A 144,179-nucleotide genomic window follows, 5' to 3' on the forward strand; every position below is an offset into this window, starting at 1 on the left:
AAGAAAGCATTCACTTTTGTCAGCAATATACCATAAAAGAATGAGTTATTTATTTCAATACGATCCTCAAAAAGGTAAATAAGCCATTAATATAATGCAATCTTAAGAACGATTTCTACGATTATTGCCTGTGATTTCAATCTAACTTTTAAAGATTATATTATGAGATTAATTATTAATTTGATGTTAAATTATGTATAAACTATTAGCAGTTCCCGAACTAATGGGTCACATAAACTGCATTCATATATAATGCAATCTGCATTATGGTACGGTCCTAATTATTAATATTGATTGGAATAAGATAATATTGATTGGAATAAGGCCTAACGATGATTGCAAAGAATAATAAATTCCACTTGAGAACTTTCTCAAACCAAATGGAAGAAGGAAAGGAAAAGCGACAGAGAAAAAAAAAAGGTCTGAATTGAAAAAGCAACACTATGTACTTCTTTAAACTTTTTCCCCTTTTTAATTTTGTAAATATGAACTTTTCCTTTACTTTTATTAGTTTTGTTACAACCCTTTGTTTAAATTTTGATTTTAGTATATCTTAGAGATTCACTGATCCAGTTAGATCTCCAATACTTTTCTTAGTTTAGATTGGGAACAGGTGTGTATCTTTTCAGATTGGCAAATATTCGATTCAATCTAATTGTAACAAAGAAAAGTTTGAGTAGGCATGAAGCTAGTATAAACTTTGGACGTTTTAGATTCAAATCCTTAAATTAAACTATTTGATTGTGTGACTAATAAGTGATTATGTATTCGAAAAATTTATCATATACATAATAAGGAAGTGAGGTGTGCAAGTTTTTCTCGTTGGTCAATTAAAACATATATGACACAAATATAGCACTGATGCGAGAGGAAGCATACAACTTGGAAATTACTCACATGTATTGGAATTGGAATAATAATGGCAGTGCACTTTTAATTACTTAGAAATTTGTTAAGTCCATTTAGAATATGGTGAGAGTCTTTTAGGAAGTTGTAATTCATTTATGCTTTCTTTCTCTTTGCTTCCTATAAATTATGATACCATCATTTGGGCAATTGAAGTGAGTTGTTTCTCCTTCTAAAATCCAGTGTTTGGCTTGGTCGTGTGAGCGAATCCACAATTAGCAACATCAAGTGAGCTTTGTTACCCCTGGTTGAGTGCATCCCAGGTATCTATCTCCCAAGACCCCTTGACTCTTCCTGCGTCAAGTGGCATCAGAGCAGGTTTTCCGCAGCGATCATGGGTGAGATTTTTTATCCGTTTGAATCTGGTTGAAGAGTTTAAGCTTGGTTGATTTGAACTCCCCACCAATTTATGATGAGTACATTGATGACGACGAAATCAATGATCGTTTTGTGAATGAAGTTGATGAGGATAGTAGCGAGGAGGAAAGTAAGACCAAGGAAAAGATAAAGGAAACATAAATGAATTACAACTTCCTAAAAGACTCTCACTACATTCTAAATGGACTTAACAAATTTCTAAGTAATTAAAAGTGCACTGCCATTATTATTTCAATTCCAATGCATGTAAGCAATTTTCAAGTTGTATGCTTGCTCCTGCATCAAGGACAAATAACATTACTCATATCATTGTCTTTCACCTGACATTCGTTGGTGAAATTGTAATGAGAGAAAATAATGCACGTAGAGACAAGAAACCTACTCGACCAAAAAAAAAAAGAAAAAGAAAAAGAGACAATAAACCTACATATTACAAATTTCATGAAAGGAAAATTCAAAATTTGCTGACATACTTTTTAACAAGAATTAAGTTATATTATTGTTGTGAACTGCCAATTTAGTTCATGAATTATCATCTCAGTGAAAATTAGATCTCTAAATTATTATTTTTTTCAGAAAAATTAGTCATTGAATTATAAAAATATGCAAATTACATTCTTAATATTATATTCAAAGCTACTATATTCAATTTTCTGTCAATTTAAGTCACGTTAATTGCATATGATACACATTTGAGGGTATATTAGTAGTTTTTCATAGAGAAATAATGTATGGATTTAACTTTGGAGGGTAAATTGATAGTTTTTCATAAGAAATAGTGTAAGTTAACTTTGGAAGGTAAATTACATGCTAGATCCGCAACCTATATCAAATGTTAAGAGCTTATAGATGAGAACATAATGATATTACATTCTAAAGCATGTCAAGTGACTTAAGTTGATGGAAAATTGGATAAAATAGCTATGAATATAATAATAGGGATGAAATTAATAATTTTTAATGATTTAGGGACTTATTTTACCGAAAAAATAATTTAAATACCTAATTTTCACTGAGGTGATAGTTCAAGAACTAAATCGACACTTCACCTAACAACTAACAAGTATATCAGTTTTGTGTACAGGTAAAATCACATGAAGGGTTCCCTAGTCATATAGGCATATGTATTGTGATCAACAGCTGGATCCAAAAACTTAACTATCAAAGTAATGTAAACCATTTGAATCAAAGGGAAAAAGAAAGTGGGGGCCAAATGTCGAAGTTTTGAAGTCGGGAATGGAGTTGAGCCAAAATAAGTAGCTTCGCAAAGCTATAAATTTTCAAATCATGCATGCATGCTTTATGGGAGTACTTTAGGACTCCTCAATTTGCAACCAAAGTAAGTGGCTCGGAATCAAACAAGCACATAAAATACAAGCTTTTAGTGGAGGACAGCGATTTGAAACCCTACTATATAATCCAAATCGTCCTGTTTCTTGTTATTGAAACTTGTAAATACACTTCGATTAATTTCAACCAAACCACTAGTTTTCTGTACGAGTTTTTGCAGACTTGTAGTCCCATGCACTTGTCACTGTGTAGTTTAGGAGGTCTATAACTTGTGGGAATGGGGCATATTATGTTCACGAATATGGCTAAGTGTACTTATCAATTCGTCCAATTGCAACCACCAACTTGTTAGATATGGAGTACATTATGTCCCGCACTTGCAAATAGCTGCTATACATGATGATTGATTGTAAATGATAAATGCGTACCTACAAATAAAGATATAAGTAATGTTGTTCTCCTGCCATTATCTCAACAAACTCAATAGAATGAAAGGTGACATGATGAGAATTTTATGACGATAATCATCTAATCTTTAGTGTGTGTGTGTGTGTGTTTTTTTTTTTTTTTTTTTTTTTTTATTTTTTGATATGGGAAACTTATAGGCAAGAAGGGAGTGAAGGGTGGTGAGGGGTAGGAGAACAAATGCAGAAGAAAGAAAGAAAATATATTTTTAAAAGTGAAAACAATTTAAAATAATTTTTGTTTTTAATTACTTTTCATTTTCTTTGTCTTTCTTATCATGTCTCTTAACCATATTCTTCCTTCACTCCTTTATTTTAATCATTTCTTCCATGTCTTTCTCCTCCAAATCAAACGGGCCCCTAATTTTCGTGGCAAGAGAATATTTATTTAGCTTTTGGCCGATAGTTATGTCCTGGTCTTTAAATTATGGTGGTTAAAGTCGAACATACATGTCAACACTTGTAATTCAAGTGATCAAGAAAGTTTATCTCTAAACATGATATGTGAAGTTTTAATCTTCAGAAATTAATTATCTTTTATGAACAAAAAAAAAACTCATATACATAGATAACAAATTAATATTAACATTGTCAATTATTAAAATTCAAATAATTGCCTTGAATCGGTCTTTTGGTGCTTGATGTGAAAATCTATATTTTGATGTCAAATACAAATTCAATAAATCATCAACTACACCTAAGTAAAACGAGTTCCGCTCATCATCGATTACCAACTTGTTCTTTTGGTAGAAATAGAAAGATTCTCAGTGGGCAAATCGAGGAACAACATGGCACCCATACGCATATATATAATCTATAGACAATATGTTAATCGTTCTGAGATTTATTTCCATAGTTACAGTATACATATCAGTATATGTCACCTTGGATCGACCAACTCACGAGAACCTGATCAGGACCACTAATTAAAACTTTGATTATTATTAGTTTTATTTCTATGATTTGCTTGAGGACCACTAAGTTAGGTTTTGGATCATTATTATAATTTGTTGGGATTGGTCAATGATCCCCTGCCAATTAGCTAAGCTTGTTAGAATGATGATGAAATTACAAGATCTTCCCCGGCCGTATTGGGGTTTTGCTTTCCCACTTGTATAGTTTGTACATGTATTTTAATTAACATATCAGGATTAATTTTCTACTGTCAATTGTAGGTGAACTTGTTTCCCTTACAATTTGCATTGCATATTTAACATAAATCATAAATTCCCACTCTATTTTTTAATTTAAGTACAGTGTTGACGAGGTTGTCACACACGTTCACATAATTATATACTAGCATATGGGCACACACAGTGTGTGAGAAATTTTTGTTTTTGAAATAGAAGGACGGGGGAAGAGAGTGATAGAGAATGTGGGAGTGGGAAGTTTTTTTTTTTTTTTTTTATTAATTAGAGATATGTTAGGATTACATGTAAATGAGGCTTTGAAAAAAAAAAGCAAAATTTGGTTGTATGAAATTACATTTCTGTCTCATATTTCTTATTCGTGTTCTATTTTAATTAGAGGGTTAAAATGGTAATTTCATAGTGTTTTGGTTGACAATGAGTGTTTTATTAATTAGCAGAGATATAAGTTTTAATTAGGTTAAATTAATTATTATAAACTCTTACTCGGCTTTAATTAGGCATGTAATCTAAATTTTTAGTTATTTCAGGACAGCATTTTAATTTCATCAATAATTAATTTTGATGGAATCACAACCTGAGTAGCTTTTAAGTGAGATAAATTAATTTTGATTGAAAATTTCAACCCATTCCTTTCTTTACTAGACTTACGCGTTCGATGAATCCCTACTGGATCCAAATGAACTAAGCATATCGCAACAGCTGTATCCCTGTACTAACGTACAAAGCATCCCATGCAAAAAATGGCAGCTCCCTCTGTCGATCTACTTCTGCTAGCTTCTCTGCCCTTATTACTCACACGCCGACACAACGCTCACTGTCGTGGTTTACTCTTCTGATACGCTACTCACCAAAAACCCAAACAATTTTATATATATCGTGGTGTTATTATACATCCAAATATATGGCAAAACCAGGCCAAGGATTAGACCTGGCATTCGTGTCGTGTTTTCCGTGTTCGTGTCGTTTTCGTGTCATACCCGATATCTTAACGGGTCGTGTCGTGTAACACCCGTTAAAATAAACGGGTAAAATGACCCGACCCGAAATCGACCCGATAATATTAACAGGTAATATGACCCGACCCGTTACCCGTTAAGGAAAATATATTTTAAACCAATAAATAATCAAATGAAAAACATAATACTAAATAAGTATATACATTCCATATTATCACATCCAAAACATAAAAACGCAATTTTGTTTTAAGTATATTTTCATTTACCTAAAGTCTTTAATAGTTTTTTAATTAATGTAGAAGTGTAAAAAAATATAGAAAAAATATATAAACACTCGTAATGACAAACTTTTTTCAACGATCCAACCGTCAAACTTATTTGTACACATTCCAAGATTGCATACGTAAAAATTGTAAAAAAAACAAACATTCAAATATTACGTAACGGAACAAAAGTTATCGACGGTTATAAACGAAAAATCACAATTTAACAGTTATTTTAGCTCCGATTTTGATGATTTTTTTACAAATACGCTCCTCGACCCTATAAGAATGTAATGAATAAATTTGATCTTGAATTTAAATTATTTACACTAGTAGATACCACAAAAACTTATTTTATACTTAATAGAAGTATAATATTAACTTTAAGTGTTTGTTTAATCTATTGTTTTGACGCAATATGCATTCTACAAAACTTTTTTCAACGATCCAACCGTCAAACTTATTTGTACACATTCCGAGATCGCATACATAAAAAATCGTAAAAAACAAACATTCAGAGATTACGTAACGGAACAAAAGTTTTCGACGGTTATAAACGAAAAAATTTAACGGTTATTTTAGCTCCGATTTTGATGATTTTTTACAAATACACTCCTCGACCCTATAAGAATGTAATGAATAATTTTGATCTTTAATTTAAAGTATTTACACTAGTAGATACCACAAAAACTTATTTTATACTTAATAGAAGTATAATATTAACTCTAAGTGTTTGTTTAATCTACTGTTTTGACGCAATATGCATTCTACAAAACTTTTTTCAACGATCCAACCGTCAAACTTATTTGTACACATTCCGAGATCGCATACATAAAAAATCGTAAAAAACAAACATTCAGAGATTACGTAACGGAACAAAAGTTTTCGACGGTTATAAACGAAAAATCACAATTTAACTGTTATTTAAGCTTCGATTTTGATGATTTTTTACAGATACACTCCTCGACCCTATAAGAATGTAATGAATAAATTTGATCTTTAATTTAAAGTATTTACACTAGTAGATACCACAAAAACTTATTTTATACTTAATAGAAGTATAATATTAACTCTAACTGTTTGTTTAATCTACTGTTTTGACGCATTATGCATTCTACGAAACTTTTTTCAATGATCCAACCGTCAAACTTATTTGTACACATTCCGAGATCGCATACATAAAAAATCGTAAAAAACAAACATTCAGAGATTACGTAACGGAACAAAAGTTTTCGACGGTTATAAACGAAAAATCACAATTTAACGGTTATTTAAGCTCCGATTTTGATGATTTTTTACAGATACACTCCTCGACCTTATAAGAATGTAATGAATAAATTTGATCTTTAATTTAAAGTATTTACACTAGTAGATACCACAAAAACTTATTTTATACTTAATAGAAGTATAATATTAACTCTAAGTGTTTGTTTAATCTACTGTTTTGACGCAATATGCATTCTACGAAACTTTTTTCAACGATCCAACCGTCAAACTTATTTGTACACATTTTGAGATCGCATACATAAAAAATCGTAAAAAACAAACATTCAGAGATTACGTAACGGAACAAAAGTTTTCGACGGTTATAAACGAAAAATCACAATTTAACGGTTATTTAAGCTTCGATTTTGATGATTTTTTACAGATACACTCCTCGACCCTATAAGAATGTAATGAATAAATCTAATCTTTAATTTAAAGTATTTACACTAATGGATACCACAAAATCTTTTTTTATACTTAATAGAAGTATAATATTAACTGTAAGTGTTTGTTTAATCTACTATTTTGACGCAATATGCATTCTACGAAACTTTTTTTAACGATCCAACCGTCAAACGTATTTGTACACATTCCAAGATTTCATACATAAAAAATCGTAAAAAACAAACATTCCGAGATTACGTAACGGAACAAAAGTTATCAACGGTTATAAACAAAAAATCACAATTTAACGGTTATTTTAGCTCCGATTTTGATGATTTTTTACAGATACACTCCTCGACCCTATAAGAATGTAATGAATAAATTTGATCTTTAATTTAAAGTATTTACACTAGTGAGAAGTATAATATTAACTCTAAGTGTTTGTTTAATCTACCGTTTTGATGCAATATGCATTCTACGAAAAAAATTTCAACGATCTAACCGTCAAACTTATTTGTACACATTCCGAGATTGCAAACGTAAAAAATTGTAAAAAACAAACATTCAGAGATTACGTAACGGAACAAAAGTTTTCGACGGTTATAAACGAAAAATCACAATTTAACGGTTATTTTAGCTCCGATTTTGATGATTTTGTACATATACACTCCTCGACCCTATAAGAATGTAATGAATAAATTTGATCTTTAATTTAAAGTATTTACATTTTTTATATATGAGTGATTGTATATATATTTTTTTACATTTTTTACACTTCTACAATAATTATTATTAATTTTATTAATTTTGCCCTCAAATAAAAAACATTATTCATGAGGGTTTGAAGGATTTTAAAAATCTAAACGATAATATAAGTGTAACAATTATCTATTCGTGAAGGAATAATGATAAATCACGAGTGTTTATATATTCTTTCACATTTTTCATACTTGTATGTATGTCTTCTTAGTTCTTGCATATACAAATACTATACTAGTATATTTTAATTTTGGACAAGAATATGTTATGTAAAATTTATCCTAGTAATGATAATAAGGAACTCTCATAATAAAAATAAATAATGACTAAAACTTTTTTTTTTTTTTTTATAATTTATATAGAACAATAATACAAAACTATATATTTAATATAGAATATATTGTATATATTAATATGACTATTGTATTTTATAATAAATCTTTTAGTAATTAAACTTTAAAATTATTAAAATAATTTTTTTCTTAACGGGTCGAAACGGGTTACCTACGTGTTACCCGCGTGTATACCTGTTAAGAACCCGTTATTAACGGGTTCTTAACGGGTCACCCGATAGTGACCCGATAAGTTATCGTGTTGACCCGAAACCCGTTATTTTCGTGTCGTTTTCGTGTCGTGTCACCGTGTCGTGTCAAAAACTGCCAGGTCTACCAAGGATGAGACCCATGACATATCATTGTCTGATTGCACTATTCATCATGATGCATGCATGGTTTTTGGACGCTGTACGCAAGCCAATGTTATAAATACGATTGTGAATATTAGATCGTAGTTTTGACATTGTTAAAACTAAATTAATTTAAAATTTAATCTTTTTGAACACACAAGGATAAAGAGAATTGTTATACATTAGTCCAAATCCATTCTTCATAAACATATTGTGACAATTAGAGTAGGAAGGTAAATTGTAATTTGATTGTATTGAAGATTCCTTTCCTTAATTGGTTTTCTAGATTATTTATGATTAGGGTTTGTGCAACTATATATATTTCCTTCTAGTAAGACAAATACCATTGAATTCACGAAACCCAATGCTGCTGCATTGGCAGATTGAAGTTGACCTCATCGGATTTGGGAGTAGGATTTTCGGGATTTTCTCTCTTCCTTCTCCCATCCATTTCGGTCTCATCCTCTCACATATTGTTTATTTTCTTATTGACTCTATAAAAATATCAATATAAGATGTTAACGTGGTCTAACTGTAACCGTTCAAGTAAGAGGGGAGGGAAAGGGAGAGAGATTAGGAGGGTAGAAAATCCTCCTCCTCGGATTTGGGTCCCATCCGGATCTAAATTGTGGAGATCCTAGGGATCCTCATATCTTAGTCATTTATCATACATCTTGTGGTCATAAATTATTTGACTTTTTTTAATTTAAAATTAAACACAAACAATACCTGACAAAAACTGATCGCACGATATACAATGAACGGCTAAGGATCCACAAAGTGGATCTGAAGAGGATCCTCTTCCGTCCTCACCAAACATGCGAACATTGTGGCTAACATCACACACCTCGAGCTCGATAGCATCAAACCAGGGGTAGAGATGTGCTAGCTATCACCAAAATGAAGCCATAGTCAATAAATTAAAAATGCGAAAGAATTTGTACTTAAAAGCTCAATTTTATTGAATACTAAAAAATTATCCTGCAAATCCTACAAACAACTTCCTGACTTGGGGACACATTAAGGTTCAACCATATTATTATCACATAATGTTTAGAGTATAGCAGTAGTACATACAACAGCTATCATAAATAGTGTGTATTGTGCATACAATCGAAAGTCTGAACATTCTTATTACAAACTAGATGAGTAGACTAAAGTTTAATCACCCTACCGAGGTAAAAGGATTGCAATATTGCCTGGCCCACTCATCCTCAAACGTAGCCTTGGTCTTTTGGCGGTTGAAACAAAAGACCAGAGCACTTGTGTTCTTGGCGGCTTGAGCAACAAACCAACGGGCGTTTTCCAGCAGATTTTTGCCAGCCGACACCAGGGGAACTTTGCGGCACTACCACCGTATAACGGTCACGATCACCTCCCTGACCGGTCCCCCATCTAGCATACTGCTTTCGAGCGTTAATAGGGGCACTCTTCTTCCCCATCACTCGGCGAGCGATCATCTCCATCCAACGTCCATTTCAGCCATTTATCCCTCTGTGGGACAAAGATCAACTATGAGTACATTGTACGGAAGTCTACCAAGGATGAAATGACGAAGAAATTATGGTTCGTCATCAGTATAAGTTATGACAATGAATAAAGGAAAAAAAGAATAACAACAAAATTGAAGTCCAACATAGCTTACCTTTTAGAAAACCAGCGACTCGTAAATAGTGATCGGTGAGTATGATGGCAATTGAGAGTTCTTCTTAACGCAAAGAGGACATACCCACCAGTTGAAGTTCTTATTCTAGCAGAAAAGGGATCTTTCTCAGCTAGTCAATACAAACAAAACGAAACCATAATTAGAAGGCTTGTGGAAAACAAGAATCATAAAACTATCACTTATGTCGTTTCTTACCCTTTGCCCTCAAGTTTTTGGCGATGTGAGCACTTGGCAACACAAGCGTCTGTCACCTCAACCTCGCTAAGCTTTCCAATTGTTGTCAACAAGGAACCAATTCTCCTTGTAGGGCCTCTAGTTAGAAGGGTTATCGAAAAATAGCAAGAACAAGCTAAGCATGTGATGGAACCCTACCTGGCCATGACTGTTCTTAGTTTGTAACAATGTTTAATTACGCTGAGATTGGGTTCTATTTGGCGGTGCTCAATCCAGAGCACGTACATGCTAAGAAATAAATGAATGGCATTCGAGTTGAGCTGGTTAAAAGCTAGACCTATATGGGCCACAACTCTCTGAAGGAAAAGGTGAAAGGGTAGTTGAGCGTCTGACTTGAAGAGTTCATCAGAAAAAGCCACCCAACAGTGTGACGGTTAACTCGGCCTTTCTCATTCAATTGGCGCTCGAAGGATAACATCGGTCGAGATTTAGTACCTATTTCTCAACACCTTCAACCTTGAGGTGGTCATAACGCTAAAACCTTGAGGTGGTCATAACGCTAACAATGTGATCAGCAGTATGATTTCGAGTCTACATAATAATAAGGGTCAATTGGCATCCCAACCTTGTAAAGGCACGAAGGGTCGCATACCTTTTATTGGAACTCACAGGGAGAAGATTTCCCATATCATCCAAGTCTGTTATATCTGCATGACATCAGGCATTCGGTGAGACCGAGCAATTCCTCATCGGTTATCTCGACGGCAGCGGCTCGGTCCATGGTCTGTTCCAAGTTATCCCTCTGCAAAAGAAAATGGACTTGTGTCTATGCCCTGTTGAATAAAAGTCCCCTAAGTCTATAACTGGTGGTCGACGAATTGGAATAATGCTCAGTCTACCAGAGAGATCCTTGAAGTCATCGTGTTTGGCATGTCTTTCTCGATCAACTACTTGTAGTCTTAAGCCTCTCAAGAGTCATTTTCCAAATCAAAAGCGCTCAACATTGAGCATGCTCAGTATCTACACATATTTTGGGGGTCCCAGAAATGTGAAGTAAACTACTTTCACATTTAGGCCCTAATTACTAAGGAAATTTAACGTTATGGATTCAAATAAAAAAGGATGCCTTACTCCATTCTGCAAACTAGACTAGCTGAATTTGATCCCCGTCAGCGTATTTTCACATTGATAACAACCCACAACAGGAGATTCAGAGTAAAATATAACCTACTTAAAATGTACCAATGGAAGATGAAAATATATAAATGCTAACATGAGAAATCAATCTGAGAGAATTCAGAAGATAAGGTCTGAGACTTGTGAATGGTAAAGCTCAGGTTGTCGAAGATATTCGCATAGTGAATTCGTTAGAGTTTCGATTGAAGAACCATAATGAAGTGAGGGTTTCACCATGAGGGCAAAATTATATAGCCCGAGGTACTCGATCTTAACTGTTGATGAATGAGAACCAAAATGACTAAATCGTGATACGTGGCTGCCCATTTGCTCGATCTTTGAAACGGAAGAGATGTGAAACAACTTCATGAGGTCATGTCTGTTAGCTACATCTTCAATGCTGAGGTGGCTCAATTGCGCCACCAACCTACATCTTCAATACTGAGGCGCCTCGACAAACACATATTCTCCTGACAACACTAACGCCTAACTCAAGAGTATGATGACTGATGGAATTCTGAGCCAAGCTCTCGCATGGGGAATATGATGACTGCCAAGGCACCACATTCTACATAGATTACATAACACCGAAGTGTCACCCCTAGATCCCAACCAACCCTTGTAACTCTCTTCCCGAGAAAGAACCCTTGGACAAGGAGTTGGGGAAATTGTTAACATAAAGTCCTTTCTGACCTTGACAGACCCAAAGAACAGACCCAAAGAAACACAAGCCCAAAGGAACGCCAGCCGAAAGGAATACTGCCCAAAGAAAGGTTAAGGCTTAATGAACTCAAAAGGATGAAGTCGAGCGCTTTAAGAGCCCGTAGCCTTTAAATGTCTTATCAGTAAGTAAATCGAGCACTTCCTCATAAAGTACTTTCCGACCACTTAGGGGCAAGTTGGTGCACTGACAGCTTTATGGCATGAGGTCCAAGGACATAGGGCATGCCTACTCAGGCATCAACTCCACGCCATGTAATGGTTACTCGAGGGAACGAAGGCTAACGAAAGGACGTAATGACTAACAGATAAGACGCTCGGGTATGAGTTTTACCAACCCCAAGGTCGAGCAAGGCACTCTGCCTCATCATCACAAGAAAACATACAATTTAACCTACACAAATGTCACCTCTTTGCCACGTGTCAGCCAAAAAGCAGAGGGAGAACTAGTAGGTTAAATTTGTGCACTCGGTGCACTAAATGCAAAGGAATTGATAGATTTGAGCCCAGAGGCTGAAGGTTCAGAGAATAACCTATAAAAAGAGGATGAGTACTCCTTAGAAAGGGTCAAACGAATTGAGAGATATTATATAGTATTAAGATAAGCCATATTTGTAACCTTGAAATCTATCTATTCAAGAGACTCAGTGAGTGTAGTCCAATTTTGAGGAGTGAACCACTTAAATTATGGTGTCCATTTCCTTTTGTTCGCAAAACCCGAAGCCCACCAAGGGCCGACATGCAACTATCTTAGTCTTTATTGACCTCACCAGTTTTGAGCGTTAACATTTGTCCTTGAAATTTTTCTCGAGTCCATTTCCATCTTGTTTTTCTTTTCCCTTCTTGCTTAAAAGCAATGCAGGCAATAAAAATTTTATTTGTAAAAGAGTGAATTGATAGAAATAGCATTAATTCTTGATCGCAAGATCTATTCCTAACGGCTGAAATTAGTGGATCTCTAAGATACAGAGTGCATTGTCTAGAGATAATCCTAGTCCTTACATATATTACTAGGTGAGCCACATCAACAAAGTTAATGGATGTTTGATGAATTTAATGAAAACAAGTTAAAGCAGAGAAAATTGTGAAAAATTAAAGTATCGACTTTTGAGTTTTAAGAGTTAAAGTGAGATTAAAATTGAGTTCTAAGACACGAAAGCTAAAGATAAGACTTCCAAAATTGATTAAATGCATCACTCTGTCAAATTTAAATCTTGGACACCAAGACTCATCTATGTCTTTTTGTTCTTGTTTAGGAAAACTAGTAAAAAGAGGTTGAAAACTAAGTTTTAACAATAAGAGTAAAATAAATGGTAAAATAAATAGTACCAGGACTGACTTTTTAGTATAAAAATATGATTTTTCGTTAAAGTGAACAGTACCGAGAGTCACTTTTTATTTTTCATTTTCTCAAAACCATCCAGGGTAAAATTGTAACACGGCCCCAAAATGGTTGGGGGACAAACAAATTAAACTCCAAAACAAAATCAAGTAAATCTACCAACCCACTAATCACATCCAGATCATTACAATGTATTTACACAATTACCCCATCTTATTTCCCAAACTACCCTACTCCGGAATCGCACTCAAGTCCGCCGCATACCGCCTTTTACCCCCATTTCCCCTCCCCCTCCTCGACCCCCCACTGGCACCAGCTGTTACCACTCTCCGACGATCCTTCACGTCCTCGCCGGAAAATATCAGCGGCGACACCGAATTCCGGCGGCACCCACATTTCTCGCCGCCACTCTTCATAAGCGCGGAGTTGGCTTTAACGGCCAATGCGGCCATCTCCTCCGCCTTTAGCGGGTGCTTGAGCCAGCTGAGTGGCAAGGCAAAGTACAGCTGGCCCGGCTGCAGCACCTCGTTACCGCTGACGGCCTGAAGGACGTCGTCAAAGTCCATATCGTCGGAGTTGCAAATGAAGCAGGTGGGGTTCTTTTGGAGCACGTAGGAGACCTTTACGGGATACGGATATTCTTGCAATTTTCCGTCCTGTAGAATCAGCTTGGCGGTGGCCACTTGGGTCGACCCGGACGAGCTGCAAATACCCATTTGGATCGAAATCGGATCGTTGTAAATGGCGGAGGATTTGAGTTGCGTCTTAGAGAGAGAAAGTAGAGAGAGAGAGATTTGTAGGAAGGAGGGAAAAGCACGAATGGTGTTGAAAAGAGAGTGTGACTATATATATACAGGGAGAAATGGGGGGTGGGGGCTCGTAATTTGAAGCATGATGCCACGTAGGACTTGTCGTTTAGTTAAGCAATGTTTTATCGATCAATGGGCAGGGCTTTGGCCGAAGCCAGGCTGTAAGTTGGTGGTCACAGACTCACAGGTTGTAATCGACATTTTAAGAGTTCTGAATCAGGATCCTTTACATAAGCTGCCCTCCTGGTTGCATATAATTACGAGGATAGGGACTAGGGTTGTAGCCTGCGGTGGCACTAGCACGGTAGAGCAGTGGCTATGCTAATTGGTACGTGCATCTTTACTGTGGAAAAAGGATGGGAGGGAGTCATGAGATTAATGGGATTGCTTTTGGGTTGGGATGGAGGTCTCAAAATCCACGAAAAGTCTGATATGTACAACTTCCGTAAACCAAACGTATCAAGTGAATTCAACACGTGATGACTGGTGACTAAAATTCCATAATACGAACATTCAAGTTGAAGTCGTCTTAACATGAAGGGTAGAGATTAGCTTAATTGTGAACGTTTTCTGTGTTTTATACCCACGTGTTAGAGCGGGTTGGAAAATGTGTTGGGGGCAGGGAGGCATGAGGGTGCAAGTGGCTTTGGCTCCGTTTCCGTAAACACTTGCGATCTATAAACATCTAGTCGGAGCCAATGATAAGTTTTGCTAATCTAATAGTTCAGATTGTGTCCATATGGCAAACAATCTTTAAGTAAGTTTAGATACTTATACGCATGTAAAGATTTGAATTCAATAACGTCTGAATTTACTGCTTATTTCATACTATTTTTGTGTACTACTGGACCACTTAGGTTGGTTGGTATTGGGAGTGAATGATTGCATGCACATATATCAATTTAGTGCCCACTACACACTGTTTCACAGGCTTGAATGCATAATAGTGCAGTTTCTATAAGTAGGGAGTGATGTCAAAGGATGCTTGTAAAAAGGGGAAGAATCGTTTGCTAAGCTTGGCAAGGCATTTCATGGATAATGGGAGACCCACCTAACAACGACCATGATGGTACTACCATTATATACCAACTTTTTTCTTTTGGGTACTAATATATATTATTGTATGGTTCCAATTATATTTCCCACTTTTCCTCTTGTATTTTGTGGGGAATTTTTTTTTTTGTTTTGTAAATAAATTCTTTGTTTTGCAACTCATTATAGTATTTACTCTCAAATTTCCAATAATTCTTTTTTTTAAAACAAATAATATTATGTGCACTAAGGATGAGAGATAGAATTAACCATGGAAGATATCTTATATTTCTTTTTAAAGCATAAAATTTAAAAGTATTGCAATCGTTGGTTCTATTTGCTATAAAAGTAAGGATAATACTTGCATTCTTCCTTTGATAATGAGCTCATTTCTTCATTTGCAAATAATGTATCTTCACTGTAGACAGTGTCTTACCTTTCATTTGAAGATCATTCCTACAAAAATTCGCTTGAATCGGATATCGTTTAGTCATTCAAATTGTATCAAACAAATCAACAGTGTAGGTACCAAGTGATAAATTAATGGCGAACCATCTATTTACTTGATACATTTGATGGACTAAACGATCTCTGTTTTGAAAGATTTTTGTGAGTATGATCTTCAAATGAGGATTAAGACATTGAACAATTATGATTATAAAGTTTCTACGATAAAGACACGTTATTTATAAGTGGCGAATGAGTTCATCCTTCAAGAAGGGAATGCAAGTACTATTCTAAAATTAAAACCAGAAAACAGAAATGTAAAGACCATTGGATGGCATACCAAAAAAGAATTTTTAAAAGCAAATCCTCGAATAGTTTGGACTCACAAAAGATGTTAGAAACGTAGAAGTGAAATTTTAACCTTCCTTAGCCTTGAAGGTTCTTTTGGGGATCCTTAGATGTTAGATGAGAGGTATATGGCCTTATGCTACTGTGCTAGTTTCCTCTTTTACTTATCCAATTCTACTTTTTGTAACCTTTGGATTCCACTAGGTTAAAAGAACTTCTGAGTATTTTTTTCAAATGGAAGATGAAGTCACAAAAGGCTTCTCCTCACAAAGTTAGTCCTGCAAATAACAGAGGAAAGATGAAAAACCATGCAGATATTTTGTGGAGATATAAGTATACGAGAGTGGCTTGTACCTTACCAACTAGACATCTATGCTTATTTTTTACGTAATTTACGTTTACTAACATATAAGAAAAAAAAAACGTAAGTAGGTCTCACGTCCCTCTACCACAATGTGAAAATTTTCAAAGACAGTCTAGGTAATCTTACCTCTATTTTAAAGATTTTTATAATTTAACTTTAGAGTGATAGAGCATTTTTAAGTGGGGTTAAAGAACAACCAAGGGCCTCAAGAAGGAGAGAGACTTATCTACATTGCTGTATGATAAAGTTACACTTCATTACCAGTTTTAGATATAATCACGATTATGCTTTGTTTGGTAATCTAAAATTTACACAAAATTGAAAATCGAAAACAATTAGAATTTTTTCAACCAGTGTAAGATAATCTTTCTGAAAACTTAAGTCACCAAATGAATTATGGGTTCGAAATTGAAAAATAAATGATTGTCAAACAGAAAATTCTCGATTAATCCTGGCAACATTGTACATAAGACCAAAAGTAAGAAAGGTCCAAAATTTTGATTCTAATTGCGAACCCCAATAACAAATCGAAATTGTGACATACAATTCACATTGCTAAAACTCCAATAATTCACATGTCTGAGAGGACTCATGTCACTCATCATCTCCACTCCACTCCCCAGACAAAGACTGCATGCAGATTGCAGGTGAATTGTATTCTTCGATGGGAATGGGGTATTTTAACAGAGACAACAACGGAGGGAGTGAATAATTGGAGATTGAGTGGCTCATGAATTTGCAACACTTGCTTTTGCACTTTGCAGGCACATTATTGATATTTTGGCCCAACTCCAAGGGCACAGAATAAATTCCAATAGATCAAAAAAAAAAAAAAAAAATATATATATATATATATATATATATAAAGTTGGAAGAAACGAATGAATAAGAAAAATGGAAACGTGGCGTGGTGAGGGAGGAGGTGGTGCATCGCTGCAAAGCATGAGGGAAGGCACGTGGAAAAGAATAACCTTGAAAACTGCAACAAGTCACCTAAAAATAATAAATTTAAACACTCTATTCATTTGGTTCCAATAGTATTTTAAATTGTCATTTAGTATCACAATCTAGTGGAATTCGTTTGAAATTTTCATTTTAAAAGACGCTTCACGTTCAATGAAACTCTTCTACTAGAAGCACATTGAAATTTTTAATAAAAATAAAAGTGTTCACTAGAAAAGTGCTCTGAAGATAAAGGCACTTCTAACTTTTTCGGTTAAAAAAAGTAAGAATCACTTTTGGTGATCTAAAGTCATTTAACTTATTGTAAAGGTACTTCTAAATACGCTTATTTCCCTCCGCCTATAAAATTCTTAAATTTGACTTCTTTATAACGTATTATAGCAAGTTTTATTGTATGGCTTAACCCAACATCGGCTTTTTTACTGTAAATAATATAGATATTATTGCAAGTTATTGAATTAAGTGTGCGACAAGGGGTGGCGTAAGGTGATCTGGGTGTGCTGGTTTGCTCCCCGACTGTGCCTGCAATCTGCATGCTCCCATGCATGTATACCGGTGCAATGCAACCCTCCTCTCTTTTAACTTATTCAATAAGCTTCCAAAGTCCGCCTCCCTTTACTGCTTCTGCGCTTCTACTTCCCCGGCCACTCTTATCATCCTGCAATCCACAAACCTCCTCTCTTTTAACAACAAATCTTGTATATATTCATGACCTATACTTTGGCTACTCAAAGGATGAGTAGGAGTTTTACTTAAAATTGTCCAATGTCAATTTACAGAACTTTGTGTTTATGATCGGAACCGTTCATGTTATAAATCATTATGTAAAAATCGCCTCTGCAAAAAATCAATTAAAACTAGGTTTGTTTAGTCATCAAATTGTACAAAAATAGATGAACATAATTGGTAAAAGAATTATGGACCGTCTATGTATTTGCTACACTAGATTAACTAAACGACCTTAGTTTTAATTTATTTTTTGCAAAAGATGATCTTTACAAAGTGATTCATAGTATAAACATTTTGATCATAAGCACAAAGCTTTGTAATTCGAATACGAAGAATTTTGAGTAGGAGCTTTTATTCATCCTTGAGTAGTCAAGCATTGTTCTGTATTTATTAATGTTGATAACTACAATGTTGTCATATACTGTTATTGTCGTTGTCCTATCTTATCGTTTATGTTGTGGGATTAAGAATCTATACTATTCATCATATTAAAGTTAGACAATTTAATGACATAACATATTAAATTCAACTATAATCTCTTCTCATCCCTCGCATTGAACCTTAAATATTGATCGAGCGGACTTTTAATTTAATGCCTATATCCATATAAATAATCTAGATTCATTAGTGTAATGTACCATAACATGTCAAATACTACGACAATATAACATTATCATTCATCACATGTGAAACTAAATTGTTTGTAAGTTAGAAGTTTATTTAAATGGTGTGCATGGAAGCAAAAAATTCAGATTTACATACATAATTTAACAACATAACATGTCAAACCCTGCATCAATTAAGCATGTTATATAAATCCATTGGCATTGAATTTCAAAGACATTGTTACATCAATACTTTGACTAAGGATGTAATTATAAAAAATTTCAAAATCTGGATTTTTAGAGGGTAAAACTTGAAGTGAAAGTGTGGTTGGAACTTGGAGGAGAAGGTTGAGTTTCTTAATTACTAATATTACAAATTATTCATGTCACAGTAATCCTACATAAAACACATCCAAATCACACTTAATTTCAACACATTCTTAAACAACAGAAAACTAAACAGGAAATCCAAGCTGGATTTCTTCCATTTTGCCATGCATGCTCATGTTCTCTTTTGTTTGGGGGGGGGGGGGGAGAGAGAGAGAGAGAGAGAGAGCAAAGAGTAGCAAATAATTGAAATAATATATTTAGTATGAACCTGTCTGCAAAGGGTTGTAACTCCCGACAATACCACACAGACAATGGAGTTCGTGGAATGTGATTGTTCTTTCTTAATTGTATTTTACATATGTTAATAGAACAAAGAGCTGGCTCCCCCTGTATGCTTAATTTTTTATTTTTTTTAAAGAGGGACAATTGGTGGCAAGCAACAGTTATCTATCCCTTTCAAGGGCCGGGAAGACTCACAGAAGCATTTCAGCCTTCTCATGATCACAAGTCTAGCTTCCACACCAGTAATGGTTTCTCTTGTATGCTTAATTAAATTTAATAGTTGATACACCCTAAACCGCTAAACCCCATACTTTGTCAGAATGATTACTAACTAATTGTTCTGGTTTTGATTATAATAATTATAATTATGAACTTTACTTTATGGGTTCAATTATTAATGTCCCCGCATCAATTCCCTAACTTTCCTTGAAGCTTCTTTGTGTTCTTCAAACTCTCCAATTCCCCCACCAAAATCTCAAAAACAATCATGCATGTATCCCTCTAAAAAAAAATAAGGGCTTCAATCATGCACTTTTTTACCTAAAGAAATGTCTAACACCCGATGCCTTTTGTGCTTTTAATCATTTTTGCAACAAAAAGCTCTTATTATTTGAAAAATGACCTTTTCTGCTCCTTTCTCACCACCCTGTCCCTCTCCCACACAATCTGGCTGGACTTTTGGTCTTCATGAGCCCATGCATAACAAGCAAGAGGCTGTATATGTTGGGCTCTAATTTCACTAGATCTAGACCCATAATATATTAAAAGCAAGTATTCATTGTGTAAGATACGTTTTTTGTTGAAGAGAGGACGTGCTACAATGGCATCGACACATTACTGCTCACCCGTTCTTTAATATGTGTTTCATAGTCGGTGTATATGAAAAAAAAAAATAATAAATAAGATTATATTCAGACTCTCCGTTCGTGCCATGTCTGGACTATTTATATATAAAAAGAATATATTCAGATTCAGTATCAATTTTCTAATAAGAACTATTTCTGTATGAATTATGGGACTTGCACTCTTTTAATTTTGGTTGGACATTTTTCTTTCTTTTTTTTGGTAAATCAATTGAACTTTGAAGCAGACATGTTGGCAACACAAACAATGAACCCCACCAACCGGATAAAAACAAATCCTACTAAATTATGTGTGTATTATGAATTCAGACAAAACCTGGAAAAGAATCCGATCTAACTAATACTTGAACCCTAGTTGGAAGATTAGAAATAAACTTTTAAAGGTTGGACAACATATCGCTTTAACATTATTTTTAAAGGTAGGGCAACGTCATTACCATGAAAGTTCTTGATCCACAGCACTTTATCCATGCATGGCTGTTTGGGCCCCACCTCTCGTTAGCCCCTTAAGATTTGGAAAGTCTTGAGCTTTGGTCAAATTGGTTCTGAAATCTGCATTATCAAAGAATACAAAGAATGCGGTACTAAATAGTAAATAATTGAACAGATTTTCAACAAATACAAAGAATTTTTGTCCCCTACTCGTCCTATGAATTCGACAAGATGATTGAGATCACTAAAAATATAGCAGAAATGAGATACCTTGGATTGGATGTGGCTTTCCTTCTTCTTTCCTTGCAAGATTGTGATCTTGGGTTTTGTTTTTTGTGTTGAACTGCAGCAAAAGGATTGGATAATGCCCTTATCTCTCTTAGTAAATCTGAGTATACAATCTGGTCGAAGAAAAAGGAGCATAATGTTCTTGTTAATACTTCATAGTATACTTACTTTGCATCAATTCAATCAAACTTGTATCGAAGTTTTAGTTGTTCCCATCCGTCTGTATATTATATTACTATCAGCTGCAGTTTGACGTGAATCTCTGAATACATGAGAACAGAACAGATTATTATTCTCAAGAAAAAAAAAGTACAGAAAAGGAAGTGGCTATAGCTGGTTAAAAACTTAACTACAGAACTTCGTGACCTGTATGTTGTGTGCGTCACAATGCGCTTTTCACATATTTTGAACTCGCCATCTAACTTCATTGGCAACGACCATGATGTATCAGTTGGTATTAGGTTCTTTCTGCATGGTTGACATGTGCTCGAACAAGAAAGCAGCAGCAATTCAGGTGCTCAAGCTCCAATTTGTACACTTAATCAACACACCTGAAAGGAAGAAACCTGTTTGTAGAACACATTTCTACTTGTTACATAATCATATGTTGTATATCCTACTAAACTTAAGAACCCCAAGGAGCTGAGAATGGCCACAAGCACAAGGTTAAAGGCTTGTCTGTATAGCTTCACTTCTCCCGGAGGTCCAATGTACCCCACAAGAGCTGTTCATCATGCGGCATGGGATGAATTAGATTTGCCCTTTCCTGTTGGCAGATACTCTCAGCATCTTATAAGCCTGTTCTTCCGATTGCTATATCCTTGGCACTGGCCCGCTTCTTGTTGGAATTTCATAATGGATTGCGTAAGGGCAGTACTGTATTCTCTGTTAGGATTAATCTACTCAAGTTTGGAGAAGCTGAGAAAGCCAAAGTTTTAAAATGCTGCAAATTTCGATAGTCAGTAACCAAAAATTAAGACCTACATTTTTCATGTCGGTTTGGACTCTAGAGTAGTTAATGACTTCACATTTAAACAAAATAATCTTCTTGAACTCCAAAATAAAGTGGTTATTTTTTCAGAAATTAATTTGATTTTCCCTCGAACGGGTTTGGTATGAAAAGAACACGCAATCAGTGCCTGCTTGCAAGTCATTACATGTAAAGACAATAAAAAGTGTGAACAATTATCAGGGTTTTAGAGCATTCTAACTTACTGGTACAGCAGCACGACAATTCTTCTATACCCAAAAATGCATTTGGAGCATACCGAATAGGCCTCAGATGATCAGTAATTGATCCAGAATGGAGTATATACTGCTTGAAGTTTTACGTCTCTTGTTGTCAACCATAAATTCATAAACACGGCCATCAATTTCGATCGAGCTCATTGCTCCTACTTTATGGATCCACCGTCTTTTATTAGTTTCCCAATGATCTTAACATCTTCCCATCTGTGCACTTCACCAAATATGTTTGCTAGAAGTACATAAAGCCCAGAACCATGCGGTTCCAACTCCAACAGCTGCTTCAGAATTAGCTTTCCCAAATCCACATTTCCATGGATCCTAAAAGCACCAAGCAAAGCATCCCAAGTGACAACATCAGGCTTCATAGGCATTCCTCTTACCAGCCTCATTGCTTCTTCTAAAAGTCCCACTCACCACAGCAGATCAACCATGCAAGCATAGTGCTCAATTTCAGGTGATATTCTGTAAATAGACTTCATTTTTTCAAAATAACATCTCCCGAAGTCAAGAAGACCACTTTGACTACAAGCAGAAAGCAGTGCGATGAAGGTCTCATCGGGCCAGATTCCACCTGCTTGCATATGTTTGAATATCACGATTGGTTCTAATCCATGACCGTGCAATGCAAGGGCCTGGATAATGATGTCCCATGATACGACATTCTGTTCTGGTATCTGAAAAAGAATATACAAGGCAATTCCAACAGCACCGCATTTTGCATACATGTCTATCAGGGAATTATAAAGAGTTACACTGGCTGCAATATTGCAGATGCAAATGTAATTATGGGTTTTCCTTCCATTAACCAAATTGCCAATTTGACTGCAGGCTGAAAGGACGTACCAAGGTAGCCTCATCGGGCACCACACTGGAATTAAGCATTTTCTGGAAAAGATCCAAAGGCACCCTGCACTGGCCTTCTCGGACATAATTTGAAATCATTGAATTCCAAGAAACTACATTTTTCTGTGGCATCTGGTTGAAAAACTCCTCAGAAAATTCAATGAGCCCTTGTTTAGCATATGCTCTAACCATTGACATCCAGGAAACCACATTTTTGTGAGTCATTTGATCAAAAATCGTTCATGCCAAGTGCAACTGCCCACACTTGGCATACATATCCAAAAGAGCATTTCTCATAATTTGATTAACTTCAATCCCACTAACCCCAATAAAAAGATAGACATATCTTCCCAGTTCTAAATCACAAGCTTGTGAACAAACAGAGAGTAAAGTAACCAAGGTGAACTTATCAGGCTCAACCCCCAAATCTCTAATCTCCCTAAACAATAAAAAAGCTTCCTCCCATGAACTCGTTCTAGCATATCCACTGATCATCGAATTCCACAAAACCACACTCCTCTCAGACATATCATCAAACACATTCCGAGCGCAACTGAACAACCCACAAAATCTGTAGACATTAATAAGGGCATTTTGCACGCAAACTTGAGACCCAGTTCCTAGCTTAATACCCTAACTGTGGACAACCACGGCTTCCCAATATGTAGACTGCCCCACGCAAACGTTGAGCACAAGGGGCAGCGTGAACTCGTTCGGTGAGAGTCCTGAACCAACCATTTGGCAGCGGAGTGAAAAAGCCTTAAATGGGTCATCACTATTCGAGTAACCCCTTATCAGACTATTGTACATAAACTTATTTAGTTTAGGAATTTTGTGGGACACGAGCTGGGCGTAAAGGAGATTTCCGGAATCAGAGACGGAGCAGAAGGATATGAGTTTCCCTGACGGTGACGTTTTCGTTTGTGAGGCTGAGGATGATTTGGGCGTGGAGCTGTTTGAGTTCTTTCATGGAGGAGCACTGGTCTAGGAGATGATGCAGGGTTTGGTGTGTGGAGGTCTTGAATTTGTGGGTGAAATTGGTGGGATTTGGAGGGAGAGTGGTTTGCAGAGAGTGAAAGAGGCGGGAAGCAACGGTCGGATTTTTGGCGGTGAATAACATGGCCGTTGGGCTTTTGGTTTGGGGGTAAATGTAACGGTTTTATGAATTATAAATACCAAGTATTTTTTGTTCAGTTGAAAATATCATGTTGCAACAACTGGCCCTTCACTTGTACGGAAGGTCTCGAAACTCACATGAATTAAATAATACTTTCCTAGTGAATATGAATCCTTGACGATGTGAATTCTTATTTGAATGTATGGTTCAGAATGACAGTCTAATAACAACACATATCGGATATAGAGAAAACGTAGTCCACAATCATGCCATTCATAATGTCAGTGTAAGTTTAGCTAAACAAGATGACTATTATGTACAGGTTCATGAAAATATGGTTCCAGAAGGTGTCACTTGCATTTCTTAAGAGTTAAGGACCAAGCCCCGAAGACAACATTCGACTTGCATCTGTTAAGCATATAGCTAGCGTTCCTTCTAAGCTAGGATCAAACTCGTCTTTTGAGTATGATTGGGCCTCGCAGTGATAGAACCTAGTGAACCAGACGTACTACTTCCCAACCTTGTGTGGACTGGACCTTGCTTCTCGTATGGTGAGGGGGACGACCAATCAAATTCACATCAGAAAGCGACAACATCAACACAAACGGTTTCAAACCTAAATTTTACTAATTACAAGTAAATAAAATGAGAACTAATTCTTTTTCTTCATAAAATACAATTCAACAAAATAACTTTGTAGGTATACTTTTCTTTAAGCTTTGTCTCAGAACGACCCTATCTATATCTCCCAAAAATTTCTGTATATGGACGCGATTGTTGTAATCTCGGTGGAGCTCAATTTTTGTATATGACAACAACCAGCAGGACCTTTACAAAGAAGGAAGAAGCCAGAGATTGAACAGAGAGGAACCTAGTGAAAGAAACCAAGACAGGAAAGCCATGGCAGCAGATAACTGATATCTAGTACATAACTTGGCGGGGCAGTAGGATCCGTCGAGATACAGTAGGAGATTTGTGGTACTAGTGGTCGTGCAAGCTGCAGCGAGTGAGAGATACGACAACGCCTGTGATAAAACAAACATAATATAGTCTTCACTTAAGTTGGGAAAAGGAAGAACTTGTTAATGAGATAAATAAGTTTATAGACAAAAACACATACCAAGTCTCCTAAAATAATTATTATAATTATTCTTGGTTGATGATGCAAACATCTAAAGAAGACAGAGTAGACATCAACGATCACCAGAGTCATGCTCCACGGAACTACCAAACCCATTACCGTCACCAAATAGCTGCAACACCAACACAAGCAATGGTAAGAGTTACTACTGTTACTAGAAGAGTTTCTGGTGGATTACATTCGTCTCCTTCATTGTTGCACACTAGAAAAAACCGAGACAAAACAAATCTGACAACGGCTAACAAACAATTCAGATAGCACCATATAATCCCTTCAGTTTACAGGTTAGCACATGAAAAAAACAAACATTGTTAGCAAAGTGACTTGAATTTGTTAGGTTTTATAAGTTGAAAAGTTCTTAATTACTAAAATATATACCCCTACCCCAGAAGACTCCTTCAGAGAAGGCAATATTTTATAGGGTTGAGAACACACGCCATTAAGGACAAGTGCAGGGTGAGGCTATACATTAGAAGTACATTGGAGAAAGGCAAGCAGCACATACAGGTGAACAGGGCTAGACTTCTTTGGACATATCATTAGAACATAAGTTCTCAAAGACTAAGTCAATGACTGGAGAAACATTGACACGAACAGACGTGCAAAATTAGCCTTGTGAGAAAAAAAATAAAAAATTCAACTAAGAGCAGATGAAACAACATGATTTCCGATATGGCAACTGGTACTCCTTTTTCGGAGCTTTAATGTTTACACTGTAATGTTTGGAGGCTGAAAGATTTGGCTTCCAATTCCCGATTCGGGAGCTTTTTTTTTTGCAATTCAGATTCATGTCAAACAGGCCATAAAATGGGTAAATTCTATCGAGCGGTTTTTTGATGCTCTATGATGTTCGAATTAGACTTCAAAGCTGCTAAAAACTAAAACTATCACAATCCCTGGCTTTGATTCAAACATACAAAGTAAAACTTCCCATCGACATAGTTTCTAGTGAAGATACCCGAAATTCGATGGTGAATTACAGAGTCTTGAACAGTTCCTTCTAAACAAAAAGTTCAATATATTTACTTGCTCAATTAGGAGAAACTTAGAAACAAAAAACATGTACTAAAAATCTTCCATCAAGTCCAAGTATATAATATTTTGCACGTATAAAATACAGTTAAATTTAAACCAGTACAATCTCTATACGATCTTTACACAAATACAGTTTCCAGTTCTTGAGAAAACCATAAGGCAATATCCAGCTCAAGAAATCAAAACAGAATTGCCATCAAATTCAAAAACAGAGACATGGGTATTGAAGAACAAATCGAAATCACAAAAGGGTCGGATGAAATTCAACTAAAACCTCCAAAACTCCTAAGTCGAAGAATTCGAAAGTACCAGAAAGCGGTGTAGCTGTAGAACTCGACGTCCAAGCACATGAAGAGAAGAGAGGCAGTGGAGAAGATGGTCTGCCCGAATCGCAGAGCCAAGCTAGCACTGGTTCCCAACGACCCCGGCAGTTCATCCATGCTTGCAATTGCATGCAGCTGCAGCCGCAGCAAGAACTCCTCATGGCAAACGAAATTCAAGAACAATTCTTCTCAGCCACATGACCAAGTAATTATGAGAAAAATGGAGTTCTAAATAATTGTGGGGAAATACGGGGAGGACTTGCTGTGGAGGGAACAATGGTAATGGGAATGTGAATCGTTGTGGTGAATTGTGAAGGAAAAGAGTGTTCGGGGACAAAAGAACAGAAAAGTGAAAGGGACGTAAAGGGTACGCAGATTTTGGTGGGTTTTTGGCTTTGGCTTTGGCATCTCCTCCTTCATGAGGGCATAAATGGTTTAATGTTCTTCTCCGGCTGGTAGCGATGTGTGGTGGTAACAAAATGCCAAACATTTTAGGCCACACTTAACGATGTGACATTTTTAACAAGTTGTCTACATATTTTGGATGTTTAAAAAAATTGAGATCAATTTAAAATGATAGTAAAAGGTTGGGAACTTTAGGGCTTGTTTGGTATCCTATTTGAAAATTTTTATAATTTCTCAAAACATTTCTTAAGAATTTTTTTTGAAAACAATTTTCTTTAAGACTCAAAAACTTGTTTGGTATGTGATTTAAATTTTTTAAATCTTACAACTAAAACTGGACAAAAATATCCATAAAAAGGAGGTCGAGAGAGAAAGAGGAGAGAAGAGAAAATAAGAGTAAATTGTAGCATTGGTCCCTGAACTTTAATCAAATTGGAGCAATGGTCCCTCAACTAAAAATACATTACCATTGGTCCCTTAACTTATCAAAATGTGTAGCTATAGTCATTTTCATCAATTTCTTCAAAATTTTGTCAAAATATGTTATGTTGGAATAACCATTTATATAATTAGGATCCCTCAACTCATCAAAGTGTGTAATTATGGTCCTTTTCATCAACTACGTAAAAATTTTTGTCAAAACGAGTTATGTTGGAAGGACCATTGCTACAATTAGGTTAAAGTTAAGGGACCACTTCTCCAGTTGAATTAAAGTTGAGGGACCAAATGTAATGGATTTTTAGTTGAGGGACCATAGCGGCACGTTTTGATAAGTTGAAGGACCAATGGTAATGAATTTTTAGTTGAGAGACCATTGCTCAAATTTGATTATAGTTCAGGGACCATAGCTACAATTTACTCAGAAAAGAAAGTAAGAGATGATCGGAGGAAAGAGAAAGAAGTGAGAAGATCGGAGGAGATAGAGAGGAAGAGGAGTGAGAGAAAGAATCGAGAGAATGAAGAGAACGGATCGGAGGAGAGAAGAAAAAAGTTAAAAAAAAAAAAAGAAGGGGAAGAGAGAAAGAAGAAAAGAGAGATATATTTGGAGTGAGAGTGGAGGAGGGAGAGAAAAGAAATGAGTGAGTTTAAGTTTAAAAACTCTAAAAACTCACTTTTTATGTTTTTAGATAATAAACTATATTTTTTAATTAGTCTTGAGTTCAGTTTTTGAAAATAATCCTACCAAACAATTTTTTAAAGCCTAAAACTTAAAAATTGTTTTTGAGTTTAAAAAGTTGGATTCAAGTAGAATACCAAACATGCTCTTAAGTTCTTAATCTTTTTTACATTATTAAGTTTATTATAAGCAATATTACTACCATATCTATATTAAAGGAGGGTAAGACTCCGAACACTGTAAGTTAAGAAGAGGATCTTAACCACTAAGAAATATTTATATGGCACATGTACATTAGCGCTACGCACCAATAGAATAAGAACATAAGTAAATTTTTGTCTCTATATTTTTATTTTGTTAGCACAAAAAACCAATAACCGTACTCCCAACCATGAGGGTGATTCCAAAAAATTATTAAGTGGGTAAAAATAATAAGTTTCTTTTCCTCCTTTTCTTTTTCCTCAATAAGGTTCTTTGAATCAAAGTGTATAAAATAAGGGAATCGGCCTTAAATTTGCTATTATATTATTTGTCATTGTTTTTCCTTTTCATGATTAATTGCCGAGTGTATTTTAATACACGTCGAACAAAAATCTGTCTATAAAAAGGAAACTGATCGGGGCAGGTCCTCAACTGTAAATGGACGTTCTGATATCGTATATCATCATGTTACTTGAATTAAAACGAATAAGCTAATATAAACGTGAGATGAGATTCTACTTAATCACTTTAATTCGAATTGTTACACTTATAATTTAGATCAGTTTAAAGTGACAGATTACTTTTGAAAACAAATAAACAAACTAATTGTTATCATATTCAAAGCACCCAAATAACAATAAAACATTGACTAAAACAAAAACAAAAATAATGAATAACAAAGTAGTGTATTACGAAACCCTACGTAGTACTAGTTTTTGTTCTTTGTTGTTTTTAAAGTTTGGATAACGTTAAAGAGATCAAATTTTTGAATTAAATTTGTAAAGTAAATGATATGTCACAAATAAAAAATAAGCATGTTAATCGATACTTAATTAGTAATTTAATTATCTATAACCACATTATTTGATTTACAAATTTAACGTTACGCTTAAAGTTTATATATATTTAGCTTCGTCAACAAGTATAGATGAAAACTGCCTATTGACAAATTAATATTTAATTAAATGCATGTTGCTTTTCGTTTAAACTATCTAATATACAATAATTTCCCAAATGTCATGTTCAATGGTCTCTTTCACAGTGGGACCTCGAATTCATGCAACGCGGCATGAGAAATATTTCAATGTGTGCATAACAGAGACACATACGTTAGATGACACTGTATAAGTTTATGGACATTTAGAAAAAATTATCTTTAATTATATGATAACATATGACATACTATCTTTTGTTCTGAATACATTAAAAAATCTTTCATGCAATCAAGGATTTAAATATTATTTGATATATGAATAATATAATTACTTTCAAGTCTTGCCACACAAAAGCACACAAAGTATCATCACGCATTAAAAAAAAGTTTGACAATTTTGAAGAGAATAATAGCATACAGTAACTCTAGTATAGTTTGGATCAATCATACGCCCCTCGGACCCAATCCAATTTGTGTGGCTCACCACCCACACAAAAGAAAAGGATATGAGACTATAGTTGAGAGATCATGGACAGGATGAACAAAATTTGAATGGCCATGTGCTTTGTTCCACTACCAAATGACAACCCACTGACATATTTAGGTTTGTTGTGAAAATTATTAAAAATTGTTGAGAAATTCATATACAAATAGAAGAGAGAATTGAGAAGAAGAAAAGAGTTGAATTTCATACTCAATTCTAGTGTGTAAGAATGATACAAACGCTTTTTTATAAGAGGTTTTTCATCCAATAGAAAATTGTAGCAAATTATTTATTTTACAGTCTACGAATGAATAGTGACTTTCCTGTTAATGAACAGTAAATCATCCAATTATTCTTCCGATGAGGTTTTTGTCTTTTTATTTTTGAATTTGGGACCTTTATGGGCCATCCAACCTTCACAACACGCCTCTTTTGATGACCATATACCAATGTGGATTGCCTCATTAAAATCTTACTTGAAAAAACCCAATGAAAAACAATCATAGCAAAAGAAAAAGAGTACAACTTTTCTTGGATCATTGATATAGTGTTGAATGCATTTTTGTTGCCTCATTAAAGTCTTGCTAGGAAAAATCCTAGACGAAAGAAGAAGAGTACAACAAGCACGTGTCTTGGATGCTCTTCCTGATGAGTATTTCCTCCTGATTCATGCATTCTTCAATTTGGCTAATTACTAAGTCGACGTAATCCGATACCATCATCAACTTCTGAAATGTATATTTCAGCAAAGATTTGATGAATCGGTACGCCACGTTATCGTTGGAACGAATTTGTCTTACTTCAATAACTTTGTTCTTCTGAGCTCATGTGTAAAGAAAAACTTTGGAGATATGAGTTCAATCTTATCGTCCTTTGATGAATCCTTGCTTCACTTGAGCAATACATGTATTATCTTCATTAATGATAGTTGGAGCATTTGTTTGTTTAAGATAGACTACATGAGTTTGGGTTGTGATGGATCACTAATATTAACCAAGAACATTCACAACTAGCTTCACGAAGAGCAAGTATTTTGAATGATTAGAAGATGTAGCAACTTGTGTTTGCTTCGGTTTGAGAACCATGAGATTGCTATATTTTCATAAGTGAACACATATCTAGTTTCTGAGAGGGCTTTATGCAAATCAAAGAGAAAATCAACATCTGCATATCCAACAAGATTTCAGCTATCTGTGGGTTTCTCGAAATAGAGTAGGCTCATGTCTATAGTCCCACATAGCATATTTGATTCTCTATCAATGTCGAATTGTTGGAGCATAGTTATATATGCTGCTAACAAATTGACTAAAAGCTATACATTGTGTAAAGTACAATAAAACACATATTTCACTAAAATATGGTACTTCTGAACCAAGTATCAATTGATCATTTCCCTCACGATGATGAATGATCTTTCTTAGCGTCTAAATATTGGTTAACCCTTTGGGTGTTCAACTCATAATCTTCAATCCACATGGTACTTTAATACCATAGTACTATTGGTGGATAAATATCGTGTTGGCATATTGTTCGATCTACAACTAGAGACAATATGTCTTCAACACTTTATAATCTTTCTAGACTCTTTAGGAGTTCCAATCTAATATCATTAACTCTTGTAAAAGATTTAATATGTTGCAACAATATCATAATGATAGTAGGGGTGGCCAAATGGGTACAGGAACCGCGGTTCGGGTCAAGTATGGGATGGGTCCAAAAATTATAAATACAAAACGGGATGGGTACATGTAAATAACGGGGCGGGTCGGTTCTAGAAATTGGAAAAAAGGGCCCTCGGCCCGAACCATTGATTTCCTATGTTGATTTCCTACCGTTGATTTCACCCTCTCTCTCTCTTATTCTTGTCCAGGACTCCCAAGACTCCATTCTATTCTCATACCCAATTCACTCAACTCTCCCCTCTCTAGATCTCTCCTCCTTGAATCTTATTTCCTCTCTCGCCGCCACCATCATCATCAGACCTCTTTCTCTCATCCTGATTCGCTATTGTCTTCCTCGCTCCGTCCGCTACCAACATTATCAGGCCTCGATCTCTGGCGACGCTTTGTTCGAAACTGATCTCTGGTAACGTTTTGTGGTGCGCCGATGACAGGGTCATCGATGAGTTCATGATGGAACAGCCAATCCCATCGTACCTGTTCGCGTTCGCTGTCGACAAAGGGTTTGGGTGGTTCTTTCCGCTGGTGGCTCTGAAAATGCTGAGGTACATGAGCGCTACATCAATTATCATACATGACTATGCCGAGGTCTTCAACTATTGGGAGCCTCTCAATTTCCTTCTCTACAAATATGGTTTTCAAACTTGGGAATACAAGTTCCCTTTTCAATTCTCTTTCTTTTTCCTCTCTGAAAATTTGAAACTTTGTTCTTTTTTTAGGTGTTTGTTTCTGGGTTTTGATTGTTTGTTATTTTCTGGGTTTTTTTTTATTTTGTTTGTTATGAAATTATTTGTCTTTTTGGTTATTTGAAGTTTATTTTATATTAACGATGTTAATATAATGCTCTGTTTGGTTATAATTTGTAGAGAACTATTAAGCTCTGGATTTAATTTATTGGGGAAGTTGGTTGTCGTTGAAAAGTTGAGTGCTTGTTAACGTACAAGATTTTGTAGAACATTGCAGCTCATGAACTAATTGCAGCCTTCAGATGAAACGATGTGATTTACTTCGTTACGGTAATTTCCAAAAAAAAAAAAAAAAAAAACACACACACACACAGAGGACCCGTGTACCTGGCCCATTTGAAACAGGTTGGGTTAGGTCCAGTTCTAGTGATCAGATTTGCAATACCTGGCCCAGCCTATCTCGTTTCCTTTTTAAGCGGGTCTGGTTTGGTCCATCCAAATTTGGGTCGGGCCCAGCCCGTGCCCACCCCTAAATGATAGTACTCATTAAGACACTTTATATTATCCATGTTATTGCTTTTGGAGATATGCTTCAAGTATTTCATAAGTTTTGCATAATATATAATTCTCTATTCATACGAAATGAACATGTTTCACATTGGAAAATCATGTTTGTAGGAGTATATCACAATTTCAGGTTTCAACTAAGAACCTTGTGTCATATCATGTAAGTTTATTTAAATGGATTACAAATGCTTATGTGTAACCTTTTGGGTTTGCTGATGCACAAAACATGAGGGGTCTTGGAACAACGTAAATCCGACCGAGAATCTGCAAGAAAGTAAAGAACACAAGATGTATCTTGGTTCACCCCCAATGTTTGGGCTACGTCCACACTGATGTTGACATTGTTTCACTCTGAATGATGAATATACAAGGAGGCTAGAGGCAGTGTGCTCTCTAGCCCATTTTCTGTGTGCTCTCTTCCCATGGCCTAAAACTTGGCCTCAATCTTGGCCCTCCCTTAATGAGGAGAGTGAAGAGTCTTTTTATAGAATAAGAGCTCCTTACTTATTACATATTTTCCCCTTCATTTATGACATAATTACATTTAAGTCCCCCGAGTATTTATACAAGGTCTAAATACGGAGGCCCTAAGTATAGTACAAACAGTAGTCCCCCAAGTCTTCAGTCAAGAAAGTCTTTTGGCTGGAGACTTGAAATTCAGTCCATGTGTGGGCCGAAGTAACTAGATGTCGTCTAGAACTGATACTCGATATGAGGCGGTGCCCAATGTGCAATGATGCTCAACTAGAAGTAGCACATGTTGCGAGGCTGCTTGGTTGCTTGGCTTATGTTGCCTTGGTTGGCTCGGCTTATGGAGTTGAAGGTGAGGGAGTCCCTTTTATAGAATAAGGACTCGCTCCTCAATACATAAGTGATGGGTTAGGAGCAAGGTCTTAAATGCCGATAATATCGCCGATATTATCCGTTTTTCGCGTTACCGATATTTTAATAAGTATCTAATTAGTTTTCGTCAAAATATCACGATATTATCAATATTATCGATAATATCGCTCTCTCTCCTTCGTCGGAACGGCAGCCGAGCTCCGTCGTCGCAGCTGCCAAAATCTGCGCCTCTCTCTGCCAAGATCTGCGCCTCTCACAGGTGGTGATGGTGCTCGCCAGAGTGTGCGCCACTGTGGTGGAGGTCACGGTGGGGTGGGTGTGGTGTGTCTCCCCTCCACTCACTCACTTCTTGTCTGTTCTTTCTGCGGTGGTGAACGAAGGGCAGTGCAACAGATCGAACTAATTTGAGCTTCACACTAACACGGAGAGAGAGATCCGAGACTTACCTAACCGGAAAATCAAAGAAGACTCGCCGGAAAGTTATGGGCTCTGCCATTCTCGTAGAGGCGGGAGAGAGAAGACTGATGATGTGTTCCTCGATCTACTCGAGTCGAGCAGATGGTGTTGCTGCGTGTGTGTATGTGGTCACGGCAGGAGAAGGAGAGAGGTAAGAGGGTTTCGAAAGAGATAGACAGTGCAGAGAAGAGAGAGAGAAAGTCGAAGTGAGTGAGAAGGAAATGGGGTCTCGGGGTAGGGGAGAGACCCACGTAGTGGGTTCTTTGTATTTTAAAAAGTTGTGGTCATGTTTTAATTATGAAAACCCACGTAGTGGGTTCTTTATATTTTAAAAAGTTGTCCAAGTTTGAGATCCACCCACACTACGTGGGTGTTTTATAATTTTAAAAGTTTGAGATATATTATATATATATATATATATATAAAGGTTATAGAAATATAAATTATGAATTATTTAGTTGAAAGGTAGGAGAAAACAAAAGAAAAAAAGGAAAAGGAAAAGAAAATAAGAAAGAAAGAAAAAAAAAACACCAAGGGGATTCAAATCCCTCCCTTTGTCAACCACACACCTAGACCTTATCCAACTCGCTATAGATGTGTTTGTAATTACATATTCAGCCTGTAATATTTATATGGTTGTTAAGATGTCTGCAAGGCTTGCAAGCTAATATTTATTATCTAGGAAAATTTTCTATATTTAAAAAAACACCAAGGGGATTCGAACACCTCCCATTTTACACCTTCAACACCTTGACCACCATATCACTTATGTTTTTGTGAAAATATGCTAAAATACACTTACTCTACACATAGAGATGACGAAGATAGTGAAAATTTTGAACCTCATAGGAACTCTATGTGGTACTAAGTCACTCATGTATCTTACCATGCAATGTATAAAGTGTAAAATATTGTACTAATTCATTATATATAAATGATTATGGCGTGTTTAAACTTCTTTCATTAATTACTACATATTTTCTACACTCACAATGTTTGCCAGCTCGCTATATAATCAACTTAAATCAGTTAAATCCATCATGCAATGCGTTTCCTTCCAATTTTTTGTGATAAACTAATAGATAATTGACTAAATAAACATCCTGCAAAGTTTCAATAAAAATTTCCAAGTTTTTCTTACAATTTCCGTGGTTTCCATACTATTTTTATCGATATCGATAATATCCCGATATTTCCATCGATATTTCCGTGTTTTTGGACTACCGATATTTCCGATATTATCGATATTTAATACCTTGGTTAGGAGTGATGCTTGCGGCGAGGCGGTTGCTCAGCTGGCGGCGATACTCTCTAATGGAGGTGAGGAAGTCCATTTTATAAAATAAGGGTTCACTCCTCAATACATAAGTGATGGGTTAAGAGTCTCTCTCTAATGAAGGTGAGGGAGTCCATTTTATAAAGTAAGGGTTCGCTCCTCAATACATGAATAATGAGTGCTCTCTAATGAAAGTGAGGGAGTCCCTTTTATAGAATAAGGGTTTGCTTCTCAGTACATAAATAATGGGCTAAATCCCCCAAGTATTTTTCATGAGGCCCAGTTGTGGAAGCCCAATATATGGTACATAGTGCAGTACCTTAAGTCTTCAGTCAATAGAGGTTGTTGGCTGGAGACTTCAAATTCAATCCATGTACAGGCCGAAGCGGCAGTTGTTCGGAGACGGTCTTTGTATACCATGCACTGAAGCTTTGTAGGTGAAGCTTTTAAAGTGAAGCTTTGAAGCTGGAGCTCTGTAACTGAAGCTTTCAAAGTTGATTGACATGAGTGATGCTCATGGATGTTGACATGAGTGATGCTCATGAATGTTCACATGACTGATGGTCATGAATGTTTATGTATAATTGACATAAGTGATGCTCATGAATGTTTATGTATGATTGACATGAGTGATGCTCATGAATGTTTAGGTATAATTGAGTGATGCTCATGTATAATTTTGGAGTACTGGACGTACTTTTGATCACCTAATGGGTGATAATAGCGGTAGGTTGCCGAATAATTTTGGAGTACTGGATGTACTTTTGATCACTAGACGTACTTTTGATCACCTGGTTGGTGATAATAGCAGCAGGGTGCCGAATAATTTTGGAGTACTGGACGTACTTTTGATCACCTAGTGGTGATAATAGCGGCAGGCTGCCGAATAAATTTGGAGTACTGGACGTACTTTTGATCACCTAGTTGGTGATAATAGCGGTAAGGTGCCGAATAATTTTGGAGTACTAGACGTACTTTTGATCACCTAGTGGGTGATAATAGCGGCAGGTTGTCGAATAATTTTGGAGTGCTGGACGTACTTTTGATCACCTGGTTCGTAATGATTGCGGCATGTTGCCGAATAATTTTTTGTAGTACTGGACGTACTTTTGATCACATGGCTGGTGATAATAGAGGGCCTGGCTCTTTTTGGGCATATGAGTCTTCGCCCTCCACATAACATTCCAGCCCATTATTTTAGGCTTGCCGTTTTTTTATTACCCTCTGATGGGGTTATACAAATGTCTCCGAAAGATAAGAAAAATAAATCACATCATTCAAAAATAAATCAGACCCTCTACTCAATGGGTCACGCCCATAATTCCCTTTTCTGTGTGCCATCACCACCGTAATTATGTCTGCTTCTTTTTATCTTCTTTTGCTTTCTGCTTTTTCTTTATACTTTTTCTTTCTGTTTTTCTTTCTGCTTTCTGCCTGGGACATGTCGCTTGATGACATGATTAAGGGCAATATTCCTTTCTCTAAAGTGACAGCTGCTTGGACAGCCTTTTCGACACCACCCACTTGCTTTTCTTGATCTCTTCGCTTCTTCTTTGTTTTTTTGCTGAGAGTCACTGGGTTGAGATTCCAAGTTCGAGGGATCCGAGTCGGGAGCTGGCTGTGATCTTCAAAATCTTCATTGGCATGCACGACATCGAACAAGAATTCCCCATGGCTGTGCTTATCCAAGCTTCTGCACCATAGCAAATGGTCATCTAACAACCTTAACAATCATAACAAAATACCTTATGGGTCCTCTCGCCTACCTGTGACGTCTAGAGCCATGAACACAGCTTGCGGGGGCTTCGCGTGAAGGAAGATAGGCGTATCTTTGGTGACGTTCAAAGCGACACTGAGTTGAGCACTGCTCTGTGAAACTTAAACCACTGCATGCTGCTTTGATCTTGGTCTTTGCCGGTGCACAGATTTTCAACCAGCTCTCTATGAAGTCACTAGCAGTGGACCCATCATTGGGCAAATATGTAGTTAGAATTCCGAGGGCCCACCAGTCAACGGCGAACTCATGGCCCTCCCCGCGCACCACCTCAGGGGACACGTACTCTTCCATTCCGAAAAACGAGTTCGTGTGTTCGTCGTCCGAGAAACTCAGCTTCCGTCAACTCATCGAGCTGACTCGGGCCGACTTGGCCTTCTTCAACCTCTTCCTGCTGCCGCCGTTCTTATGATTGTCGTTTATAATCGTGATCCAACATGTCAAGTTCCGCTGGTGTTTGCAGTGAATCTCTGAGACGTCGTTTTCCAGAACAGAGTCACTGGGATTGGCGGTCATGTGCTTAAGGCTAATCGAGAGGTCGAAGTCTGTGAGTGTCATGTGACCGGATTACTGGATGAGGACTGTAGTTCACATCAATGGCATTTCTCCGCTCATAATCTCTAACATGAGTGTTGGATCTTGATATGCTTTTCAGCGGTGGCGGTGGTTTTGGACGATAAGGTTTGGGAATTGACGACGGAGATGGCTGAGTCAGCTCGGCAAGAAAGGTACCCCATAAGAGGAAAATCGAGATTTCAACTTTGTGTGTTCTCAGAATGTGGTTCAGAACCGTTATGGGAGGGACCAAAAAGTCTTTTTCTTTTGAATTGCAGAGAGAGATATCTGGTTTTGATGCATGCTGAGAGATCTTGATCTTCCGAAAAGGAAAAAGAATGAGGACTTTAAAAAAGAAAAAAGAGAATCTTTGGGGCTCTTTTATGAGCAGAGACCGAGTGAGAGAAAGAGAGAGGAGATGACATGGTGGCTTTGTGTTTATAGGGGTTTTCTGGAAAAGCCCAAGGAGGTTCTGAGTTTCTGTAGATTCAAGGTGGAGTGTGGTGAGGTCTCACAGTGGTGAGATGAAAAAATGAAAGAGAACCGACTTAGCTTTTTGTGTCGATTCCCACAGACGGCGCCAAATGTTGATGCACAAAACCAGGGGGTCTTGGAACAACGTAAATCCGACCGTGAATCTGTAAAAAAGTAAAGAACACAAGATGTATCGTGGTTCACCCCAATGTTTGGGTTACGTCCACACTGATGTTGATATTGTTTCACTCTGAATGATGAATATACAATGAGACTAAAGGCAGTGTGCTCTCTAGCCTATTTTCTGTGTGCTCTCTTCCTATGGCCCAAGACTTGGCCTCAATCTTGGCCCTCCCTTAATGAGGAGAATGATGGGTCCTTTAATAGAATAATGGCTCCTTACTTATTACATATTTGCCCCTTCATTTATTACATAATTACATTTGAGTCCCTCGAGTATTTATACGAGGTCTAAATACGGAGGCCCTAAGTATGGTACAAACAAGGTTCAACATCCTTTGGCTATTTGTACTATATATGGGTCCATGTTTTCACATTCTTACTTAATTGTAATGGAATTGGCTATCCATTTTGCCAATAATGTTTCTTTTCGTTGACAAACAAAAGAACGCGACTCAATATATAATAGTTACTGTAAAACCAAATTTTTCATTGATTATCATCAATTTGTGATCTAATAATTCTCATGTGCATGCACATGCATATTTTCAAAGTTTTTCATTTCTTTGGATATCTATTGCCTCTTCAGGGGCATTACACTATTTCTTCTATAGTTAGAGAATGCGGATCATAACCCCTTTTTAACTGTTATAAAGCTTGAATTTTTAATCTCCACTTCCGGAGTTTGAGTTACTAGAACCTATACATCTATCATGCTTCAAGCATGAAACATACTAAAAATTATATAGAAATAGACGAAAGCAAGGATGGAGCTAATGTAGGCCTAGGGGCGGATGCCCCCACTCATTTAGAAAAATGTATGATTGCGTTCCAATTCTCAATAATCAGCCCTAAATAAACTACAATTAAAAAATTTGGTAGGCAACTAAACTAGTCTACCATTTTGGATCCCAAATGCCCTACCTGATGACAATTTAATTAACAATTAATTTAATTGTGCCTCCCCGTTTTTGTAACCCTAGGTATTTAATCCACACAAAACTCATCCCATCACGTACGGCAAAGCAATTCCAGTCCTTAACTTCTCCAGATTTTTCCTCCCCTTTCATTCAACCAAAACTCAATTGAATTTGGAGTGTTATAGACAGTTGGAGTTCAAGTAATCAATTATCAAAATTCAACACAAGAATTTTACTCCACAAGGTATTTTATACGACTTTACTTCATTAATTTGTTTTTGGCATTTCAATTTAGAATTTAGCTTTCTAATTTAGAGATCAATGGATGAATGATAACATGATTATGTTTATATAAAGAGATATTTAATGGTATTGGTAATGATATTGTTATGCAACGCTTTCAAAACATGAAAACAATTCAAGGAATAATGTAATATGTGTTGCGAGTTATATATTAGTTAAAGTGTAAATAGTAGTTTATTGTCCCACATTGGTGAAGTACATATGTAATACCAATTGTAACTCCTATACTCCACTTTGGAGATTAATAAATATATAAGAAATTCCCAAATATTGTCATATATATTTTTGGTATTTACCATGTTTAGTTTAATATGGCATTAGAGCAGTTCGCTCTTGGTGACCTGTGTGCTTTAATTTTGTGCCCACGTTTTTCGTGATTTCCTTCGTGAAAAAAAAAAAAGTGAATAATGGCGTGCTACAATACAGAGCGTGAACAGTGGTCTGCTTTGTGAACAATGGTCCTTTACAATGCCGTAAACAGTGATTGCTACAGTGCCATGAATAGTGCTCTGCTACAGTGCCGTGAATAGTGCTCTGCTACAGTGCCGTGAATAGTCTCTGCTACAGTATCTGGTAAATTATTTTCATTCCGCTGCGTATCTTTTGTGCCTTTATTGTTCATGATTTTTGTTCAATGGCTCAAATAATCATAGTGTTGTTATGCATCTTGGTGGAACAAATAAATGGATAATAAATACTAGGACCACTGATCATGTGACTAGTGACCCTAGAGTGTTTGATGAGTTATGTGACTATGTTCGTGATCCGTATATTACTAGTGCAAATGGAGCAAATTCCCGTGTGAATGGTGAATGCACTATCTCTCTGACTCCAACATTATCACTGGTCTGTGCTTTATTTGTTCCTGATGTTAAGTGCAATCTTTTGTCGGTACGAAAACTTCTTGATACCTTATATTGTTCTGCTCACTTTTACCCTACGTATTGTTATTTTCAAGATATTCAAACTCAGAAGATAATTGGTCATGGTAAAAGAATAGGGGGTTTGTACATCTTGACTATGGAGGATACTGTTGTTTCTGGTTCAAATAATCATCAAGTTTTAAGTGCTAAAGTGGATGACAGACATCAAATTTGGTTGTGGCATCGATGATTGGGACATCCATCATGCAGTTATATGAAACATCTATTTCTTTCTTTGTTTCACACTTGTAGTGATTCAGAGTTCAAGGGTGAAACATGTGTCATGGCTAAGAGTCATTGTGCTTCATTTCCTGTAAGTGATTCTAAAGCTACTTTGCCATTTGATTTAATACATTCTGATGTGTGGGGTCCGGCGAAAGTTACTTCTAATGGATTCCGTTGGTTTGTTACTTTTATTGATGATTGTACTCAGTTAACTTGGGTGTTCTTGATGAAGAATAAGAGTGATGTTCTGTTACTTCTTCAAGAATTTTGTACAATGGTGTCTACTCAGTGTCAGACCAAAGTTAAGGTCTTCAGGTCTGATAACGGAGGAGAATATGTAAATCACACTTGGCATGTTTTTTTCGTGATCATGGTATTATTCACCAGACGACTACTCCGTTTACACCCCAACAAAATGGTGTGTCCGAACGGAAGAATCGTCAAATAATGGAGGTTGCTTGCTCCTTGATGTTGGATAAATGTGTTCCTAATCATTTATGGGGTCATGCTGTTTTGGCTGCTGTGTATTTGATCAATCATGTTCCAAGTAGGGTTCTTGATTTTCAGACACCGTTCGATGTGCTACAAAAACATGTTTCTTTTGTTTCTGTATCAAAGCTTCCTCCGAAAGTGTTTGAGTGTATTGCGTATGTGCATGTCTACTCTCATCAGCGAAGTAAACTTGATGCATGTGCTCTCCGGTGTGTCTTTATTAGGTATGCTAACAATCAAAAAGGCTATAAGTGTTATCATCCTCCGACTAAAAAAACTTATATTACCATGGATGTCACCTTCCATAAGGAAGTTTCGTATTTTGTGAAGCCCTTTTCCGCCTATCCACTTCAGGGGGAGAGAGGGAGTGAAGTGCAGATTCGAAGAGATGGTATGGATGATGTGTTACATGCCGAGTTGGGAACATAACCTATTATGTTGCGTGATACTGATCAGTCGGCTACAGATAGTGATTGGTCACCTGTTATTCCTGGAACTATTTCTACTAACGACAAATCAAATGTGCCCAGCAAGTTGCCTGTTAGTATGTCTGACGAATTACCTTCTGATGATCGGTTGCCTGCTGCTGATATGTCTGACGAATTACCTTCTAATGATCGGTTGTCTGCTGCTGATATGTCTAACGAGTTGCCTGATGATAGTTCGTCCAGTGATGATTCTTCTAACAGTTTGGTACAAGATGGTGGCATACATGAGGTAAATTCTGACGATTCTTCTACTTATCAGTTGCCTCCACGAGCTAATCGTGAAAAACCTAAAGTACAATATGAGCCTGATATGCATGCCAAAGCCAAATATCTTATCAATAATTATATGTCTACTCATCGTTTGTCCAAACCATATGCATCTTACATATGTCAGCTATCTAGTGTATCAATTCCAACAAAATTGCAAGATGCTTTGTCTGACCCTAAGTGGGTTAATGCCATGGAAGTTGAGATGGAAGCTTTGGAAAAGAATTCTACTTGGGATTTGGTTCCTTTACCAAACGGGAAAAAAGCCATTGGATGTAAATGGGTGTTTATTATTAAGCACAAAACAGATGGTTCTATTGACCAGTATAAAGCCAGATTAGTTGGGGTTATACTCAAACCTATGGGGTGGACTATCAGGAGACCTTTGCTCTTATTGCCAAACTTAATAATGTGCGTATTCTTCTGTCCTTAGCAGCAAACCAGGATTGGCTTCTGTTGCAGTTTGATGTTAAGAATGCTTTCCTTCATGGTGATCTTAAGGAGGAAGTGTATATGGATTTTCCACCTGGTATTGGAACATCTCCTGGAAAATGTGTTGTATACAGGTTACGAAAGGCATTGTATGGTTTGAAACAATCTCCTAGAGCATGGTTTGGGAGGTTTACAAGTTCAATGAAGAAGTTTGGATATATCCAGAGTCATTCAGATCATACTTTGTTTCTAAAGCAACAAAATGGTAAGCTAACTGCATTGATTATTTATGTTGATGACATGATAGTGACTGGTGATAATTAGAAGGAGATACAATGCCTTCAAAAGTACCTAGCTATTGAGTTTAAGATGAAAGAATTGGGAGAATTGAAGTATTTTCTTGGAATCGAGGTTGCACGATCCAAGCATGGTATTTTTCTGTCTCAACGGAAATATGTTCTTGATTTATTAGCTGAAACAAGTATGTTAGATTGCAAACCTGTTGATACTCCGATTGAGCAGAATCATCGTCTGGGCTTATTTCTAGATCAAGTTCCTACTCATAAGAAACGGTATAAGAGGCTTGTAGGGAGATTAATTTATTTGTCTCACACTCGCCCTGACATTACTTATGTAGTTAGTGTGGTAAGTCAGTTTATGCACTCACCTAGTGAAGCTCATATGGATGCAGCAACCCGTATTTTGAGATACTTGAAAATGGCTCCTGTCAGAGGCCTGGTTCTTTCCAAGAATGGTCATTTGAATGTCGAAGGGTATACAGATGCAGATTGGGCAGGTTCTATCACTGATCGGCGATCTACATCTGGATACTTTACGTTTGTGGGTGGCAATTTAGTTACTTGGAGAAGCAAGAAACAAAAAGTGGTGGCTAGGTCAAGTGCAGAAGCTGAGTTTCGTGGTATGTCTCATGGTGTATGTGAGTTGTTGTGGTTGAAAAAAAATAGTTGAGAGATCTTGGGTTTAAACCCAAATGTGCTATGAAACTTCATTGTGATAACAAGGCTGTTATTGAGATTACTCATAATCCAGTGCAACATGATCGAACAAAACATGTGGAGATTGATCGACATTTCATTAAGGAAAAATTGGATGTTGGAATTATTATGTTTCCATTTGTGAGATCTGAAGATCAACTTGCTGATGCTCTTACTAAGGCTGTGTCTAATAGTGTGTTTTCCAACTCGCTTGACAAGTTGGGCATGCGTGACATATTTGCACCAACTTGAGGGGAGTGTTGCGAGTTATATATTAGTTAAAGTGTAAATAGTAGTTTATTGTCCCACATTGGTGAAGTACATATGGAATACCAATTGTAACTCCTATATATACTCCACTTTGGAGATTAATGAATATATAAGAAATTTCCAAATATTGTCATATATATTTTTGGTATTTACCATGTTTAGTTTAATATTGGTATTTACCATGTTTAGCTTAATAATATGTTGTATGAAAAACTTTATAAATTAATGTATTAGTGTTTTGTTCAATAAATTCTTGAGATTTTTAATTGTGACTTTATTGTTTGAGGATGCCCCCACTCATACAAATCTCTGACTTCATCCTTGGAAGAGAGAATTGAGAAGTAGAAAAGAGTTGAATTTCAAAATCAATTGTGGTGTATAAGAATGGTACAAACGCTTCTTTATGAGAAGTTTGCCAGAAACTGTAGCAAACTATTTATTTTACAGTCCTCAAAATGAATATTGACTTTCCTATGAATGAACAGTGAGTAATCCAATTTTTATTCCGATGAATAATGAGATTTTTGTCTTCTTTAAATTTAGGACCTGTATTGGCCATCCAACCTTTACACCAAGTTACCTTTTTACGTCACTCTCAAATATTGTAGCGTTACTTCTTTTTATTGCAAACTATCATCTGATACATTTACCTAAAAAAAACACAGTTTTTACGTATGTCATATTTTATAAATAACCATTAGCAGTTTAGGAAGAGTGACTCTTCAAAGAATAACATATAACTTATTTATAAGACACGTTTTGAAGTAAGGGAGGTGTGGAATCAGAATAATTCGAAATTTATCACATTAATAGGCATGATAATATACAAGAAAGATAATGATCTCAGTGATCTCAGTGCTTTTTGTCCAGGATTAGGTTACAAAGAAAGTTCAGCAACACCTTTTTAATTTATAGCAAAATCTGAAACCCGGAATCACATTAATTTAATACATAAGAAGAAAAATGAAACTAATCAAGCTGAGCATACCAAACTCCCTGGATTTTGACATCCTTTGGAGTCTTGGCTCCCAAGTCAGTGTCAGACGGCTGAATGCTCTCAAACACCCCAATCAACTCACCATTCTCAGGCTTGCTCTTTGTCACACTCAGTGTGATCTTCCCTGTTGATGCTGCTGTATTCTTGGTGTTCTCCTTTGCCAACTCCTCCTCGTCTCCTCTGCCACCTGCCGGCAACGCAACCGCATTGTCGTAACCGGTAGATCCTCCTCTTCCCTTGGGGTCCAAGAAAGAGGATCCGCGGTATGATGGTACTAGAAACTCTCCTGTGAAGTTGTCAGGCTTGCCAGAGGCTACGAGCTGCTTGATGGTAAAGAGGAAGGGCACGCGCTCACCTCCCGGGAGCTGGACTGTCACTGCAGCGTAGTCAATTCCGTCTTTCTCTTCAAACTTGACGGTGCCATCTGGGGCAACTTCGAAAGGTCCTTCGATCTCATCGAGAGTGTAGGTTAGGCGGGTCATGAGCTTGGTGTTTTGGAACTCTGGTGGAGCATTCTTGCTCACACTCTCTGCCTTGACTGTGAAGGATGTTGGCTCTAGGCAGAACTTCTTGGCAGTGTACTTGCCAGGCTTGAAAGCGAATGCTTCGGTTCCTCCATCGATGGTTGGGCACTGGTTGGCAGTTCCGGTTCCCTTCACTTCCAAGTAGGTCTTGCTCTGGATTTCGTCGAAGGTCAGCCTCTTTGGAGATCCCTCTGCACCTGCTCCCTGAAAACACAAATGGTGGCCAACAATGACCAAATGTCAATCGCAATTCATCCCCAAAAATGAAATCCAACTATCACTGGCATATGCTGTTGTCAGACTGTCAATCCAAAATGAACTAATGAGATTTATATCAATACTATATGAAATCAAATGATGCTACATTATATTGTTAGATTCTCAATCCCAATTATCAGATGAGCGTACGTCCATATGATATGCTATTATGATTGTTATCCTAACAACATAACATATCAAATATCCGAAATAGAGAACATTACTCTCGTCTGTTGGGACGATCCAGTTCTACAAATTAATGGAGAACATGTGGATATTGCTATATAATTGCACATACAACTAGTCCAACTAATGTTTACCCCCTAACTATAGTCCATAAGTAACTAGCAAGTACTACTTAACATACATTCACAAAAGGTCAAATGCAAACAACTAATCATTGTTCATCTTCTGCACCGAAATTTCAATCACATGAAGCAAAAAACTGAGGAATGAAATGGAATTAGCATAACATACCGAGACAACGAGGGCGGAAGTAGCAAGAGCAAATCCAGCAATCTTAGAAGCATCAAGGCACTTGTGAGCCAAGTCCTTGAGATCAGATTGCAAAGAGCAAGTGAGCCTAGCAGAGGCAGATGGCTCCAAGCCAAAGGCCTTGGAGACACTCTGAGAGGACCTCAGCTGCACACTGGTCCTCGCCGACACGCCGACCTTGGTCGGCTGCATGAGCGTGGCAGCTGCTTGGAGGGAGGCTGCCATGGTTGTTGGTTCACTATGTTTTTTGTGATATCTCACACAATAATTCGAGTACTTGGAAGCGTTTTTGTGTGGCCAATGGAGAGTTATTTGGTGGGAGTAGGATAAAACGGATAGGATAAGGCTTGCTGTGATTGGTGGAATGAAGGTAAAGATATAGATGAGTTGGATGCCAAGTGGCAAGTTCTCATTTGGGATAAAGATACTTGTGGCCAGACAGGTTAGTACATATATCCTTGGCCTCCTGCTCCAAATGTTTCAGGTTCTTAAACTATAACAGTTTATTTGTCTACATTAGGCTTAATACATGGTTACTTATCCGAAACGAGAATATATAAAGTAGGAGTGTCACTCTAATTTTTGACATATTTTACGTTTACTAACATAGGATGAGTGAAAAAGTAAGAAAATTCTACGTTTAAAAATTTGTGTCTCATTCTCGTTTCAACTAGGTATCATTATTGAATATCTATCCCGTGCCTAAACAATTAGACATCGCTTATCTAGGGCCTCAATCATGTTCAAGTGGAAGGAAATATACAAGTTCTCGTTCACATAATTATTAGCAAAGCATAACTTCCTCATCCGAGATATCAATTAGCTCAAGGTGAAGTTTTCACAATTATCGTTGACACATGTCTTCTAAGAAGTTAATATGGTAGTTGATGTAGTGACTATTAAACGATAGATAAAATTATGATCCGTAAAAGTTCCTAGAAGATCATCGCTCTAACTTGATCTTGTTCCGAATGAAGATATCATTTATGTCATTAATGATTAATCCATTCAAAACCCCCCCAAAAAAAAGGAAAAAAAGCATAAAATTTCAAACTCGCTTGCTCAAATTTCAGGCTTAAAAAAGGAAAATCGTAAAAAACAAATTGGCCCATGCAGGTCTCGAACCTGCGACCTTCGCGTTATTAGCACGACGCTCTAACCAGCTGAGCTAATAGGCCTTTTTGTTCAAAGTTTAGAATTATTATTATTAGTAAAAACAAAATAGATACAAAACATGTCATTAAATTGCTTTTAGAGAGTACGATGAGCATCGGGGTTTCGTGGTGTAGTTGGTTATCACGTCAGTCTAACACACTGAAGGTCTCCGGTTCGAACCCGGGCGAAGCCATCATATTTTGAGATTTTTTTCGAGTTTTGTTCTTTGAGGTGTTGTCTCCTGGGGCATATGATGCCTTCCCCTCCTTGATAATATGCAAGTAATTTTTTAAAATCTTAAGACATTGAAAAATTTCATGATATCCTTTTGTTCCACCTTGTCATTGAGATCCTCCATATCATTGAGATCCTCCATACATTCCAATTCAACTTGTGTTCATGCAAACTCTCAGTTTAATGTGTGCCGACATATGCCTAAGTTTCATTTAGGCATTTCGTCAAACAGATGATGGGCCAAAAGGGTCCCAAACTCGACGAGCAAGAGGCTTCCTCCCAGCCATTTTCCGGCCTTCACAAGGTCACCTGACAATTCTTGCCCAACAGCTTAAATTCCAAAATTATGGGATAGCCTAATTAGTTACTCCAAATGTGAATTATGGCATGTTTCAAAACCTTTAATTATTTCCAATGGATTTCGTACAGATTGGGTTCAATGTGTTGATTGACCAGCAACTTCAAATCCTTTTATTTTCATAAATCATGGCAATACCAAACCTGATTACAGAATTGATTTTGTATTTTGTAGCAATTAACCGCTGCTAATGCGAATTAGCATGTTTGTATGCCATTTTATAATTACGAAATTAGACAAGCGAAGAAAAAGAGTAAAAATTGAGAGAGGAGAGAGAAGCTCAAAAGTGCTTGAAACAAAATCATGGGTGCTCCCTCAATGAACACTACATTGAGTTTTATCATCATTGCTACCTCATCATCCTTCTCTCTCTCTAACACTCTACCTAAAATTAAATTAAAATCTGATTAGGAGGCATTCAGTATGAGTAGGAGGTAATTAATTCATCAACAATAAATCAGAAAATACGCATCATCACTATGCCTGTTTTTCAAAAAAAAAAAAGAGAAATTAATAAATTAAGAAGCGAGCGCCGCCTGGAACTGCTAGGCAGACGAAAACGGATCGGTGTCTCTGCCACCGGGAGGCTCAGCATCTGATCAGCAGAGCCGCCCGTTCCGTTTGCATCGGCCAAGACGATCCAATAACATCTTATCTCCTGCATCAGGATCATGGGTAACCTCAAAATCCCAAACAAATAAAACCCCAGAAATTTTTTGAAAACAAATAAAAAGAAGGTTAAAATTTGTGGAAATTGGATAGATTTTCTCTCAGACAAATGCCTCGTTTTGTCGTCACGATTTTATATATGAATGGATCGGACTCGTCATCATTGTTGATCATCACCGAGAAAAACACCCAAAAAGCAAATTGAAAATAAAAATCAAGATTTCAGAACGAATAAACAAAAACTAAAAGAAAGGAGGATTTCTATTGGGAAAAACAGAGAAACAATCGACCGGAAAATCAAAACCAGAATGTTTAAGCTAATTACTACGGAAAGGCGAAGAGAGAGAAGAAAACGGGACAGCTATTTCGACTGCTTGTCCGTCGACCAGATATTGTGCTGCTTTTATAGGGCTCAGTGGGACTGATTAGGGTTAGGGTTTTGGGTATTCGGTGTTGGGCGAATTTACGAATCAGCCATTATTTCGGCCGAACAGTGCAACCATGGGCCTAGGTTTTGATGAGGAGTTTTGGGCTTTGCTCTGTCTGAACATGAGAATTTTGAACTTGGTCTTTACTAAGAGCAATTCCACCCCAGTGGAATTTGCCCAGGACCCAACACAAAAACAAGGCCAGCACCCTGTCAACCAAGTCCACCCCCTCAACTTGATTGGTACCCAGCCCGAGCTGGGCTCTGGCCCGGCCCAAACGAGACTGAGCAAGAAGCTGGGCAGTTTGCCTGGCGCATGCGCTTCACGGAGGCGCTGGCGCGAGTGCCCGACAAGATTTCAGATGACGGGCCCGCGTGCAGGCGCACTCAGTTCCCCCCCCCCCCCGAGTTGGCGACGTGGCTCCCTTTGTGCCGTTGGATTTCCAACGGCTAGTTTTCTAGACCGTTGGATTTCCAACGGTAAAAAAAATTTAAATTTTACTTTAAAAATAAACCGTCGGATCAAAGATCAACGGTCCACGTTTTTTTTCACAAAAAAGTAAAAAAAAAAGGCCCAATGGTCAGAAATATGACCGTTGGCCACGTGGCAACTCCCTGTCTCTTGGATTTGAATATTTTTCAAATCCAACGGTCCAGATTAATTAACTATATTAAAATTCATTAAAAATTATTAAAAAAATACAGAAAAATTATTAAAAAATACAGAAAATTTTGAAAAATGTTAAATTTTTTCCTATAAATACCTAACCCTCATCTTCCACCTTTACACTACATTTCAATATTTTCTACACTTTCTATACTATCTACATTTCAATATTTTCTACACTTTAAGAGAAAAAAATGTCTTCGTGGAAGCTCATTGAAGATATTACGTTGTGTGAATGTTGGGTTCACACTACTTATGACCCGATTACGGGTAATGAGATGGATAAGCGAGAAATGTGGAGTAAAATTACGAAAGCGTTTTGCGATGTACATGGAGAAAACGCCAGAACTAGTCAAGGTCTTCAAGGTCGTTGGAAAAAACTCAACGCATCCTTTACTTGTTGGAAAAACGCCATCTCTCATGCTTCCGGTAACCTCCGTAGTGGGACAAGTTTAGCAGATCAAGTGACAATATTTTTATTTATTTATATGCATTCCACCCACATCAATATTTTGATTTATTTAATTTCGTATGTAATTTTTATGTTATTTCTTATGTAATTTTTATATCCATTCCACCCGCATCAAAATTTTAATTTATTTAATTTCTTATGTAATTTTTATTTAATTTGTTATGTCATTTTTTTGTAATTTATATACATTCCACCCGTATCAATATTTTGAATTTATTTATTTGTGTTACACCCGCATTTTTTAACACTATGTTATCCCACATTTTTATAGACACTACAAGCTCAAGCATTCTACAATTCAAAGAACGGGAACAAATCATTCACTAGATGGGAATGTTGGCAAATTGTCAAAGATTGCCCTAAATACAAAATTGTGGCAACTGGTCCAGAAGTTGTCATGCACGGTATGGGTCTACATAGTTCTCCAGAACCAGACATGGCCGAACAAGAAGCCGACACATTTCAAGACACGGAATGGACGCCTGAACAAGGCCCGAGACCCAACCGACTCGTCAGTCCCTCAAGCCCGTAGGTAAAAAGACGTCAAAGAAAAAAGGTAGTTCTTCCAAGAATGACTACACTAAATATATGGAGGAACTTGCTCGCCAAGGTGAACTGAACATGGCACGAGAAAAGGTTAGAAATGAGGAAAAAGTTGCTGCTATGGCAGCAATATTAGCAGCTACTGAGGCCCGTGATGCGGCGGCTGAGAGACAAAGAGAAGTAGTTAATCGAGAGAACGAGCTGGTTAGAGAAGCACTTCATCGAGAAAATGAATTGCTTCGAGAAGAAAGGATGGCTCAAGCAGATCGTGACACTATGAGCAAGTCTCTAGTAGGACTGTCTCCGAATTCTAAATATGTTTGGACATCGGAAAAAAGAGATGTCATGCGAAGGAGGCGTGCAAGAGATGCGGAAACAAGTCAAGGGGGTTCTAGCTACTTTTGTGACAACCAAGATCCTAGCACCACATATCCTAACTCGAGAGACTTTGTATAATTTTTATGTATTTTTTATGTTTTTTCTTTCTTTTTTTCTTTTGAACTTTATTTAATTTCTTATGTAATTTCTTTTTTTTTTCTTTTTTTAGGTTTGAACTTTATTTAATTTCTTATGTTTTTTTCTTTTTTTAGGTTTGAACTTTATTTAATTTCTTATGTAATTTTTATGTTATTTCTTATTTATTTTTAAAACTTTATTTATTTTTATTTAATTTATTATGCAATTTTAATGTAATTCTTTATTTATTTTTAAAACTTTATTTCTTTTGTACTTTATTTAAACACATGAAATAAGATTACATAAACTCACCAAATAAATTTAAAAACAAAACACACTACATAGAATTACATAAACTCACCAAATAAATAGAATTACATAAACTCACCAAATAAACTTAAAAACAAAACACACTACATAGAATTACATAAACTTACCAAATAAATAGAATTACATAAACTCACCAAATAAACTTAAAAACAAAACACACTACATAGAATTACATAAACTTAAAAAAAAAATACAATTTATTCTTCAACCACAAGCCTCATTCTAATTATCTTCACCTTCATGCAATCCCCACTGGTGCTCAATCAAGTCATTCTGGCGGGTTACGTGCCAGTATGGCTCTTGCACATTAGTGTACCGCTAAACGATCAATTCATTGTAACGTCCATCGCGTTCCAACAGCTCGTGTTGCACTGGATCTTCGGTCCCATCATGAGCATAATAGATACGTGTTCTTGAGTTGTTCATCGGATCCGGCTCATATTCATCGACGGCATCATAATCATACTCATCTTCAACAATCATGTTATGGAGAATAATACACGTCATCATGATCTCATCTTCAACAATCATGTTATGGAGAATAATACACGTCATCATGATGGATCGAAGAGCCTCGACATCAAACATTCTAGCTGCAGCCCTGATAATCGCCCAACGAGCTTGCAGGATACCAAAACAACGCTCGACATCCTTCCTACACCCTTCTTGACATTTTGCAAAGTGTTTTTCCTTTTCAGTCTGTGGATGTGGCACTGTTTTGACAAATGTTGACCACCTTGGGTAAATGCCATCTGCAAAGTAGTATGATCCCTCGTATTGGGTACCATTAACCCAATATGTGCATCTCGGCGAGTTTCCTTGCAGCAGTTCATCGAACACTGGGGATTGGGCAAGGACATTTAAGTCATTTTGAGCTCCTGGAACACCAAAAAAAACATGCCAAATCCATGTATCAAATGAAGCCACCGCTTCCAAAATGATGTTTTTAGCTCATTTTCTGTTGCCATATGCTCCTTGCCACGCACTTGGACAGTTTTTCCAAGTCCAGTGCATGCAGTCCATGCTTCCAATCATGCCAGGGAAGCCTCGCATCTCACCCTTCCTCAGAAGCCTTCGCATGTCCCTTAGCGTGGGTGTCCGGAGGTACTCATTGGTGTAGAGGGCTTCAATTGCAGAGCAAAATCGTATCAGGGACTCCAAAACAGTTGTTTTTCCCATCCTCGCGATCTCATCCACTTGATCTGCAGATGCTCCATATGCAAGCATTCGCAAGGATGCCGTAATTTGTTGCTCGGGAATAAGACCTAGAACATGAAAAGCATCCTCTTTTTGCACAAAGTATGAATCATGGTTGCAAATATCACCATGATTTTGTTGAACAAATTTCGTTGTATTCTAAAACACCGTCTAAAAATATGATCAGGGAATATGCTATTGGGAATAAAATAATCTTCCAATAGATTTTTACCTCGTTTTTCCCTTTTTCTATCGAGGTTTGCAACACGTCTTGGTTTGGCTATCTGACCCACGGCTTCCATGACACGGCGGGAATGTGAGGCCTTCTGCCTTCTATGGTGATCATCCTCATCCTTCTCCATGAAGAAAGCCTCATCTCCACCTCCACCTCCACCTTCCTCGAGATTGGCCAATTCTGCCTGTTGTGCCAACAACCTTTGTTGTTGCTCCTGCAACTGTTTATACACCCTTCTTGAAGAAGACATTGTAATAAGAACTCAAGATTTGAAAACGATGAACAAGGATTCTGAGCTAAAAAGAAGGATTGAGCTTGGTGTGAGGATGGATGTAGGGATGTAGGGTTTATATGGACAAAAAAAAGAAAGGATGAGGTTCTGGACAATGCCACGTGGCACTACGTGATTGGTTGAAAATCTTATCGAAATCTTGGCTAAATTATTGTAAACTGGAAGTGACACGTGGCGTGTCGGGATTGGTCGAAAATATTATCGGAAATCTATCCACAAAATAGTACGTTCAGATAATGACACATGGCATGACATGATTGGTTGAAAATCTTATCGAAATCTTGGCTAAATTATTGTAAAACGGAAGTGACATGTGGCGTGTCGGGATTGGTTGAAAATCTTAGCGGAAATCTATTCACAAAATAGTACGTTTAGATAATGACATGTGGCGTGACGAGATTGGTTAAAAATCCTATCCGAAATTAAAACTATTTTATTTTTTTATTCTTTTAGACAAAATTTTAAAATATTTTAAATGGGCTGGGTGCCAGCGCATTTTGTAGGGATGGAGATCGTTTGTGCCAGTGCATTTTTTCACTAGGTGCCAGCGTATTTTTTTAGGGGTGGAGATGCCTTGGCCTATTACTGTTCATTGGAGTCTGTTACTGTTCATTTGAGTGGATAAATGCGCTGGGTGCTGGCGCAAAGTCCTTAGGGGTGGAATTGCTCTAATGTGATGTGGTTCGGCCTAAAAATGGACGAGGTGGCGCCCACACACTACATGTGTTTGTATTTTTTTTATTTCTAGAAAAGTATATGTGGGTATTAAAAGCTTCTTTAGAAGTTCTTTTAAGATAATTTAAAGGCGTTTTCAAAACATCAAAATGCCTATTGTGTGGCACTTACATTTTTATTACAAATGTAATGTGATTTTATTAAAAAAGCTTCTAAGCATAAGTGCTTTTAAAGAAACAGTTCCAAACGAGCCTGTATTTTTTAGCGTGAAATTTATTGGCAATGATGAAAGTAGCATATTAATAGTTAAGCAAAATTTTATACAAATTTTATGTGGTATTCTAGTTGTGCCAATCAATGAAATGCTTCCCATGCCATACACACAATTCCTTTAAACCTAACTCCCACCAAGCTAACATGAATTCAAGACAAGTGGTTTCACAAGGCTTACTAGAGAGGTTGAGGTGTGGAAGGTTACGAAGGTTTGCAAGTCCCACGGACACTCAATAAGGGAGACTTTGGAATACTTGGGAGCACGAAAGTCTAAATCCATTACTTGGAGTAATCTAATGTGGTGTTAACAATGAGATACTTTGCAGATTCTTTGTCTATAGGAAGAAAAAGGAAAGTGTTCTATATAAATTAAGCAGAAGCCTGATCAACAGATATATAGAAATTATAGCTTTAATTTGTGATATATTTTTCATAGGTTCAATGTACAATGGTTCGGGTATATATGAGGAATGAGGTAGAAAGAAAGAGAGAAGAAAGAAAGCTGAAAAACAGCTGACAGAAAAGAGAAGAAAGAAAGTAGTCGACAAAGACTAAGAAAAGCAAAAGCAAACTAGCCTTATACTCATTACTAATTATACTACCTAGCCTAGTCCAAGCCTTAAATCATTTCCCTTAAATCAAGGAAAACATACTCATCTCCCTTAAATCAAGGAAAACATACTCATTACTTTCAACACTCTCCCTCAAGCTGGATCGAGGAGGTTCACTGAGCCAAGCTTGCCCAATAACCGATGAAACTGAGCTGATGCTAGTGCCTTTGTAAAGAGATCTGCCAGTTGATCATGGCTTCGTGTGAACATGGTCCGGATGATTTGAGTTTAAACTTGAGCTCTGATGAAATGACAATCCACTTCAATATGTTTAGTTTTTTCATGGAACACAGGATTGGCAGCAATGTGCATGGCTGCCTGATTATCACACATAAGTGACATAGGAGTAAAACTAGGAAACCCTAAGTCTGAAAGAAGCCCTTTAAGCCAAATGAGTTCACAAGCAGTGGCTGCCATGGCTCGATACTCAGCCTCTGTGCTGGAACAAGCAATTACCTGTTGTTTCTTACTCTTCTATGTGACAAGGTTTCCACCAACAAATGTACAATAGCCTGTGATTGATTTCTTATCAATTGCATTACCTGCCTAGTCTGCATCTGTGTAGCCACTAATGACAGTGGAATGATTGTTTTGTATTGTAATTCCTTGCCCTATTGAACCCTTAAGATAACGAATGATTCTCTTAACAATGTTAAGGTGATCAACAATGGGAGAGTGCATGAACTGACTAGCCAAGCTCACTGCATATGTGATATATGGACGAGTGATAGTGAGGTATATGAGTTTGCCTACTAATCGTTGATAGTAGCTTACATCATGCATGGCTTCTCCATCTATGCTGAGCTTCAGTTTACAATCAACGGGAGTGATAACAGGCTTGCAGTCAAGCATTTTTGCTTCTTGGAGGAGGTCTAATACATATTTCCGTTGATGTAGAAACAGTCATTTTGAAGATGTTGCCATTTCGATCCCCAAAAAATACTTTAACCTCCCCAAATCTTTAATAGCGAAAACTTGATGTAGTGAGAGTTTTAGTGCCTCAATCTCCACGGTACTATCTCCAGTGATGATAAGATCATCAACATAGATAAGGACCACCAACTTCCCCCTGGTGCCAGTTCTTACAAATAACGAATAATCAGCATTACATCGCACGAATCCAGCCTTTTTCAGAACAGAACTGAGCTTGGCATACCAAGCTCTTGGTGATTGTTTCAATCCGTATATTGCCTTATGCAATTTGCAAACCATGTTGCCTTTGATACCATCATAGCCTGGAGGAGGTTGCATATACACTTATTCCTGCAACTCGCCGTGAAGGAAAGCATTCTTCACGTCCATTTGGTAGAGTGACCACCCACAATTGATTGCAACTGAAAGTAAAACCCTGACTGAGTTCATCTTGGCCACCGGTGCAAATGTTTCCTTATAATCTACTCCAAAGGTTTGGGTGAAACCTCGAGCAACAAGTCTAACCTTGTGTCTCTCGATAGATCCATCAGCTTTGAATTTAGTCTTGTAAATCCAACGACTTCCAATAGCCTTTTTTCTTGGTGGTAGTTGAACTAGGCTTCAGGAGCAATTCTCTTCCAGTGCACGAATCTCTTATGTCATGGCTTGGTTCCATTGTGGGAGAAGAGAAGCTTCTTGAAAGCTTCTTGGTTCATAGTGCTTATCAATTTCACTGAGAAATGTAGCATGAGATGTTAAGAACTTACTAAAGCTGATACATTCATTGATTGGATGTCGTGAGGCATATGTAACATAGTCCTGCAACCTAGCTTGAGGTTTTCTGATTCGAGGAGGATTTATTTTAATCACCTGAGACTCTGTAGAGGGCAGAGAATGATCAGAGTATGGCTCGTCTTCACTCTCACTGGCAGTAATTTGGTCAGTTTGAACTTCTTCACAATTTGGACTCATAATGACTAATCTCTTTTCCAACATCGGATGATTAAAGTTTTAAGGGAGTGGGAACATGTCAACTAAATCCTCCCCCTGACTTGTAAAATAGGGACAGTCTTCTTCGAACTTCACATCTCTTGAAACTGTGCACTTCTTAGTGACTGGATTAAAGCACTTGTATCCCTTTTGGGTGGTCGAGTATCCCATAAACACACACTTGGTTGCCCTGGCATCTAGTTAATCACGGTTCAAGGTTTGAATGTGAACAAAACAAACACAACCAAACACCTTGAGATGTGTCAAATCTATTTTCTTCCCCTTAAGAACTTCATAGAGAGATTTAAACCCTAGCACACGACTTGGAAGTCGATTGATGAGATAAGTAGCAATAAGGATGGCAAACGACCAAAATTTCTTTGGAACGTGCATGTGAATCATGAGAGCACGAGTCTTCTCCAAGAGATCTCTATTTTTCCTTTCGGCTACTCCATTTTATTGGGGAGTCCCCACACAGCTGGTTTGATGTATGATACCCTGAGAACTTATGTATTGAAGCATGTTGTTGGATAGAAATTCAGTGCCATTATTTGACCTTAAAACCTTAATGTTTGATTGAAATTGCGTTTTAACATGCATGTGAAACTCTTTGAAAATGGTAGGGACTTCACTCTTTGATTTCATAAGATATAGAAAACTTGTTCGAGAGAAATCATCAACAAATAGAACAAAGTATTTAAACCCTTCCATTGATTCAGTTGTAGGTCCCCATACATCGGTGTGTACCATTTCAAAAGGTTTACTTGTCCTAGACATTGAATTACCAAAAGGTAGCCTAGTAAACTTAGAAAATTGACAAGTATCACAAGTAGGATACAGGTTACAAAAATTTGGAAACAATTTAGACAAGACAACTTCAGAGGGGTGAGCTAATCTCCTATGCCAAAGTTGGTTTTCATCTATGGACTTCGATTGAGCTTGAAGAGCCTGAGTGAAACATGGATTCTTGCACAGGTAGTAAAGTCCATTTATGAAGACCCCTTCACCAATCATCTTCATGGTGAGAACATCCTGAAACATCACATTATTTGGTGAGAAAATAGCACGGCAGTTTAGGGTGTTGGTGATCTTTCCAATTGACAAAAGTTGGAAAGGAAAGGTTGGTACATAGAGGACAGTGGAAGATGTTTTTTGAGAGAGTAAGTTTATTTTTCCTTTTCCCAAAACTAAGACATTTTTTCCATTTGCAACAGACACATGTGAGGGGCTTGAAATTTTTTTTAAAATGATGTAAAATTGTAACTTTGTAAGTTTGTTTGTCATATGATCTGTGGTGCCTAAATCAATTATCCAACAATCAGTTTCAGTACTAGTTAATAGGGCAGTAGTAAAGGCTTTGAGTATACTTGATGCTTCTCCCTTTGGAACTTTCTCATTTCCAGCAAGAAAGCCAGCAAATTGTCCCAACATAGCTGTGTGACTACCCTCTTCATTGCCTTGACCATGTGAGCCTCCTCCATGCCCCTTACTTTATAAGTAAGCTGCAAATTCATTGATCAATGACAATGGATTGGCAGTGAACTCCATGGATCCTTGTGAAATAATAGGAGTGTGAGCATTAGCAAGTTGTGCCTTGAAATGAGGTTGAAATTGTTGTGAGGACCTTGGTATCATATTTCCATCTTTGCTGAACTTAGGCTTGAGTTCAGGATGAAGTTCCCAACACTTGTCTTCCACATGACCAACACCATTGCAATATTTGCATTTTAGATGTGTGTTTCTTCCCTTGTATACCTTGGCTTCTGAGTTTTTGTAATTTGATGCATATGCCCGAGTCTCCGTTAATCTGGGGTTATGATCAACATTCATAACCTTCTTCCTTGCTTCTTCTCGTTGGATAGTTGCACAAACATTGTTGAAGGTAGGCAGGTCTTGACTCATCAAGATGTGACTCCTTAGGTCCTCGTACTCAGAGCTCAAACTCCCTAATAGCTAATCAATTTTGTCTTCCTCAGCTCGTTTTAGGAGAATGGTAGGATCTGTAGTATGAGGGAGATATACATCAAACTCATTCCACATGGCTTTGAGGCTCCCAAGCTGTTGAACAAATGTTTTCCCTTCTTGTTGAGCACTGGCAATGTCCTTCTTTAATTAGAAGACCCGTGCATAGTTGTTTTGATTTCCATACATATCCTGCAAAGCTTTCCAAAGATCATGTGCAGAATTGGAGTAGCTAAAAATTTCAGCAACATGTTTCTCCATGGTGTTGAGCAACAAGGACATGACAAGTTGGTCTTTGCAGAGCCATGCATCGTATGTAGAGGAAGAACGGTCTGGAGCTTCCACGCTTCCATTTACAAACCCTAACTTCCCTTTGCCTCCGAGAGCTAGTGAAACAACTCAGGACCAAGGAAGATAATTGAACTCGTTCAAGAGAACTGAACATAAACGTTGATTGGTGTTAACCTCAACGTCTGAGAAGTTTGGAGAGAGATTGTGCCGGGTTTCCTCATCATGGTTCACATAACTTTCTTCAGCCATGACTTAGACTTTGAAAGAAAGAAAAAATCACAGCAGCAAGAATGGCAGAGACAAGTTACAAAAGAACCTGCTCTGATACCATATAGAAATTATAGCTTTAATTTGTGATATATTTTTCATAGGTTCAATGTACAATGGTTCAGGTATATATGAGGAAGGAGGTAGAAAGAAAGATAGAAGAAAGAAAGCTGAAAAACAGCTGACAGAAAAGAGAAGAGAAGAAATAAAGTAGTTGACAAAGACTAAGAAAAGCAAAAGCAAACTAGCCTACTCATTACTAATTATACTACCTAGCCTAGTCTAAGCCTTAAATCATTTCCCTTAAATCAAGGAAAACATACTCATCTCCCTTAAATCAAGGAAAACATACTCATTACTTTCAACAAGATACAATTGGCAATAAAATCGAAATTGCTTCATAGTTGAGGACATAAACAATGGTAGAAACTGTTGTTAACTAGAATGCTTAGATGAAATGGAGAACCAATGCCCAGACAGGGTAAACCAAGAGAAGGATGATTCCGAGCGTGTTCGATATTCCATGCCTTTGTGTAAAAGAATTTCGGAATCCACCTGATGCCCGGATGTGCTCTTGCAGCAGGTAACAACCGATGAGAAGACAGATCAAGACGCCAACCCAGCTATCCTTCAAAGTGTGCGCAAAGAAGTTTGGAGCCACAACCAGAAGAAGGATCAATGATCCTGGCATCTCTAGCCAATCTGCAATGAAGTACCACAGTTAAATAGGACGCAGAAAAAGGAGTTTATATCTTCATTTTTTCCCCATGTCAAGGCAGATTTTGAGTTCTAACTTTTCAGATATAGCTGCCAAATTGTGTTGGGCAAAACAGGTTTAAGCTTGAAGGACAAGGTATCACTTTCGCTTGCGATGTTGCATGTATTTCCAACCGTTATATGTCCTTGAAGATTTTGCTCAGGTTAACAGTTTCAGATTTCGGGGATAATGGTAAACGGACACCAGTAGTGCTACCGACCTACAAGGACTTGGAGCTACAGTACAATGTTTGATATCCGGTGGGTTTACTAGAAGGGTTGAAAGGTGAATTCGATTAGCACAGCGATTGTAGACGTCTCAAATAATTAGCAACTTGAGCATATACCTGGGAAATGCCTTGGGAAGAAAAGCCTCAGTACAACGGCAACAAAAGCAATCCATCTTCCCACCTCTCCTCTGAATTATATTGAAACAATGTCAATAAGTTGAGATTAGTGAGAACCAAAGATGGATTTATAAAATTAAATAAGTTGAGATTATTGTGCACCAATAACCGAATTCATCACCTTAGGAGGTCGAACAGCATTGAAGGAAGACTGAAGAAAATGTAGGGGATTAAAAGTGAAGTCAGCATATTTGTTCTCCAGTTTGTCCGGTCCAGTATCACAACAAATATCTGCAGCATCGGAAATACTTTGTGAGATGAAATTTGTACTTGTCAAGAAAATGAAACCTGGAAATTTATGAGGCTGAAGCTGCCATCAAGGAAAACATGCCCTAACATGGCATCTCAGATCGGTTTCAGTGGTTAATGGTACAGAATTGAAGCACATCCATCATATGGTTAAAATAAAAGAGCTAATTATCAGGAGAAAATAAAATGGAATTCAAGCTATGGAAATCAAACTAACTCTTAAGTGAAAATTACACCACGAAACTGCAAGAATGTCTAAAGCAGTTGTTGTTCTTATGGTTTCTCATCCGATCCTTTCGGTATCCGTCTATCCAAGCATATCAAAGACTAGAAATTAAGCATTTCTCCTTTTTACAGTGCTAGGAGTCATATCCATCATAACCACATGCTAGAAATGAAGAAAACACCATTTGAGGGTAGAACATGAGATGCAAATTTCACGTGAAGTTGGCCAAGAAACCACACTCACCTCCCGCAAATTTTAGCAAGAAATTTGGCGGGATGAGAGCAAACATGCCCAAGCCAGTGTAACGAATAGAAGCCTACAATGAACTACATACTAAGGCATAAGTTCGTTGGTATGGTAAAATAACTCCAAAGCCTATGAATTACGATAACAACTTTCTCCAATTTCAATCCATTGATGTCCAAGCAGAAGTTATGGTCTAAGTGTTAAGTGAACACGTATGGAAATCGACGTCAGAATTGATGTACTCGTAGCCTACACCACCCAAGGCAAACAGTAGGTTGAGGTATATACGATGAATGTATGATTTGTTGAACCTTACTCAGCTACAAGCCTAATTAACCTATTTGAACTTATTTCAACAATACAAGAAGAATGGTAACCATTTACCATAAACCTGGACAAAAGAAATTCAACATAGCAAAAAGACCAAATAAAACTAATCAATGGATACTTGGTAGTGTCAATGTCTTTCTGGACTATTGAGTACTGACCATGGGTTCCCACACTCATTTTCTCATTCTACACATTCTTGTTTATTTCTCTCCATTGATTCTCTTTTGATTTCGTGAATCCGACGATCAGAATAAACAAGAGTGGGTTCTCTCTTACAACCGGTGACACCATGCAGATGACAAGTATATAACGAATAGGAGATATACCATTTAAACACAATACAATCATCTATATCATCAATCACACCACTAAAACTATGCATTGGCTACAAGACAGAATCTCTCGTGACTTAGGCCACATCTAAAAGACAAAATGACAATGGATATTCCAAATTTATAAAAAGGCTTATATCTGGAAGGATAAGAACTAGTTAATATGCAGGTAAGTGCTGTACTTTATTTATACATACATACATATATATATCCCAAAAAATAAAGTATTAGATTCTAATTTAATAATTGAAAAATCAAGAGAGGCGCACATCACTGACGCAATTTTATATTATTCTTCTGAAAGATCACAGTTTGGATTGCACACTATTTTCGAATTGCAACAAAGAAAATCAAATCTTAATTCCCACTTCCCCAATTCAACTCATTAACAAAAACTCATCAAAGCAACTTGATCCCCAAGGATACAAATAACAAGACATTTCATCAAACACTTGGAGGGTTTGTGTAATTCAGTATACCAAGTAGTCTGGTTTTTTAACAATCGTCACCGTTCAATTTCTTACCCTCAATTTTCTCCGTTCATTTCCCCAACTATTCCATAGTATAGGGCTATTAAAGAAAAATTGTCATTTGAGAACAGAACATAAGATAACATGTAAAAACACAAAATTTGAGAGTGGGAATTACAAAATCGACTCACATGGCGGCAAAGAAGGCAACCCATTTGAGAAAAGAAGTCCCAAAACCCAAACCACCAAGCTTGGTGGCATCACTGATGAGTCTCTTGGCTGCAATCTTGAGCTCTTTGATATCTGAATCTATCAACTCACTAGTTTTCGGGTCATCACTTTTCAGAGCCAGATACCCCATCCCCTTCCTCCCCATATTTTTTTTTATTTGATTTTCTGCTAAATTTCTCGCTTCAGATTTGAGAAAATGCAAGTCCTGTACTGTACAGAGGTACAACAAAGGCAGTGTTGGCGCTTTGGACTTAGTATGTCACACTATATCTACTGTGTGGGGTCCCTTGGTTTGAGGTTACACGTGTCAGAGAATGTAAAACGGTGGAGACTGGATCGGATCCTAACTGTTTTTCCGGCTTCTAGGTTTTGACTGTTGGATCCGGTTGGGGTCCACGTGGCTTCCCGTCATAGGCTTTTTTTTTTTTTTTGGAAGACTGGAAATTTTCATAATTAGGACGAAAGCCAACAGTACAAGGAAAGCCCACAAGAGGGGCAAGCATAGCAAAACACACGAAATGTGTGAAGGACACCAGCATAAGGACGCTACCACAAAGGCCAGACGACATCCCAACATGCCCCAACAACAAAAATACACTTACGGAGAGCAAGGAAGACCATCCTTGTTAAGAATGTGAATCAATGAAGATGGGGGTCGTCTAACCCAAATGTTGCTGCACATCTCCATGTTCTGCCTCGACGCTAAAAGGCCTGCCGTCTAGTTGGTCGATCTTGGAACCCAAGACCAGCGACAACCTTGGAAAGAGGTCCCCAAACTCAAGATGTTTTCCAAGATTGGAAACACTTCCCAGCTGCCATTAGAAATATCTCCTTTCAAGGAAGAGACCACCTCTAGCGAATTAGACTCCGCAACAACCCAACCAAAACCCAGCTTAGCCGCCAACTCACATCCTTTTAGCATCGTCATCGCCTCCGCAAACACCACCGACGGAGCCACAATAGAATGTTTATGAGCCGCCACAAATTGACCTTTATGGTCACGCACACCGCAGCTAAATTGGCCCAACCATACACCGTGGACCAACTAGCATCCACATTGATTTTGATGTAGAGGCAAATAAAGAGCACCAACAAGGATCTACCCTGGAGGAAGCAGGATAGATCGGGATATAATAGATTTTGGGACATTCACCTCCCAAAAGGAAGCCAATGATAAGGAAATAACATGCAGAACCTGGGAGGGAACAATGGTTAAAGCATTAAAGACATAATTACACATTGCCTTCCAGATATGCCAACAAGAAAAAACAATAATAGAAAGGAGCCTTGATTTGTCCTGCGGGTGAGAAGCCAAATTTATCATATCTTGGATCCAGTTATTAAAAGAAGAAACCCCATCACCCATCATCCGAAGACCAAGTTGTCCACCAAACCAAATTGGCTCAACCCAAGGACATCGCAATAGCATATGCGTAACTTATTCCTCCTGATTCTTGCAAATTGGACACATAGGTGATAAGGCCGACCGACGCAAAAATAACCCCTTCATCGTGGCCAACGCTTCCCTCACAGCCCGCCTCGGAGGCTATTATTGAACTATTGAAGGACTAGAGAAATTTTTCATTTTGTCCACAACACGAAGTGATACATTATTATATAAAAGAGAATTTTTATCTTTTAAGTGTTATTCCACTTATATGTACCACCTCGTTTTCTAAGCACCTAACATGAGGAGTTATTTTGCTGGGTTAGATCCACTTGGATTTTGATTACAATCTCAAGCTCATCCAAATAACTGCTGATGTTAGGTGCTTGCCCAAGTTTCTAATCAGTGATCAAGCCCAAGAAAACATCAAACCAAACGGTTTTTCGTCATATTCTCTGTCAAGGTAGCATTACTTTTTAAAGTGCCATGTAAGCTATCCAAGTAGAATTTGAAGAACTATTATTTTCTAATGGTGTTTGGTGTGCGTTCGTATTAGATAGCCATCGGATTAAATAATCCGGCCCCACTTACATTATACGATAAGCACCCATTTCCTTATCCCCTCTAAAACCACGGTACAATTTAGTCGGCTTCCTGAGAACGCACCCCTCACTTTCTCCTTCCTCCGAAGACACACTCTCACTCTCTCTTCCTCTTTAGACGGTAGAAGAAAATCTCTCGCTCTCTCCTTCCTCTCCAACCGCACCAGTCCTTTCCAAACGCACTGCTCCCAGGTTTATCTTCTCATTCTTCTTCTTCTTCCCAGGTTCCGCCCCTCCCTCTGTTCTTCCCCCCTCTTTCTATTTTTCTTGCAATTTTCTTTCAATTGTTTGAATCTAGTTATTGTTTTCTCTGTAATTATGCAATTGATTATGTAATTTTGTGTTTTAATTAGAATTTTCAAATTTAATTTGTTGTTGGGGTCGAATACTTGAGACTCGAAGCTCTCAAAGGCCATTTCCTTTTTTCTTGAATTCCTGCGATTCTCTTATCCAAAACCTTCGAACCCTTTTCTAGAATTTCAATCACAACCCACCGAGTGGAAGAGAAAGAGGACAAACTCTGCATGTTTGGGTGATGAGATTGGCATCCATTGGGAAGAAAACCCTGCAATGGAGCAACATTGGAAGAAGGGCAACGTGAATGAGAAGTATGATCAGTGTTTGAGATGTGAAATTCGTCATCTTCACGAGCAGGAAAAATAGTTTGTGAGAATTCGGGCAGATGTTTTTAATAGAGATTAATGCATTCTACAACTTGAACGAGAAGTATGATCAGTGTTTGAGATGTGAAACTTGTCAAAAAAAAAAAAATTTCTCCCCCTTTCTTATCTGGTTCAGTACCAAACAGTGTAAATAATACGGTCATTAGTCTGATACTGCACCAAACGCTCGACTAATTTAGTCAATATTATCCGATGACTATTTATCATATCCGACAGAAATAATCAGTACAATTCAAGCTATCAAACGAGATCTCAATATTTTCTTTGTCAGAACTCAAGTTATTCGCACTAATCATCATGATTCATGAACATCCAAGAAATCATGTGCACGCTCTCTCTCTCTCATCTTACCAATCAACTCAACAAAAAACCCAGATGAGAGACAAGCTGTTATCATATCTGCAGCTTCCAAAAGTCATACCAAAAACTGTTTTTACAAAAAAAGCAAAAGCCGAATTGCAAAAGTTTGAATTTGCACCATTTGTACAATCACTTATCGGCTTTTGCTTTCACCGTAATATATAACAACATATCATATTGTCTCAGACAACAGAGATTTTTCAATGTGACCGTCACACAAAGTAGTACATCATGTATCGTTATATAAATGATAGGATGTGTATTAAAAAGTTAACAACTTAAAAAATAAAATTTTCCACCATTTATATAAAAACAAATGATGTACCACCTGTATTCCCTTCACAATTAAAAATTTCTTGTCAAACACACGTCTCAAAAGTCGAGTTCTCAGTACCAAATAAGCGAATCCAATCCATCCACGTTTTCATTTATCTACGTGGCAATGAAATATAGTGATCCGGTGCGGTCGCGTCTACTGTTGGTGATGGTGTCGCCGTCGTCCCTTTCTCGTATCAACGACCGTCGGTTTGTGCGAATCGCACACCTGGGTCTTGAACTTGCACCCGAACCTCCGGATCAACGAGTCTTTCCGACCCAACTCGTCTCTTCCGGGTTGGCCCGGCTTATCAATTTTCTCGATCACTTTCTTCATGCTGGAGCATTCCCGCTCCAATTGGTGCACCCGCGTCCTCATGCTATCCATGTCCAATCGCAACACCTGATTCTGTCTCACCGCCGCCAGCCACGTGCCTCCACTTTCATCCCCGCGTGCCTCCGCCGCGTCGCCCTCTTCCTCCTCCTCGTCATCCCTTTCGCGTCGCAGCACCGAAGGCCTGGACGATTCCGGGGGAACGCCGTCGGCGGCGAGAAGAGTTCCGGCGATGGCGTGGCGGAGCTGGAGCTGCTCGAAAAACAGAACCTGCACCACCGCTCGCAGCGGCAATCGCTCGTTCTGCGCTGCATGCGTGCACGCCTCCAGCGTCAGCTTCTGGCAGTCTAGAATTCCGCAGACCTTCTCGCGCTCAGGTTCCGATAGCCATGGATGCGCCTGAAGAGAACATAAATCGATTAACATTCCGCAATTAACATAGTATTAAGCTTAAAATCCTAATTAATTATGAATAAACAGGATTAATTTATGAAATGATATTCTAATTTGAATCGGATAGTGTACGGACCTTGAGATAGACATCGACGGCTCTGTAAAGGCCGTCGTCGAAGAGCCGAGTTTGATCAGGCAGAGAAATCGCGAGGTTGTAGAACCGATCCGGTTTAAGATTCGCATCGGAGGCGATCTCGGAAAGGAACTCATCTATCAATTTCCCGACGAGCATCAACGACGGCGATCGGACGGCGCCGTCAGAACCGTCTTCGATGCTGGCGGTGTTTCCCTGATCCAAGCCGTTCAAGAAGTAACCGAGGATTCTCTCGATGCAATCGACGTCGTAGAGCGTCTCGTTCAGGTAGGAGTAGCTCGGGATGAGGAGGTCGTCTAAGGTGGCTTGGTGGAACTGCGAGGCAATCTTCTTCTCCAAGGCGGCCTTGCAGGCTTCGGAGGCGTTAAGTATGTTGGCGGTTCGCAAAAGTCCGAAGAGGAATCGAGTCGCCGTCGAAGGTCTGGAGCTCTTCTCCAATGGAAGATTGGAGATGATCGTCTCCAAAAGCTCTCTCTGCTGACTCTCCGAAGCTAAACGCGATGATTCGGCGGCAGTAGTGGCGGCGGCGGCGGAGGTAGAAGACGAAGGCTTTCTATTCGTTCTCGAAATTCCAGGAATGTACTTCTTAGCGTAATGCATCAAGCACGTCTCCACTATCTCCAAGCTCAGATCTCCAGATTTCATGGCGGAAATTAACCGCTTGAAGAGTGGCAAGCTCAAAACCACCAAGTCTTCAAGCCAGGAATCCGCGTGTTTACTCCTTCTCCGTCCGCCGCCGGCGTCGATACCATTCCACAAAATCTGCTGTTTTGAAGCAGAAGAAGCCGAAACCGCATCCGCATTTGCATTCCGAATGGGTCCACCGTCGCTAACCGGCCAGCCAAACAGGGAGGGATCGGCAGACGTGGCACGGGAGGCGACGGAGTCTATGCACCTCTGCGTAATCCCCAAATTCTCCGCCAGAGGCATGACTCGCTCGCAGGACTTGAGAGCTCTGAGCGACTCCTTGAAGCTTTTCAACACCGACTGAGAGAGAAACCTCTCGGTCTTGGAAATGAGGTTGTTCTCCGAGTACTCCTCCGTCATATCCAAATACTCCCCGGCGCAGCGCAACGGCACGACATTGGAGGAGCTCAGATCGATCTTGACGCCGTAGCAGAACTTGGCGGCGATCTCGAAGGTCTCGGAGCCGCCGGGGAAGTCAGAGAGGGATATTTGGCACTGGACTTCTTCGATTTCGTCGTCATCGTCGTCGTCCATTTGGTGATGGGGGTTTGATGGGTTCGTCTCTTGCTCTGTGATTAGGTTATGAAGCTTTCGACTTTTCGACATGAGAGGGAACTGTAACAAATCGGAAAAATTGGAAACTGTTAGATGAAACTTTTGGTGGAAGGTGAATAAATGTGGAATGTGCTCTCCAGGTGTTTGATGAAATGACCTTATGGAGATGGAAGGTCATGTCGTTGACTTGGACGACAATGTCGCTTGGCAATCCAGTGGTGCAGAACCTGCAAACACGAGAGTATGAAGTGAGTTTTTCTAAAGAAATGATGCATTGATTTGATGTGGGTATCCGGCAGAAAATCGAAAAGGTGAGGTTTTTTCAATTGAGTTTGAACATTCAACTCACCATGCTTGGCCCTTGGAGCTTGATTTCTCAGCTGCCGCCGCCGCCGTTGCTGCAGCCATTATCTCCGCCCGGTAATGCCTCTGTATACGAGTCTGCCTTTTGAGTGAAAGAAAAGCCTTTTGATTAGGGAATCAGAAACCGAGATCCATGAAAGAGACAAACGGGGGGAAAGGGATTGACTTGAGTTCGGTTGAGCGACAGAGAGAGAAGGAAGGAATGAAAGGATGGTTGACGGAATGGAAGGGTGGAAATTGTTTGGTTGTTGTGATATTCTGTGAGGAACACTTCAGCAATTAGGGGGGAGAGAGAGAGAGAGTACAGAAACAATGAAAGAGAAAGGGGAGAGAGAGAGAGAGAGTACAGAAACAATGAAAGAGAAAGGGGAGAGAGAGAGAGAGAGGGGGGAGAGATGGAATCCAAAAAAACTGAGAGAGGACAAACAGAGCTAGCTTGAGCAAATTTCGAAAAAGGGGATCCAACAATTTGCAAAAGACCCCATCACAATTCAGAAGAAGAATCTCACTCACTCGCTCACAGGCCACAGCTGACTCTCTCATCTCTCCCTCTCTCTCTCTCTCTCCGCACCGACTATTTCAGCTCTTGTATCTCTCCCTTTCTCACCTCCTCCTCCTCCAAAAGCTGACAGAGAGATGGGAGTGGAGTTGGAAAAGGTACGTTGTCTTTGAGGCAAGTTCTCTCTTTTTATTTTTGAGACATTTAAAAAAGGGCTTCAACAGTGTATGAGACATTAGAAATGGACAGGGATTCTCTTCATATCCCTTCTTCTTAATTTAATAAGTTTAAGAATTCGGACCATTAAAATTTGATTTAACAGTTAAAATTATTATAATTTTTAAAGTGAACCTCTGTTTGTAATCGTTTAATCAAATTTCAATGGTTCAGATCTCCAAACTAAAGGAATTAAGAGGAAGAAATCTGGAAATGATCATTTACCAAAATGGAAAGGGATCCCTTTCCATTAGAAATTAGCCAAAAATTGCACTGCTTGCCAACCGTAACTAACTAACTGGGTCTTATTACTTTGGGTCTTATTACTTTGTGGCGCAAATGATGGAAATGAATGATATATTTTAATTAAATTTTGATCATTTAGTAATCTGGTGTTAGGCTCACTTTAATATAATTATTATCCAATGTAGCATGCCCCATTGTATTTGATTCATTTCCTTGGGGAGGCTTGAAACCATGTCCAAACCAACCGCGAAAATTCTACACTGAATTGATGAGTATGATGCATTGGTACATTGAATGGCTGGATTTGCATGTTTCGATTATGGAGCGATTAGGGGAGGGATGGGTCGGGTTGGGAGGTGGTGAGGGAAGGATGAGTGCTAGTGAGAGAGGGACGGAGGAGGGATACCGAACGGGGAGAGGTACGAAGGAGGGAGACCGAGTTGGCGAGGATGGATGAGGAAGAAAGGTGTTGATGCACAGAACCGAAGGGGTCTTGGAACAACATAAATCCGACCGTGAATCTGCAAGAAAGTAAAGAACACAAGATGTATCGTGGTTCACCCCAATATTTGGGCTACGTCCACACTGATGTTGATATTGTTTCACTCTGAATGGTGAATATACAAGAAGACTAGAGGCAGTGTGCTCTCTAGCCTATTTTCTGTGTTTGCCCTCTCTGAGATGTTTTCTCTCTTCCCATGGCTTAAACCTTGACCTCCCCTAATGAGGAAAGTGACGGGTCCTTTTATAGAATAAGGGCTCCTCACTTATTACATATTTGCCCATTCATTTATTACATAATTACATTTGAGTCCCTTGAGTATTTATATGAGGTCTAAATACAGAGGCCCTAAATATAGTACAAACAGTAGTCCTCCAAGTCTTCAATCAAGAGAATCTTTTGGCTGGAGACTTGACATTCAGTCCATGTGTGGGCCGAAGTAACTAGATGTCGTCTAGAACTGATACTCGATATGAGGCGGTACTTAATGTGAAATGATGTTCAACTAGAAGTAGCACATGTTGCAAGGCTGCTCGGCTTGTGGCTTATGTTGCCTTGGGCTCGGCTTATGGCGTTGAAGGTGAAGGAGTCCCTTTTATAGAATAAGGGATCGCTCCTCAATACATAAATGATGGGCTAGAGTTTATGCTCACAGCAAGGCGGTTACCCAGCAGGCGGCGATGCTCTCTAATGATGGTGAGGGAGTCCCTTTTATAGAATAAGGGCTCACTCCTCAATACATAAGTGATGGGTTATGAGTGATGCTCGCGACGAGGTGGTTGCTCAGCTGGTGACGATGCTCTCTAATGAAGGTGAGGGAGTCTCTTTTATAGAATAAAAGTTCGCTCCTCAATACATAAGTGATGGGCTAAGAGTCTCTCTTTAATGAAGGTGAGGAAGTCCCTTTTATAAAATAAGGGTTCGTTCCTCAATACATGAATAATGGGTGCTCTCTAATGAAAGTGAGGGAGTCGCTTTTATAGAATAAGGGTTCGCTCCTCAGTACATAAATAATGGGCTAAGTCCCCTAAGTATTTTTCATGAGGCCCAGTTGCAGAAGCCTAATATATGGTACATAGTGTAGTCCCCAAGTCTTCAGTCAATATAGTATGTTGGCTGGAGACTTCAAATTCAATCCATGTATGGGCCGAAGTGGCGGTTGTTCGGATGCGGTCTTTGTATACCATGCACTGAAGCTTTGTAGGTGAAGCTTTGAAAGTGAAGTTTTATAGGTGAGGCTTTGAAAGTGAAGCTTTGAAGCTGGAGCTTTTGTAAATGAAGCTTTGAAGTTGGAGCTTTGTAAATGAAGCTTTCGAAGCTGGAGATTTTGTAAATGAAGCTTTCGAAGCTGGAGATTTTGTAAATTAAGCTTTCGAAGCTAGAGCTCTGTAAATGAAACTTTCGAAGCTGGAGCTCCGTAAATGAAGATTTCGAAGCTGGAGCTCTCGAAGCTGAAGCTCTATAAATGAAGCTTTCGAAACTAGAGCTCTGTAAATGAAGCTTTCGAAGCTGGAGCTCTATAAATGAAGCTTTCGAAGCTAGAGCTATGTAAATGAAGCTTTCAAAGTTGGAGCCCTGTAAATGAAGCTTTCGAAGTTAGAGCTCTGTAAATGAAGCTTTCAAAGTTGGAGCTTTGTAAATGAAGCTTTCGAAGCTAGAGCTCTGTAAATAAAGCTTTCAAAGCTGATTGACATGAGTGATGCTCATGAATGTTTATATTGATTAACATGATGAGTGATACTCATGGATGTTGACATGAGTGATGCTCATGAATGTTGACATGATTGATACTCATGAATGTTTATGTATGATTGACATGAGTGATGCTCATGTATGATGGTGATTGTCATGAGTGATGCTCTTGTATGATTTTTTGGAGGACGGGTTGTACTTTTGATCACCTGGTTGGTGATAATAACGACAGGCTGCTGAATAATTTTGGAGTACTGGACGTACTTTTGATCACCTAGTTGGTGATAATAGTGGCAGGCTGCCGAATAATTTTGGAGTACTGGACGTACTTTTGATCACCTGGTTGGTGATAATAGAGGGTGAACCTTAAGTGGAGGGATGAATGTTGGAGTTTGAAGCCATAGAGCCTGGTTCTTTTGGGCATATGGGCCTTCACCCTCCACATAACATTCTAGCCCACTATTTTGGGCTTGCCAACATTTTGCCTTTTTTTTTTTGGCATGCTGTCTTCTTTCTTTATTTATGATTACCCTCTGGTGGGGTTATACCGATGTCTCCAAAAGATAAGAAAAGTAAATCACATCATTCAAAAAAGCTACTAGGACTTGGCAACAGCGAGATTTCTCCCTTCACATCAACCTCAATGGTCCAGCTGTTAGAGGAAACCTTCACGTGGAGGCAGGTTTGGTCAGCAGGCATGGCAACCCTAAATCCTATATATATATATATATATATAAACACACACATGGCATACAATTTTTTTTAGTGGCAGGTAACATGATGGGATATTAAATGAGAGCATTTTGTCTTTTTGTCAAGGGTTGGTGGCTTTCTTTCAGGCAATGGGAACATGCACTCCATGATGAAAGTCTTATCTTAATTGATCAAATCAAAAGAAAAAGGTCTTATCTTTTTCAGATTCTTTTGCAGAGGTCGCTTCAGACTGCTTGACGAAGATAGGGAAGGTCAGCTTCCTAGAAAGCTCCGACGCCTTGACAATCTCCTTAGTAAGGTGCCTCCAACTCCGGCAGACACCGGCACGACCACGCTCTTCCGCGGCAGTCAAGCATCCTAAGAGGCTTCGATTCTCACCAGTGCCTCTCTGAGCAATTACCGAGGCATCTGAGCCCAGCAGATCTGATTCAACGGCTCTAACTTCATCGATCAATGTCATAATATCTTCACCCTTTGAGAGGTGGTTCTGACGTCGGCCTGTGAGGGGGTGAATGAGATGAAAAAATAGGAAGACATCAATACCCACTCGACCCATTGGCGAGAGTCCTCGGTGAAGTCGAAAGCAGGGTTTTCCAACAGCTCCGATTTTAGAATAAAGTACACCTTCAGAAACTTTGACTTGAGATCCGCCATTGTCAGTTTTGTCAATCTAATCCGCCACCACACAGACACTAGTAATCTTAGAGCCCTTCCCAGATACTCACCCAGAACTGGTCGTTCATGTTCGTCGCTGGTGGTAGTGGAGGTGGTTGGTTAGTGGGGCGTAGGTGATCCAAGTCCTATAGGAGAGAAGAAAAGGACTTTTCTGGTAGATGTGCGATAGGCGACGACGATTGCGTAGGCGATGAGTCAAAGGTCCGAGTCACTGAGTTGGGCCGAGAGTTGGCCGAGCGGGGATGGGAGATCGGTGCCCATTGCGAAAATGGATCTAGTGGTGTGCTGAGTGATTTGGCAGGTGAGGCGGTGATACCTCTCTTGGATTAGCCTAACGAAGAGAGATCTCTGAAGAGGTGAGCTATTGAGGCGGATACAGGGGAAGAGAGGAAGAGATGACGGATAACGAGTGTTCGAGAGTTTTCATTTCTGCATCTTTGAAAGATGGGTTTACAGTGACTTTGATTCCTGGGTTTCTGCTGATTCACGGTGGATATTGTGGTGAGGTTTCAAGGTGGTGAGATGAAAAAATGAAAAAGAACCGACATAGCTTTTCGTGTCGTTTCCCACAGATGGCGCCAAATGTTGGTGCACAGAATTGGAGAGGTCTTGGAACAACATAAATCCGACCATGAATTTGCAAGAAAGTAAAGAACACAAGATGTATTGTGGTTCACCCCAATGTTTGGGCTACGTCCACACTGATGTTGATATTGTTTCACTCTGAATGGTGAATATACAAGAAGGCTAGAGACAGTGTGCTCTCTAGCCTATTTTCTGTGTTTACCCTCTCTGAGATGTTTTCTCTCTTCCCATGGCCTAAACTTTGACCTCCCCTAATGAGGAGAGTGAGGAGTCCTTTTATAGAATAAGAGCTCCTCACTTATTATATATTTGCCCTTTCATTTATTACATAATTACATTTGAGTCCCCCGAGTATTTATACGAGATCTAAATACGGATGCCCTAAATATGGTACAAGCAAAGGGGTCTGGGCAATGATGGATGGTTTAGTTTAGGTTTATTTTTTTAATTTTTTTTAATATTCATGTGAGCCCATATTGACGCATGGCGCCCAATCATTATCCACGCAGACGCCACGTCATCAATCAACGGCAGACTTAACAGCCAACTTAACGAATGTATGAGACTGTCTCAAAATTAAGATTTGAGGTATGATGCTGGGACGAAAAAAACTTTATGTACCAAATGTTAAAAACCACGAAACTTTAGGGTAGGAAACTGTGATTAACCCTATATTTTAATTAAATTTTGATCATTTAGTGATCTGGTGTTAGGCTCACTTTAATATAATTATTATCCAATGTAGCATGCCCCTTTGTATTTGATTCATTTCCTTGGGGAGGCTTGAAATGATGTCCAAACCAACCTTGAAAATTCTACACTGAATTAATGAGTACGATGTATTGGTACATTGAACGGCTGGATTTGCATGTTTTGATTTTGACAATTGTACTCTTTAATTAGTACTTTATTATTTTATTGAAACTTTGTCTATGATTTTATGTAATGTGCAATTCCTTCTTACGTACAAAATATAGCATTACATGTAAGCAGATAGTTTAACTATGTACTATAATCTCTTCACACGTAAGAAGTAGGGATGGGCAACGGTTATGACGGGCGGGTAACCGTGATTATTTACCCATAATTGTTTATGTTCATACCCGCATAACCGTTTACCCGTTGGGTAATTGCATAAACGGTTATACCCATATCCATAACCGTTTATAAACGGTTAATCATACCCATAACCGTGTACCCATTTAACCATAACCGTTTACCCATTTAACCATAAACATTTCTTTTAAGTTTGAAAGACCAATTCTTTTATATAGATATAGAGCGTTTTATTCAAACAATTCTCTGTTTCCTTCCTCTCATGCAATGCAAAACCAAAGAAGTCCAATTTAATTTCCATTGCAGGTTCAAGAGAATATTATTGATGCAAAGTAATCCTCGAAAGAATTTTTTTTTTTTTTTTCAATAGATATAGAGTACCTGGTCAATCAGGACCGATGGATACTCTTTATAACCGCGGGTAATACGCATAACCGATGGATACCCGTTATAACTGCCCATTTAAATTTCACAGATAAACGATTATACCCATAACCGTTTGTTCGTCTAAACGGTTACCCATAACCATAACCGTGAACTTTAAATGAGCGGATAACTGCAATTACCCAAACCCATAGGTATTTTGTTCATCCCTAATAAGAATTAATGGCGTGTTTACTAATCCGTAATCAAATTGAAGGGAATTGAATTGAGGAGGAATCAGATTGAGAAGGAATTGGATTAAGGAGGAAACATAATTAGATTCATGTTGGAGTTGTTTACCAAAACTGTCTGGAATCGGAGTAGGAATGACATCAATTTATATAATCTGTTTACTAATTCACTTGAATCGGAATGAAAATTAACATGATTGCTAAAATACCCCTATTGTAACTAATCTAATTTATCTGCTAATTATTTTTAGTTAAACTTTTTTATTTTATTTTTTATGGTAAAGAGTATAGTTTTTCTTTAGTAAAACTTTTATTCTTTTTCTTTTTTCATTTTTTATTGAGACCCTCTCCTTCCCCATCTCCATCTTCCCATTTCTTTTCATTTTTATCGTGACCCTCCCTCTGTCCTATCCCATCTCTTTTCCTTACCCCATAGCCAGAGTCTTTCCAATCATCACCAGGCGCCTGCTCTCTCTCTCTCTCTCCCTTACAAATTCCTCTCTCGTCATCTGTTCTTGATTTTGTAAATGTTTAATTTGGGTCGTCACTGACGCACGAGTCGATGATGAATCGAAGTGATTTTAGTTGTTGCCGAGGAAGTAATTTGGGTCGCCACTAAAGCACCAGTCACCTGCTCTACAAATTCCTCATCTTCTTCTCTTCTAATTTTGGTCATGAAACCAAAATCCCGCAGGCCATGAAACCTGCTAAATCTTATTTTGATAGAGAGAGCAGAGATAGAGGTTGAAGGAAGAATGAGATAAGGGTATATTGGGCAGCAAAAGTTGATTCCCGATGGATGCTTTCTCCGGGAGTTCGAATACCACCTATTGTTCGGTAGTCCAATTCCGGAAAAATCAGTAACCTGATTCCCCATTTTAGATGGGCCCCACTGACACTTTCATTCCGCCAGTTGGTAGACACCGGAATCCTTTGAAAGTAGTGCAATTCCCATTCCCTTCCTTCTATTCCTGTTATGTAAACATGCCCTAAGAAGTCATTGTTACTTATCCGCATCTTAAATTCTTAATCAAGAGTGTTAGAGTAAGTAGTTTTTAAACTGTTGGGAAAATCCATGGGAGTGAGGAACAACCTACTTCTGGTGAGACCAGTACAAATTCTCAACTCCCCGTATGAGTTAACAGAAAGCCACAGTCCTCTTTGTAATTTGGTGGGCCGGCCCTCATAAGGTATTATTGGATGTCAATAGTTCATACTTCGAAGCTTGTGAAAGCTAGAATATTATGAGGACTCTAGTATTTGGATTTTTGTTTTGTCCAAAATATGAAGTATTTGGTTTCTAGTGAAGCTTTACCAACATAAATAGTCCTTTTTTTTTTTTTAACATTACAAACCCTAAAATCTAGGTTCCAATTAACATGCATATGTTTTCATTAGTTTTTTTTTTTCAAGTGATATTGCTCTTAACTGGTGCATTTTTTGCTCACATCTTTCAAGTGGTAATAATATTCGCCACTCTGTTTCTCACTGTTAGATGGGTTTAAATTTTAAGATTTATGTTTATCTACTATATATATCTCATATTTTAAACTAATTTAAAGATAATAAATAGGATGGTGAGATAGCAAATAGAAACGGTAGTGATTTTATTGAGATAGAAAATAGATCATATAGAATCAAAGAGGGCACCCACTTCAAATTCGGGGGCTCCTCAAACCAACAAAAATCAGAGGAAGAAGAAAGAGCCAACTTGGCCATACAATGTGCCGCGACGTTAGCAGACTAGTAAACATAGCAAACCTACGAAGCTTCAAATCCCTGCAAGCTAGTTCGAATTGTAAGACTTCATCCTGTGAAGAACATCAATAGAGTTTCATGTGTAATCTAGAGAGAGAAAGAGAAGAGTTTTAAGAGAGAGAATTGTATCTGAATTATCCTTTTCATATGAATGAATGAATATTACAGTACATGATACAAGTATATATATCTTTGACTTTCCTTACTCACTAAGTATTCTACACTAACTGTTTTAACTATCATAACCACCTTATCCCTTCATCTTTTGACACTTGTCACGATCTAACACTTCTTTATCTTTACATCCCCCCTCAATAATATGCTTGGAGGAACCAAGCATAAGATTGGAACAATGATGCTGAAACAAGGGTGCAGACAGTCCCTTGGTTAATATATCGGCAAACTGCTCTTTGGATGACACATGAAGCACATGGAGATCTCCGCGAATAACACGTTCCCGCACAAAATGATAATCTATCTCAATGTGTTTCACTCGAGAATGGAAGACAGGATTAGAGGATAATGCAATAGCAGAGATGTTGTCACAATAAAGAACCGGTGCAGTGAAAATAGGAACACACAGATCACATAAAACCTGCCTGATCCATGCTAACTCAGCTGCTGCTATTGCCAACGCTCTATATTCTGCCTCTGTTGATGATCTGGAAACCGTGTGTTGCTTCTTCGATGCCCAAGATATAGGACTCGAACCAAGATAGACAATATGACCAGACGTGGATCTTCGATCATTTGGGTCACCCGCCCAATCGGCATCACTATAAGCCTGTAGTTGAAGCTTGCCTGGTTGAAACTGAAGACCATAATGCAACGTGCCACTGAGATACCGCAAGATGCGCTTGACAGCTACAACATGGGAGTCCATAGGATTATGCATAAACTGACAACATTGATTTACAGAGAAGGCAATATCAGGCCTTGTAAATGTCAAGTATTGCAAGGCTCCCACAATACTTCGATATTGGTGTGGACTGTGATAAGGAGTCCCTTCTGTCTTAGACAACCTGTGATAGGGTAAGCATGGGGTGTTACAAGGTTTGGAATCTTGGAGGTCAACCTTTTCTAGCAGATCCTTGATGTATTTAGTTTGGGACACAAAGAGACCCTGAGGCTGATATGTAATCTGTAACCCCAAGAAATAATGAAGCTGGCCTAAATCTTTCAGGTCAAACTCTTTGGCTAAAGCTTGTATAACATCATCAATCAACTGAGATGAGCTGCCAGTAAGGATGATATCATCCACATACAAAAGAAGAACCACAGTACCAAGATGAGTGTGCTGCACAAACAAGGATGGATCAGCCAGAGAAGCTTTAAAACCCAAACTGGGCAAGAAACTTGTAAACTTTTCATTCCAAGCTCGAGGAGCTTGTTTTAAGCCATAGAGGGACTTATGAAGTCTGCACACGTAATTGGAGGGATGAACTGAACTTTCAAAGCCTTGTGGTTGAGACATGTAGACTTCTTCATGTAGATCACCATGAAGAAACGCATTCTTCACATCCAGTTGCCTCAATGACCATTGAAACTGAGCTGCTAATGCCAAAATCAATCGAACAGTGGTAGGTTTCACTACAGGATTGAAGGTCTCACTGTAATCCACACCCTCTTCTTGGCTATAACCTTTTGCAACTAACCGTGCCTTATATCTTGCCACTGATCCATCATGATTGGTTTTGATGCGATAGACCCACTTACAGCCGACTAGGTTTTTAGTAGATGGCAATGGAACTATGGACCAAGTATTCTGAGACTTTAAGGCAGTGATCTCATCTTCCATAGCAGCAACCCATTCTGGAATTTTAATAGCAGACTTGAAGGTAGCAGGTTCTGAAACTGGAACAGAGGACTTAATTGTTGCTGAAAAGACCTTCTTCTTAGATATGCCACTTTTAGAGCGAGTTTGCATAGGGTGCAAACTAACTAAGGGAACTGGAAGGACAACTGACAGATCTTCAGGTTGAAAATCTGGATCATCAGGGAGCAAGGACTGTGTAGAATCTGCAGGTAAGGCAGTGGGTGATGTAAGGGCAGTAGGATATTCCACAAATCTCGAATTAGTAAGTGGTGTGGACATGGAACACTCTGAGGCATTAGGAGGGGTAGAAGTTGAACACTCTGAAGCTTGAAGTGGAATTGGTGAAACTACAGTATTATGAGAATTGACCAATGAAGGAAGAACTTGAGGTTGTACTTGTAGTGAAGTGGATGGAATGTGAGATGATGCACTGTTGGATGTAATGATGGAAGAATAAGGAAATGTAGTCTCATCAAATAAAACATGTCTAGACACATAGATTTTGTTGGTAAGAGGATTGAGACAAAGATAGCCTTTATACTGACCTGCATAGCCTATGAATATGCACTGTGAAGTTTTAGGTTGCAGTTTACTGGAATTCAACTGTTTTAAAAGTGGAAAACAAGCACAGCCAAAAACTTTAAGATGGGAGATGGATGGTGAGGTTCCAAACAAGCACTGAAATGGTGATGACATTTGAAGTGTTTGACATGCCATCCTATTTATAAGATAGACAGAAATAGCACAAGCATGAAACCAAAGTTTATGTGGTAAGGATGCTGTTTGAAGGAGAGTGATTGCTGTTTCAAGGATGTGTCTGTGCTTCCGTTCAGCAAGACCATTCTGTTGAGGAGTATAGGGACATGACTTTTGATGAAATATACCCTTTTGGAGTAAATATTGTTTGAATTTATGACTGGAGTATTCACCCCCACCATCACTTTGAAACACTTTCACAGTGGCAGAAAATTGAGTGATCAGAAAACTGTGAAAATGAACAAAAACACCAAAAACTTCACTTTTATTCATTAATGGGAAAATCCAGGTGAACCTGGTACATTCATCCACAAAGCTTACATAAAATTTGTAACCCTCAATGGAAACAGTGGATGAAGGACCCCAAACATCACTATGGATGACCTCTAGAGGATGGACAGTTTTATTTGCAGGAAATAGAAAAGGAAGCTTGGCAAATTTGCCTTCCAAACAAGATTTACAGATAGAAGACACATGATCTAAAGATATAGGAATATGGGATTGTTTTAGCATTGCCGAAGTGACAATGTTGGAAGGATGTCCTAATCTTTGGTGCCACAAATTTATTTTGACTTGATTGCCAAGGTAACAGGTTTGTTGCTGAAATGATGCATTGTGCTTTTGTGCTTGAATGATGAGATGTTGTGGAATGTGAAATGGTATTGGATAGAGGCCTTCTCTACACAGCCCCTGAAAAATGATTCTCCCTGTGATCTTGTCCTGGATCCAGAAACAAAATTCATCACAGATAAATCGACATTTGTTATCTTTACATAGCTGATATATGGATAGTAAATGCTGTGATAACTGAGGCACATGTAAGATGTTCTTTAACTCAAAAGCATACTGAGGTGTATGAAGAGTAGTAGAACCTATATGAGAAATTGGCAAACCTGAGCCACTTGCTGTTGTTACTGTATCATTGCCAGAAAAAGGTGCTGCGAGATTGAGATTAGAAAGGTCTGAAGTCATATGAGAAGTAGCCCCAGTATCAGCAACCCAGAACTGCTCTTGTGGTGCAGAAGGAGAAAATGTAGTGTTCATTGCAGAAAGAGTTGAGGGTGGTGATCTTCCTTGATAAGTGAAGTTGCCTCGATGATAACATTGAACTGCCGTGTGTCCATATTTCCAGCAGATTTGGCACTGCACCTTAGAAGATGGTGCAGATGGAGAAGAGTGTCTTTGAAAGCAATCGGCAGCAATGTGACCTCTTTTGGTGCATATTTGACATGTAGGTACTTCATAACCATGCTCAGGACAAGTGGAGATATGAGGTTTGGCAGGACCAAGGATTCCAGCACTCGAATTTGAAGGACCTGTGTTGTACCTGGGATTAGAATGAAAGTTGTTCCTGCCCCTACCTCGTCCTCGAAAGCCATTGAAACTATAGCCACCATTGTAGTGAGAAGAGTGACCACTATAACCAGGAGGTGTTGAACCACCAGTGTACACTTGTGACTGAGAGGAACCACTAGAAGAGCCTTCTTGTAGCATGAGAGCTTTCCCTTTGCCAGATGTATTTTGAGCAACCATGGCAGTAACAAAAGACTCTGAGATCGAGTTATTTTCAACAGTTGCTTCCTCAGCCAATAACTGAGACCGAAATTCCTTAAGACTGATGACATTCTCCCTGCCCCTTATGACTGTCCTAAAGATATTATACTCAGAAGGCAAACCTTTCAGTGCCAATATCACAATATCATCATCCTCAAAGGTGACACCAGCTGCAGAAAGATGATCCCTCACATCTTTAATACGTTGCAAATATGTAGACACTGAATCATTACCCTTCTTAATGTTTTGCAGCTCCGTTTTTAACTGAAAAATACTGGCTTTAGTTACAGTAGAGAACCTATCTTTGAGGCTGATCCACATGTCATTAGAGCTCAAGCACCCAATCACGCAGGACATAGCTGTGGGAGACAATGTGGCAATTATAAGCTGCATGACTGCACGATCATGCATTTTCCAGATTTGAAATGCACAGTCTCAACACCTTCAAGTGTAGCATCTTCAACAAATCGAGGAGGACATCGCCTAGTACCATCCACAAAGCCTAAAATGCCATGACTTTCAAGAAGCAATCGAAGTTGATAGTGCCAAACAAGATAATTTGTATCATCAAGTTTAACAGTGACAGAAGTGGACACATTTGGAATTAGATTCGTGATCGGAGACTGAACTATGGTCAATTGTGCAGTTGTCACCATTGTGTCGCAGAAGGTAACAGAGAATCAAGAGATTTACTTGAAGAGATTGAAAGATCAAGGGATGAAGAAGCAGTCACAAGAGTGCAAAAGAAAAGAACACAAATCGAGATCAAGATTCAGAAAGTAATCACCAATACAACATGTAAAGATTGAGTCATACTTTTCAACAAACACTTGGCGGGCATGATTGCATACACTGTGCAAACAAGATCGATGACAGATACGAAGCCCGGCTCGAAAGATAATAGCAAAAACTTCAATTCAGATCACTACAAACATCAAAGATCAAGAGCGGAAGCAGTACGTTTCCTCAGAATCCAAGGACCGGCGAAGATACCATGTAAGACTTCATCCTGTGAAGAACATCAATAGAGTTTCATGTGTAATCTAGAGAGAGAAAGAGAAGAGTTTTAAGAGAGAGAATTGTATCTGAATTATCCTTTTCATATGAATGAATGAATATTACAGTACATGATACAAGTATATATATCTTTGACTTTCCTTACTCACTAAGTATTCTACACTAACTGTTTTAACTATCATAACCACCTTATCCCTTCATCTTTTGACACTTGTCACGATCTAACACTTCTTTATCTTTACACGAATGTCCTCCACCAATAAGTCCATGTGAGACGCACCTTGCTTGAGGCTGCCAATAGCTTGAACAACCTGCAAAGAGTCACTTTCTACAATAATTTGTGGCAAATTCCTTTGCATAGCCCAACAAACACCATCACGAACAGCTAACAATTCAATCATTATGGGGTTAAGAGCAGAGGATATTTGACGAACGAAACCTCCAGCATAGCTATTGGCTTCGTCGCAAAATACCGCACCTACACCACCCAGGTTCGAGGCTGCAAGAAAAAAAACCATCTACATTGATCTTAATCCAACCAGTTGGAGGAGGACACCAAAGGGACGGTGCTTATCGCTCTTAACTACTTCAATTACAAGTTGATTGCAATATTTTATTTGTTTATTGATGATTAAAATTTGAAAGAAAGTGAGGGAGCTTCCTCTTGTTTTTGAACAATGTGTTTGAAAGTCCAAAAAGGGGGGAAATGGATCCTTCGGATCCTTTCCACCTAATCCACCAAAGTTGGATATCTGGATCATTGAAATTTGATCCAACGGCTAAAATTATTATAACTTTTAAAGTGGATCCCTGTTTGTAGCCGTTTGATCAAATTTCAATGGTCCGAATATCTGAATTTGATGGATTAAGAGGAAGGGATCCAGAGATTATCCCTAACTCTCATGCATTTATACCAAGATATCGACTCTAAGTAGTGTTGGACGAACACATATCATCTCCAGATCTGAGCCTAGGGATCAATAGATTCGGGCCATTGAAATTTAATTCAACGGTTACAAATATGAGCTCCTAAAAGTTATAATAATTGTAGCCATTAAATCAAATTTCAATGGTCCAGATCTATTGATCCCTAAGCTCAGATTCGGAGAATATCTGTGTCCATGCCGGACCGTTATTTGGTCCTTTGCATTTATGGTTTACATTAATGAAACAGACGGAGAAAAGCAGAGTGCATTGAATGTTTCCATGCACCCACTGAGAAAACTGAGAGCTGTTTAAATTTGAAATTGGTCACATCATAGTATAAAAGTACTAATCTTTTGTTTTTAATGTTAATCAAACTACCCGTTAATTAAACATGATTTGTTTATCTTTGGTTATTATATTGAATTATTTTATTGTGATTAGAAGGGATGGAGAGATGGTGATGATGATGATGTCAGCCATAGGGACCAGTGCCACTGGGAAGACAAACAAACTCTTCCATCCGGAAAAGGATCCTCATCGGATTCTTTTTCTCATGGTTCTAAGGATCTCGTGATCGTGATCATTTATCATACGTCGTGCATAATGTATGATGAACGGTCACGATCATGAGATCTCTAAGATCCCTAAGAAAATTATTCTACTTCCTCTCCACTTTGCTTCTGACTCAATCTTGTCATTGATTTAAGAAAATGAATAATGTTAAGAAGACTAAATTTAAAAATTAAATTTGTAAACTAAATGATATGTCATCAATAGAAAAGAGCATGTTTATCAACATTTAAGTAATAAACCAATCATTAGCTTTCATAATTTTTTAGTTTATAAAATTTAATTTACAAATTTAGCATCCCTATCATTACCCCTTAAGAAAAATGTTAAAGAGACTCTCTTAACTTTAGATTTTTTATTAACTTTCCGCCGCCTCATGTTTTCGACACAATAATTAATAATGTTGATATGAAAATTGTATCAAAAACAAGAGGTAGCGCAGACTCTGAAAAATCTCAGTTTTGAGGTAAAATCCTTAACATTTCTCTTGATTTAATAGTAATTAGATGCCTTTCTTTTTTAATGATTTTTAAGTGAAAAGAGAAATGAATCAATGGACTAATTGTGATTGATTAGACCTTTGTATTCACGTTGTTTGGTAACTAATGATTGGATAAAATGCATAAAAGTAGGGTGGGGAGGCTCATTTGAGCACACACCAACTCACGACCGATTCTAAGTGAAAAGACAATAAGATGCCAAGCTATAAAAACCCAAAAATGAAGAAAATGGAATGGAGCTTACGTGGTTTTAGGCGTTTACCCTGCATCCAAAGTTGTTATGTTTGTTTTCCTTCTATTTTTTTACATTGCTCGTATATAACATTAAATTCGTCGAAATAGGAAAAATTTTATAATGTATAATCATGAATGTATACACTCGATTACATGACATAATCTATCTTTCAAAAGTCTAATGTGGGTCACAATGTTGATTTGGGAAGATTAGAAAGCCCCACTTCTATAAATTCATAATATCCTTCATCATCTTCATATAATTTCAAATCTCTCTCTCTCTCTCTCATCAATATTGCTCATTAAACAATTACAAGTGGGATTAAACGAAGGGAGCACAAAAACCATGAGAAACCAACCATCCAAAGAAAGGAAGACATAAAAAACTAAGTTTGACAAAAAGGTCGTGTTTGTTATGTTTGTGTCGTTTTTGCATTATTTCTGTTATCTTAGCAAGCCGTGTTGTGTCAAATCCGTTATCGTAATGGGTTCTTAACATGTGATCGATAATGACCCGATTCGTTAATGGGTCTTGTCAAGTTAACATGTCATGCAAAAAATTGTCATGCCTAATGTCTAGATCTGACTTATCGAATTCTTAACGAGGGATTCGATAACGATAACGATCCGACTTGTTAAGAGATTCTTAACAGGTGATTTAATAATGACCCGACTCGTTAATAGGTTGATCCAAAATCTGTTATTTTTCGTATTGCTTCGTGTCAGATTAACGAATTATATAAGAAATTGTTAAGGCTAATCAAAACCCGTGAAGGGGTAAGCTGAATCATTAAGGAGCAGCATCCACAAGATTAGAGGGAATATATAATTCTAGTTATTGTTAACATTATTCAAATCCAAACACGAGAAAAATAAAAAGGCAGGTTGGAGTTGGTCAAATGCCTCTTGACCATAACCTGCACATTATTCCAAATTTAAATTAAGCAAAACCCTAGATGAATACGATGATATTCATCCCAAACTGGCTTTTTAGCTACCATTATTCCAAATCTCTATTGCTATTATGCTACCGCAGGGAGGAGACACCTGCAAGCCACTTACTTACCTGCACATAGAAATTACTATGGATTAAACCCTAAACCCTAATTTATAATAAACATAGATATTAACTTAAGCCATTCAAACAAAACAGACATTATATTGTTGGATGGTATAAGATATCATTTGCTTGACTAATATCGAAGTGTGATGGATTCAGAAATTTTTATTCACAAGGAGAAAAGAATAAGCTCGTGCATCCCTTTGCATAGTTTCCCTTGCCTCCTTACCATGCCTTAACCTCTTTGAGGCATTTTGTCGAATATATGGTCCTAGGAAGCCTTAGTCAAGGAGAACATCAAAGTAACATTGAAAAATTTCATGTATAGTAACAATGGAGTTGGTGGCAAATCCATTGTAGCACAGCGATATCATTCATGTTATATTACCATATTGTCGGGCAATGTATATAACATGTTATTGTTGTTAGATTGTAAATTTGAACAATTAATTGGATTAATTGTTGTCGAAACTTGTGATTTAGAATCACGTACACTATGTCACTGTATTAAATTGCTAGATTGTATAACAAGAGAACATTGTCTTGTTTAATTAATAGTGGGTAAACACATATGCCATGCTTAAGGTCTAACATATAAAACATACCAAATATTATATGTATGCGTGTGTGTGTAGTACCACTATTACACAATATCATATGAAGAAAAAAAGCATGAAATGATGTTAGATAATATACATATAGATAGATACCTGAGGCAGAAGCCAGAGATTGTTGCTGAGTAGCTGTCTTACCCTGATGCTGGTTCGGTACGGCAACACCAGGCCATGAGCGGCACATGCAATGCTTTCCCTGCTCGATGCCAGCGTAGAGATCCTTCAAGTGCTTCCCACATCCTCCCCACGACGCCTTCCCACATTGCTTGCATTCCACTCTGAAACACATCCCTTTTTGATTTCGACAACAAACAACCCTTGATTTTGACTCCAAGTTTCCTGCTTTCTTTCTGTGGAGATCGGGTGGATGTTTGTTTCTTGCTTTGCTTCCCATATTATCCAATTCCAGTTGTATATATGCAGTCTCTTTCGCTTTGATCTCATCGACTTTATTTGTCCCAATGCTCTCAAATGCCCCTCGTTACTTAGTGTTGAAGCCATCGCTTATTGTTATACTCTTTGCATAGTATTTCACATATTTTATTGGCAACAACCAAATGCATTTTGAATAATTTCAGCACATGTTTTCGAATGTTACAATGTGTTTTGGTTGAGATGCTTTTATTCTCCTATGGTTTAATTTTTTATTTTTGATCGTCCTGCATCGTTGTATGATAATTGAAATCGTTTATTTTTTAGGAATGAATAAAATTGAAAATCGTTTGGTCATTTAATTAACAAATGTGATAATTTTGTGTTTGCAATATATTGGACTCATTTATTTATTTAATATCAGTTGGACTTAGATGACTGAACGATTCCAATCAGTAATATCATTTAGATGACAATGGAGGACGGCAATAGTGCCTCAAATGTGAAATGGACCCCATGAAGCATTGAGATGGTAGGAACTAAGAACAACTTTGTCTCACATGTTCATCAGCTGCTCCTGCGTTCATAAGAAATGTCAATCATAGCAATAAATCTGGCTCCAGTCCAAAATTTTTTATTTTGACTAAATTGAAAACCAGAGGCAAACCGATCCGTCCAGTCGAGTGGCGATAACCAGGTCCAAACCCTGGCTTAAATGGCCACCCCGATGTTGAAAATGAGGTGGAAATGGAAACGAAATACTTTACGTAAGTATAAGCTTAAAATCATTTGAGAAAATTCAAAGTTGATGAGTTATCACCATATGGGTTTCATAGTCTTATCTCGTTGATCACCGTGGTAACTAGGGATTCAGTCATCTACCTTTGAATTTAATATCAATGATACAAATTGAAACACGAAAGCACATACATTCATTCTTCACCTCTAACATCAAATATAAGAGTGACTGCGCGAGTGCCCAAAATAGAGAGAAACAAAATTTATTAGGGTTTCATTTCGCATTCAATTTTCATGGACTCGGTACAATTTTTCACTTGAGTAAATAGAATTTCGAAAATAAATCCCCAAGTAAAAGGACCTGACAAGATTATGATCCATTACAAACCAGCATCAACTTTAATCTTTAATCGCATGGAAAATATCCCACTAACCACGGCCTTCAAGGAGTTCATGATCTCAATTTCTAAATATTAAATAGTAAGGTACATCACATACAACTAAAACTACAAGTCTGCTTGAATTTAGCTAGGAATCCCTTCGCGTATAATCCTGGAATCCAGAATATAACCTAGATTTCCCAATTCTGTTCATACAATTACGGGAATCCACGACCTTCATGACGCATTTCCCTCACCCTTGTCTTGCGATGAATCCAAAGCAGGTTTCTTCGATGCGCTTGATTCTCCCGAGCCTGTGTTCATCAACACTCGCTTGACTCCTCTTCCTACCACACCAAGATGTGTGACTCCAGAAGCTCCATTCGTATGAGCAGTATATACAGTTGGGGAGTCAAAACCTCCATTGTTGTCAGCAGTTCCCATCCTTGAAGAGCTAATCACTGACGGAGATTCACTTTTCTCAGTGCCTTTTGCCTTGGCAGACACAAATCCCATAATCTCAGCGAGAATGGATTTTGGGTTTGACGCCAGTTGTTGCAGATCTTCAAGCTACAAACTCAATAATGCAAAAATCAGAAAAGACATAAACGTGACTGTCTTCCATTTTTAAAATTAAAGGATGAAATATTATTAGATACCTTCTTTTCCAGATCTCCAGCGAGTCCAGTTAGTGTTTCAATCTCTGCCTGTATATCTGTCACAATATTATCAGATTTGGTCATATTTGAGGAGAGCGTGACACCTGGCTCCAATACAGAAGCAGACAACGACGTTGTGGATTCTGTCAAACTCCTTGATTCAAGCATGAGCCGCCGCACACGAGACTTGCAGGTTGATATAGCCGTCTGGCAATACAGAATGGCTTCCTCAGGCTTAGAGCCAATCTCTAGACACAAACATAGCCGAAAATTTCTGAATTCTCCAGTTAAGGTTGCGAGTCCCTGACCCAGTGGGAACAGGGGGAAACAAGAATAAAATAAAACAAAAATATAGAAAAGAATCTCTTATTAGTAACAGTTATGAACTCAAAGGCTATATGTAAATCCCGAGTAGGATACAGTTCAGCTATACGTCGACTATCAGGCTCAACCAACTGCTCCAAAATGGAAAGTGCTTTCTGGTAGTCACTGAGAGAAGTTTCAATGTCCTCTACAAGGAGACACAATGTAAGGCCAAATAAAGATGTTTTCAGAAGAAATGAACCAAAAATTATAGTGAAGTTCAAGAACCTCTTCGATTACTATACACAGATTTCAATTCAACCAAACTGAGTACACAACAGACCTCTTTCCAGTGCAACTTCTGCCAAAGCCGATAATATGTCGACCTTCTCCAATGTGTCAGCCGGGTTTTTTTCAACAATGGCTCTTGCCACATCTAGCATTTTCCATGCCAAATCAAGGTCAGTTTCATCTTCATCTGCATCTGCTTCAGCCAGGTCTTCATCATCGCTATCATCATCTTCATCTTTGTCTTTTCCACTAGAAACTGCCTCAGAAAAGAAAATGAACTATTAAACTTCATAATGTAATGATAACAAATAATGATAAGTTATTCTCAAAAATCCGTTTTAGGACAGCAAGTATCATCTGACAGGTCTGTATATACCTAATCTTATGTCCTTTATATCCTTCTTAGCTATTTAGACTCTATTTCTCCGTATCTTACATGGAATATACTGTCAAATGAGTTGCTTAATACACACACTAAACAACAATCCAAAACATTGACGATATGATGCTACGATTCCTCAAGCATCTAAACCAGAAGACATGCACAAACACACACAGAGGATAGAAGTTTAGACTTTTACCGGTTCATCAATGTGCAAAACAGTGTCTCTTGGCAGATTTTATTATCTCAAAATCTTTATAGGATATGAGACTCATGATATGTTCCCAAACAGATGGCATGATTCGTTTGATTTTCCAATAGATTTGAGGTCAAAGAGTAGTAGTGGAGTAGATCTGTATGAGCAGCTATGGTACCATCAAGGAGACGTAGACACAGTGTCTCATGCACATCAATAGTTATCAACGACGCCAATTTTTACAGGAATACATGACCGCAATATCATTACATTATATGTGATGACGATATCATTATACATGTGCAACATTTATGCAAAAAGCAAAGAGCTAGATTGAATGGCTTTTACTTCTAGTTAAGCAGGTTTGGAATTCACTGCTCTATCATTCCACAGATGTTCATGATTGACTGCCAACAGAAATTCACATGTTCTATTAGACAATTATACTCGAGAAGCATCACAAATGACATACCACCATCAGCATCTACTCCCTCCTGATTACTCAAACTTGCATCCTGTTCAGCATTACTTGAAACAGCAGCTGTGGAAGATTTACCATTTACAACATTCTTAGCAGATTCTTGCTGCGATTCACCCTCCTTCTTGGGTACAGCACCCAATGGATCAGTCTCCTCTTGAGCTTTGTAAAGCAATGCACATCCATATTTATAGTAAGCATTGACACACTGAGGAGCAAGTTCTCCGAAATGTGCAACCCTGCATTTATTCACATAATCAATAGTAATTACTAATTAGCATACCTAACGAGGTTCTAAAAAAGAGAAGCACCTAAGAAAAGTGCACAGGTCGTCTGCAAATTAACTAATGCAGATTATATGAGAGTACAAATAATAGCAAAAATTAAATGAGAAAGTGAATATGAAGAAATGCAATGGATAAACAAATGCAATACAATATAACAGAGTTTAATACCATAACTAATGCATCCTGCGAATTTGAAATTTTTTGAAGCCATGGTTAAACAAATGCAATACGATGTAACAGGGCAAAGAAATTGGACTCCATCAAATGCGCAATTCTGCACCTTAATTGTTGCATTAGCAGGGCTCAACAGTACAATGCAAAATTTTTGAAATATGAAAATGAGGGTAAACTGACAAAGAATATCAAAATTGAAAAAGCATAATTCATAGTGTAAACCTTAACCGACGGTAAACTGACCTACAGACAACAATTAGGGTTTATGTCTAGGGAAGCAAAATCCACGAAATATTAAGAAAAGCAGCAAAATTTAAAGCATCACAGTGCCCGAAAACTCAATTTATAAGCAAACAAACAGAATGTGAAGTAAGGCAAGCAAGAAAAATCAGGAAAATAAAAAACCCTAACCTGATTTCCAAAGCACGGCTGAAGCACTCGGTGGCCTCGCCGAAATCAGAGTCCTTGACCGCCTTGGAGCCCTTCTCCATCAGCTCGTCGGAAAACTCGAGCGACTTTTCGCGATCGCCATTGGAGCTGACAGCTGAAGCTTCCGCGCTTTCGTTGTTGCAAGTGGACTCGGTGCCTCCCTGAGCTACCTCCGTGATGGTGGCCTCGTTGGACCTCTGAGACTCCAAGGCTGTGTTTTGGGTTAGTGTTTCGCTCGCCGTCGCCGACGCCGACGCTGATGCTTCTTCGACCATCGCTCAAAAACCCTGTCTTTCTTGGCGCAAAAATGGAGAGCGCTCGATTAAGAAAAAAACCGAAATTTTATAGAGGGAAATTTTGTCTTTATCAACCTCGAAACGCAGCGTTTTGTTGCGTACAGGTGTAGTGCACAAATCCAAGGGTATATTCGTCTTTAAAATTTTAAATATAAATAAATAAAAATGCTAGAGGATTAGTTAGTTAGTTAGCGTGTGGTATCAAAATTCGCAAAATTTTCTGAGAGAAGAAATGGCAGCAAGAGCATCAGTACTAGCTCTCCACCAAGTAAGCAATGCGCACCGCACCTCCACCTCCTCCCCGGCGCACGCCTCCAAGCCTGCGCCGCCTCGTGGACTCGCATTACCCGGGCGGAGACAGTTGGCGCTGTCGCTGACGTGGACGGCGGCGCTGGCAGCTGTGGCTGCGAAGGAAGTGAAGGCGGAGGACATTGGGCTGTTTGGGCTGAGGAGGAAGGTGAAAGAGGCGGAGAAGGAAGTGGAGGTGATAGTGAAGGAAGGGTTCGAGGCGGCGGAGAAGGGGCTGGAAACGGCGGAGAAGGGGCTAGAATCGGCGGAGAAGGGGATAGAATCGGTGGAGCGAGGGATTGAAACGGCTGAGGAAGGGGTGGAAGCGGCGTTGAGCTTCGGGGGTTTGGCACAGGCTGGAGCGGTGGTGGGAGCGGAGGTTGTGGGGGTTTTGGTGGCGACTTCGATTGTGAATGGGATTTTGGGGCCGGATAGTTAGTTAGGAATCGAGAAGTGAAAACTCGATTTCGATTGTGTGGGTTATGTTGTTTTTTTTTTTTTTTCTTTGTGAAATTTGGATTATTGGGATTGTGCTTTAAGTTGTAAACTTCAAGTATTTAATTATGAGCTAATTAACGAGAATTATTGCTAATAATGCATGTAATTACATTATGATGGTAAATTTCGTGATTAGCAACTCGTAAGGCATTTCTATATGCCACTTAGTAATATTCTTTCTCACTTGTAAGTGAGAGGTCTTAGGTTCGATTTTTATTAAATGCAAATTTGAATCACGTTATTGTTAACCTATTATGAGATTTACTTCATTCCGTCACTCCTTAGCATGGATAGTATCGTTGATTCAAAAAAAAAATATCGTTTATTAGAAAAAAGTCTTTAAAGACTGACAATCTCATACTCAACTGAAGATCATGCTAAAATCCAACTCCTTTCATGCTAACAAAAAAACTAATCATGCACAAACCATGATTAATGTGTGGGTAAAGTACAAAAAATTACCTTAACTATTGGTTTCACGACACTTTCATACCTTATCTTTTAAAATTGACAATGTCATACCTCATCTTACGAATTTGTATAAATGTTATACCTTCTGTTATTTGGCCGTTTACTTTTCAGTTAAATGTTGACGTGACTTGATTCGGGGCCCACTTTCTATTAAAAAATCATTACAATATTATTAAAAAACTAAAAAAATTTATTTAATTTTTTTAATATTAAAATAATAAGAAAAGTAAATATAAAAAAAAAAAAAAAAAAAACCTTTGTTCGTCCCTCCCCCTCCTCATCTTCCTACAACCTAGAAAGAAGAATGAGGAGGAAGAAGAAGTAAAAGAAGAAGAAGAAGAAGAAAAAAAAAAACCTTTGTTCGTCCCTCCCCTCCCCATCTTCCTGCAACCCAGAAAGAAGGAGGAGGAAGAAAAAAAAAAAAAACAATCAGATTCGATTACCCTCCCCACCCCCACCCCTTCCCCTCTTTCTCCCATGTTCATGTTCTTCCCCAAATCCCCATTCCTGCAACCCAAAAAAAAAAAAAAAATCCAGTTCGTCTTCCCTCCGCACCTGCACCCACCCTCCTCCCTCCCTCCCTCCCTCCCTCCCTCCCCATTCTCCTTCCCCTATGTTCATCTTCTTCCCCCAAAACCCCTTCCTGCAACCCAAAAAAAAAAAAAATCAACCTAGTTCATCTTCTCCCCGCACCCACTCTACACACCCAACACCCCCCGCCCCCGGGCTCAGATCCCTCCCACACCTGCAACCCAAATCCACCACCCCCCTAACCTAATAAAAATGCCCAGTCCGTCCCCCCCCCCCCCGGCACCCCCACTTGCAGAAGAAGAAAAAGAAGAAGAGAGAGAAGAAGGAAAAAAAAACAAAGGAAACCAAAACCCAGTTCGTCCGCCCCCCAACCCACCCAACCTGCAGAAGAAGAAGAAGAAAGAGAGAGAAAAGAAAAGAAAGAAAGAAAGAAAAAACAGGTAGGGGAAGAAGATGGGTTTTCAAATTTGGGCCGGGGGGGGGGGGGGTTTGACGGGAGAAGAGAGAGAGGGAGGGGGGGAGGGGGAGGGGGTTTGACGGGGATCTGGGCGGGAGGTTCAGGTATGGGGTTTCGGGGGTGGGGGGGGGGGGGGAAGGGAGAGAAGGGGAAGGGAAGAAAGGGTTTTTTTTTTAAATAATTTTTTTTACTTTTTTTATTATTTTAATATTTAAAAAAATATTAAATAATTTTTTTTTAGTTTTTAATAATTTTTTAATAAAAAGTGGTTCCCGGATCAAGCCACGTCAGCATTTAACTGAAAAGTAAACGGCCAAGCTAACGGAAGGTATAACATTGGCACAAATTCGTAAGATGAGGTATGACATTGTCAATTTTAAAAGATGAGGTATGAAAGTGTCGTGACACCAATAGTTGAGGTAATTTTTGTACTTTACCCTTAATATTTTGATTGAAATAACATCGATGTGGTTAGTATTGGGTTCACTTATTCAAAGAAGTATTTTGGACAAGGGAGGGTCAATTCTAAACTTGATCTTTAAGTTTAGGCGCAAATTAAGAGATAAAAAAGATCGTGTTTAGAATTTAAGAACGACATTCGTGCATGTCGATTTGAGGTAAAATTTGGTGAAACTAGAAAAGACATGGTGTGAGCCGAGAGGGAGTGAGGGATGTAGAAGAAATGTCGAGGAAGAGAAAGCAAACATGGTTTGTTCGTTGACAAGTTTTTCTTGATTAATTAGGCTCTTCCGCTTGTGACAGTCTTAAATTACAAAATTAATATATTTATCGACACACGCTCTAATAGCGGTGAAAGTATTTACAAGCATAAGATCTTAAATTTACTTACCGCGCTTTGGAGGCTTGGAGCGTGAAAAGTGAGAAATGACTTGAAGAAGTCCCAACCCTTTCTCTCATCCACAAAAGAAGTCAGTTTTCGGCCCACTGTTTAGAACAGTATTAAAATCAAAAGGGCAGTCGCAGCAGGATTATCTGCAAAATTACAAATGGGTCGCGTGGCTTCAAACCCGGTTAGCCTCCATAGATCCCGGCCATGTTTCCAAACTCCTCGACTTCCCCACTACGTTAAGCCCACTCTCCACTTCCCAAACCACCACCGCCGATTTCCGACCGTTTCTTGCCAGCAAACCCCCAACCTACCTGACCCCTCCACAACGGTACGCTTTTATCTTTCCCTCTAAAATCTCCCATCTTTTTGGCATAAATCACTATTTCAAGAGCTCCCTTTCAATAATTTGCATATTTCCCAATTTATCCTTACTGGGTTTCAACTGTGGAGTACAAAGTCATTGTTTTGATGGAGAAAGTTTGCATTTTAGGATTATGGAATTTCCATGATTTTCACATTTATATGCAATTTGGGATTTGGGTAATTTGAAAGTGGTTTATTGTCTTGATTTTTGCTCTGTGGGATTGGAAGTTTGGTAATCTGGTAAATATATGCAGCATTTCCACTATTAATAATTTGACAAGCTTCTGTGTTTTTGGTAAAAACTTCCCTAAATTATGCTGCGTGTATTTTGTTGGTTAATCGTTGCGTATCTGAACCGTCGTTTGCTCAATTTCTTGTTCGAATAGTTTTTCGAGTTGAATTTACAATGTGATTGGTGTTATGTTCATCAACTATTCTAATTCAGGAGAAGTCGGTTGCTGAGCCAGGCTCTGTCAGTGATAGCAGTAGTCAAGCTACGACTTCCTCTACGAGCTCTGGCCCTCCGGAATTTCCAAACAAGAATACCAACAGGCAAGTAGCGGTGGTTTCCACTCTTGCGGCGGTCGTGCTTTTCTTATCAGGAAGACTAGATTTTGGTGTTTCTTTGAAGGACCTATCTCTTGCTGCATTACCTTATGAAGAGGTTCGTCCTATTAGTTATACCCTTTTTACTTTGTCCAGCATCATGAGGTGTTGTGGATGGGTCGGTAGGTGGTTGTGATGAGCATGATTGAGAACCTAGACAAGCATATATCCTCAAAACAATAGCTTAGATATTAAGTTTAAATCAACCATTTCAGTGGTGAGGTTCAAACATTATTCCTCAACGGATCATAAACGTCCTGGAACTTGGACAATGTAGTAATTTGAACATCAGTCACTCTTGTACTTTTTCAGAAAAGCAAGGCACATATTTGTTGCCTTTTATTTTCTGAAGTTTACGAATCGCATACAGACACATCTTGGTTTCTTAATCCCCGTGACTTCAGTTAGCTAATTTGTGTTTTCCAGCATGTATATGTGTGTCAATGAATGTAGACATAATCTTCAATGTGAAATTTGTGCTGTTATTTTCTTACGATCTTCTGTAATTTATGGTTGATTAGGCTCTTTCGAATGGGAAGCCTACTGTTGTCGAGTTCTATGCCGATTGGTGTGAAGTATGCAAGGAATTAGCTCCAGATGTGTATAAAGTTGAGCAGCAGTACAAGTATGATCTTCAAGTTATAACTTGTTATTGCTTATAATTGCATATCTTTATAACGCGTAAATATAGTGAATGCCATTTTTGGTTATTTATTTTTCTGAAATACTTGAGAATCTAAATATCTGAGAGTTCAGTTTCTTCTTTTGATAATAGTAGATTCTTCATTATCCACCAATTCTTGTATGCAGGGATCGTGTAAATTTTGTTATGCTGAATGTTGACAACACAAAGTGGGAACAAGAGCTTGATGAGTTTGGTGTTGAGGGTATTCCACACTTTGCATTCCTAGATAAAGCGGGAAATGAAGAGGGGAACGTAGTAGGCAGGCTTCCAGAAAAGTACCTGCTTGAGAATGTGGATGCTCTTGCCCGTGGAGAAGCCTCCATACCTCATGCTCGTGTAGTGGGGCAGTTTTCAAGTGCTGAAGCCAGAAAGGTTCACCAAGTTCCTGATCCAAGAAGTCACGGATAGGTGCTCACTAATTTTGGAGAAGAACCCATCAGGTTGTTAAAGGAATTACATGTAAAGGTAATCAGTTTCCACCTTGCTAATAAAATGCTGTGAATTTTTTAATTACAATCAAGTTTCTAGTTAGAAACCATTTTATTCGTGGAATTAATTAGTTAGCTGAAGCTTATTGAATTGGAGAACCGTAGATGCCATTTCGTCATTCATTAGCAAAGGATTCCATGCTCGGTACCATGTTAATGAACCCCATTATATCTGATTGGATTGCACCAGATGTGTAATCTGATGAAATTGCTCTTAACAAAGGAATCTGAGTTATAACCTACTTGATAGAGGTAATTTTAGTCGACCTCCAGCACTGTATTGGAAGAAGGTTAGACAGGCTGTTGGCGACCGCATGTATTGCTTTTAGAACTTTATACAGTATCACTACTCTAGCTTGTTTTGCCTCTGTATTTCAGGGGAGGCTGAATCTCGATACTATTTGACCTGCAGATTAAAAATCGCCAAATGATACCAGTTGCTGCCAGTCCTGTTCATATGCCTCTTGTGAGTTACTTGGCTTACTCTTGCAACTCAGTTTTCGACTTGCACTTCAATTGTAAAGCCCCGTAGAGGAAGAGAATCCTTGTATTGCAAATTTATTACTTTGCTAAGACATCTTTCATACTATATACCTTACTTGAATAAATTCTTTGTGGAGTTCCTCTACCATATTGGACACCCCATAAAATACAACTAATAGAAATTGATGGTTTTGATAACAATTAAGATTGTGATTAGACCTGGCATTTTGGACCCGACCCGTTAACCCGACCCGACCCGTTAATATTAGTATTTGGGTGGATGCTTAACGGGTCGGGTCGTTAACGGGTGAACCCGTTAACAACCCGTTAAATAACGGGTCACTTTGGGTCAACCCGTTAGACCCGTTACAACCCGTTAGCACCCGTTATAAATTATATTGGAAATGCTCCCACGAGCCGCTTTGGGTCACTCTGGATTCTCCGCTCCCTCCACAGGTCAACCTCATCTGTGACAAAACACCATGAAACGGAACCTCAAGCCGCCTGCAATTGGCAGCGCCTAGCTGCAGCTTTCTCAAGTGCCTTCAATCTATTAGCTTCCATTCGCGCTTTCTGTTCATCTGTCATCTAATTTTCAGTGGATTCCCTAGCTTCTTTGTTTTCGACTTGATTGGTTATTTCTTTCTGGAAACTATCTGCTGCAGATATACAAGCATTAGCAGCAACCATCTCACCATGGAACGTCTCATACGGTTCCTACAATTAGCAAAGCAAAGGACATCAAGCTCTAGTAATTAACAAATGGAGCTTTAATCCAAACACGAAGAAAACTTCAAATAAACTAGATTGAACAAAATTGCACATACTTGAGTAGCTTTCTCATAGATTTCATGAATCATCTCTTCCTGCATATCATCCACATCATGGACCAGTTCCTCCTGCGCCGCACAGGTCAACCCTCATCTCCATCCTCTTCGAAGACATCATCTGCAGCTCCACCGCCGTCTTCTCCCACTCCGCCATCCTCTGCTTCCAGGAGCTCTGCATCATGCTCCAGAGGATCCAGACCCTTCTCGAAGACTCCTCCAACGGCAGCCGGATGTGGCTCCTCCTCCAGACCGAGTCTCTAGCGAACAGCTTCCACGCAATTAGGGATTCGCGACGCTTCAAATTGCAGAGAGGAGCTCGAGAGCCTCCGGGAATAGTTCCAGAAGAAATCCAAGTCGCAGCTCCTTGTATTGGAATGTAAAAAAGAAAAAAAGAAAAAAGGGTTTACGGGTTGAAACGGGTCACCCGTTAACTTAACGGGTTGGGTTCGGGTGATCCGTTAACTTAACGGGTTGGGTTCGGGTGACCCGTTAAATTAACGGGTCGGGTGAAACCCGACCCAAACCCAATAAACCCGACCCGTTTACAGGTCTAATTGTGATGATGAACCACAATTATTTTGTATATGGTGACGACTAAATCATCGTTTAGATGATTAAGAAATCAATGGTATCTACTATGAATCTATGATTGAGTATTTGTTGATCACAACTGAGTTGGAGAACCCTTAATCAAATGCAAGCAAGTTTCAATGGTTTGAAACAACCCTAAGTATTGGCATTTAGTTGGGTGAAGCATTTTGAGTAGGAAAGCCTTGTGGATGTAGTCTAATCAAGTTGCAGGTTAACAATGGAATCTTGAGTTCTAAAAAACCCTTAAACCCGTATTGACTTGGGAGCTAGGTAGTTGCCTTGTTGGCTTGAGCATGCATATGCAAAGTTCCTCCTTTCTCAGATGTGGGATTCACTCTCAACCAAGAGTATGATCGGTTCAGGAGTAGATTTTTTAGCATATCCAAGAATAAATGTCAAAGTGAAATGTTAAACTTGAATAAAAGTAACTTGAGTGACAATCTCACATTTGAAATTTTTTGGGACTCCATTGGAACAGCGGCGGAATGTCAAATGAAAGTTATTTATTTTACTTTTCTAAAAGTAAATGGATGAGATGCAACAAATGTATACGAAATCTAATTCCATTAAATTGGAAAGTGGTTAAACTATTACTTGTGGGAGATAGAGTTTGCATTAGATAGAATGGATGCACAATTAATACGTTTAAAATCTCTTTAGTTACATTACTACTTTTTATTTAGAGCTCTTGGATTCTAGGTGTATTAGCATGGATCTTTAGCAATAAATCGAGGCTTGCTTTTTCTTGTTATAAAAACCCTGCAATATTTTGACCTTGCATCACCACCAAATTGTATCCCGACTCTCTTTCAAGTACATCAATGGCAATCAAACTGCAGTTGGTTTTGTTTTGTATGGTCTTCATAGCTCTCTTGGCTGTTGCCCAATGTAAAACGACTTCCCCGCACTCTCTTTTTCTATCTGCACATTTCTGTTTTATTTTTGTTCTTTGATTTACACATTCCGAATGGTGCCACATATAAGAAGTAAATGTGCGGAAATCATTATATGCATCTCTATATAGGCTTGTCAAAGAAAATTACACTTTCTTCTTGTTTTTGATCTTCGATCTTCTTTAATTTACATATTATATTTTAATTAAACAGGCGATGAAGGCATTGGGATTAGTAGCAACAAGAAAGATATTGTCGTGGAGAATTTAAGAGTGAAAGGTGATGGTGAGAATTTAACGTTTTGTTCGCAAGAAACATGTAGCTCGGGCACCGGATCGGGTACAAAAATATGTTTTTGTTGCGCTTTTTTCACTATGTGTTGGGATACTTTCGAAGAATGTAAGGCAAAATGCCATCCCTAGCTAATCCATCTCTTCATCATCAACTTTTAGAGATGGGGACTTGTATTACTATTAGGGCTTATTACTTTGTCTCAACTTTGTAGACGAGCAATAAATAACTTGTGATGAGCCCTTTTCAAGGCTTCTCCTTCTACTTTAATTAGGTTTAGTCTACATTAACAACCAATAATTATCTCAAGAATACATGCAATTATCCTTAAAAATGTTATTCTTACAATCTATTGGTACCACCATTTGTATAGTTTCTATAATAAAGATGGGACCCATATGTGTTGGTAGATCCTACGTTCATTAGAAAGATGGTATAAATAGATGATAAATGCAGCACTACTCATTAGTCCTTGAGGTTAGCTCGAGAGGGATGACACTTCTGGCATGGGATGGTCACCACCCCACCTATACATTTTTGCGAACGTATCTATCGTTAAAAGACTTATTAAATTTGACTCATTTACTCTCCAATATAACGAAAAAAGTTGGGAGTTATATATGACTTTGGTACCATATATAATCAAATTCATTTCTGACTTCGGATATAACTCTAGGATTAAAAGTGGAACCCCCACATTTAGCTAAAAAAGAAGTTATATTCAACTCTAAAATTGACTTAAACCCTTATATAACCAAAAAATAACTATGCAAGTTGTATTTCATTGCATGTAAAAGCGCTTTGGCATGCCAAAAGCGCTAATCAGTTGGTATTTTAATTGGAAATTAATCACTCATTTGGACTCACTAAAAATATGTTTTATAATCTAAACTAATATTTTTTTAGGTTAATATTGAAAGATCTCCTTGCAAAATTCACTAAAATCGGAAGCCATTTAGTTATCTAATTGTGATATGACATATAGACGATAATAGAGTTGTCGATAAACAATGAAATGTATACAATAATAATTAAATGATTTTAATTCAAATGAAATTTTGTAAGGATGATCTTGTAAGATCCCACATCGTCCAGGGGTGTGGATCCTGTAAGCCTTATATGTATATTCCCATCTCTACCTAGCACGTGGTCTTTTGGGAACTTACTAGCTTCGGGTTCCATCGGAACTCCGAAGTTAAGCGAGTTTGCGCGAGAGCAATCCCATGATGGGTGACCTACTAGGAAGTTCTCGTGTGAGTTCCCAGAAACAAAATTGTGAGGGCGTGGTCAGGGCCCAAAGCGGACAATATCGTGTTACGGCGGAGTCGAGCTCAGGATGTGACAATTTGGTATCAGAGCCAATCCCTGACCGGAAGTGTGCCCACGAGGACGTCGAGCCCCTAAGGGGGGTGGATTGTAAGATCCCACATCTCCTAGGGTGTGGATCTTGTAAGCCTTATATGTATATTCTTATCTCTACCTAGCACGAGACATTTTGGGAACTCACTGGCTTCGGGTTCCATCGGAACTTCGAAGTTAAGCGAGTTCGCACAAGAGCAATCTCATGATGGGTGACCCATTGGGAAGTTCTCGTGTGAGTTCCTAGAAACAAAACCGTGAGGGAGTGGTCGGGGTCCAAAGCGGACAATATCGTGTTACGGTGGAGTCGAGCCCGAGTCGGGATGTGACAGATCTAGTAATGATAACCTAAATATGAACAGACTTAATCATGAAATTACATTGTAGAACAGACTTAAACGAGTGGTTATTGCCATATTAAAATACTAACTAGTCAGTGGTTGAGTGCTACAACAATATACTTACACTAAGGGGTAAATGAATATATTAGTTTCAAACTCGTCATTCTCAACATTCAAATGTAAGACCTCTTACTTACCATTGAAGAAGAATACACCGTAGCACGAGTGATGATACAATAACTAGTGTAATGACTTTAGTTGGCAAGAAGAATTTGGTAAAAATAAGGGAAAGTCAGATAGAGATAACATTTGCTAGAGATAAAAGTGGAACATGTGCAATGTACCACACTATTTATTTTGGTAACTGTATCACACAAGGAATGCAGGTAAAGAGAGGGGAGGAATATTGGTATTATTACTTTCACCTTGATCTTGTGTGTTGTAATGAGGTAACAACCATACCTCTATATATAAGGGTTTTCATCCGACACAACCTTACATGCATGAAGAAAAATTTTACCTCCCTACTTTTCCACCCAAGGCTTTCAATGGATGTCACCAAATCTATTTTGGTTTGCTTCATCATATAATCACATATGTGACATTCACACTAAATTTCACATAAAATTAATTTATTAACTATTGTCAAAGAAGAGAATTGTTTTGATGGACATCTATGAAAACCTAAAATGAGTCCAAATATAAATTTATTTGTTAAACTAAAACACATTTCCTTTAAAAAGTAAGAATTACAATTTTGTTTACTTGTATGGGAGGACTCAATGTCTACATTATAGATTTTTAGAGGTGTTCTACACACCTTTTTTTACTTCTCACATTTTTTGTTAATTTTTGTCCTGTGATCTTTTTAAATTCATTCAATTCGACGGTCAAAAATTGAGAGGGTGTGTGAGAGAATCAAAACATAAAACTCAAGGGAGCTCAGCTAGCTTTGAGATTAGATCTAATATATTCATGAGGGTCTGCACACAAAATGATTTCTGTTTTATGACGTCACTTTACTACATTGCCTAATAAGCTATTTGTTGAAGGTGAACTCTGTTCACTTAACCAAGGATCGTGTACAGAAACAGGAGAGCTATCCTTGTCCTCTTCCATGGAAGCTAGAGAGCTATCTACCCTCAGTGAAACTATTGATCTTTGGCTTCGTATACCGGCCTTCTTAGCCGTCGCACCTCCGAATGACTTCTCACTTCCATTATACGGTGATGAAAAAGACGACGCCACTGATGATCCCATGCATATGTTTTCCTTCATTGTTGCCCACCCGCTGCGCCGGACAAACTCCAGTTCTTCTGCCACCTCTGTCATAGAAGGCCTCATGTCACTGTGAAAAGCAAGGCATCGAAATGCAAGCTCAGCCACCTTGTTAACAGAATAAAGAGTCCATGCATCCCTATCTGGCTCAAGAAAGGGATCAACTATCTCGTCCACGCATCCCTTCCCAATCCTATCGATAGCGAGTGCAGCCAAGTTAACTTCACATTGAGGTCGAGCAAAATCAACCACCTTCATCGCGGTTATAATCTCTACTAATACTACCCCAAAACTGTAAACATCACTTTTATCGGAAAGATGGAAGTTTTGATGGTATTGAGGATCCACATAGCCCGGAGTCCCTTGTGGAGCCGTTGATATGTATGACGATTCTGTCATCCCAAGTCTAGAAAGACCAAAATCTGCTACCTTTGACTTGTAGTTGTAATCCAGGAGTATATTGGTGGATTTGATATCTCTATGATAGATTGGTGGATTCATTTCTGAATGGAGATAAGCTATAGCATTAGCAGTTTCAGAGGCGATGGTGAGCCTTATGGTCCACGGAAGTCCTTGGCCCCTCTCGCGTTGAAGATGTTCAGATAGAGTTCCATTAGGCATATATTCATAGACGAGGATCTGTTCACCTCCCTCTATGCAGCAACCAAAGAGGCGCACCAGATTCGGGTGGCTCACAGAGGAAAGGAGTTTGATCTCATTCATGACTTGATCAATGCCATTGGTGTCTCGACGGTTGATCTTCTTTATGGCAACCCACTCATCATTGTGGAGTTTTCCTGCATAAACTGTACCAAAAGCCCCTGTGCCCAGCCTTTGTTTTTCAGCGAAGCAGTTAGTGGCTCTCGCTATTTCTTTATAGGGGAATAATGAAACATTAGAGTTGCCTGCCGCTTCGCTTAGGAGGCGCCTTGCGCTCATTCGGTTTCTCAAGCAAGTTGAACGACGTCGAACAAAGTAACAGAGAAGAAATAGACCGGCCATTAAGAAAGCTCCAGCAATAACCCCTAAGACAAAAGCAAGGCCACGCATGTATTTAGACAAAGCACAAGATAACCAAATATATGAAATTTAATCAAGTACTACCGGTCATATTTGATCAATATCTCAGCTATGCAACAAGGATTGTATCACCAGTGGATTTACAGTTCACGCACTCATGTCTTTAAGACTCATCATGTCTAAAAATGAGATACGGAGAAGGAAGAAGCGGAAACAATTTGAAGAGGGGAAAAAGAGGTAACATACCTGAGCATATGTAAATTTGAAAAGGAGAGAGCAGAAAGTTTACCTCCAATAAGAGCACCAACTCTAGTTGTTCCCCCACAGCGACCAGACATGTACTTTGAGGGACTGCACTCGGAAACTAGAGGCACGGAAGCCAGTATAAATAACGATTAGAACAAAATAAGCCGGGATTGAAATTGTGATGCTATGCACATTTCAGTTTAATTTAATTTAACCCCATTTCCCCTTAATTAATTAACTGTTTGGTTATCTCACAAAACAAACCCATAGAAAAACATGAATAGTGACGTGGTAGCACGTCATTGGCCAAGTCCAAAATCCCCACCCAAACGGAATTGTCTACCTTTCCACCGCTCGTCAAGGACCATGACTAGTAAAAATTTACAAACAATGAAAATGCCCGGATGACTAACCTCTCCGGCAACCCCACCCGAGATTGAACCCGTCGCCGTCGAACCCATCATTGCATCTACATCGGTACCCTTCCGGCATCCCTTCGCCGAGCTTCACCGTAGTACACGTGGCATTCGCATCGCAGTCGCAGGGTCCCTCGACCCACCATCCCAACTCCACCGTCTCGAACTCCAGCGAGAGAGGCCACTCCCCACCCGACTGAACCGCAAACGACCCGAACAAGTTCTTGCACCCAGTCCGAGTTAAATCCGAAATTCGTATAAGCTCCGACTGATTGTGCGGCTGCGACAGGCAGCTGATGTTATCGGCGCTGGACCTGCAGCTCTCTAAATTGAACTGCTTCCGAACGAAATCGGCCGGAATGATGCAGCCGTTTTGCGGCGCCGAGCAATTCTGGAGGAGAAGGCTGTTGTTCCAAGTCGGGCTGAAGTTCGAGCTGAAGAGTCGGGCCACGGATTCGACCCGACGGTTGCATTTTGCAGGGAGGTTGACGAAGATGCCGTTTGGGGTGACGTTTTGGACTCTGAATTTGCCGAGTGTGATCTCGTTTTTGTCAGAACAGTTCAATGGGATTGCGCAGCTCGGTGAGAATCCAAATGGATAGCGAACAGTTTTGGCTGATTTTCCCGATCCGCATGTGGGTATGCAGGAGCTCGAGTTTTGAGCTTTGGCTATGGCGGCTATGGAGGTTGAAAGGGTAAGGACGCTGACGACGGTGATGAAAGCCAGAGACTTTTGGTGGAGAATGTGGAGAATCATATCCAATTGAGTTCAGATTAAACTGGGTTTTCATCAGTCATCAAACCTTCTGCAAATTCAAAGATCAATCGGAGTGAAAATTTGAAAAAAAAAAAATGAAAATTTGAGATTCTGGGTTTTATTAAAGGAGAAGCAAGCTTAAAACTTGAGAGATTAAATATGGCAGTAGGGAAGCCATCTGCTTTTGTAAATGCAAAATCTTTACCTCTCTGAGAGCTTCTTCAATGATGGGGTTGGATTAATTGCTACCTACAATTAACTGATTGGATATGTAAAGTTGCATGAAATTTAATGGACTCTGCTAATCTGCCTCTTAATTCAGCTATGTTGAATTTCTGAATTGGCAGCTGTCTGCAACTCCAACTCCTAAAACGTAAAATACATGTTGGGGTGTCAAATTGTCAAATGGTTTTGTTTTTGCTGAGATGTCTGCTGCCTCTTGGTGTTTCTGCAAGCAAAACAATTCGAAATGCCTCGGTTTTTTTAGAATAGGGGCCCGAGTCCAATAGCAATGATTCGAAACACTTCTTTATTTTATACACTATTTCGAAATCCAATAAATGTTTTCTGACAGAAATGACCTTGAAGGCAATTGGAAATTACAGATATTGGAATGTTGCTAAATTATAAAGGGACTTTGAATTGTCTTCCCTCTTTATTCCATAGCCTTCTATGCTTTTCTATATTCTGTGGTAATGATTAAGTCACGTTAATATTTTATATTAATTTTTTATAAAAATAATAAGATAAAAAATAATTACAATATAAAATATTAACGTAATTTAACGATGTGATCATAGAAATAAAAAGACATGGAAAGAGTTTGAGCTGGGAAGGGCAGACAATCCATATTCATTATAAAGGGTTTGACTGACACAGAGGTTGTGTGCGGACAGCATATTAACACACACAGATTTTATTTTATTTTTTATTAAAAAAATGTTTGATTTGATGAAGGTGGGAAGGTGCGTCTAAATGATGTTGTTCCAACAGCATCATCTTCCACTATATTATTCCATATGCTTTTTTTTTTTTTAAATAAACAAACAACTGCAAAAACAAAAAAAAAATCATATGCTTTTGGAATGGGCATGTTTTCACTTTTATGTGTAAGTGTGGTAGGATCATATGGATAACACGTTTGATTGATACTGCTACAGGAGAATGCATCATCCAAAAAGGCATACCGATCTTCCACAAATTAGTCTTAAAAGTGTTTGTATGGTGTGAAGGGAAGGTGAAATTTTAATAAACAAATTTAAATAGTCTTTTTAATGAAAATTCCTTTAAAATACATGTCTAAGTAACATTTTCTATGACATGTATCCAATAACAAGTATGAAACGGGTGGTTTGATGCAATTATTATTGCTCTCTAAGATATAATTTTAATTTGTGTTTTCATTAGTACATGTGATTTTATGTGTGATATTTCAAAGTGGTGCTGTAGAACCTAATCAAAATGCTTCACCAATGTTGTAGTTGCACATGAGATGATGACTTTTGACGGATTCAAATGGCCGTTTTCGAAGTCAATGCAAAATACGTGGAATGTCAAACCCAGTGTATATTGTGATTAGATTCATGATCCCACAGACGCCTGCCCTCTGTCAGCCGTGAAGAAAGAAAAAATAAAGAGGTCAAAGTATTTGACGATAGCACCCATGATGGCCCAAGTTGTCGACCATCGAGTCCCACACTCCAAAACACGAGAAAGCAAGGAAAGAAAAAGAGTGTAATGTATAGTGTAAAACGATCATGAGAGGGCATGTAGATGCTCTCCATCTAGGATCTACTAGGACAGACGGATGTCGATTTGCTTACGTTTTGGAGGAGGATCTCCATCCCTCCAACACAGCCACAGGGCTACATTTTCTCAAGGTTTTCATCCTTTTTTTATTTATGGATTTTTGGCTGTGATTTACATTCCCAGATACTTTATCATAGTTTCTTACCAATCCTTTGTTTACGTCAACGAAACACTACCGCTCATCCACCATATGATATCCTCAAGCGCCAAATAATTCTTCAAATAATGAAGAGATTTTTTAATGTGACAGGAACAAGAGATGATACATCACGTGTCATTATACAAATAGTGGGATATGTGTGTTAAAAAGTTAATAACTTAAAAAATACAATTTCATACCACTTATATAAAAACACGTTATGTACTATCCGTATTCTGATCACAATGAATTTTTTTTTCTTCCAAATAATGGGTACGTGATGTGATGCAAAAATGTTAATCTGCATGGCAAGTGGCAATCGTGAGGCGTGATTGGATGGAGGCACTCCTGACTGAAATCTGATCGTCTAATTAAGTTTGTACACAATGTTTTGTCCCTATCCATACCAGTACCACCCAAGCCAAGTGTGCCAAATTAATTAGGAGCAAGTCCTTTAGGATTCACAATGATTAAATGGTTTGCCAAGCACAAGGTATTTTGAGTGAATGTCGGATGTCTATTTCAAATGTGCGAGTTTATGGTTATATTGGTAAAGCACTTTATAATAATATAACTGATTGAATCATGTTATTATACACATGTGAAAGGTCTTTTTTGTAATTGGCACTACGTGCCTTTAAGTGTTTAAAAATAGAGAAAATAATATAACTGATTGATTCACATTATTGTGCGGGTGCGAAATACCTTTTTTATTACCGGAGATATGCGGCTCTTAAGATATTTTAAACGTGTTTAAAAATAGAGAAAATGCACAAGGTATTTTGAATGAATGTTGGATGTCTATTTCAAATGTGTGAGTTTGTGGTTATAGTGGTAAAACACTTTAGAATAATATAACTGATTGAATCATATTATTATACGTATGTGAAAGGTCTTTTTTTTTATAATTGGCATTACGTGCCCTTAAGTGTTTAAAAATAGAAAATAACATAACTGATTGATTCACATTATTGTGCACGTGTGAAAGACTTTTTTTTATTACTGACGATATGCAGCTCTTAAGATATTTAAAACGTGTTTAAAAATAGAGAAAATAATATTTAATAAACAACTAATTGAATCACAATATTGCTAGCTCATGGTGAGGCTAAGCCCACCCCCCTTCTTTTTAGCACCGTTCTAAAAATCCCCGCCTAGCGCCGCCTGGACCCCGCCTAGGCGCTAGGCCCCAGCCCACCGCCTAGACCACCTAGGCACCCGCCTAGCCCGCCTAGCCTGCCTAGGCACCCGCCTAGATCCGCCTAGGTTGCAACTCACTTAGATAGAAAATACATAACTTTCATTTTGCATTTTGTTTTTTTCCAATAAATTGTAAGAGACTTGTTGCATACTTGAGTGAACAAACATTATATCCTTATTTCACATGTTTTCATTATGTTCCAATACTTCATGATATATATGCATTATATTTTGTAGTTTATGATGAAATTATATATATTTCAAGTAGAAGCAGACACTTATTTACCTGAAATATGATAGATTTACTTAAATTCGCCTAGTCCGCCTAGGCGCCCGCCTAGCCGCCTAGGCGCTAGGCCCCAGCCCGCCGCCCGACTAGCGCCTAGCGACTTTTAGAACCTTGCCTTTTAGTGTAGATAATATCGTTTGTTCAAAAAAAAAAAAACAGTCATTTGACAACTAATTGAATCACATTATTATGAGTGTTCGAATTTTTATTTTTTTTTGTAACCGGCACCACGCACCTCTTAAAATGTTTTGAACTTGTTTAAAAATAGAGAAAATAATATTTGATAAACAACTGATTGAATCACATTATTGCCAACATATTGTGAGGTACTAATTATAAAACAAAAAAAATAAAAAAATAAAAAAAACTGTACCAAAAAAAAAACAAAAATAATTAATTATTAAAAAAACACTATTTATATAACGGAAATACCCCTGTATTATTTGGTGCATTATTTTGGATTGCTTTTGAACTTTTTTGTTTGGGGAACATTTTTGTTCACTTTTTTTTTGTGAAGCTTGTGACCTCAAAAAACCTTGTTCGCAAAAGTATAGTATCCATTAACAAAGTAAGTTGTTTCCAGTTCAAATACTATTTTTACGATGAATAGTGATTTTTTCGTTGTCGGTGTCAAATTTGGGCCCAATATATCTTTTCAAAAAAATGAATCGTGAGTTCAAATGGTGTTTTGCTGCTACTAAGATGTCTTTTGGCGTTTTATCGATGTTTAGTATGTCAAAAATAAATTTTAATTTTGAAGGATACTTCTGAAATTTTCGTAATTTCTTGTTCTATTTTTCTTTCTCATCTAGAGTATGTTAAATATTATTTAAACAACTATTAAGGTCATATTTCGTTTACCCTATGATATTATTCAATAGAAAATCGACAGTTTCTTTAAAGATTTTAGAGTTTTAGAAACCTTTTTAAGAGTGACCACTAGTGAACTATACCTCTAACTTCCGTTTTGTCATGAACCAAAGAGCTTAAGTTTAGGATTTGTGAAAGCCCATTAGAATTAGGTTTTTGTTTAGAGATTAGGGTTTAGTTTATTATAAATAGGATGTTTGTTTGTCACATTGTAGTCCTTTTAAGTTTTTTTTACATCTTAGCATTCTTGTTTATTGTTTTCCTGTTTATAATATTAATAGTTTTATACTTTGTTTGTTCGCTTATTTGGTACTCTTGTGTTCAATTTACATTGGGGGTACTAGATGCCAAATCCATTAGCAACAATAAATTAGCAAATCTTATGAAACTTTGACCTAAAACAGTGGATTGGAGGAGGGGATAAACAGCCGTTGGAGCTGGTTAAGGGTGGGCAAACGGGTACAGGAACCGTGGGTCGGGGCAGGTAATCAAGGTTTGGGGCGGGTACGGGCCGGTTCCTATTTTGTAAAAACAGAAACGAGGCGGGGTGGGGCGGGCCTTTGAAATTTTCGGTTCGGGCCGGTTCCTGAAGTATAGGAACCGTGGGTACCCGAACCAGCCCGTTTGTAGTTAGAATGGACGGATGAGATTGAAGAGATCATCTCTCCATCCAATCTAAATCGTTGGTTTTAGGTTTCCTCGTCCTCAACCTATCGAATTCTACTGTCACTCTCACTCTGTCGATCGAGTCTTTCTCGTCGTCTGCAGTGCGTCGTCCCCTTCCCTTCACCACCCCGACAACATGACGGCTCAGGTGACCACCATCTTCTTGATTTGTCACCTCTCTCTCACCTCTCTCTCACCTTTCTCTCGCCGTCTCAATTTGACATCTTAGGGACCAGACTTACAGAACCCAGCCACCCCACTACCCATCTTCTCGATTTGTCACCTCTCTTTCATCGTCTCAAGTGCGTCGTCCCCTCCCCTCATCGAGGAGGACGGGATTCAGATCCTACAGGTTTACTCCAAGGAGATTAGCAAGCGCATGCTCGACATCTCAGAAGAAAGTGAAGGGAAAGTAAGTTGAATAATCATTGAAGAGTCTTGCGTATGCAGTCTATACTATCATGTCATTGATTATTGTCTTCGGTAATTTATTTTCTTTGAAGAGATAAATAGGAATTGAATTTTTGAAGAGACAAATAAGAATTGAATTTTTGAGCTAGAATTTATTTTGTTTAAAAAAATGTAGGATGAATGCCTTTAATTGGTTATGATTATTGCATGAGTGAAGTAAGATTTTAAAAGTTCTTACTGGTGCTTACTTGTTTAATCACAAATTTAGAGGTCGCCATGCTTCCAAAATAACTAAAGAGGAAGAGGATGAAGAGTTCCTTAAGGAGGAAGACGAAGGTTTGGCTGGGGCTGGAACCATACAGCTGTTGACACAACCTTCTTGTGAGAGATTTTTCTTAAATCTAGTTGATTTTCTCTAACTTTCAGAAGGCTGAATTCAAATGATGTACTTCACATTTTAAAGTTTTGGACTTTTCTTTTTTCCTTTTGTCTCAAGGGAATATGAGGGATTACCAACTGGCTGGTTTGAACTGGCTCATACGACTCTACGAAAATGGAATAAATGGAATCCTTGCAGATGAAATGGTAAGCACTGATTTGCGGCTAATAGGGTTAAATCTTTCCTTTCTTCCATGTATTGAACTGTGTATTTACTTTGTGTGAGCTGTCTTAATGATGAATATGTTTTGTTCTCTTCCATCAGGGGCTTGGTAAAACATTGCAAACCATCTCCTTATTGGGATACTTACATGAGTTTAGAGGAATAACTAGCCCTCATATGGTGGTTGCTCCAAAGTCAACTCTTGGAAACTAGATGAATGAGATTCGGCTTTTCTGCCCCATCTTGCGTGTTGTGAAGTTTCTTGGTAATCCTGATGAAAGAGTAAGTCATTCTGGTGTGATTTGTATGGGTGAGTTATTTATGTTTTGGATACTCTGTTCTAGATTTCATTACTTTCTATATCTTGCAGAAGCATATACGTGAGGACCTGCTGGTTGCTGGGAATTTTGATGTATGTGTTACAAGTTTTGAAATGGCCATCATGTGTGTTAGGTCACTCTTAGCTTCGTATTAGGGCTTTCATATCGAGATCTATTCGTATTTATCATGGATTTCTTGTGATGCCTATATACCTAATGACCTGCTAAATATTTAAACTTTGTTAATTTAGCTATGTGCTTCAATTTTATGTGGATTATATTATATGGGTTTCTGTTGTGAGTATTGATCTACTGAGTCTTGATCTGCTTTGTTCGGAGATGTTTATGCTCAAGATTTTATAAGGAAGTTGGTGCATTTGGAATTGGAAATTTTTCGAAATCTTTCCTATTGCATTATCTGGGTTCCCTATTGCATAATTTGGGTTTCCTATGCATAATCTACTGCACTGGTGAATCTGTGCAATCAGTGCAAATTCCAGTTTTCTTTTTTTTTTTTCAAAAAAAAAAACAAAAAAGAAAGACCCATGGACCCGGCCTGATTCGGCCCGTTTCAACCGGGCCGGGTAAGGTTCGGTTCCTATATAACAAAATATAATCCCCGGCCCGTGCACACCCCTAGGTTCATCGACTTGTCCACAATTAGCATGTTGTTTTGGTACTAGCTACTACAAGGACTACAACGTTGCGTCTCTTTTGGCTGGGAGTTAAAACGTTGTTTTCAATCAAGTATCAAATTACAAATTAGTATTTGGTCCATGATATATAATCTGCTTTATAGACAGAGCTGTATTTTCTGACCGTTGGTGTGACGTCGGTGCCAAAATGCCAGAAACCTACAAAAGCTAATACAAATTAAAGGGGTGTGATATCCACACACCCCTTTTTACTTCTCTCACACCTTTTTAATTTTTAGCCATTAGATCGGATGAATTGAAGAAGATCAACGGATAGAAATTAACTAGGGGTGTGGGAGAAGTAAAAATGGGTGTGTGGATAGCACACCCCCAAATTAAATTAACAAATCGTTTCACTGAGATAATATTGTATATCACGGCTGGGGATGGTAATCTGCATGACGAGTATCGACATTGCCGTGTAAAATAGACATATTCATGCAATTTGTTTGACTTTAGCTTGTTTTATTTCTTTAACAAGCCCAACTCGATCCAAGTTAGAGCTAATCTACTCATATAATGGAATAAATTGTAACAATGATCCTTTAACTTTAACTTAATTAGAGTAATGATCCCTTAACTCATCAAGCGTGCAGCTATGGTCCCTCAACTAAAAATATATTACCATTATCCATCAACTTTAATCCAATTAGAGAAATAGTCTCTCAACTTTAACCCAATTAGAGCAATAGTTCTTCAACTTTAACCCAATTGTAGCAATAGTCATTCCAACATAACTAAATTCTAACAAAGTTGACGAAAATGACCATAGTTACACGTTTTGATGAGTTGAGGGACAATGGTAAATTGGTAATGAATTTTTAGTTGAGAGACCATTGCTTCAATTTGATTAAAGTTGAGGGATCATTGCTACAATTTACTCTATATAATGGGATGAGTTCTTTTATTATATACCCTAATATGAAATAACTATTTAGGCATATAAGATTTTTTTTTTAAAATCCCAAATTATTATTATTATTATTATTTGGTCAAGGAAACTTTAACTACAAGGAAACATATTTACAAATGAAAGGCCTAGAAACAGGAAAACATAAACAAGCAAAAAGACGGCCCAAACACCAAATGAACAAGAGCCCAACCAAACAGTTGAGGCCGAAAAACAGAAAAAAAAAAAAAAACCGAGGAGTCTGCTACTACCTCATCCTCCAGAATAGTGCATCTTGACCTGCATAAATCCAAGCTCACCACTAAACATTGCCTCGCCGATCTGATCATCCAACACCGATCTGCTCCTCGAGCACAACCATGTAACCAGAAATTGAAATAAATCAGTTGGCTATCGATAGAAAGAAGCCCATGGAACACCATGAGTACATTGCCAGAACGATAGACAACAGAGAGAAGGTGGTGGTGTTGGGAACACCCGAGTCGGTTGAAACACCGAAAGTTGAAGCACCATCTCGAAAAGTATGGTTGAAGGTCGAAACTTAGATGAAGGAGGAGAAGGGATGTTAGCAAGGTAAGAATAGGAGGGCAAATCAAGATGAGGAGGGGGAAAAAGCAGCAGAGAAGGGGAAAAGAGGAGAGAGCAAAAGAAAGGGAAAAGTGACAACTGACCCCAGCCGGAGCTAGAGTCGGTGTCAAAGATCTGAAACAAGATTGCAACCCTCACCAAAAGGGGGAAGAACTCTCAGAGAGAGAAGCTCTCTCACGGAAGGAGAGAAGTTGATTTTATGTAATCCCAAATTATTTTTGACGTGGAGTCTAATATTCTTCTTCTCTATTATTTAATAAAACTCTAATCACTAAAATTACATTAAGTTAATGAAAAAATGTTATTTTTGATGAATGAACACAAAATCAACGCTTTCAAGGCTGCAGATGAGGTCATACTTTTCAATATAACTCCACGTTCTCAAGTATTAGATTGCGGACTGTAATTTAGAGGCCTTCGATTCTATATTTGCTAATAAACACAAAAGAAGTCAAGAATCAGAAGCCCAAGGCTCAAAATTATCTTGAAATGGGCTCTTGGTTTTATTTTGAGCGGAACAGCAGGTCTTCAATGAACCGGAAATTTCATAAAGAAAATGCTACGAAGACAACATTTCGAATCAGCATCATTTTCTTCTAGTAGGTTAAAATCTTAAACTTCAAGCCTTAAACCAGAAACCCTACGTGTAGCTTAAACCCTCCCAACAAAAGGAAACGTTGGACTCCAAGTATTTCCAATGTTGAATGGAAATACTTGGGTCCAATTACATTTATTTTATTTTATTGCATTTTCTTTTAAAATTTCATTGCACGCCATGAGAGTCTATTAAGGAACCATGATCCTCTCCTGAGCAGTTCCCTAGGGATCCTAGGGATCCCGCAATCTTGTCTGTTCATTTTATATCGTGCGGTTAGTTTTCGTTAGGTACTATTCATATTTGAATTTTAAAATTTAAATAATTTATGACCGCACGATATATGATAAACGGACATAATTGCGGGATCCCTAGGATCCCTAGGGAACTGCTCAGGAGAGGATCCTGGTTCTCTATTAAGATATACTCCTCCCTCTCTCCGCACCGTTGACTAATATGCACCAACGACAATAGCGATCATATTTATTTCCAATCAAACTTGTAAAACTATAAAATAACAAAACCAACGTTTTATGTTTTAATTTGCTGTGTATTTTATTGCAGGATGGCAGTTATAATTAGGCTTGGCAAACGGGTCGTGTCAGTCGTGTTCGTGTAACACTTGTTATCTTAACGGATCGTGTCGTGTCACATCTGTTATCTTAACGGGTCCTTAGGTAAAGTGATCCGACCCGTTATGACCCGTTAAGAAAAATATTATTTTTCCTTAAATTTGCACATACCACACATTGTCACATAAATATTACTTCAAAACATTAAAACACATTTGTCGTTTAAGTACTACATCTACACTCGAAAATAAGAGCCTCATAAAAAATACATCCATACATTACTAATCTATTACAAATATTAAATGTGCAAGGATATGCAAAATGAAAGTGTTTTTGTTTTCAAGGTTGTGAAGCCTTTCTCAAAAGTTTAAACCTTGCCAATGGAACTCAAATCTTAATGAAAGTGACCCACTAGTGTGTTTATTCGTACTTTCATTAAGTATAACATAAGATTTTGTGGTATCCACTAGTGTAAATATTTTAAATTGAAGATCGAATTCATTCATTGTATTCATATAGTCTCAAGGAGTGTAGTTGTAAAAAATCATCAAAATCGGAGTTAAAATAACTGTTAAATTGTGAATTTTTGTTTATAACCGTCGAAAAGTTTTGTCCCGTTACTTAATCTTTAAATGTTTGTTTTTTGCAATTTTTGGCGTATGCGATCTCGATGCATATACAAACAAGTATGACGGTTAGATCGTTGAAACTAGTTTCGTAGAATGCGTATCCCATCAAAACAATAGATTCACTAACACTAAAGAGTTTATTCTTACTTTCATTAAGTATAACATAAGATTTTGTGGTATTCACTAGTGTAAATATTTTAAATTGAAGATTGAATTCATTCATTGTATTCAAATAAGGTCAAGGAGTGTAGTTGTAAAAAATCATCAAAATCGGAGTTAAAATAACCGTTAAACTATGATTTTTTGTTTATAACCGTCGAAAAGTTTTGTCGTGTTACTTAATCTTTAAATGTTTGTTTTTTGCAATTTTTGGCGTATGCGATCTCGATGCATATACAAACAAGTATGATGGTTAGATTGTTGAAACTAGTTTCGTAGAATGCATATCCTATCAAAACAATAGATTTACTAACACATAAGAGTTTATTCTTATTTTCATTAAGTATAACATAAGATTTTGTGGTATCCACTAGTGTAAATATTTTAAATTGAAGATCGAATTCATTCATTGTATTCATATAGGGTCAAGGAGTGTAGTTGTAAAAAATCATCAAATTTCGTCGGAAAATTGACGATTTCACGTCAAAAATTCACGCAGGGACCGGGTCGGGTCATGCGGGTGTAACAGGTCGAGAAGTGACCCGGGTTGGTTGTTCTTCCACTTCTCTCATTTCCCTTATTTCTCCCCCCTGATTGGCCTGTCTCTCCCTTCTTTCCCTCATCTCTCCATCCTAGCCACATATGTGGCACCAAATCAGTGCTCCAGCAAATCTGGAGCCTTCTAGATAATGGCCAAATGACCATTTCGCTCATGTCTTTGCTCGTTTATATCTCATTCGTTATAACTCTGTTTGGTGAACGGTCTCCACCAATGCACTCATGATGTCGAGCTCTATCCAAATATGTAAATAAAAGTGACAAAATATAATAGGAATTAAATACGTCCTCGAAAAGTCCGTTTAGTTCATTAAGGGCATTTTCATCATTTTGCTTATAAAAAAAAAACTATACGTCGTAATTATAAACGCGTCGAAACTAAGAATACGAAATATGTAATTTTAAAAAGTGAAATCCGGGGGTGGGATTTCACAAAAAGGTTGCAGGAGTTGCTTAAGAGTTAAAAACAGGGTTAACACGTGACCTAAAACCCCTAATTTGTTGAGTTTGGTGGGAGATCCACGTCCAGCTCAATACAAAGTCAACCTCTTTTATCTCATTTTCTCAACGCGTAAGGCATTTAATGTATGCTTATATTTATATAGTAGAGCGCACTAGACTTTATTATTTGTTTTTGCCTACAAATAGGCACACACTCTGGATAGTCTCTGGAATGAGCTCTCCCTCTTTCTTTTCCTCTTCCTCTTCTTCCTTTTCCTCGTTCCTCTTGATTCAAGTAAGTCTCTTTGTTTCACTGGTTTTACTCTCTTCATGAGGAAATTGTTGTAAACCAAATTATAAAATGGTGCCTTTCAAGTAATACTAGCCTTCATGCACGCGCTCAGTGAATGCAGACGACATTTTTTTAATCATGGCGTTCTACACGCGATTTACACATTTTAAATGTATTTATATGTGTGAATTGACAAAAGGAAAGTCAAATATTGGAAGTAAATGAATAATCTTAGATCAAACTAGAAAAAATCCCTTACAAACCATTCAAAGCAGCTGAATTCACATAATAAAACCGGTCTTTCAATTTCCATCGACATTCTATTGAATTTACATTAAGAATAGAGAAAATAATATTTAATATATAACTGATTGAAATACATTATTGCCAGCTCATTGTGAGACTAAGCACACCCCCTCTCCCTTAGCGTAGATAATATTGTTTGTTCAAAAGAAAAATTATTCGACAACTAATTTAATCACATTATTATGCGCGTGCTGAAAACCTTTTTTATAACCGGCATTACACTCATCTTAAGATATTTTGAACGTGCTTAAAAATAGAGAAAATAATATTTAATGAACAACTGATTGAATCATATTATTGCTAGCCTATTGTGAGGTACTAATTAAAAACAACTGTTAAAAAAATTAATTATTAAAAAACACTGTTAAAATGATGAAAATGCCCTCACATCTTATTAGTTTAAAAACTAATTATATATTATAGACTCACATCTTATTAATTTAAAAACTTTGATTCAAGTCCTCCATTTATTATATTGTGAAAAATTACATTCTGCTAGCTCACCTTAACGATGAACATATATGCACCTTAAATTACTAACCTTTTCGCTGAGACCTCCAAATTATCCCAAATTTATATCACATATTAGTGATATCAAGCACACCAAATATCAATTTAATTTGATTTTCAAATTTGAAAAATTAGCACTGCTTACTGGTGGGTACAACCTAGCCAACTAGAACCCACACACAATTTTCTTCTGTAAAATCACCCAAGCAATCCAAAAGATGCAGAGTACAAAATCATAACACCATTAATTGTAGTATATTTGCGGTACAATTGTTTATGTTTCAATCTTTGTACCCATGAACCAAAATTTTCTTTTGTCTTTCTACCCACAAAGTGCAAATTAAACCTACCTTTTGTGTTCATCTTTGTACCCATCTATAATATTATCTCATATTTATATGTACACATTGAAATTGTACCCCAACAAAGGAATTGTGAGAAAGAATGTACCAATTGTAATGTGGAACTCAAATATACACGTTATAAAAATTGTATATGTAACAAGTCCAGAAAAACCATAACATGTTTATGGGTGCAAATATCCCAAATGCATCAATGGGTACATTTAAATTCACATGTACCCGTTAAAGAAATAACTTGAATTCAAACTAAGATATAAACGAAATAAAAAGCTATGTACCAAAACATATTTTGTTTTGCCTAATATGTAGGAATTGATTAGTTCTCAATAATCTTATGAAATTTTGAAAAGATTTGAATTAATTATATTTATGGGTGGCCTAAAGTTTTAAATGTAAATATGTTGATGTGTATAAATGAGACACCCCGACTGAGGTCAAGGCATGCTGGCCGTCACGTGAGAGTGACGTAGCCATGTGCACAGTGCGGAAGCGATAAAGATAGCAAATATACGAATAATTAAAAACCAGATTATTCGAGTGCACTACTAAACAGAAAGTGATAGGAGTTAATTACAACAGTAAACACTCTTAATTCAGAGCATAAAGTCTAGGTGCAGTCCAGTATGACAAGTACTAGTTACACAGTACCAGGAATGTCCTACTATTAATCAAATATGTCAGAACTGCCGAAGATCTCGAGCCACCAAAAACAATCTTACTTAGAACCCGGAGGGGCGCAAAACAGAAAACGTGAGTGGGCAAAAACAATTGTTTTACAAAATCATTTCATTTATCAACATAACTAACCCCTTGCTGTAAAACATGTATAATTTTCCCAGAATCAAGATATAAGCATATATATATATCTGAAATCATATCAATTCAATTCATGCTTCACATAATCATATTCATATGTAAACCATGCCAAAATATAACAAAGTAAACAATTCAGGTAAGAATGATTTCATGGAAATATGATATGTTAGCCGGAACTCTTGTGGTAGTCTGTACGGCTGAATTCATAGCTCAAACTCAATCTAGCCGGAGTCACTACTATGACCTATACGACAATATACTGCACATAAGTCGGAACCACTGAAAATGGTCTGTACGACAAGGTTGGGTGTAATATAATTATGCTCAATTTTACTCTCTCAATGCTAGCTGTGCGATAATAAGTTAGTCACCTACAAGTCGGAACCACTTATAGTGGTCTGTACGACAAGACTGTGCACCTATTTGGATCCAATGTGAGCATATGATGCGGGAGGTGACATAATATACAGGCCTGTGCCAGCTCTTTCTCTTGCTAAATCGCAATCACCCTGGTGCAGGTTATGAGCTCAATGTTCATCAATGCATTTATAATCATTCTATTCACAACTAAGTCTCACCTATATGCGAATTAACTATAAAAACGTTATTTTAAAGCACATAGGCAAAACTAGCTAATAACTTCTCATACATTGCTCAAAATGGGTATATGAATATACCACAGTGATCTACACAACCTCACGAACATCGTGATATTTTTAGATAAATTTTTAGGTGGCTCATGCGTCCCCACGTGCCGGGGAGGGCACGGCCTCACGCGCCTAACACGCCCATCATCTTCAACCTCCAGACGCCGGAATAGTGTCGCCGGCGCCGGATTATGGGCAGACCTGTAACTACCTTTTTCTCACTCGTTTCTTAACCATTTTTCATGCAATTTATACCAAAATGAAGCTCTTAACTTGTAGAACACGATCATACTAATTCAAAGCTCTAAAAGTCACGGAATCTCACCAGAGAATTCTAAGAAAATTGGCCAAACTTCGTCCACACGATCCTGACGTCCAAAATTTTCAAACGAAGCACTCCGAGTTTCCTTGGGACCTCACCAAGCTCGCTATAAGCTTGGATTATCCTAAAACATAACCATTTAAAAGTTTGTGAATAGTGTTCAACTCGGAGCTTGAATTTTCAACGTAATATCAAATGAGTTCTTACCTGAAATGGGTACCTTTGAACTCGTATGGTTCTCACGAACACAATGGTACTAATTTTGGCCACGATCCGTGAAGTTTCAAGGGTCTTGGGTGCTTGTCCGTACCATTTCGAATGAGAGAGAGAGTGAAAATGAGAGAGAGAAGAGATAGTATGGGAGAGTGAGAGAGATAGGTTGTGTGGTCCAAAATTTTGGGTCACCAATCAAAACAACCCATTTTCCTTACTTCCAATTGGTTCCAAAATAATAAGAACTTAACACATTGGTCCTCAACCACACATAGTCCCACAATGCCACAAACGCTCAAGGGCATTTTAGTCTTTTCACATCAACGATAACAAAATAATGTACATTTCCAGGACGGGCTGTGACAATCTCCCCAACTTATAAAATTTCATCCTCGAAATTACATACAACCACTACATCTACTAATAATCATAAAACAAGCGTGGATACATCTCTCTCATTCGATCCTCTGTCTCCCAAGTAGCTTCTTCCACTGAATGATTTCTCCATAATACCTTCACCAGGCGCACGGTCTTGTTCCTTAATTCCTTATCCTTCCAATCCAATAGAGTCACTAGTTTCTCATCATAAGTCAAATCCAGATTAATTTTCAAAGGTTGAGGAGGAATCATATGTCAAGGATCTGAAACAAAATGTCGAAGCATCGAAACATGAAATACATCGTGCACCTTGGATAACTCTGGAGGCAACTCAAGCCGGTAAGCAACTTCACCGACTCGTTAGGTGATCATATATGGTCCAATGTACCTAGGACTTAACTTTCCTTTCTTTCCAAATCATACAACACCTTTCCAAGGTGATAGCTTTAGAAATACCCAATCACCTACATCATACTTCCGATCAGTGGCATGCTTGTCTGCTAAGCTCTTTTGTCGATCCTGGGCCGCTTTCAGGTTAGACTTAATTACCTGCACATTTTGTGTAGTCACATCCACAATCTCAAGGCCCACTAAAACTCTTTCGCCAACCTCTGACCAACATAGAGGCGTACGTCAAGATTTCCCATAAAGCGCCTCAAATGGTGCCATACTAATGCTCGAATGATATCTGTTGTTGTAGGCGAATTCCATCAAATCCAAACAATCATGCCGACTATCTCCAAACTGCAGCACTGAAGATCTCAACATATCCTCTAATGTCTGAATGGTCCTTTTAGATTGTCCATCTGTCTGAGGATGATATGTCGTACTATAAAGCAATCTCGTACCAAGAGCTTCCTAGAATGCTATCCAGAACTTGGAAGTAAATCTGGGATCTCGATCCGAGATAATATTAACTGGCACACCATGGTACTTCACAATCTGTGAAATAAATAGCTTAGCTAATCGGCTTAACGAATACTTCTCCCTCACTAGAATAAAATGTGCTGACTTCGTAAGCCGATCAATTACTACCCAAATGTCGTCATAACCATTCTGTGTATGAGGAAGCTTGTACACAAAATCCATAGTAATATTTTCCCATTTTCACTGTGGAATGGGAAGCGGTTGCATCAATCCAAACGGCTTCTTCCTTTCAGCTTTAACCTGTTGGCAAATGGCACACCTACTCACATATTTGGCAATTTCTCTTTTCATACCTGGCCAATATTAAAATGGTCTAATGGTATGATACATCTTAGTGCCTCCTGGATGCATCGCATATGCCGAAATATGTGCTTCATCCAAAATTTCTTTCTTTAACTCTGCATTATTCGGCACATACATTCTGCTTTCCTGCATAAGCATACCATCAATTTCTCGAATCTTAAATCTTTCTTTTTACCTTGATGCCTTGCTTGAATTATTTCCTGAGTCTCCTCATCAATCATCTGAGCCTCAAGCACATGATCAATTAAAACTGGCCTAACCTGAAAATTAGCAAGCAAGGCTTCTTCTCGATCTTCAACTCATAGCTCCACTCCAGTGGACCTCAAATTTGCTAGGAGAGGAACATGACAATCATAGATGGAATTAAGTCTGACTAGAGTCTTCCTGCTAAGTGTATCAGCAACTGCATTTGCACGACCAGGATGGTACTCAATCGTGCAATCATAGTCACTAAGTAACTCAATCCACCTCCACTGACGAAGATTAAGATCTCTCTGAGTAAATAGATACTGGAGACTCTTATGATCTGTGAAGATCTTACATTTCTCACCATAAAGATAATGTCTCCAAATCTTCAAGGCAAATATGATAGCTACTAACTCCAAATCATGTGTAGGGTAATTCTTCTCATGAAGTTTCAACTGTCTCAAAGCATAAGCAATTACCCTACCATGTTGCATCAATAAACAACCCAAACCATTTAGAGAAGCATCACTATAGACCTCATAATTACAGCTATCATCTGGAAGTGCTAGAACAGGTGCATGGGTGAGATAGTACTTCAACTGCTGGAAACTTTGCTCACATTTACTATCCCACTCAAACTTAACATCCTTTCGAATCAACTTCGTCAGTGGCAAAGCAATCATTGAAAAATCCTTAATGAACCGTCTATAATAGCCTGCTAAGCCAAGAAAACTCTGTACCTCAGTGACGGTTCGAGGTTGCTCCCAATTCTCCACAGCTGCTACTTTCTGGGAATCCACTTGAATGCCTTGAGAAGAAACGACATGTCCCAAAAATGCTACTTGATTCAACCAAAATTCACATTTGCTAAACTTAGCATATAGTTGGTGTTCCCTCAAAGTGTTCAATACCAACTTCAGATGTCTAGCATGCTCAGCCTTAGACTTAGAGTATACCAAAATATCGTCAATGAAGACAATAACAAACCTGTCCAAATATGGCTGGAATACTCGATTCATCAGATCCATAAAAGCTGCAGATGCATTAGTTAACCCGAATGACATCACAAGAAACTCATAATGACCATATTGAGTCCTAAATGCGGTTTTAGGGACATCTTCATTTTTAATCTTCAGCTGGTAGTAACCTGACCTCAAGTTAATCTTAGAAAATACACAGGCACCTCTGAGCTAATCAAATAAATCATCTATACGAGGCAATGGATAACGGTTTTTAATTGTTACCCAATTCAATTGCCTGTAATCAATGCACATCCTCAAAGTTCCATCTTTCTTCCTTACAAATAAAACTGAAGCTCCCCAAGGTGAAGTACTCGGCTGAATAAAACCTTTATCCACTAACTCTTGCAACTGTACTTTTAATTCTCTTAATTCAGCAGGAGCCATTCTGTACGGAGTCAATGATATAGGATTCGTACCTTGAAGCAGATCAATAACAAACTCCACCTCTCTATCTGGCGGCAATCTAGGAAAATCCTCAGGGAATACATCCGGCAAATATCTGACCACACGAACATCCTCCACACTACTAGGAGTATCATCATTCAGCACCACATGAGCCAAATATCCTTGACAACCTTTCGACAACATTCTCTTTGCTTTCATGGCTAAAAAAAATACCATGTCTCACCTCATTAGGCTCTCCTACAAATGTAACTTCAGGTAATCCAGGACAATGAAATGTGACTGTCTTCCCATAACAATCTATCTTGGCACGATTATAGTGCAATCAATCAGTGCCCAAGATCACATCGAAATCCATAATATTCAACGGCATAAGATTAGCCGGCATAATAACATCCTCTACTATCACTGGACATCCTGGATATACCCGATCCACAAAACATCTATCCCCTTTAGGCATAGAAAACTCTAACTCATATCCTAGAGGTATAAGATAGGGTTATGTCACTTGAGCAAATGTATGAGAAATAACAGAATGTGTAGCACCATAATCAATCAACACTCTAGCAAAATGACCAAGAATATTTAACGTACCCATGATTAAATCTGGATTATTCTGAGCATCTTGCAGTGACATGTTGTAGATACGCCCCTGGTTCTGCTGTCGTCCACTGCGACCTCTGTTGGCATGAATACCACGTCCCTGCCTCTGCTGACCCGACTGCCTCAAAGGTCCTATACTACTAGCAGTAATCTCTCCCTGTTGGGGCTGTCCCCATTGATACCACTGAGAACTTCAGGTTGAATGAGGCTGAGAAGACATAGATCCTCCCTGGTACTAAGGGTACCCACTATGATACTGAAGATCCTGAGAATACTGCTGATGTTGTCCTGAGGTGTAGGGAGCGGCATCACCCTGGTAGTGATAGGCACCTCATCGCCCCGTCTGAGTATAACCACCAGATCCTGAAGTGTACTGGGTAGGTGCAGGTGGTGGGAATGAAGGCTGCTGGGGTCTCTGCTGACTCTGAGGGCATTGAGCAGCCCTATGACCCATCTGTCCACAAGTATAACATCCATTGCTGCCTCTAATACACTCCCCAAAATGCCAATTATTACACTTGCGGCATAAGGGAGCACCAGATCCACCTAAACCACCAAAATCTCTCTGCCTCTGGAACCTAAGGCCTCTAGTAAACCTGCCACCTCTCTTCTGCATATTAGTACTCAATCCCCCTCTAGAATAGCTGGAACTGCCACCACTCATCTTAAAGTTCTGGGTCTTGCGGGGTCCCTAAAAAGCTTGCCCTTTTCCTTTATTATCTCGCTTCTGGCCCCCAGTATTTCCTTCCTCATCCTCACTCTCACTAGGCATGTTCTTTAAAGCCTTAATTCTCAATAGAATCTCATAAAACTCCTGGTAAGAGGCACAGTGAGTTGATGTTGCTATGGAACGCCATTTCTTCTTAGTACCCAAACTGAAATGGCGAAGCATCTCTACCGGATTAGCAGCAACCTTCAGATTATATCTAGACAGATCAGTAAACATCCTGTAATACTCATTAGCGGACATCTTTCCTTGCCTCAGATGAGTAAACTCTTGTTTCTTAAGATCGATATATGCAAGAGGAATGAACCTTTTTCCGAAACCGCTCCTTAAACACTCCCCAGTCCACATTCTCTTCTGGGGTCATCTCGTAAGACTCCTGTCTCCACCAGGATGCAGGCTGTTCCCCCAAAAACCAAGTAGTCGTCTCGACCCACCTATCAGGAGGAAGATTCCCCTGACTCTGCATCACCTGAAAGGTCTTCTCCACATGATTCAACCATTTTTCCGCCCCTTCATGACCTTCATTTCCCATGAAGGTATTCAATTTCAGATTATGAACTGTCTCAAGAGGTGTCCTCTGAGGAGTACGGAATGCTGAATGGCAGAAACTATTACTTCCCCTAATTAGGTAATATCGGGGAATCTAGATTCAGCTGGTTGACGGGGCTCTCTACGAGGCGGCATAGTTCTAACATAAGACATTACAAGGATTAGAACATTCAAGAATTATACACGACTGCTAAACCTAGGCTCTGATACCAAACTGACACACCCCGACTGAGGTCAAGGCATGCTGGCCGTCACGTGAGAGTGACGTAGCCATGTGCATAGTGCGGAAGCGATAAAGATAGCAAATATACGAATAATTAAAAACCAGATTATTCGAGTGCACTACTAAACAGAAAATGATAGGAGTTAATTACAACAGTAAACACTTCTAATTCAGAGCATACAGTCTAGGTGCAGTCCAGTAGGACAAGTACAAGTTACACAGTACCAGGAATGTCCTACTATTAATCAAATAGGTTAGAAGTGTCGAAGATCCATAGCCACCAACATCAATCTTACTTAGAACCTGGAAGGGCGCAAAACAAAAAACGTGAATGGGCAAAAACAATTGTTTTACAAAATCATTTCATTTATCAACATAACTAACCCCTCGCTGTAAAACATGTATAATTTTCCCAGAATCAAGATATAAGCATATATATATATATATATATATATATCTGAAATCATATCAATTCAATTCATGCTTCACATAATCATATTCATATGTAAGCCATGCCAAAATATAACAAAGTAAACAATTTAGGTAAGAATGATTTTATGGAAATATGATATGGTAGCCGGAACTCTTGTGGTAGTCTGTACGGCTAAATTCATAGCTCAAACTCAATCTAACCAGAGTCACTACTATTACCTATACGGCAATATACTGCACATAAGTTGGAACCACTGAAAAGGGTCTGTACGACAAGGTTAGGTGTAATATAACTATGCTCAATTTTACTCTCTCAATGCTAGCTGTGCGATAATACGTTAGTCACTTACGAGTCAGAACCATCTATAGTGGTCTGTACGACAAGACTGTGCACCTATTTGGATCCAATGTGAGCATATGGTGCGGGAGGTGACATAATATACAGGCATGTGCCAGCTCTCTCTCTGGCTAAATCGCAATCACCCTGGTGCAGGTTATGAGCTCAATGTTCATCAATGCATTTATAACCATTCTATTCACAACTAAGGCCTTTGTCTCAATTATTGTATGACTGCATCTAATGTTTCGTTAGACTGTCTACATATCCTGAATAGGGATCAAGTCATTCGTAGTTTACATACTCAAAGATAGCTTACTTGAACTTACCTGTGCCTCCACAACACCACATTTATATATATAAGCAACCATTAAAAGCATAACCAAAATATAAAGGCATTTGGCATGGAAATTCAAGGCATACTTTCATTTAAATGCATTTCTAGGAAATATATCAAGTATATAAATAACCCATTTTCCTTACTTCCAATTGGTTCCAAAATAATAAGAACTTAACACATTGGTCCTCAACCACACATAGTCCCACAATGCCACAAACGCTCAAGGGCATTTTAGTCTTTTCACATCAACGATAACAAAAGAATGTACATTTCCGGAATGGGCTGTGAATCATCACCATAGGGGGTACAATCAAAAGTATTGACTAATCAATCTTCATGAGTCTATCTGAAATAAATTAAAGAACATCGTTGAAAATGCATTAAAAAGCTGAAAATATGCTGTAAAAAGGCATCCAGCTCTGTATTTACTTGCAAAGCTTCAAAGAAGAGGCCTGTTATATTTTGGCACTTGGGTAATCAACTCGTTACATCATTGTTCACTTGCCTAGAAAAAAAAGAATAGAAATGAAATAAATTGCAATATATTTGGAATACTGGTAAATAAAACGTAATTTTCAAATTAGATTCAAGTTAATTGCAATGCCAATCATTTTCAAGTAAGCTTGGCAATATTAGGGTGTGCCATAAATAGGAAAAGAAAAAACAGTGAACAACAAAATGTAAGTCGTAAGCTACAAAAGATTTATACCTTGACTAACTAAATGAATCGAGAGTGAAAACATCTAAAATCCTATTAATTAAGTACAATTAAAACGGGGAAGGAGAAATGAAATAGATTTGCAACTGATGGTTGTGCAACAGAGTTGGAGAGAAAGTATAGAAGGACATGCAATACAATGGTCTACAACTGATCAATCATGTAAAAAAACTGTCTAAAAGTTGTAATTACATTTAGTTGTTGAAAAGCTGTAAAGGGAAAAGCTTAAATTTGTCACCTTCAGTATAGATAGTTTGTAAGGATGCGGATGCAATTGAGAAAAACAAAGGGGCAGGGTTATCTGAAACAGAAAACAAAATCTAATTAAACGCCTACATGGAGATGCATTTTTCAGATGCAGGAAAAACAAAGGACAAATGTACTCCCAGGCATGTAACTTACAGATATTTGTCAGCTTCGGTGTAGATAGCTTGCAAGGATGCGGATACAACTGGGAAAAACAAAATGGCAGGGTAATCTGAAACAGAAAACAAAATGTAATAGTATACCTACCTAGAGATACATTTTTCAGATGCAGGAAAAACAAAGGACAAATGAATTCTCAGGCATTTAATTCAAAGAATAAACAAAAATTTTAAACTTAAGTACAAAATAAAATTGAAAAGTGAGAATTTGAAAGTAAGGATAAAGCATGAGCACCTAGGCATTGTTATCTGGACTTTTATCGCCAAAGTTCATATAATCTTCCACAATTTTTACTAAAAAAGATAAATAGGAAAAGGAAAATAAATAGAACTTAAGCACAACACACTATTCACTAAACACCAAACTTGTAAATAAACAAAAAATATACATATATATATATACATACATATATATATATACATATATATATATATATACATATATATATATATATAATAAAAACATACTGATTCTATTTTTCTGAAAAAATGCTTGACCCTTATTTATAAGATTATGATTCTCGTCGTCAACATACTATTCACTAAACACCAAACTTGTAAATAAACAAAAAATATACATATATATATATGATAAAAACATACCAATTCTATTTTTCTGAAAAAATGCTTGACCCTTATTTATAAGATTATGATTCTCGTCATCAAATATTTTTTCAACTGTGTTATCAAGATTATTTGAGAAAACTTACAACTTGTTTCCTCTTTTGATCAGAGCCATGAACCATTTTTTTCAATATGTGTAATGTGATGTGCTTTATCATAATTGACATCTTTGATAGCATATTGCATAACAGTTGATCTGCTAGGACTGCACTGATGTTTAAACCGTGAAGTTCAATAAAGAAATGTATCAGTTTCAGACGAAACAGTACTTTGACAATTTTCGATATAACTGCTTCTATAAACTTTTTTGGCTAGTGACCATATTTGACTAAGAGATTATATTGAGTGTCACTATTGTTTTGTTTTTGCTTTATACCATCATTTGTTGATGCATTTGTAGATCTTTTAGACATATTGGAAAGAAATTGTTATAGCCAATTCAAAAACACACAGCTGCAAAAAGATTGGAAAAAAGGAAAAAAAAAATTAACTAAAACATAACACAGAGACTAAAACAAATAACATTAAATGTAAAGAAAGCACCAAAATCCAAAATTTAATTCAAATATAATTAAACCTAAAAAGAATATGAAACTTTATTCAAATTGTAAAAAATAAGACCAAAGCAGATACTAAAAATTTGAACTTAACAATTCCAGTAGTTTAAATCACTTACCTTTAGCGTAGACAGCCATGCAACACAAATACAACTAGGTTAAAATCCAAAAATGCCGCGTTGTCAAACTCTACAAAAAATCAACATAAATATTATTCAGCAACAAATTCATTGACATGTGAAGTAACAAAAATGGACAACCATCAACAAACATGTTTTCACCTCTGTTTCTAATTCTAACCAAAAAAAAGGAAGAAAAAAAAAGTTTCAAGCACATCAGCTCATGGAGGATATACGATATGATCTAACTAATTTATATTGCTTCACAAAAATAAAACACACCAAAAATGACATAAATGAAAATATAATCTTAACGTGCTTTTCTGTGCCAAAAAATTTTCATGGACCATACAAATTAGGGGTGGGCACGGGCCGGGCCGGGCCGAAATTTGGAGAAACCGGACCTACCCGTTTTAAAATGTAACGGGCCGGGACGGGCCGGGTAGAGAGATTTTGAATTTAGGAACCGGACCTAACCCGGCCCGTTTTAAACGGGCCGGTTCGGGACGGGTCTACGGGTCCAATTACTTTTTTTTTTTTTTCTGGGTTTGACATTGGGCTACTTTTTTTTATTACCAACAACACATTCACATTTACAAGGCCAAATAGGACAACGAAACCAAGCCCAGCATAAAAAAAAACCCTAACACATTCACATTTACAAGGCCAAATAGGACAACGAAACCAAGCCCAGCATAAAAAAAAACCCTAACACCTTCATCCTCTGCCGCTGCATCATCCTCCGCCACTGCTGCCATCAGAAGGATAACCAAACTCGGACCAGTAGCTTGAAATCAAGCCAAATCGAGCTCCCAAAGCGGATAAAAAGACGACTTCAACAAGTCCTGCAAGATCCTTCACAGCATGATTTTCCAAAATTCAGTAAAGCAAGTAAATTCTTATTCTTTCATTAAAAAAAAAAAATCTTGACAAATCAAACCCACAAAGAATTGAATGCTCAAAACCCTAACTGAGAATCAACAATTAGATAACTAACTGAACAAAGCCGTTGCACACATAGCAATTCAAAGAAGAACCTCTACACACGTATTATACTTGATCCCCATCTAAAATCATTAAACCCAGATCATAAAATAATCAGAATTCGTAGAAAAACCATAACCATTATCATATATGAGAAAAAGCAATAAAATTGAAATCCCAAATTAAAAAAATCGAAAAACCGTAGCGATAGGGAAGGCTCTGGGAGAGAAAGATCGATAGGGAAGGCTCTGGGAGAGAAAGATCGAGAGGGAGGACTCGGGATTCTTGTGTAGCGAAGCGTGCAAGGACTTTGCGAAGCAAGGACCTTGTAAGACCGAGCAGGTGAGTCCGGCTCCTTCATCCTCTCTGCACATCGACCTCCTACTCTGATCTCCCACAGCCGATCTTCGTTTTAGCAGGATCTGTAACCCCACCTCGACCTCACACCCTGCAACTCCCTACCAACATGTCGGGAGAATCGACGAATAGAGAGGGAGGACTCCGGGAGAGAGAGATCGATAGGGAAGACTGAAAGAGAGAGAGGGATCGACAGGGAGGGACTCGGGAGGACTCGGGAGAATCTTCCAGAAAGCTAAGATGTGTGTGCGTTTGTGAGATTTGAGTGTGTGTGAGAGAGATTTAAGAGTGTGTGAGGTTTGCAAACGGTTCGGGCCGGGGGCCCGCGACTTCAAAAAATTGGAACCGGCCCGCCCCTTTGTTTACTTGGACCCGCCCCGCCCCGCCCCGTTTTGTATCTAAAAGAATATGGACCCGCCTCGTACCCGCCGGAACCTCCAATACCCGCCCCTACCCGCGGGTCCAGGACCCGTTTGCCCACCCCTAATACAAATAGCAGCATATATATATGTGTGTATGTAAATAATTATCAATATGATTAATGAAGATTTGTAAATTCTAAATTTGTCACTGCTTGGTGGCTTGACTCACCGTTGTTTTTTTCTATTTCAGCAAGAGCACTTTGTAGCTTATATAAACTGCTTTGGTAATAATCTGCAATAGAAAATGTAGTTACAAATCAGATACACAAAACACCTTTTTTTCTTTTTATTTTTTTATTTTTGCATTCAAACCATTGCATAACTGAGAAAGCTGTATTTCTAAGAAAGATTAAAACTTTTTTACAAAGCACACTTACTTTAAAACCTCACATTAATAAACACTGGAACTTTTTGTTACAATTTTGTTTCTTTAAGTTGTTCAAAGTTAATTTCCTCTCTCTGTTTTTCAAGCTTGACAAAATTATCAAAACACAAACAACAACACTCAACCCTATAACCGATCATATAAATCTGAACCCAGTATATCTATTTAGCGACACAATTTGCCTCCCTCTATTCTTCCCCCTCTTTAACCATATAAAAACTCATTTGTCTCACTAAATAAAAACCTCAAATTTGTTTTTTCAAACCTGCAACAACATCACTAAAAACACCAACAACAACAACAACAGAGTATTTTCCCACTAAGTGGGGTCGGCTATATGAATCCTAGAACGCCATTGCGCTCGGTTTTGTGTCATGTCCTCCATTAGATCCAAGTACTCTAAGTCTTTTCTTAGGGTCTCTTCCAAAGTTTTCCTAGATCTTCCTCTACCCCTTCGGCCCTGAACCTCTGTCCTGTAGTCACATCTTCGAACCGGAGCGTCAGTAGGTCTTCTTTGCACATGTCCAAACCACCGTAACCGATTTTCTCTCATCTTTCCTTCAATTTCGGCTACTCCTACTTTACCTCGGATATCCTCATTCCTAATCTTATTCTTTCTCATGTGCCCACACATCCAACGAAGCATCCTCATCTCCGCTACACCCATTTTGTGTACGTGTTGATGCTTCACCGCCCAACATTCTGTGCCATACAGCATCGCCGGCCTTATTGCCGTCCTATAAAATTTTTCCTTGAGCTTCAGTGGCCTACGACGGTCACACAACACGCCGGATGCACTCTTCCACTTCATCCATCTAGCTTGTATTCTATGGTTGAGATCTCCATCTAATTCTCCGTTCTTTTGCAAGATAGATCCTAGGTAGCGAAAACGGTCGCTCTTTGGTATTTCCTGATCTCCGATCCTCACCCCTAACTCATTTTGGCCTCCATTTGCACTGAACTTGCACTCCATATATTCTGTCTTTGATCGGCTTAGGCGAAGACCTTTAGATTCCAACATTTCTCTCCAAAGGTTAAGCTTCGCATTTACCCCTTCCTGAGTTTCATCTATCAACACTATATCATTTGCGAAAAGCATACACCAAGGAATATCATCTTGAATATGTCATGTTAACTCATCCATTACCAACGCAAAAAGGTAAGGACTTAAGGATTGTTGATGCACAAAATCAGTAAGGACTTTGGTACAACAGAAAGTATTAAGTTTGTGATCTTTGCTAGATTGCTCTGGTCATTAGTGTGGATAAGTATGTAAATGGATAGAGACAGGAAAGCAAACACAAGATGTACGTGGTTCACCCAGATTGGCTACGTCCACGGAATAGAGGAGTTCTCATTAATTGTGAAGGGTTTACACAAGTACATAGGTTCAAGCTCTCCTTTAGTGAGTACAAGTGAATGATTTAATACAAATGACATTAGGAAATATTGTGGGAGAATGATCTCGTAATCACGAAACTTCTAAGTACCGAAGTGTGGTATCGTCTTCACTTGCTGATAGGATTTTTACTACTCATGTGAACGGGCTTAAATCTCCTATTTTACTTGCAAGAATCACAAGGTTATTGTAGTATAAACGGATCTCGCAAGGTCGTCTCCACAGGGATTATTAAATAATTCGAACTAATCAGATTCCATTTAATTATTGTAAAGTAGAAATTGAAGTGATTGATTTTATAACCTAATTAAAATAAAAACGAAATTAATGAATTAAAATAAACAATCTGCAATATTAGAGCTAGAGAGAAAAGAAAACAGTTTTGGGAGAATAAAATTAAGAAAGCACTAGGGTTCCACCATCACCTAGCAGTCCTATGAATTTTTACCAATTACTTATAATCTACACATGCCACTTTGAAGGTTAGATTTTCCTAATTCATATTCTACTTGGAACCTCCAACATAGAACGTATATCTAACATGCAACCCGTCCGGACGTTCGGATCAAATCTAAACATGAAATACTCATTATGCTTTATGAAAATCCTTTGAAAAACCATGCAATCCTTAAGACGTGATATTCATCCTAAGAGAAATTACAATTATTAATCACAAGAAGCTAGCGTCAATTTCAGGGAACCTTCCGACCAAAATTGCATCAAATTACTTTTCTAAAGATCCTAATGGTGATCAGGCATTACGACAATTAGATAGTTTTTATCCCGGTGATTAACAATTCAAAGTATGCATGCAATCAATCATAAGCAATTAAATAAAAATCACATATTCATGCTAAGGCTCAAGGCTTCGCCCTAGCAAAAGAAATTAGTTCTGCATATTCATAATTGAAATCATAGAAAATATATTCAAGAAAAGGATTGAAAGCACCTTCAAGTAAAAAGTCTTCAAAACCCTAACAATTCTCTCTGTCTCCAAAATTGCATAAAAGAAAGCGTAGTCCCCAAAAAAAAACTGTAGACGGCCAAGCAATATATTTGCTAAGCCACCACACAAACCCTCCGAAACTAAAATTAATAAAAACCCTAAATTAAAATAGTAAAATTCGTCCAAAATCTGAACAGCCACGTTTTTGACCCATAAGCTGCTCCAAAACTGGCCCAATATAGCTGGATTTAATGTTTGGAATATTCTGAACACTTCTCCAGAAGGCCACGAACCCATCCAAGGTCATCTTGGGCTCCAAAAACGCAATTTAAGCCCAAAAACGTCATTTTCCAACACTGCGCACTGCTTCTTTATTTTATCGTCAAAAAATAACCGCTTGGTGAAAAAATCCAAAATTTTGATACGATCAAGCTAAGTGACTCACAAACGTCCTCCAACTAGAATTACTCCAAAATTCGTCCATTTGGTCCTGTTTTTATCCAGAGGAAGTCGAAAGTCCTATTTTGATAATACAATTCAAAGTATCAAAATTCTTCCAATATATTAACCAAAATACACTAAGATTAGGGTAAAATATATAATATAAAATCTATTCATCAAATACCCCCAAACTTAGCTTTTTGCTTGTCCTTAAATAAAACAAGACTCAAACAAAAATAAAAACTTAACAAACTAGACAACTAGCTAAAATTAACCAAGACAAAACTTCCACCTTCAAGTTGCAATCCATAGCAAATTTAAAAAACTAGAACTTCTTTTCAAAAGTTCCAACCAATCCCACCACAGAGTCTAAACCATTTAGAATCAATTAGAAAAGAATTCACAAACTTCCTTGGGTGTAAAGTGAACCACATAGTTAAGGAGACTCGACTAAAACCCTTATCTCTCGTCCTTCTTTATTTCACACATACTAACTTTAAATATAACTATGTTTCATTTTCTTTTTTCTTTTTTTTCTTTTCAAATTTTTTTTTTAATTTTTTAATTTTTCAGTAACAGTAGTGGTCGTGCAATGTCGGTTTACTTAAGCTTTCGATCCAACCCATGTAGCGAGCTTTAGGTCAATGACTCCCAAACCACTAGGGCTTTAGGGCACTAGGTGTAAAACACCCCTAAGGACTTATTAACCCGAGCTGAAAAGGCTACGAAACCAACTAACCACCCTGCCCCATGCCAAAACTCTACCGTTTGACGCGAGAATCACTGCTGATTAGGCAGGACTGGTTCGGTTACAAGGCAAAACCTCGGGTGAGACAATTATTACTTTTTTTCACACTAATAACTGACTTTACTTAAAACAAAAATTAAAAATTAAAAATAAACTTAGACTAAAAGCAAGTGTTTCAATCTCACTCCCCACAAACCATGTTGGTGTGATGTGCAAAGTTCAAAGTATAATCATGAATTAGTGTCTAAGCAACGATAAATAGAAAAGACTCTACTATGGGATTAATCTTCACCATGTCCATTTGTTCTAACGTTTAAAATAATCTATGGATATTAACTTCAAAAGAATGAAAATTTTAACTTGACACAAAAATTAAAAACCTAAAATTTTTATTTCCCACCCCCAAACTTATATCACACTTTGTCCTCAAGGTGTGGAAAAAATAAAAGAAAATAAATTAACAACTTTACAAAGAAAATGAAATATTAAAACAGACACCATCTAAAGCTATGAATAAGTACAAAAATAGGACAAAGAAATGACCCCAACGACATGACAAGGAACAAAATAAATAAAATAAAATAAAGGAGAAAAGAAATGCACCTGGGAGACGTGGCCTCCATTATGGCCTGACAAACATGTGGGCCTGGGAAAAACATTGGATTCCCGGGAAATGAAGAGGATCCAACTGACGTGCAATTTGAAATTTTTTTTTTTGGCTGACCTCGAGCACCGAGCCGAACGACTCTCTTCGTTTGATTAAACCCAGAGCCAAACGGCTCTTTATTTTCCTATTGCAAAACAGCTTTCTCGGACAGACAAGAAAAATGCCAGATTTGTACACGTGTCGCGCATCCGTGTCACCACTATTTAGGATTCCAAATAAAAGGTTAAGATCAACCCATTTGCCCATATCTCTTTCTTTCTCGCAGACCCCATTTTGCTAAAATGAAAAGACCTCTCTGTCTTTCACATTTGTCTCTCCTTTCCCCAATTCATCTCTGCTCTCTTCTTCATTACTCTAAAAAACGCAAGATCCTTCTGTCTCTTAGAAATTCAGCCTCCTCATCTCTCGTTTTTTGTCTGCTTTTTGTTTTCATTTCTCTCAATCCTCACAGCCCTTTCATTTCTCGAATCTTCTCTGCCTGCAAGTGAACAACGTACCTCCCCGTAGTGTTGAATAGCCCATCCGTGGTAGAAATCGGAAAAACTGATAGCCACAGGTAAAATCATCCTCCAATCTTTTGTTTTCATTTCTCAGATTCATTTATTTGAGGAAAATGTACAAAATCTAACACATGCATGTGGTGTTATCTGTGTGAGGACCCCCAATCGTTGCAAATCCGAGCCGACCTACACCACGCGCTTGTCTCTGCGGAAACCCGAAACCCTTCAACTTCTGCCATGGAAATGTGAAGGTAAGATATGTGCATCTGTTTAACGTTACTCGAGCAACGCCATACGATGGGTTTTATGTCTCAGATCCGCCATACTGCATGTGTATACTTATGTGTATTTCGTTTGTGGGCACAGGTCCTCGATCTGTAAGCTTAACCATGATAAGAAAAATGAAAACCAGCTACAATGCAGATCCTGTTCCTGCAAAAGGTAAAAATCTTGTACTCCGTAGGTTAATGAACCCCATGTTGTAAGAAAATAGCTTCATCACCTCTGCATGTAATTATAATGGTGTGGTATTTGTGCACAACACTCAGATCCGTGACAGACTCGAGAAAGAACTCTCAAACTGAAAATCCACTGGACATAAAGCATGGCACATCATGAAAGTCTTGATCTACTGATTATGAAGGTATAAACTCATCCCTGCTCTTGTTTAAATGTCATGATTAATTTCGTCCATGGAACTTTGAAAAATGTTAACAAAAACCATATGTATATGCGGGTTTGAACATGAATCGAACTAACAACATACGGACTAACATGTTATGATGAAAGTGAACTTGAAATGCGGGAGACTTAACGAAGACTAAATGACCACGAAAAATATGGACCCTAAAACGTAAAGGACCCCAGATCTGATGAACAAATAACAACATGAATAAGACCTTCAGAAAATATGACTTTCACAAGCTTGTGTGTTTTAAGTGATACATAACCTGGATCATGAAGATCAAAGTGTCGTTAGTCTTTCTGTTGTGAACTGTTCAGGAAATGTGGATCACTGATAGATCCGTGGGAAATAAAGTGGATGGACAAACCTCAGCTTCAATAGACAAAAATGGCACAAGCTTCCAAGAGCTCAGATCGGTGAATCTGGGAGGTAAAATTTCATATCCTTGCAAGTGGAATTGTTGTAGATCTGGTAATAATAGCTGTACTCAGTTCTGTGGTGTATGGATTTGTGATTTAATTGTGCTTCTCCTCCATGCATCGCAAAACTGAGCTGCAGAAAATTAACTGCTCAAAATTATGTCTATGTGCTGGATCTGCAACAATCTCCCCCAAACTTGCATCTGTGAATGACTGGTTATGTTGACTGCGTTAAATTTCCAGCATAGTGTAGATGTGGTTGATGTGAACGTTAGAATTGCTGCTGGGTGCAGGATTCCAGCATAGGACGGGCTTTATTTTTCACGTTCGCAACCTGCAATGAACCAATATGCGTTAAAAAAAATAAAATCAAATAAACTGGGTAAATAAAATCAACCTGCAATCTTCCATTTTATTTAAATTTTAAATTTGTCGATTTTTTTTTATTTTATATTAAAGAGAAAATCAAACTAAAATTAAAATTAGGAAAGAGTTTAGAAAAATTGGGTTGCCTCCCAATTAGCGCTTTATTTTAAGTCTATAGCTAGACATTGCCGAAGTTCGGTGGCTAGGTCACTGGTTCCTTCAGAGTCAAAGACTCGTATGCAGTATCAAAGGGTGACTCCACGTATGGTTTCAGCTTGTGACCATTCACCTTGAACGCGTTGCCTTGAGCCTCATTAGTTATTTCAACTGCCCCATGAGAAAAGACTATAGTAACCAGATATGGCCCAGTCCAGCGAGATTTCAATTTTCCTGGAAATAACTTTAGCCGTGAACTGAATAGCAACACCTTTTGCCCTGGCTGAAATTCTTTCCGTAAAATTTGACTATCATGGAACGCCTTAGTTCTTTCCTTGTAGATGCGAGAACTTTCATAAGCACCCTGACGAATTTCCTCCAGCTCATTGAGCTGCAATTTACGTTGTTCCCCAGCTGAGTCATATGAAAAATTTAACTCTTTAATTGCCCAATACGCCTTATGTTCAAGCTCCATAGGTAAATGACATGCTTTCCCATAAATGAGTCGAAATGGTGACATCCCAATAGGAGTTTTATAAGCTGTCTTGTAGGCCCACAATGCATCATTTAATTTTAAACTCCAATCTTTACGTGTTGAACCAACTGTTTTCTCCAAAATGCGTTTTAATTCTCTGTTTGAAACTTCCACTTGACCAGATGTCTGTGGATGATATTGTGTAGCCACACGATTTTTAATCCTATATTTTGCCAACAAATTAGCAAATGGTTTATTAATAAAGTGCTTCCCCCCCCCCATCATTAAGAATAACGCGTGGAATTCCAAAATGCGGAAATATAACTCCTTGGAGGAACTTCAGGACCACTGATCCCTGATTAGTTGGTGCTGCAATGGCCTCGACCCACTTAGAAACATATTCCATAGCAACTAAAATATAGTGGTTTCCATGGGATGATGGAAATGGTCCCATGAAATCAATACCCCAAACATCAAATAATTCAACAATCAAAATACTTTGCTGGGGCATCTCATTCCTTTTGGATTGGTTGCCGACTCTTTGACATCTATCACAAGCGTTGCACCAATTATATGCATCTTTAAAAAGTGTAGGCCAAAATAACCCACTCTGCAAAAATTTTTCTACTGTTTTTTCTGCCCAAAATGTCCTCCACAAGCAAAATGATGAGCAAACCTTAAAACACTTTCCTGTTCGGCTTCAGGAATACACCTGCGAATAATCTGGTCTGGGGAATACTTAAATAGGTATGGCTCATCCCAGAAATAATGTTTGACATCAGATAAAAACTTCTTTTTCTGCTGCAACGTTAAATCTGGATGCACTACACCTTTAACCAAATAATTAACAATATCAGCGAACCATGGTGTACGGAATTGGACTGCAAATAGCTGTTCATCTGGAAAACTCTCCCTCAGTGGTAGGGAATCCTCTTCTGAAGCTGTGGGAATAATTAATCTAGATAAATGGTTAGCCACCACATTTTCACGACCCTTTTTATCTCTGATTTCTAAGTCAAACTCTTGCAATAAAAGAATCCAACGTATCAATCGAGGCTTAGCATTTTTTTTAGACAACAAATATTTCAAAGCTGCATGATCTGTATAAACAATCACTTTAGCCCCAACTAAATACGAACGAAATTTTTCCAATGCAAAAACAACTGCTAACAGTTCATTCTCTGTGGTAGCATAGTTTAGTTATGCATCATTGAGGGTTCGACTAGCATAATAAATAACTTGGGGAAGTCTATCTTTCCGCTGTCCAAGAACTGCTCCCACTGCATAATCTGATGCGTCACACATCAATTCAAAAGGTAGGCTCCAATTAGGAGCTGCAATAATGGGTGCTGTTGTGAGGAGTGTCTTTAACTTCTTGAAGGCCTCCAAACAAGCCTCATCAAAAACAAAAGATGCATCCTTAGCCAATAAATTACACAATGGTCGGCTAATCTTGGAGAAATCCTTGATGAACCGTCTATAAAACCTGGCATGACCAAGAAAAGATCGAACACTCTTAACAGTTGTTGGGGGTGGCAACTTTTCAATTGCATCAATTTTAGCCTTATCAACTTCAATACCCCTGTTAGAAATCAAGTGGCCTAGGACAATTCCCTGCTTAACCATGAAATGACACTTTTCCCAATTTAAAACCAGGTTGGTCTTAATGCACCTTTCAAGAACTAGAGATAAATTCTGTAAACATTGGTAAAAAAAATCCCCAAAAACAGAAAAGTCATCCATAAATACCTCAACTACATGTTCAACTAACCCAGTAAATATGCTCATCATGCAACGCTGAAACGTGGCAGACGCATTGCACAACCCAAAAGGCATTCTTCTATATGCGAAAGTCCCAAAAGGACAAGTAAAGGTTCTCTTTTCTTGATCCTCAGGGGCAACTGGAATCTGGTTGTACCCTGAATAGTCATCTAAGAAACAATAGAAAGCCCGACCAACCAATCTTTCCAACATTTGATCAGTGAATGGCAATGGAAAATGATCTTTTCTAGTTCCTACATTGATCTTTCTGTAATCAACACACATACGCCACCCAGTAGTCAAGCGAGTAGGCACAAGTTCATTATTATCATTTTTCACAACTGTAATACCAGAACGCTTTGGCACCACTTGAGTTGGACTAATCCACTTACTATCTGAAATGGGATAGATCATCCCAGCATCTAAAAGCTTCATAACTTCATTACGAACAACTTCTTTCATAATTGGATTCAACCGACGTTGAGCGTCAATGGTAGGTTTTACTCCATCCTCCATCAAAATTTTGTGCATACAAATTGTAAGGCTGATCCCTTTAATGTCAGCTATAGTCCAGCCAATTGCATCTTGATAACTCCTTAAAATGCGCAACAATTTATCTTCTTCTGTTGATGATAAATCAGCAGCTATAATAACTGGCAGCGAAGAATCTGCACCCAAATAAGCATATTTCAAGTGTTCTGGAAGCACCTTTAACTCCAGTTTAGGTGGCTGTACCTTAGAAGGCTGCAACAGCTTTTTGGGTTCCCCCAAACTCTCAAAAACGTGCCTCCAACGTAGGGGTTGAAAAGGAACACTTTCCAAAGCTGAAACATACTCAAAAACCGCTTCATCTTCTGTATTTTTATTCTCAAACCCATGCAACACATTTAACAATGGATCAGATGTCAAACGTGGCATAATTTCAGCATGTAATAAGCTGTCAAGCACATCAACACGCATACAATCATGCACATCACCTGGCCTTTTGGTAGCTTCAAATAAACTGAACACAACAGATTGATCTTGCACTCTAAGTGTAAGTATTCCAGCCTCTACATCAATTAACGTTCTAGCTGTTGCCATGAAGGGGCGTCCCAAAATAATCGATGTTTGCATATCTTCATCCATATCCAAAATTACAAAATCTGCAGGGAGATAGAGATTATCCACTTTAATAATTAGGTCTTCAATAATTCCTCTTGGATAAGCAACTAATCGGTCCGCTAGTTGTAGAATAACTGATGTGGGCTTAATTTCTCCTTGTCCTGGTCTCTGAAAAACAGAAAAAGGCATTAAATTAATACTAGCACCTAAATCAATTAAAGCACGTTTAAAATGAGAATTTCCAATTGTGCATGAAATTGTAAAACTCCCTGGATCTTGTTTCTTTGGGGGCAACTTGTGAAGCAGAACAGCGCTGCACTGTTCTGTAAGAATCACTTTCTCAAAATCAACGAGCTTCTTTTTCTTTGTGTAAACATCCTTCAAAAACTTGGTATAAGACGGAATGTTCTTGATGGCATCAATTAACGGCAGATTAATCTGAACCTTAAACAAAGTCTTCATAAAATCTCTCAATTGTTGATCTTTAACTTTAGGCTTCAATCTTTCGGGATATGGCATAGGTGGCTCATACACACGATCCACAACAATATCTGCACCATTTTCAGAACTGTTAATGGCCTGTTCAGAATCTTTCGAATCGGCAGATTTTTCAACATTCCCTGAATCTGTTTTTGGCTGCGAAGCCACCCGCGAATTTTGAACGCAATTTTCATCCCTGTTATCAAAACTTTTGCCGGAAAGTAGAACTCTAACTGCCTTGCAATCGGCACCTCCCCTAGGATTTGGTTCGGTTTGACTGGGAAATGTACCCAGTGCCCTTCCAGAAACCTGCAAAGCAATCTGCCCCATATGTTTTTCCATGTTTTTCACTGTTGCCTGTAGATTTTGAATTTCTTGAATGGTAGTATTTGCCAATTTTTCAATTGCAACCTCCCAAGCAGCCTTAGGTGCAGCAGGTTGCTGTACCTGCTGTTGAAATTGAGGCCTAATGTGCTGTTCCTTGTCCCACCTTAGATTAGGATGATCTCTCCAACCTGGGTTGTAGAAATTAGAATACGGGTCATATCGGGGGCGCTGGAAATTGTTAAATGCATTAACCTGTTCTGCTGTAAAATCTGGAGAAACATCTTTATGTGGGCAGCTCATAAAATCGTGAGTTATCATGTTGCAAATACTGCATGCAACTTGTAAGGGCTGCTGTACAGCAACCTGTGAACCTGGTATTCTCTATAATAACATGTCAAATTTTGTGTCAAGCCTTTTCTCCATTTTTTCAATTTGTGCTGTAACGTACGGAGAGCCGTTAGACATCTCAAAAACAGACCTAGATTGTGGCTGCTCAACTGCCCACTGCTGAGTATCTGCTGCCATTTTTTCAAATAACAAACAAACTTCTTGTGCATTTTTGTCTTTGTACGAACCTCCGCATGAAGCGTTGACAAGAGTTTTTGTAGTCATATTCAACCCTCTGAAAAATATATGCATTTGATCAGTAGTGTTAATACCCGAATGTGGACATTTTCTAATCAACTCTTTGAACCGCTCCCACGCCTCATGAAACTCCTCATTTGGTTTTTGGGCAAAAGATAAAATATGAGTTCTCATGTCCAGAGTCTTAGAAGCCGGATAATACTTGTTTAAAAAATTTTCACTGAGTTGGGCCCAAGTACTAATGCTTCCAGATGGGAGTGTGAGGAACCATCTCCTTGCTTGATCTTTTAGTGTGTATGGAAATAACCGTAGCTTAATAGATTCGGCTGAAAATCCCCTCACCAAAATGTTTTTGCACCCCATTAAAAATTCTGCAATGTGCATGTTAGGATCATCAGATGATAACCCATGAAACGTAGGTAGAATATTCAACATGTGCTGTTTTATTTCAAATGCAGTCCCTTCCTCCACTGCCAGATATGTAATGCAACTTGGTATATTTGTGGTATGGGCAGTCAGTGAATCACCCAGGGGCAGACCTGCCTCTGGAATTACAAATGTCATTTTTTCTTTGTTGTGCAGGTCCCCAGAAAAGACTGATTGCAGACAAGTTACCTGCAGAGGAGGAACCCTCTGCAAAGTTCGTTCCCTGCGTTTCCTCCTTAAATTCTGCTCAAGTTCTGGATCAAGTGGAATCAATTTCTGCACTGTTGAACGGGTGCTGACCATGCACAGATTTCTGAAATCTGCACTGCTGTACTGTTGTAATCTGTAAAAATAAAATAAAAACGAAATTAAATTTTTTTTTATATGTATAAACAGCAATAACTAATTGAAAATCTGATTAGTAGGGATTATTTTAAATAATCCCCGGCAACGGCGCCATTTTATTGATAGGATTTTTACTACTCATGTGAACGGGCTTAAATCTCCTATTTTACTTGCAAGAATCACAAGGTTATTGTAGTATAAACGGATCTCGCAAGGTCGTCTCCACATGGATTATTAAATAATTCGAACTAATCAGATTCCATTTAATTATTGTAAAGTAGAAATTGAAGTGATTGATTTTATAACCTAATTAAAATAAAAACGAAATTAATGAATTAAAATAAACAATCTGCAATATTAGAGCTAGAGAGAAAAGAAAACAGTTTTGGGAGAATAAAATTAAGAAAGCACTAGGGTTCCACCATCACCTAGCAGTCCTATGAATTTTTACCAATTACTTATAATTTACACATGCCACTTTGAAGGTTAGATTTTCCTAATTCATATTCTACTTGGAACCTCCAACATAGAACGTATATCTAACATGCAACCCGTCCGGACGTTCGGATCAAATCTAAACATGAAAGACTCATTATGCTTTATGAAAATCCTTTGAAAAACCATGCAATCCTTAAGACGTGATATTCATCCTAAGAGAAATTACAATTATTAATCACAAGAAGCTAGCGTCAATTTCAGGGAACCTTCCGACCAAAATTGCATCAAATTACTTTTCTAAAGATCCTAATGGTGATCAGGCATTACGACAATTAGATAGTTTTTATCCCGGTGATTAACAATTCAAAGTATGCATGCAATCAATCATAAGCAATTAAATAAAAATCACATATTCATGCTAAGGCTCAAGGCTTCGCCCTAGCAAAAGAAATTAGTTCTGCATATTCATAATTGAAATCATAGAAAATATATTCAAGAAAAGGATTGAAAGCACCTTCAAGTAAAAAGTCTTCAAAACCCTAACAATTCTCTCTGTCTCCAAAATTGCATAAAAGAAAGCGTAGTCCCCAAAAAAAAACTGTAGACGGCCAAGCAATATATTTGCTAAGCCACCACACAAACCCTCCGAAACTAAAATTAATAAAAACCCTAAATTAAAATAGTAAAATTCGTCCAAAATCTGAACAGCCACGTTTTTGACCCATAAGCTGCTCCAAAACTGGCCCAATATAGCTGGATTTAATGTTTGGAATATTCTAAACACTTCTCCAGAAGGCCACGAACCCATCCGAGGTCATCTTGGGCTCCAAAAACGCAATTTAAGCCCAAAAACGTCATTTTCCAGCACTGCGCACTGCTTCTTTATTTTATCGTCAAAAATTAACCGCTTGGTGAAAAATCCCAAATTTTGAAACGATCAAGCTAAGTGACTCACGAACGTCCTCCAACTAGAATTACTCCAAAATTCGTCCATTTGGTCCTGTTTTGCTCCAGAGGAAGTCGAAAGTCCTATATTGAAAATACAATTCAAAGTATCAAAATTCTTCCAATATATTAACCAAAATACACTAAGATTAGGGTAAAATATATAATATAAAATCTACTCATCACTTGCCTTATCTGTCTCATAGGCAGATGTGGCATCTTCTCTAGAAGTATTCTTCCTCCATCCAGGGGTGGTATCTTTAACTGGTGGAGATGCACAAGCTAATGTATCAATTTCACTTGAAGCTTACTTGTAGTTTCAGGCTTGGTCAAGCGCGATACAAACCATGTAGTAGGAGTCCCCCAAGTCGCCGAGTTAGGGGATCTGCTGAAAGAGGTGACAGACAAGGTAAGCAATCAGAGCTCCAAGCAATTAGTCCCAGATCAGAAGTTTGATTTCAAGTTCTGGCTGATTGTACTCATTCTCCCTATCTTGCAGGCAACATGAAGGATAAAGAGAAGAAAAAGGAGAAGATATGATATGAGATACTTTTGCTTTTGAAGAAGTAACTTTCCACAGGATTATTCTTAAACTGGGC

General features: G+C 38.1%; 9 protein-coding genes, 2 long non-coding RNA genes and 5 other non-coding genes across 19 annotated transcripts; 4 read left to right on the forward strand and 12 right to left on the reverse strand.

Moving 5' to 3' along the window:
• Positions 1 to 13,597: 13,597 nt before the first annotated feature.
• Positions 13,598 to 14,685, reverse strand: LOC103401254 (uncharacterized). Its single transcript, XM_008339961.4, has one exon. The coding sequence runs from the start codon at positions 14,294 to 14,296 to the stop codon at positions 13,811 to 13,813; it is 486 nt and encodes a 161-aa protein (XP_008338183.3). The 5' UTR covers positions 14,297 to 14,685; the 3' UTR covers positions 13,598 to 13,810.
• Positions 14,686 to 17,868: 3,183 nt separating this feature from the next.
• Positions 17,869 to 23,575, reverse strand: LOC114819199 (uncharacterized). Of its 3 annotated transcripts, none has more exons than XR_011575951.1 (5): positions 21,423 to 22,015; positions 21,241 to 21,334; positions 21,055 to 21,127; positions 20,790 to 20,904; positions 17,869 to 18,201 (listed from the first exon to the last, which is right to left on the reverse strand). It is a non-coding gene; the product is annotated as an uncharacterized lncRNA (long non-coding RNA). The 3 variants fall into 3 exon arrangements; XR_011575950.1 differs by having other exon boundaries at positions 18,010 to 18,201; positions 21,439 to 21,593; XR_011575952.1 differs by lacking the exon at positions 17,869 to 18,201 and adding an exon at positions 22,288 to 23,575 and having other exon boundaries at positions 20,601 to 20,904; positions 21,439 to 21,623.
• A 948-nt stretch (positions 23,576 to 24,523) lies between these two features.
• LOC103425077 (CASP-like protein ARALYDRAFT_485429) lies at positions 24,524 to 27,182 on the reverse strand. The gene is made up of 3 exons (XM_008363154.4): positions 26,766 to 27,182; positions 25,401 to 25,533; positions 24,524 to 25,305 (listed from the first exon to the last, which is right to left on the reverse strand). Exons 1-3 carry the CDS (start codon positions 26,894 to 26,896, stop codon positions 25,111 to 25,113), a joined length of 459 nt encoding a protein of 152 aa, XP_008361376.3. The 5' UTR covers positions 26,897 to 27,182; the 3' UTR covers positions 24,524 to 25,110.
• Positions 27,183 to 44,512: 17,330 nt separating this feature from the next.
• Positions 44,513 to 46,510, reverse strand: LOC103401257 (oxygen-evolving enhancer protein 1, chloroplastic). Its single transcript, XM_008339964.3, has 2 exons — positions 45,982 to 46,510; positions 44,513 to 45,450 (listed from the first exon to the last, which is right to left on the reverse strand). Exons 1-2 carry the CDS (start codon positions 46,222 to 46,224, stop codon positions 44,695 to 44,697), a joined length of 999 nt encoding a protein of 332 aa, XP_008338186.1. The 5' UTR covers positions 46,225 to 46,510; the 3' UTR covers positions 44,513 to 44,694.
• A 593-nt stretch (positions 46,511 to 47,103) lies between these two features.
• On the reverse strand, positions 47,104 to 47,177 carry TRNAI-AAU (transfer RNA isoleucine (anticodon AAU)). Its single transcript has one exon. It is a non-coding gene; the product is annotated as a tRNA-Ile (tRNA).
• Positions 47,178 to 47,273: 96 nt separating this feature from the next.
• On the forward strand, positions 47,274 to 47,347 carry TRNAV-AAC (transfer RNA valine (anticodon AAC)). The gene has a single exon. It is a non-coding gene; the product is annotated as a tRNA-Val (tRNA).
• An 817-nt stretch (positions 47,348 to 48,164) lies between these two features.
• On the reverse strand, positions 48,165 to 48,232 carry LOC114821881 (small nucleolar RNA Z105). Its single transcript, XR_003769718.1, has one exon. It is a non-coding gene; the product is annotated as a small nucleolar RNA Z105 (small nucleolar RNA).
• A 279-nt stretch (positions 48,233 to 48,511) lies between these two features.
• Positions 48,512 to 48,597, reverse strand: LOC114821908 (small nucleolar RNA SNOR75). Its single transcript, XR_003769745.1, has one exon. It is a non-coding gene; the product is annotated as a small nucleolar RNA SNOR75 (small nucleolar RNA).
• A 10,750-nt stretch (positions 48,598 to 59,347) lies between these two features.
• Positions 59,348 to 62,506, reverse strand: LOC103401258 (cold-regulated 413 plasma membrane protein 2). The gene is given in 4 exon segments (XM_070814635.1): positions 59,348 to 59,717; positions 60,119 to 60,189; positions 60,300 to 60,409; positions 62,219 to 62,506. Coding segments are annotated over 4 exon segments (624 nt in total). The 5' UTR covers positions 62,408 to 62,506; the 3' UTR covers positions 59,348 to 59,463.
• A 2,965-nt stretch (positions 62,507 to 65,471) lies between these two features.
• Positions 65,472 to 68,822, reverse strand: LOC103401259 (BTB/POZ domain-containing protein At5g66560). The gene is made up of 4 exons (XM_008339967.4): positions 68,082 to 68,822; positions 67,890 to 67,959; positions 66,473 to 67,792; positions 65,472 to 66,342 (listed from the first exon to the last, which is right to left on the reverse strand). Exons 1-4 carry the CDS (start codon positions 68,138 to 68,140, stop codon positions 65,767 to 65,769), a joined length of 2,025 nt encoding a protein of 674 aa, XP_008338189.3. The 5' UTR covers positions 68,141 to 68,822; the 3' UTR covers positions 65,472 to 65,766.
• A 15,951-nt stretch (positions 68,823 to 84,773) lies between these two features.
• LOC108169585 (uncharacterized) lies at positions 84,774 to 85,968 on the reverse strand. The gene is made up of 2 exons (XR_011575841.1): positions 85,797 to 85,968; positions 84,774 to 85,092 (listed from the first exon to the last, which is right to left on the reverse strand). It is a non-coding gene; the product is annotated as an uncharacterized lncRNA (long non-coding RNA).
• Positions 85,969 to 87,057: 1,089 nt separating this feature from the next.
• Positions 87,058 to 90,862, reverse strand: LOC103401260 (uncharacterized). The gene is made up of 6 exons (XM_008339968.4): positions 90,372 to 90,862; positions 89,494 to 89,738; positions 88,496 to 88,699; positions 88,270 to 88,360; positions 87,850 to 88,123; positions 87,058 to 87,760 (listed from the first exon to the last, which is right to left on the reverse strand). Exons 1-6 carry the CDS (start codon positions 90,662 to 90,664, stop codon positions 87,428 to 87,430), a joined length of 1,440 nt encoding a protein of 479 aa, XP_008338190.3. The 5' UTR covers positions 90,665 to 90,862; the 3' UTR covers positions 87,058 to 87,427.
• On the forward strand, positions 90,690 to 91,568 carry LOC103401261 (uncharacterized). The gene has a single exon (XM_008339969.4). It carries the CDS (start codon positions 90,918 to 90,920, stop codon positions 91,410 to 91,412), a length of 495 nt encoding a protein of 164 aa, XP_008338191.3. The 5' UTR covers positions 90,690 to 90,917; the 3' UTR covers positions 91,413 to 91,568.
• Positions 91,569 to 93,801: 2,233 nt separating this feature from the next.
• LOC103431573 (thioredoxin-like protein HCF164, chloroplastic) lies at positions 93,802 to 99,280 on the forward strand. Of its 2 annotated transcripts, none has more exons than XM_029094565.2 (6): positions 93,802 to 94,108; positions 94,589 to 94,807; positions 95,271 to 95,374; positions 95,560 to 95,899; positions 96,301 to 96,388; positions 98,933 to 99,280. In XM_029094565.2, exons 1-4 carry the CDS (start codon positions 93,938 to 93,940, stop codon positions 95,840 to 95,842), a joined length of 777 nt encoding a protein of 258 aa, XP_028950398.2. In that variant the 5' UTR covers positions 93,802 to 93,937; the 3' UTR covers positions 95,843 to 95,899; positions 96,301 to 96,388; positions 98,933 to 99,280. The 2 variants fall into 2 exon arrangements, with proteins under 2 accessions (XP_028950398.2, XP_070669599.1); XM_070813498.1 differs by having other exon boundaries at positions 96,335 to 96,388.
• Positions 99,281 to 101,636: 2,356 nt separating this feature from the next.
• Positions 101,637 to 104,949, reverse strand: LOC103431572 (wall-associated receptor kinase-like 14). Its single transcript, XM_008369738.4, has 4 exons — positions 104,633 to 104,949; positions 103,668 to 104,476; positions 103,298 to 103,372; positions 101,637 to 103,013 (listed from the first exon to the last, which is right to left on the reverse strand). Exons 2-4 carry the CDS (start codon positions 104,425 to 104,427, stop codon positions 101,725 to 101,727), a joined length of 2,124 nt encoding a protein of 707 aa, XP_008367960.3. The 5' UTR covers positions 104,428 to 104,476; positions 104,633 to 104,949; the 3' UTR covers positions 101,637 to 101,724.
• A 36,549-nt stretch (positions 104,950 to 141,498) lies between these two features.
• LOC139192627 (small nucleolar RNA R71) lies at positions 141,499 to 141,603 on the forward strand. Its single transcript, XR_011576842.1, has one exon. It is a non-coding gene; the product is annotated as a small nucleolar RNA R71 (small nucleolar RNA).
• Positions 141,604 to 144,179: the final 2,576 nt, after the last annotated feature.

Source organism: Malus domestica, chromosome 15 (genome assembly GCF_042453785.1).
Source record: "Malus domestica chromosome 15, GDT2T_hap1".
NCBI classification, from domain to species: domain Eukaryota; kingdom Viridiplantae; phylum Streptophyta; class Magnoliopsida; order Rosales; family Rosaceae; genus Malus; species Malus domestica.

What these genes read in the sequence shown, in the direction of transcription:
- LOC103401259 (XM_008339967.4), bottom strand. Translation starts at nt 68,140, where the DNA reads ATGGCTGCAGCAACGGCGGCGGCGGCAGCTGAGAAATCAAGCTCCAAG. An exon ending in AGCTCCAAGGGCCAAGCATG is followed by an intron (nt 67,960 to 68,081) that starts GTGAGTTGAATG and finishes TCGTGTTTGCAG; the next exon opens with GTTCTGCACCACTGGATTGC. An exon ending in CCGTCGATGTCTATCTCAAG is followed by an intron (nt 66,343 to 66,472) that starts GTCCGTACACTA and finishes TGTTCTCTTCAG; the next exon opens with GCGCATCCATGGCTATCGGA.
- LOC103401254 (XM_008339961.4), bottom strand. Translation starts at nt 14,296, where the DNA reads ATGGGTATTTGCAGCTCGTCCGGGTCGACCCAAGTGGCCACCGCCAAG.
- LOC103401260 (XM_008339968.4), bottom strand. Translation starts at nt 90,664, where the DNA reads ATGGTCGAAGAAGCATCAGCGTCGGCGTCGGCGACGGCGAGCGAAACA. An exon ending in AGAAGTTGCACTGGAAAGAG is followed by an intron (nt 88,361 to 88,495) that starts GTCTGTTGTGTA and finishes GTCTCCTTGTAG; the next exon opens with AGGACATTGAAACTTCTCTC. An exon ending in AGTCGACGTATAGCTGAACT is followed by an intron (nt 88,124 to 88,269) that starts GTATCCTACTCG and finishes TGGAGAATTCAG; the next exon opens with AAATTTTCGGCTATGTTTGT.
- LOC103401257 (XM_008339964.3), bottom strand. Translation starts at nt 46,224, where the DNA reads ATGGCAGCCTCCCTCCAAGCAGCTGCCACGCTCATGCAGCCGACCAAG. An exon ending in CTTCCGCCCTCGTTGTCTCG is followed by an intron (nt 45,451 to 45,981) that starts GTATGTTATGCT and finishes TTGTGTTTTCAG; the next exon opens with GGAGCAGGTGCAGAGGGATC.
- LOC103401261 (XM_008339969.4), top strand. Translation starts at nt 90,918, where the DNA reads ATGGCAGCAAGAGCATCAGTACTAGCTCTCCACCAAGTAAGCAATGCG.
- LOC103431573 (XM_029094565.2), top strand. Translation starts at nt 93,938, where the DNA reads ATGGGTCGCGTGGCTTCAAACCCGGTTAGCCTCCATAGATCCCGGCCA. An exon ending in CTGCATTACCTTATGAAGAG is followed by an intron (nt 94,808 to 95,270) that starts GTTCGTCCTATT and finishes ATGGTTGATTAG; the next exon opens with GCTCTTTCGAATGGGAAGCC. An exon ending in AAAGTTGAGCAGCAGTACAA is followed by an intron (nt 95,375 to 95,559) that starts GTATGATCTTCA and finishes TCTTGTATGCAG; the next exon opens with GGATCGTGTAAATTTTGTTA.
- LOC103425077 (XM_008363154.4), bottom strand. Translation starts at nt 26,896, where the DNA reads ATGGATGAACTGCCGGGGTCGTTGGGAACCAGTGCTAGCTTGGCTCTG. An exon ending in TACAGCTACACCGCTTTCTG is followed by an intron (nt 25,534 to 26,765) that starts GTACTTTCGAAT and finishes TTGGTGTTGCAG; the next exon opens with CTATTTGGTGACGGTAATGG. An exon ending in TAATTATTTTAGGAGACTTG is followed by an intron (nt 25,306 to 25,400) that starts GTATGTGTTTTT and finishes GTTTTATCACAG; the next exon opens with GCGTTGTCGTATCTCTCACT.
- LOC103431572 (XM_008369738.4), bottom strand. Translation starts at nt 104,427, where the DNA reads ATGATTCTCCACATTCTCCACCAAAAGTCTCTGGCTTTCATCACCGTC. An exon ending in CGGGTGGGGTTGCCGGAGAG is followed by an intron (nt 103,373 to 103,667) that starts GTTAGTCATCCG and finishes CCGTGCCTCTAG; the next exon opens with TTTCCGAGTGCAGTCCCTCA. An exon ending in AGTTGGTGCTCTTATTGGAG is followed by an intron (nt 103,014 to 103,297) that starts GTAAACTTTCTG and finishes CTTTTGTCTTAG; the next exon opens with GGGTTATTGCTGGAGCTTTC.